The sequence below is a fragment of the Quercus lobata genome, chromosome 8 (assembly GCF_001633185.2).
Source record: "Quercus lobata isolate SW786 chromosome 8, ValleyOak3.0 Primary Assembly, whole genome shotgun sequence".
Lineage (NCBI taxonomy): Eukaryota > Viridiplantae > Streptophyta > Magnoliopsida > Fagales > Fagaceae > Quercus > Quercus lobata.
In genome coordinates, this window is record NC_044911.1 from 31,088,460 (window position 1) to 31,230,334 (window position 141,875).

The 141,875-nt window shown below is 36.4% G+C and overlaps 6 protein-coding genes across 8 annotated transcripts; 4 read left to right on the forward strand and 2 right to left on the reverse strand.

The window, feature by feature from the left end:
• The first annotated feature begins 27,450 nt into the window (after positions 1-27,450).
• LOC115955936 (chromatin remodeling protein EBS-like) lies at positions 27,451-33,776 on the forward strand. Its single transcript, XM_031074349.1, has 5 exons — positions 27,451-27,806; positions 28,124-28,466; positions 28,583-28,651; positions 31,333-31,471; positions 32,671-33,776. Exons 1-5 carry the CDS (start codon positions 27,734-27,736, stop codon positions 32,695-32,697), a joined length of 651 nt encoding a protein of 216 aa, XP_030930209.1. The 5' UTR covers positions 27,451-27,733; the 3' UTR covers positions 32,698-33,776.
• Positions 33,777-59,815: 26,039 nt separating this feature from the next.
• LOC115955831 (serine/threonine protein phosphatase 2A 59 kDa regulatory subunit B' gamma isoform-like) lies at positions 59,816-65,921 on the forward strand. The gene is made up of 2 exons (XM_031074193.1): positions 59,816-61,539; positions 65,207-65,921. The coding sequence occupies exons 1-2, from the start codon at positions 60,286-60,288 to the stop codon at positions 65,594-65,596; spliced, it is 1,644 nt and encodes a 547-aa protein (XP_030930053.1). The 5' UTR covers positions 59,816-60,285; the 3' UTR covers positions 65,597-65,921.
• Positions 65,922-66,379: 458 nt separating this feature from the next.
• On the reverse strand, positions 66,380-69,462 carry LOC115954649. The gene is made up of 2 exons (XM_031072560.1): positions 69,356-69,462; positions 66,380-67,087 (listed from the first exon to the last, which is right to left on the reverse strand). Exon 2 carries the CDS (start codon positions 67,050-67,052, stop codon positions 66,621-66,623), a length of 432 nt encoding a protein of 143 aa, XP_030928420.1. The 5' UTR covers positions 67,053-67,087; positions 69,356-69,462; the 3' UTR covers positions 66,380-66,620.
• A 141-nt stretch (positions 69,463-69,603) lies between these two features.
• On the forward strand, positions 69,604-77,604 carry LOC115954646. Of its 3 annotated transcripts, XM_031072557.1 has the most exons (18): positions 69,607-69,894; positions 70,008-70,125; positions 70,241-70,419; positions 70,522-70,629; positions 71,858-71,922; positions 72,244-72,349; positions 72,774-72,857; positions 73,282-73,428; positions 73,511-73,639; positions 74,367-74,434; positions 75,180-75,213; positions 75,303-75,387; positions 75,725-75,792; positions 75,876-75,989; positions 76,084-76,119; positions 76,251-76,337; positions 76,957-77,048; positions 77,218-77,604. In XM_031072557.1, the coding sequence occupies exons 1-18, from the start codon at positions 69,760-69,762 to the stop codon at positions 77,312-77,314; spliced, it is 1,752 nt and encodes a 583-aa protein (XP_030928417.1). In that variant the 5' UTR covers positions 69,607-69,759; the 3' UTR covers positions 77,315-77,604. The 3 variants fall into 3 exon arrangements, 2 of the variants coding, with proteins under 2 accessions (XP_030928417.1, XP_030928418.1); XM_031072558.1 differs by lacking the exons at positions 71,858-71,922; positions 72,244-72,349; XR_004083936.1 differs by lacking the exons at positions 76,084-76,119; positions 76,251-76,337; positions 76,957-77,048; positions 77,218-77,604 and adding an exon at positions 75,530-75,600 and having other exon boundaries at positions 69,604-69,894; positions 75,876-75,899.
• A 1,719-nt stretch (positions 77,605-79,323) lies between these two features.
• Positions 79,324-83,803, reverse strand: LOC115954648. Its single transcript, XM_031072559.1, has 5 exons — positions 83,342-83,803; positions 82,331-82,452; positions 81,358-81,449; positions 79,961-80,047; positions 79,324-79,880 (listed from the first exon to the last, which is right to left on the reverse strand). Exons 1-5 carry the CDS (start codon positions 83,701-83,703, stop codon positions 79,773-79,775), a joined length of 771 nt encoding a protein of 256 aa, XP_030928419.1. The 5' UTR covers positions 83,704-83,803; the 3' UTR covers positions 79,324-79,772.
• A 10,071-nt stretch (positions 83,804-93,874) lies between these two features.
• Positions 93,875-94,561, forward strand: LOC115956730. The gene has a single exon (XM_031075032.1). It carries the CDS (start codon positions 93,875-93,877, stop codon positions 94,559-94,561), a length of 687 nt encoding a protein of 228 aa, XP_030930892.1.
• Positions 94,562-141,875: the final 47,314 nt, after the last annotated feature.

The following is a 141,875-nucleotide window of genomic DNA, read 5'->3' on the forward strand; positions in this document are numbered from 1 at the left end:
TCAAAAGCCTAGAAAATCAATAAGGAAAGAAAATAAAACATGGCATTAAAAGCAAATAAAGCAAAAAAAGAAGGAAATTTGCATTCTACCCAAGTTGGTATACACCATAAGAAATATGTGTATGCATCCTTCTTTAGGCGTACGCACCTGGACTTCAAACATTTTTCCAGCAAACAAACCAAAACAAGAACCCTAGCCACCTAAAACTTGTGCACGCAGGGATGAGGATGTGTACACCGATCATTTCATGCATACGCATTCTCAGGCATATTCTAGGTTCAAAGCAGAATCAGTGAAAACAAAGGAAATGAAGCAAATAGAAATCACAAAACATGTTATCATACTCAAACATCATATTAAAGAATTAAAAACAACATAAACACATGAAATAAACATAAATCAAGGGAGGGAATATGGATCATGGAAAAGATCCATATCTCCACTTCATAGCTTTTAAGTGGTGATGATGATCGATATCTTGGCTGAAATCGACTACCGCAACTGTGTGTGTGGGTCAATTGCTTAAAACAACTCGACTAGGGTGTTTTGTGTAATACCTAAATGGAAAAACTATGACATTTAGTATGACACAAGCTAGAAATTGGAATTCTAGTGAGTGAGAGATTAAAATCTAACAAAATGAATGTTGAAGATCAATCTAAAATTCACTACTTTTGCCATTCTAACCTACAACTAAAAAACTTGTATTTCTAGTGGTATTTTGACAGATTTTTGGTAGGCAAAAATCTCTAATCCTTTGGATTATGAAAATTGGGGTATTTATAGGGGAACAAGTGTTCTAGATTAGGTGCGATGTTTGGGCAGCTAGTTGATCAAGTTGATTGCCCTATAATCTCACCATAATGGAAATGGATTGATTTGAGTCTTATGTCCAGAGGGTGCATACGCCACAGATTGGGTGTTTACAAATCATGTACTTGACGTATGCCTTTTGTAAGTCTTAGGTGGATTAGGCTAGAAATGGGCTTGGTTCTTGGGTCACACTTGGTTTAGGGCTTAATTCTGCGGGTTATTTTTGGATTTATTTACCCATTGGATTTTACACATGGTTTTGATAATTTTGGTAGCAACATTATTTCACGTCATTGGGCTAGGGATATCATGTATAGGTTGGAATGAAATGGGATGTCTACACTTAACAAATAGTAAGGTGATATATCATTCTTTCCAAATATCAAGGTGATTAGACATTAAAAAACTCACTAATCTCAAAAGAGCTCTTATAATTTTTTGCATTCTTAAATATACTAAATGAATAACCTTATAGATTAAACAAAATTAATAACCAATTGTTGTGAAATTTTGCAAATGATTAGCCTAAGATAGATGTTTAATAAAAGCATGGATTCAAGAAGTAGTGCTTTATTAAAATTAATAGAACAATAGACATTTTATAAAAACTACATCAAATGCAACAAGAACCAAACCCATTTCACAATAATATATATATAAATAAATAAATATATATATATATATATATATAAAATGTTAGTTCAATTACAAATTAACAACTAAATATGCAAAAAATTTTGCTACATTAATACTTATATGACAAATTTTAGGCAAGCAAAATAACCTTCTATTTATAAATAACAATAGAAAAGCACATACATATGGACAAATTTGTAGAACCAACCATCAATACTTACAGTAAAAAGAATCTAATCTTGACTTCAAAGCACACCCAAGAAAGCTTCTATGTTAACCTTGAGTTCATTTAGTTAAATTTAAGTTCATGTGGAACCAATCAATAACTTCTACTATATATAGGAATAAAGGGTGTTTTTTAGGATAAAACATGTCCCTCACTATTCATCAAATTATGGTTATGCCATTGTATAAATAAAGAAAAAATTTCTTCAACACAAAAGAGAACAAACCAAAGAAAGAAAAAAAAAGTATATCAAAAATGAAGAAGGAGAGGAGAGAAGCAAGTAGACAAAGTATTTATGCTTGTTTACTGTGCTGTCTCTTTCTCTCTCTCTCTACTAACTTAAAACATTTTCCGTCGATAAATTTTAGTGGATTTTTAATATTTAAATAATATTTATTCAACTTTTTACTACATTAATATCAATGTGAAATATTTTAGGCAAGCAAAAGCAACATACTATTTATAAATAATAATAGGAAAACACATACACATGATTAATTTTGCAAACTAACCATCTATACTTACAGGAAAAAAAAAAATCCAATCTTGACATCAACACACACCTAAAAAGCTTCTAAATTAGCATTGGCTTCAATTTTGTTAAAGCTAAGTTCAAATGGAACTCGTCAATAACATATGCTATTTAAGGACTAAAGTGTCTTACTTTTCAGGATAAAACATATTCCTTAGTATTTCATGAAATTATGATTATTTCATTGTGTAATAAAGAAAAACATTCACCAACACAAAAGAGAACAAAATAAAGAAGAAAAAGAGAAGAAGTCTATCAAATAAAAGAAAAAGAAAGTAGACAAGGCATTTATTCTCTCTTTCTCTTTCTCTCTCTCTCTCTCTCTCTCTCTCTCTCTCTCTCCTTAATAAATTGTGTGGCCAAACGTCATAAATTATAGTGGATTTTTAATATTTAAATATTATTTATTCAACATTTTTTTAATTTTTTTTTTCAAAGACTGTCCTATGGTTTTTTGAGATGCAAAATTGCTAATTGTGTGGCAAAACGTCATAAATTATAGTGGATTTTTAATATTTAAATATTATTTACTCAACCTTTTTTTAAACATTTTTTTCAAAGATCGTCCTATGGTTTTTTAAGATGCAAAATTGCTAATATAATTTTGTATTAGTTTTTTTATTATGTCAATAAAGAAAAATATTCTCCAACACAAAAGAGAACAAAAAAAAGAAAGAAAGAGAGAAGCATGTAGCCAAGACATTTATGCTTGTTCTCTCTCTCTCTCTCTATGCTAACTTAAAACATTTTAAGGCCTATGGCAACAAATTTTAGTATATTTTTAATATTTAAATAGTAAGTAAATTTTATTTATTCAACTTTTTACTATGTTAATATCAATACAACAAAATTTAGGAAGTAAATTAACATACAATTTATGAAGACCAGTAGAAATACACGTACATATGAAGAAATTTGCAGAACTTACTAGCAACAGATAGTGTAAAGAAGAAGCCAATTTTTGCTTCAAAACACACTATGAAAGCTTCTAAGTTAGCCTTAATTTTTCTTCTTAAAAAAAAGTTAGTCCGAGTTTCTTTTTTTTTTTTTTTAAGGAAATGTTAATTTGGAACTCATCTATAACTTATAATATCTATAAGACTAAAGGGTCTAGCTTTTTTAGAAGAGAATATATTCCTTACTAATTCATCAAATTTTGATTATTTCATTGTGTCAAAATTGAAAAATAGTCTCTAACGTATAAGATAACAAACATAGAATGAAAAAGAGAAGCAAGTCTATAATAAAATAAACAAAAAATGTGAGAAGCAAGTAGACATGGCATTTACTCTAGCTTGCTTCTCTCTTTCCCTCCCACTCTCTTCTTAATAAATTTTATGGCCAAAGGTGATAAATTATAGTGGATTTTTAATATTTAAGTATTATTTATTCAACCTTTTGTATTTAATTTTGTTCAAAGATTGTTCAATGGCTTTTTGAGATGTAAAATTGCAAATATAGTTTCCATATTTAGCTTTTTGATTATGTCAATAAAGAAAAATATTCTTCAACACAAAAGAGAACAAAAAAAGAAAGAAAAAGAGAAGCAAGTAATAAAGGCATTTATGCTTGTTTACTTCTCTCTCTCTCTCTCTCTCTCTCTCTCTCTCTCAATTTAAAACATTTGACTTTTTGAGACCTAGGGTGATAAATTTTACTACATTTTTAATATCTTATTATTAAGTAAATATTATATTTTTAAATTTTTACTACATTTAATATCAATATGACAAATTTTCCTTAAGCAAGGCAATCTACAACTTATGAATTATAATAGAAAAACACATAATTATGAACAAATTCACAAAACCAACCATCAATACTAAAAGTAAGAAGAATCCAATGTTTATTTGAAAACACACCAAAGAAACCTTCTAAGTTAGTTTTGGTTTCAATTTTGTTAAAGCTAAGTTCATATGGAACTTCATCTATAACATCTACTATCTAAAGAACTACATGATCTTACATTTTAGGTTAAAACATATTCCTTACTAGTTCATCAAGTTATGATTATTCTGTTGTGTCAATAAAGAAAAATAAATTCTTTCACAAAAAGAAATAAAGAAAGAAAGAAAAAGAGAAGAATGTCTATAAACAAATAAATAAAAAGAAACAAGTAGACAATGCACTTATTCTTGCTTACTTTTCTCTCTCTCTCTCTCTCTCTCAAATTACAATGGATTTTAATATTTAAATATTATTCATTCAACCTTTTTTTTAAAAAAATTTCAAAGACCGTTCTATGGTTTTTTGAGATACAAATTTGTTAATATAGTTTTTGTATTTTTTTTTTTTGATTATGTCAATAAAGAAAATATTCTCCAACACAAAAGAGAATAAAACAAAGAAAGAAAAAGTGAAGCAAGTAGTCAAGGCATTGATGCTTGCTTACTTCTCTGTGTGTGTGTGCGCGCGCACACGCGCGTGCTGAATTAAAACATTTGAGGCCTATGAAAATATTCTCCAACACAAAAGAGAACAAAACAAAGAAAGAAAAAATGAAGCAAGTAGTCAAGGCATTGATGCTTGCTTACTTCTCTCTGTGTGTGTGCGCGCATGCTGAATTAAAACATTTGAGGCCTATGGCAATAAATTTTTGTAGATTTTTAGTGTGAGCTTGGGAAGAACATTTTGTGCGTTTCCCAACAACTGCATTTTTTTTAGTGGGTCCATGGGCACTGTTCATGGGACCCGCAACTTGGGAAAAATACAAATTTAACTTTAAAACTAGGTCCCATAGCACTATTTACACATTTAAAAATTATTTTGTTACAGTGTTTTCAGTTTTTAGCAATAAATAGTATCCAAACAGATTCTTAATATTTAAATATTAATTAAGTATTATTTATTGAACTCTTTACTATATTAATATCAATATGACATGGTTTGGGCAAGGAAAGCAACATATTATTTATGAATAACAATAGAAAAATACATAAATATGAAAAAATTTGTATAATTTAAACATCAATACTTACAGTAAGAAGAATCTAATTTTGGCGTCAAAACATACCTAGGAAAGCTTCTAAGTTAGCCTTGGTTTAAATTTTGTTATAAGATATGTCCATTTGGAACTTATCTATAATTTCTATCGTCTAGGACTAAAGGGTCTTACTTTTTTCAGATAAAACATATACCATTGTATCTATGAAGAAAATTATTCTTCAACACAAAAGAGAACAAATCTAAGAAAAAAAAGAGAAGCTAGTCTATCCAAAAAAAAAGTGAGAAGCAAGTAGACAAGATATTTATTCTTTCTTACTTTTCTTTCTCTCTCTCTCTTGAGCTACTTAATACATTTTGTGGTCTATTGTGATAAATTATTGTGTATTTTTAGGGTAATTCTACCGTACCTCCCCTTTTTTGGGGGGGGTACAATAACCACTTGTAGGCAACCTACAATACCAGGTTACCAAAATATCACATTTGATGGTACCATCTTTATATTGTGTAGTACTAATATCATATGTGATTGTACTTTTGTCACATTTAGTGGTTCCCTTATTTTTTTCTCACATTTAATGGTACCATTCTCACATTATGCAATACCAACATCATATGTGACTATACTTTTGTCATATTTGGTGGTTCTTTTTTTTTTTTTTTTTCTCACATTCGATGGTACTATTCTCACATTGTGCAATACCAATATTACATGTAACTGTACTTTTGTCATATTCGGTGGTTCCCTTATTTTTTCTCACATTTGATGGTACCATCCACACATTGTGCAGTACCAATATCACATGTGACTATACTTTTGTCACATTCGGTGATTCACTTATTTTGTTTTCTCACATTTGATGGTACCATTCTCACATTGTATAGTACCAACATCCCATGTAACTGTATTTTTGTTACATTCGGTGGTTCTCTTATTTTTTTTCTCACATTTGATAGTACCATCTTCACATTGTGCAATACCAACGTCACATGTGACTATACTTTTGTCACATTCAGTGGTTCCTTTATATTTTCTCACATTTGATGGTATCATCTTCACATTGTACAGTATCAACGTCACATGTGATTGTACTTTTGTCACATTCGGTGGTTCCCTTATTTTTTTTCACATTTGATGGTACCATTCTCATATTGTGTAGTACCAACATCCCATGTGACTGTACTTTTGTCACATTCGGTAGTTCCCTTAATTTTTTTTCTCACATTTGATAGTACCATCCTCACATTGTGCAGCACCAACGTCACATATGACTGTACTTTTGTCACATTCAGTGGTTCACTTATATTTTCTCACATTTGATAGTGTCATCTTCACATTATGTAGTACCAATGTCACATGTAACTGTATTTTTGTCACATTCGGTGGTTCCCTTATTTTTTCTCACATTTGATGGTACTATCCTTATATTGTGCAGTACCAACATCATAATTTTGTCATATTTGATAGTTCCCTTTTTTTTCTCACATTTGATAAATATCATCCTTACATTGTGCAGTACCAACATCACATGTGACTATATCCTTTTTTTTTCCTCACATTCGATGGTACCATTCTCATATTGTGCAATACCAATATTACATGTGACTGTACTTTTGTCACATTCGGTAGTTCCCTTATTTTTTTTCTCACATTTGATGGTATCATCCACCCATTATGCAATACCAACATCACATATGACTATACTTTTATTACATTCGGTGGTTCACTTTTTTTTTTTCACATTTGATGGTACTATCCTCACATTGTGTAGTACCAACATCACATGTGACTGTACTTTTGTCACATTCGGTGATTCCTTTATTTTTTTTTTTCACATTTAATGGTACTATCTTCACATTTTGCAATACATGTGACTGTATTTTTGTCACATTTGATGGTTTCCTTATTTTTTTCTCACATTTGATGGTACCATCCTCACATTGGGTAGTACTAACTTCACATGTGACAGTACTTTTGTCACATTCGGTGGTTCCCTTATTTTTTATCACATTGAATGATACCATCCTTATATTGTACAGTACCAATATCACATGTGACTATAGTTTTGTCACATTTGGTGGTTCCTTTTTTTTTTTCACATTTGATAATATCATCCTTACATTGTGCAGTACCAACATCACATGTGACTGTATCCCTTATTTTTTTCTCACATTTGATGTTACCATCCTCACATTATATAGTACCAACATCATATGTAACTGTACTTTTGTCACATTTGGTGGTTCCCTTATTTTTTGTCACATTCGGTGATTCCCATAGTTTTTCTCACATTTAATGGTATCATTCTCACATTGTGCATTCAGTTTACTGATTCTCGTGCATTATCACCCCCAATACCTAGAGAATATCTAAAAATACCTTTAGAAACATAAAAAATGCCGAAATACCATTAGTACCTAAAAAATGACTAAAATGACCCTAAAAACTTAGAGAGGACCGAAATTCCCTTAAAAACCTAAAAAATGATCAAGATTCCCCCAATTCCCTCTAAAATTACTAAAATACCCATAAAACTTGAAAGTGACCAAAATACCCTTAAAACCCTCTAAAATTACCAGAATACCCTCGCAACCTAAAAAAAATCATCAAAATACTCTTAAAGCCTAAAAAAAGACCAAATGACCCTAAAAATTTTTTTAAAAAATTGACTAATATACCCTTAGAACTTAAAAAATGACTCTATGCCCCTAAACCTAAGAAATTGTTGAAATAACCTAAGAACCTATAAAATGATCGAAATACCCTCGAAACCTAAAAATAACCAAAATACCACTAAAACTTGAAAATGAAAAAAATACCCCTAAAATCCTCTAAAATTATCGGAATACACGTAGAAACTAAAAAATTATCAAACTACCCTTAGAACCTAAAAAATGACCGGATGACCCTAAAACCTAAAAAAATGAATAAAATATCTTTAGTACCTAAAACATGACTGGAATACTTCTAGAACCTAAAAAATTACCGAAGCATAGAGAGAAATCTGATTTGTTGTTTTCTCTCTCCCGTTTTTTTTTTGTTTATATATATATATATATATCCTGCTTTACCGGTAACCAATTTCCACTCGAATTAAATGAATGGTTAAGATCAAAACACCATTAATTTAATGGCTCAAATTTAGTTGGGTATCATACCCCTGAACAAGTGGAGGTACGATAGAATGACCCGCAGTATTAACATTTGAAATTGAGACAGATTTACAGAGGAGAACCTTCATAAATACAAATAAAATGACAATACATTTGAAAATTAAAACTTGCAAGAGGTCAATATTTGGATTGTAGTTTTAGTTGAGGCAATCAATTTAGAAATATACTGTCAAAGCTTCAACAACTTTCTTGGACTTTGTAGACACTTGATTTTGCACCCATGATTTAATCAAGGAAGATGACTCGAGTGACCAATCATATACCCAAAATTCATGATTGCATTACATGCATTAATTTATTCATTGCATATCATAAAAATGATCTTGAAGATCTAACGGTCGTGACGGTATGCCCGGTTTCCAAATCAGACCGTCGAATCGAAAAATATCAAATGATCAAGTCTGCATGGTCAACATGCATTGTATCTAGGTAGAGTTGACCACACATGATTAATTTAAATTAATTCTGATTGATTAAAAATTAAAATTAATTAAATAATTTTGTGATTGGTTAATAGTTAGTGTCAAAAATAGGATTGCTTGCATGGGAATAAAGGGTAATTGGATAATGATAAAATTATGGATAATCTAGACTTTATCAAGATCTATTTTAGAGTATTTATCTACAAGATAATTATTGCTGAAAAGACCTGAATTATCCTGTAAAGAGATTAAATTTTAGAATACGGATTAAAAGCGCGTCTAAGTACAAGTCCCGGCTCAAGAAAACCTAAAAAAAGGAGTTCAAAATGCACTCGAACTCGAAAGCAGGATTGACACCCAAAAGTGCCATTCGGCACTTTTGGAGTGCCGATCGGCACTTTCAACGTGCCAAATGGCACACATTAGGGTTTTGGCCTGAAGGCATTTGGGTGATGTTAAAACACACCTTTTTCGATTTTTTAGCGATAAGGACGCATCCCGGTTTGTATTTTGATCGTCTAAGCTATTTTTTCGAGTCTCTCAACCTCTATAAATAGAGATTGGATCTCAAAATTCAGCACACTTTTTGACGTTCTTAGATTTCCTCTCTTTTTGATTCCCCTTTTTGATATTCTCTCTCTTACGTTAAAGAGGTTCTGGAGGCTTTAGTCTTAAGAATTTCTTTTTTGTAAGCAAGGATTTTTAGGTTTCAAAGATAATTGCATAAATTTCTTTGAACCCTAAAATATTCTCTCAAGAAAAAGAGTACGTCCTTGCAAGAGGTAGTTTTTTCTTCTTCTATCTCTTTCAATTTGGTGATGCTTGAATAAATATTTGTTTAGTTTTGATATTTAAATGCTCATATCATGTGTTGTTGATATTTTCTCTATTGGAATATGTTTTTGATGTTTTTGTTGTCAAGATCTATTTTTTTTGTTTCAAAAATCTGATTGTTATCATATCTTTTCTCAATCAAAAAACTGATTTGCATATTTATTAGATGCAGATTTGAATTTTTCTCAATCAAAAAACTGATTTGCATCTTCATTAGATGAAGATCTGAATTTTTCTGAAATCAAAAACTAATTTGCATCTTCATTAGATGCAGAACTGAATTTTTCTCAAATCAAAAATAGATTTGCATCTTCATTAGATGCAAAACTAATTTTTTCAAAATCAAAAATTGATTTGCATCTTCATTAGATGCATATTTGAATTTTTTTGAAATCAAAAAAACTAATTTGCATCTTCACTAGATGCAGATCTGAATTTTTTAAATAAAAAAAAAAAAATTGATTTGCATCTTCATTAGATGCAAATCTGAATTTTTCAAAATCAAAAACTGATTTGCATCTTCATTAGATGCAAATCTAAATTTTTTCAAAACAAAAACTAATTTGTATCTTCCTTAGATACAAATCTAAAATTTTCAAATCTAAAAAATCGATCTACATCTTCTTTAGATATAGATCTAAATTTTTGTTAACACAACAAATTTTGAAGTAAAAAAAAGTCATGAATAGTTTTGTTTGTTTTGCTTGATGCATGTAGCATGGTTTATTTCAAGAATATGGTTCTCTTCTAAAAAATCTTTTTCTTATTTTATTTTACATAAAAACACAGATCTGATTTTTTCTAGCTCTCTACAAATTTAAATTATTTGTTATAAAACAATTCTAATTCTTTTTAATACAAACCAAAAACCAATTTTTCTAGTTTTTAAAAACAGATCTAATATTTTTAATAAAAAAAAAAAAAAAACAAAAGACTTTGTTTTATTTAATAAACACAAATCTGAATTTTCTATGCCAAAAACTATTTTTTTTTTTACATGTACAAAAACAAATCTTATTTTTCTAAACCAAACCAATTTTTATTTTTTATCACAACACAGATTTGAATTTTTTAACAAAGAAGAGGATGCATTCATAAATAGACTTATGTGATTTAGTTTTTCATGTGTGCAACATATCATTCATGTCATGCATAAAAGGGGTACATTGGTCATGAGAGTCTAGAAGACTAGACTCTGTCTGGGCGGAATGGGTGCCTAACACCTTCCCATTCCATAACCTAGCCTCCGAATATAGTGTCTTTGGATAGGTAGACCTAGGTTTTATCTTTATTTTTATTTTTGGTAGTTTGTAACTAGGATCCAAAGCCATGTAATATGCAATTTACCAAATGTATACTTTTTTATTCAATCAATGAGAATAGAACAATTCAGTCATGTAAATTTGTATTTTTTTTTTTTTTTTGTATAAAAAATAAGTGGCGACCCCACACCACTTACCCAAAAAGAGAGGTGCCCTAAAAAAGTACCCAAATCTCTTTTTTGAGAGGCACCTAATTTTCCCGATCTTTCACAGTGGCGACTCTGTTGGGGATGTCGAGGGCTAAGCTTCGTATTAGATTTAAGTGACCAAATGTGTACCCTTGTTTTGCATGATATTGTTGTTTGATTGTTTATTTATGTTTCTTGAGATATTGTATGATATTTTGTTGTATGTATTGTTGGTTAAAATCTTTTCTTAACTGTCATGGTGTGTGCCATCCAAACAACAAATATGTATGCACCCCTCTCAACAACAATGTGGTGGTAGTAACCATGTATCACTGGTCTTTATTAGATTCGGATACCCAGTGGCGAACTCACCAACTCATTGCCTAAAGTTACTAGATCATTTCTTGTTGACTGTAAAGGACAGACTATGCCGTTCGGACCAACACAATGTTCATTACATTACAAGTTGAGAGATGTAACGTCCTAGCTATGGGAAACAATAAAAAAACAAACCCACCCTACAACGTAATGACTTAGAACCTACCCTTAGGCCGGTCCTTGTTAAAATTGCATTGCATGTTGTGTGTATTTTTTTGGTTGATTGATTGATGTGGATGAGGACCTACCTTTGATTAAAACGACCAAGCCTGTCATTAGGGGAGAATTTGGTCAAGATTCGAAGGAAGGCTGCAGAGAGAACCTAAGGCCGACACTCAAGCTAGTAGCTCTAGTTCCAAGCCCATCACTCCCATCATGGTACTGAAGCTCATAAGCATAGAGGACACTTCACTATTGCAACATCACAATCACATATTCGACCTACAAGACACTTCAAACCCCAATTAAATCACCCAATATTAACAAATGGGGGGAGACACTTCAAACCCCAATCAAATTACCAAGCACCAACATACACGGGGAGACACTTTGAACCCCAATCAAGCAACCCAATACCTACAAATGGGGCGAGACACTTCAAACCCCAATCAAATGGCCCAACATCCACAAATAGGGGGAGACACTTCAAACCCCAAGACATCGATCTAAATGACCCAGCAAAAATTGCCCACATCATAAGGAGGGGAGACACTTCAAACCCCACATTTGGAAACTAACAAGCCTACAGACATGGAGATTGACGAAGAAGCCACAGATTATATGGATGAAGATCTTGTAGTACTGATGTTGAGGGAAGAAGGGACTTACTAGGAGCTACCTGCCATCGTTGAAGCCATTACTGAGTTAAAGAACTGGGCATGGAAGGGAGCCACCCACCCCATGGAGGACTATGTGAAGAAGATCAAGACCGTCAAGTCAGTCACTCTTGCCAAGAAGATCAAGACCGTCGAGCCAGTTACCTCTGCCAAAAACATTGTTTCTGTCTCTATTGAGTCCATTTTTGCTAGTATTTCGATTCCTGTTAAGTCTGTTTGTGATAGTATTCCAGTTGAGTCTGACTTAGTTAAGTCTATTGAGTCTATTAAGTTTGTTGAGTCTATTGAGAACTTTTTTCATTATAATATGACTTCTGATTCTGCTTATTTGTTGGCTTTGAATGTTTTTATTTCTGAAATTGGTAAAGAAACTCTTAATAATAAGGAATTAAAACAAGGACATCTAGAACCCATAAAAGAAGAAACCCAACCCATTAACCTAGGAACTAATGATGAACCTAATATAATACAAGTGGGCAATACCTTAACCATTTTTGAGAAAGATGCATTAGTGGCACTGCTGACAAAGTTCAAAGAGGTTTTTGTGTGGTCAAACGAAGACATGCTTGGGATTGATACAGATATAGTACAACATTGCATTCCAACAGATCCAACCATAAAGCCAGTTAAGTAGAAATTGAGAAGGATAAAGCCAGAGTGGACTCTCAAGATCAAGGAAGAGGTTGAGAAACAGTACAATGCAGGATTCCTAAAGGTGATCAATTACCCAGAATGGTTAGCTAATGTGGTTCCGGAACCAAAGAAGGATGGGAAGGTTAGAATGTGTGTAGACTTTCGAGATTTGAACAAGGCCAGCCCAAAAGATGACTTTCATTTGCCTCACATTGATATCTTGGTTGACAACACAGTAGGTCATGCTTTGCTATCGTTTATGGATGGATTTTCAGGATATAATCGGATTAAGATGGTTCCAGAAGATATGGAGAAAACCTCCTTTATTACACCATGGGGGACATATTGCTACAAGGTCATGCCATTTTGGCCTTAAAAATGCCGGTGCTACTTATGAACGTGCAGCCACCACTTTGTTGCATGATTTGATCCACAAAGAAGTGGAAATGTATGTTGATGATATGATAGTGAAGTCCAAAGACCATGAAGGACATATGCTAGCTTTACAGAAGTTCTTTGAAAGGATCCAGTTCTACAAGTTGCGGTTGAATCCAAAGAAGTGCACTTTCAGGGTCACATTCGGAAAGCTACCGGGGTTTATTGTAAGCCAGAAGGGAATAGAAGTTGATCCTGACAAAATGAAGGCAATTGTAGAGATGAAACCTCCAAGAATTGAAAAGGAGATTCAAGGGTTTCTGGGGAGGATACAGTACATCAGTAGATTCATAGCCTGGCTCACCATGACACGTGAATCAATCTTCCGACTACTCAAGAAGGAAGTTCCTATAGTGTGGAATGAACAATGCCAAGAAGCCTTTGAAAAGATCAATAATTATCTAATGAAGCCACCAATACTCGTCCCACCGGTACTTGAAAAGCCATTGTTGTTGTATCTCACCACTGCAGATACAACAATGGGGGCTTTACTTGCTCAATACCTAGAGGAGACCAGAAAAGAGAATGCGATCTATCACATCAACAAGAAGATGTTGCCTTATGAAGAAAAGTATTCACTACTAGAGAAGACATGTGTAGCACTTGTATGGGCAACCCGTAAACTTAGACATTATATGCTTGCTTACAAGGTCTTGTTTATTGCAAAAATGGATCATTTGAAGTATTTAATGGAAAAGCATGTGCAAGATGGGAAGGCTGTCAAATGGGTCTTGCTTTTGTTAGAATTTGATATTAAGTATGTGACTTAGAAATCTGTAAAGGGGAGAGCAATTGTTGATCACTTAGCCCATTGTTCACCAAAAGAGGCTGAAGAAATCCAATGAGACTTTCTAGATGAAGATATCATGGGAATTGAAGTAGAATCATGGAAGATGTACTTCGATGGAGCAATAAATCAAAACGGAAGTGGAATTGGAGTTCTCTTAATTTCTCCAAAAGGGACACACATCCCATTTTCTGGTAGGCTCAACTTTCCTGCCACCAACAACGCCAATGAATATGAAGCTTGTATCATGAGAGTACGAGCAGCCCTAGGCCTAGGGGTGAAAGAGTTGGAGGTGTATAGAGACTCAGCCTTGATCATCTCCCAGATTCAGAATAAATGAAAGATCAAAGAAGAAAAACTGATGCCTTATCATGAATGTCTTCAGAGGTAGGCCTCAAAATTTAGTAAGATCCAATATCTATATGTGCCAACGATGCAGAATCAGATTGTAGATGCTTTAGCAATTATGGCATCCATGATGGATGGACCTAAGGAAGATGAAACAAGACCGATAGTGGTGGAACAAAAAGAGGAACCAGGTTATTGCATGACAATAGAAGAAGATGAAAGAAAGAGTGGAGAAGGTGAATGGTATTCAGACATCCTACAATACCTCAAGGATGGGACATACCCACCATTTGCAGATAAGAATGACCAATTGACCATCAGGAAGCTGTCTACTAATTACATTATTTGTGGTGAAAGGCTTTACAGAAGATCATATAATGGAATTCATCTCCTTTGTATAACTACCAAGGAAGCACAGCAAATAATTGAAGAGGTTCATGAGTCAAGTTATGGGCCACATATGAATGCACACATGCTATCAAGGAAGATAATGAGGCAAGGTTATTACTGGACTATTATGGAAGCCGACTGTGCAGTTCATGTTCGAAAGTACGATCCGTACCAAGTCCCCGGAGATCTGAAACACATGCCACCCATGCCATTACATACTATGACATCACCCTGGCCATTCTCTACATGGGAGATAGATATTATTGGGAAGATTCACCTAATAGCATCCAATGGCCATGAATTAATGCTTGTAGCCATTGATTACTTCACTAAATGGGTAGAAGCCGCCTCATACAAGGTTTTGAATTCAATGAAAGTTGCTCAGTTCATTCAAACAAATATCATTTGCAGATATGGGGTACCACATGAAATTATCTCTAACAATGGGCTGCATTTCAAGGGAGAAACAAAAAGCTGCTGCAACAGTTTAACATTCAGCACCATAAATCTTCACCTTACCATCCTCAGACTAATGGAGCAGTTGAGGCTACTAATAAAAATATAGGGCAAATCTTGAAAAAGCGCACAAAAAATTACAAGGACTCGCACCTGCAATTACCCTGTGCATTCTGGGGGTATAGAACATCAATTCGATCTTCCACAGGAACCATTCCTTATTCATTGGTGTATGGGACGGATGCAGTCCTTCCCATTGAAATGGGTGTCTGTTTACTAAGGACAGTATTGAAAAGTGAAATCCCTGTAACAGATTGGTTGCAAAGCAGGTATGACCAGTTATGTATGCTGGATGAAAAGAGGCTTAAAGCCTTTTATCATATTTAAGGTTACCAAAGGAGGATTAGGAAAGCTTTTGACAAGAAATTAAAAACCAGAGATTTGAAGTTGGGGGATTTAGTGTTGAAAGAGATCTGAGCCCCGGTTCAAGATGCAAGCGGGAAGTTCAAGCAAAATTAGGCAGGTTCATACATTATCAAGCAGATATACTCCGGGGGAGCAGTAAGGTTGATGGATTTAGATGCAAACCCTTTCATTGAGCCAACCAACATGGATCAATTGAAGAAATACCACGTCTAAGGTGGTAGTCTCAATGCACCACGTCTAAAGTGGTTGTAAATTATGTCATTTCCCTTCCTAGACTTCATAAAAAAAAAATAAATAAATAAAAAGAAGAAGAAGAAGAAGAAAAGAAAAAAAGAAAAAAAAGAGGTAAGTTGAAAACCCGAAAGGGCAACCTAGGCAAAAGTTAGGCAAATAAAAGAAAATCAATGAACTATGTGATGACCTGATCCTTCTACAAAGGGGGTACGTAGGCAACCATGCATTAGTCCGGTCACAATTTTCCCAAGCTTACCATTTGCCCATTATGCAAATTTTTTTTCCTCCAACCATTTCGTTAAACCATGTCACTACACAAAATCCAAAAAACCAAACCCTAAAATCCCAAACCCTAAGCCAAACCATAAAAAACCAAACCCCAAAAACTTGAACCTTAAACAGAATCCTTAACGTGCAAGTCCTAAATTATTTCTAAACATAAGAGTTTCACATCAATTTTTAAAATAAAATGTTCAAAGCCAAAAACAAGAAAGTCATTTTGTCTTCAGTCTTTTCTCTTTTGGTTGATCATTGATTTCTTCTGTGCTAGGTACCTTGTCATCTTTGTCCCTTCTTTTAAATTCATAGTTGTCATCATCATGTCTTTCCCAATTGTCTCTGAGAAACTGCTTTCTCATAGCAACCATGTTAGCTTCCTTGTCAGCAATCTTGTCCACCAACCAGTTAGAGTATTCTGTAGTCATCCTGTGAAAGTGAACCTTGACAAAAGACTGATCCACTTGGTCAGCCATCTCTAAGCCCAACAACATGTTCCTTATAGAAGTAGGATTTGTGTCCACAGGAGTGAAAGGTCTTCTTCTTTTTCCACCGGGCATTCCTTGCTCATATTGGAATTGCTTCAAGAGTCTATCCGCCTTATAGAAGGTGGCGCTCCATAATCCAACAATGAAGATGTGATCCGAACCTGGAGACCGCAGTAGCGGGGGTAGGCACTTCCACCAATAATAGTTCCATCGAATTGAGGCACTGGATTTTTTGTTCAAAAACTTCACCCAGTCACTCTCAATTTGGCACTCAATTTTGATGACAGTCCTATTAAGAAAACTACTAGGACCATAATTACTAGTTGTAGACTTGACAATCATATCCAATTGTTCCATCAGCCAAATCTATAAAGCCAAAGGACTCCTAAGAAAGTTTTGAGACTCTCCACCATGAAATACAACGTCCAATCCTAGAAGAGTTTCTGCCAAGATCAAAGAAACATGATAATCACCATCCTTAATTTGACTCACAACACTTATGGCTCGAGCATCTGCAAAACCATGCCTTCCAGAGCAAAGCAAAAATTCTCCCACAAAGCATAGGGCCAAGCCAAAAATTTTCTACATATTGGCAGTCACTCCATAAGTACATTTGTTAATCAACCTCGAAAAAATTGAACGAAGATTTACCATATGTTCTTCAACCATACTACTAGTGATGGAAGTAGGAAGACCGAGAGCATCAGACAAAGATTCCTTATGCCTGGGATCACAGGAAACTGCTACGAATTTCTTGCTTGGATCATAACCCAGAATAGCAAAAAATTCTTCAATTGTGGGACAGAGTTTAGCAATTTTAAACTAGAACACGTGATCTTCAAGATCTCAAAATTTCACAGCAACACGAAGGAAGTCCCACTTGATTTTAATGTTCCTCAAAGCCTTAATTCCCTCTAGTTTATAGGCTGTAAAATTGGTCTTGGCACTGAAATCAAAGCTACGAACCCATCTGTTGATATCATGAATTGTTGAATGAGAAAAATTATGTTTGTTTGCCATAGATGACTTTTGCTTGTGATTATTGTGTTTTGCTAACCTTGATGTAGAGATTTGTTGTAGGAAAGACCACTAATGTAAGCTACATCAGTTCCTAATTAGGTTTTAAATAGGTTTCGAAGAGTTTATAGCCGAGTAAGAAAGTGTTTCATGGTCACACATAAAGAAAATATTTTTCAAAAAACCCGAAAACACAAAACACGCGTCCAAAAAGTGTGAGGAGACGGCCCACCATGGCGTAAGCGTGGTGGTGTGACCAAGTGCCATTCAGCACTCTAAAAGTGCCGAATGGCACTCCTCAAGCGCCGAATGGCACTCAGCCCCACCAACGTTCATTCATGCAATTTTGCATTTTCAGGCATTTTTTTTAGGACTGTTAAACACTCAAAAAGATTTTTTTTGGGTTAAATTGGGGTATTCAAACATGCCTAACTCATTTGTTTTCAAAATATCATCCTGCATTATTATTTTCAAAAATTGACCAAATCAAGATTTTTCTAAGCTCATGAATACATGTCTCAAACTAGGGGCATTTGACCATGTCTCATTCATTTTCAAAAAAAAAAAAAAGAGATCATCATCATCATCTTTTCAAAAAAATTCAAGATTTCTAAAAATCATGCATCCATTTCTAAACTAGGGGCATTCGGTCATGCCTCATCCATTTAAAAAAAAAAAAAAATCATCTTTTCCTCAAATATCAAGGTTTTCAAAAATCATGCATCAATTTGCAAACTAGGGGCATTCGACCATGCCTCATTCATTTTCAAAAAAAAAAAAAAAAAAAAAAAAAAAAAAAAAAAAAGAAAGAAGAAAACCATCATCATCATCTTTTCATAAAAAATCAAGATTTCAAAAAATCATGCATTCATTTCTAAACTAGGGGCATTCAGCTCTGTCTCATTCAACTAAGTGCAAATTCCATCAAAATTGGTCAAGATAAGTTTAAATTGGTACTACAAGACTTCATCAAGTGAATTCTAAGCTTGTCTCATTTAAAGTTCCAAAAGGATCAAAAGCAATTCAAAGGACAAAGAGCTAAAGGCTAAAATTAATACAGATTTGTCTAAAAAAAAAACATTTTCTCATTTTTACAGGATAAGTTGAAAATACAAATCAAACATCATTAGGACTCTGGGTTTGCCTGCGAGAAGACCACCTCGACCTACCTCTACAGGAACCATCTTCAGTATTACCCTTTTGACTTGCATAGAATCGAGGATCATACTGACGGTTCTCAAGTTCAAGGCGACAGTTGGATCAAAGTTGAAAAGCCCTTTGATCGACATTCCAACAGCTAGATCGAGGTTGAAAAGCCCCTTGGTCGCTACAGCTTTGCTTCCAATGTTGAAAAGTCCTTTGGTTCCCTTTCTTCAAGATCGAGGTTGAAAAGCCCCTTGGACGCTACAGCTCCGGTTCCAAGGTTGAAAAGCCCCTTGGTTACCTTTCTTTAAGATCGAGGTTGAAATTCCCTTGGTTGCCATAGTTCAAGATCGAGGTTGAAAAGTCCCTTGGTCGCTACAAATCCGGTTCCAAAGTTGAAAAGCCCCTTGGTTACCTTTCTTCAAAATTGAGGTTGAAAAGCTCCTTGGTCGCTACAAATTCAGTTCTGAGGTTGAAATGCCCCTTGTTCCCTTTCTTCAGATAGAGGTTGAAAAGCCCCTTAGTCGCTACAACTCCAATTTTGAGGTTAAAAAGCCCCTTGGTTCCCTTTTGTCAAGATTGAGGTTGAAAAGCCCCTTGATCACCACAAATCAGATTGAGGTTGAAAAACCCCTTGGTCGCCACAGCTCCGGTTCCGAGGTTGAAAAGTCCCTTGGTTCCCTTTTTTCAAGATCGAGGTTGAAAAGCCCGTTGGTCGCTACGAATCCGATTCCAAGGTTGAAAAGCCCCTTAGTTACCTTTCTTCAGGATTGAGGTTGAAAAGCCCTTTGGTCGCCATAATTCAAGATCGAGGTTGAAAAGCCCCTTGGTCGTTACAGCTCCGGTTCCAAGGTTGTAAAGCCCCTTGGTTCCCTTTCTTCAAGATCGAGGTTAAAAAGCCCCTTGGTCGTCACAGCTCCGGTTCTAAGGTTGAAAAGCCCTTTGGTTCCCTTTCTTCAAGATTGAGGTTAAAAAGCCCTTTGGTCACTACAAATCCAGTTCCAAGGTTGAAAAGCCCCTTGGTTACCTTTTTTCAAGATCGAGGTTGAAAAGCCCCTTGGTCGCCACAGCTCCAGTTCCGAGGTTGAAAAGTCCTTTGGTTCCCTTTCTTTAAGATCGAGGTTGAAAAGCCCCTTGTTTGCCACAGCTCCGATTCCGAGGTTGAAAAGCCCCTCGGTTCCCTTTCTTCAAGATCAAGGCTGAAAAGCACCTTGGTCACTACAAATCCAGTTCCAAGGTTGAAAAGCCCCTTGGTCGCCACAACTCCGGTTCCAAGGTTGAAAAGCCCCTTGGTTGCCCTTTCTTCAAGATCGAGGTTGAAAAGCCCTTTGGTCGCTACAAATTCGGTTCCAAGGTTAAAAAGCCCCTTGGTCGTCACAGCTCCGGTTCCAAGGTTGAAAAACCCCTTGGTTGCCCTTTCTTCAAGATCGAGGTTGAAAAGCCCCTTGGTCGTCACAGTTCAAGATCGAGGTTGAAAAGCCTCTTGGACGATATAGCTCTAGTTCCAAGGTTGAAAAGCCCTTTGGTTCCCTTTCTTCAAGATCAAGGTTGAAAAGCCCCTTGGTTATCATCCACATTCAAGATCGAGATTGAAAAGCCTCTTGATCACCTCAGTTATCAAGAATCATTTCAAAGATCATCAGCTATCAAATAGGTCAAGTATTTACAATTTTCATTCTTCTCAAAAGGTAAAGCATTAGTTCTATGTTCCAAAGTTTTAGGTTCGAGGGCTAGGTAATCTTTGAAAATTCAAACTCAATTAAATCATGGCCACTAAAATCAATGTCTTTGTTTTACATTGACATTCGCTTTCCAAGCTCTATCAATGAGGGGCATTCTGTAGACACTCGATTTTGCATTCATGATTTAATCAAGGAAGATGATTGGGGTGACCAATCATATACCAAAATTCATGATTGCATTATATGTATTAATTCATTCATTGTATATCATAAAAATGATCTTGAGGTTCTAACGGTCACGATGGTATGCTCGCTTTCCAAATCGGACCGTCAGATCGAAAGATATCGCAGGATCAAGTTTGCACGGTCAGCATGCATTGTATCTAGGTAGAGTCAACCACACATGATTAATTTAAATTAATTCTAATTGGTTAAACAATTAAAATTAATTAAATAACTTTGTGATTGGTTGATAGTTAGTGTCAAAAATAAGATTGCTTGCATGAGAATAAAGGGGTAATTGGATAACGATAAAATTGTGGATAATCTAGACTTTATCAAGATCTATTTTAGAGTATTTATCTACAAAATGATTGTTGCTGAAAATACCTGAATTATCCAGAAAAGAGTTTAAATTTTAGAATATGGATTAAAAGTGCGTCTAATTGCAAGTCTCAACTTAAGAAAAACTAAAAAAGGAGTCCAAAACGCATTCGAACTCAAAAGTAGGATTGGCACCCATTTGGCACTTTTGGAGTGTCGATCGACACTTTCAAAGTGCCTAATGGCACACATTAGGGTTTTGGACCGAAGGCATTTGGGTGACATTAAAACACATCCTTTTCGATTTTTTAGTGATAAGGACACGTCCTGGTTCGTATTCTAATCATCTAAGCTATTTTTTCGAGTCTCCCAGCCTCTATTTAGATTGGATCTCAAAATTCAACACACTTTTTTATGCTCTCAGATTTCCTCTCTTTCTGACTCCCCTTTCTGATACTCTCTCTTATGTTAAAGAAGTTCTAGAGGCTTTAGTCTTAAGAATTTCATTTTTGTAAGCAAGGATTTTTAGGTTTCAAAGATAATTGCATAAATTTCTTTGAACCCTAAAATATTATCTTAAGAAAAAGAGTACGTCCATGCAAGAGGTAGTTTTTTCTTTACTTTTTCTTCTTCTATCGCTTTTAATTTGGTGATGCATGAATAAATGTTTGTTTAGTTTTGATTTTTAAATGCTCATATCATGTGTTGTCAATATTTTCTCTATTAGAATATGTTTTTGTTGTCAAGATCTATTTTTTTTTGTTTCAAAAATCTGCTTGTTATCATATATTTTCTCAATCAAAAAATTGATTTGCATCTTCATTATATGCAGATCTGGATTTTTCTCAATCAAAAATTGATTTGCATCTTCATTAGATGCAGATTTGAATTTTTCTCAAATAAAAATTTGATTTGCATCTTCATTGGATGCAAATTTGAATTTTTTAAATAATAATAATAATAAAAAAAACTAATTTGCATCTTCATTAGATGCAAATCTGAATTTTTGAAAATTAAAAACTGATTTGCATCTTCATTAGATGCAAATTTGAATTTTTTCAAAACAAAAACTAATTTGTATCTTCCTTATATACAAATCTAAATTTTTTAAATTAAAAAAACTGATTTACATCTTCTTTAGATATAGATCTGAATTTTTGTTAACATAGCAGATTTTGAAATAAATAAAAAAAGTCATGAATAGTTTTGTTTGTTTTGTCTAATGCATGTAGCATAGGTTTATTTCATGAATATAGTTCTCTTCTAAAAAATCTTTTTCTTAATTTATTTTACATAAAAACACAAATTTGATTTTTTTCTAACTCTCTACAAATCTAAGTTTTTTGTTATAAAATATATCTGATTCTTTTTAATACAAACCAAAAACCAATTTTTCTAGTTTTCAAAAACAGATTTTAAAAAACCAAAAGACTTTGTTTTATTTAATAAACACAGATCTGACTTTCCTATGCCAAAAACTATTTTTTTTACATGTACAAAAACAAATTTGATTTTTCTAAACCAAATCAATTTATTTTTTATTTTTTATTTTTTTATATCATAACACAGATCTGAATTTTTTAACAAAGAAGAGGATGCATTCATAAATAGACTTATGTGATTAGTTTTTCATGTGTGCAACATACCATTCATGTCATGCATAAAATGGGTACATTGGTCATGAGAGTCTAGAAGACCAGATCTGTCTGGGCGAAATGGGAGCCTAACACCTTCTCATTCCGTAACCTAACCTCCAAATTTAGTGTCTTTGGATAGGTAAACCTAGGCTTTATCTTTATTTTTATTTTTGGTAGTTTGTAACTAGGACCCAAAGCCATGTAATATTCAATTTACCAAATGTATACTTTTTTATTCAATTAATGAGAATGGAACAATTCAATCATGTAAATTTGTATTTAATTTTTTCTTATTTTTTTGTATAAAAATGAGTGGCAACTCCACATCACTTACCCAAAAACAGAGGTGCCCTAAAAAAGTACCCAAATCTCTTTTTTGAGAGGCATCTAATTTTCCCGGTCCCTCACAACTTGTCAAAATAATATAACTTTCCCTAAATCAGCAATATTTTTTTTATTCCATCTACAAGTACGAAATCCATAAATTCACAATTCATTAGCAGAAAGTTGAACACCATATTAGTAACACAAGAAAAACATAGAGTTAGTAAAATACACAACTGTATCTATTGGAACTTTGAAAATATGACCATTGTCGACTTTATAAGACTAGCCATAATTGTTGCTGAATATAAGCCATGAGTGTGACGAGGTGACTACAACAAGAAGCAATAAAGATTCCAAATTAAGTTCTCTAGCTCAACCAAACATTAGGCAAAAGTTGTGTTTCCTGCACAATCTCTTGTACCAAATGACCATAGAATGAGCCCCTATCCTCCCCCTTCATGATAGAGTAAATAACGATATTGGAATCACCTTCCTCTATTAGTCGCCTGAAGCTTGGTTCTCTTGCGAACACCAGCCTTGCTTACATCACCATTTCTTCCACCTAAAATATGCCATCTATTATATTGCAAACCAACTTATTTGGAGCTCTAGCCTCCATGGCTGCAGTGCTCCATTGCCTGCATATAGATGATTAAAAATGAAATACACAGACATTAGTTGATGAAACTATATCACCTATTCACCTTTAATGGCTGCCTTATATCAAAATTTCCATAAAGACCAAATAATAGCTATAAAGATTATAGAAAAATATCCAAAGCACATCTTTTAACAAATTACTAGTTAACCAAGTAGAGACCCAAGCTTTAATGAGTTTAGGAATCAAGTTATCTACTAAGATAATACAGAACAAAACCACAAAATATCCTACAATGTATGTTCCCTCTCCAGTTGTTTATATGTTTGCTTAAGCAGATTATACTTAATTTAGTGTTCATTTTGAATGCAAAGGCAAACTTTCTCACTAGTAAAGCAAATCAGTGCTACATAGAACCTGCATCAACAATTGTTTGTACCTCACCCTCAAATTTTTTTAGGTCTATTGAGTAAACAACCTTTTGTAATATTAGAAGAAAATCATGATATTTGTATCACCTAATGTAAAACTCTAATTTATGTTTGTCTATGTTCTATAAGTGTTATTTGGCTAAAAATGATTTTGATCATGCATGAGTGGTAATAGCAAATGTTTAAATAGTGCATTGGTCAGCTTGTGTAAAGGCATACCAAAATTCAGTAGTGGTTTCATTCTTGTAGTTTGTCCCCTTTTCCTTTTGAGAAGTGACTATCTTGTTTGATTTTTTGAGGGGTGCTTCAACACTATACCCCGAGCCATTGAGAATATGTATTGTGAAATTGATTAAAATAGGAAAAAAATAATTAATAGAGGAAAAGAGTGGGTTCCATTATGCATAATCTGCAATTTCAGGAGGATGATGAAGGCAGTTTGAAGCCAGTTGCAACACCATCTCATGAAAAATGAAGACAATATCAAATAGAGAGAGAGAGAGAGAGAGAGAGCAGTGATGTGATATCCCAATTAAAAGATTTCACAATTTGAAATGAATTAGGGTTTGTCATTTTGATCTTTACCTTCAACCACAGGCGAAGCAGTTTTTGATCTTTCTCAAAAACCTTTCACCAGTGACTAATGTGACAGGATGCCGAAATGAAATTCATCGAACATAGAAAAACCAAGATGGAAAGCAAGAGAGAGATTATCAGACTTTCGAGAATGGAACGCGAGAGAGAAGAGAAGACTGTCTTTTGGTTTTTTTTTTTTTTTTTTTAATATACGTTACTTGCTTGACCGGTAATTAGTCTCCTATTAAAATTAAATACATGGTCAAGATTATAACAAGCGAAATCTACGGTTCAGATTTAGGTAGGTACTAGGTACCATACCCATAAAAAAAAAAAAGTAAGGGTACCATAGAATGACCCATATTTTTAATATTTAAATATCAGTTAAATATTATTTATTGAACTTTTTATTTATTATTTATTTTAAAGATTGTTTTATGGTTTTTTGTGATGGAAAGTTGCTAATATAGTTTTTGTATTTAGATTTATGATTATGTCATTGTGTCAACAAGGAAGAATATTCTACGACACATAAAGAACAAAACAAATAAAGAAAAAGAGAAGCAAGTAAATAAATTATTTATGTTTTCCTATTTTTCTTTCTCTTTCATCTAGTCTCTCTTTCAACTTACTTAAAACATTTTGAGCCCTAGACAAATTATTTATGCTTGCTTAATTTTAGTAGATTTTTAATATTAAATATTAATTAAATATTTTTTTTATTGAACTTTTTACTTCATTAATGTCAATATGACAAGGTTCTTGCAAGCAAAACAACCTACTGTTTATGAATAACAATAGAAAAACACATACATACGAACAAACTTGAAGAAATAACCACCAATATTTACAGTAAGAAGAATCCAATCTTGGCTTCAAAACACACCTAGGAAATTTAGCCTTAGTTTCAATTTTGTTATAAATAAGTTTATGTGGAACTCATCTTTACCTTCTTCTATAAATAAGACTAAGGGCTCTTGCTTTTTTAGGATAAAACATATTCCTCACTATTTTATGATTATTCCAACGTGTCAATAAAGAAAAATATTCTTTAACACAAATGAGAAAAAATCAAATAAAGAAAAGAGAAACAAATTTATATAATAATAAAAAAAAGAAAAGAAAAAGTGAGAAGCAAGTAGACAACACATTTATTTTTGCTTACTTTTCTTTATATTTTCTCTATTCTCTCTCTTGGGTGACTTAACACATTGTGTGACCTATGGTGATAAATTATAGTGGATTTTTCATATTTAAATATCTGTTAAATATTATTTATTCAATTTTTATTTTTATTATTTTTTTAAAGATTGTTCTTTGATTTTTTTTTTTTTTTTTTTTTTTTTGAGATGGAAATTGAATGTGCAGCAAGCCAGAGAAAAGAATGAAGAAAATTTGGAGGTTCTGGTCTAAGTGCTGATCAACACTTGGCCAAGTGACGATCTACTCTTCTTCCAAAGACCTTTCAGATTCTTTCATTTTTGATTTCTCTCTTTCTGGTTTCAATTGTTATATGATTTTCTCCAAATTTCAACTATTTTTTTTTCCGAATTTATTGGTCCTTAGGCATTATAAATCAATTATGAAATTATAAAATTAATTAAATAAATTATTTTAACAATTGATTTTTACCAATTTTGTCGAGAATCAATTAATGCTTTATCTCTGGATTGAATAAGGTGCACGCAATCTTTACAAAAATCATATCCTCAACCAATAACGTTATGAACATAATTTAAATTGATGACTAAAAATAGACCAATTATAATTAAGAGTTCATAATCACATGTGGTCAGGACCCAACTCATGCAAGTGCATATTATCGTTGAAACTTTTTTGTTTTTGTTTTTTGTTATCTTTCAATCTGGCGATTTGATTAAGACTTGTGAATCATCTTTTCGATCGTTATGACTTCAAAATTTATATCATACATGAAAATTAAATGATCAAAATTACAGTTCACTCTTGTAATGTGATGTGATGGTGATACGTAATGGGATGCTAGTGAGATGCAAATGTAATGCTAGTGAAGTTAAATGAGATTTGCAAAATAGAGTGTTTATAGCGTGCTGGACGCAATGATCGAATTGCCCTGTAGAAAAGATCAAGCCACATCAAGATTTAACAAGTAATGTGTATTCTTGCAATATAATATTTAAACCATGTCAAAATTTTATTGGTTTAAATTTTAAGATAAGGAGCATTAGGTAAATTCTAGAGGATAATTATGATTTTTGAATTTTTTTTAATCAACTTGTAAGATAAATGATTAAATTAAATTTAGAATCCACAAATATTCTAGGGTGTACTTTGGTCAATTAATAGTTTAAAAAGTGACTTAAAACATGTAATTTTACTAAAAATAATTAGAAGATAGATTAAAAATCATTCAAAAGTTGAAATTGGAACTCAACTTTTTTTTTTTTTAAGAAGAATTGGAACTCAACTTTAGATTTCATGAAAAGCATATTTTGCAAAATAATTTCACAACATTACTATTTTAAAAAATAATTTTCAGTAATTTATTACAGTATTTAACAAAAATGATCAGGCTAGAAAATATGATTATTACAGTATATCTTATGGTTACTGATATATATATATTTTATATAAGATAGAAATTCTATTCTAAAAAAATCCAAGTGATTATTAATATTATTTGTTGAGCTTGAGTATGACACAAAACGACCACGTTTTCTCATTACCCTGTGGGTCACCATGAGCATGCATGCATGAGTGGATGTTGATGCATGATGATGTGTCCTCCACCTTCATCAGTTCTTCACCCTCACATCCCAACAAATCTCTCTCTCTCTCTCTCTCTTTCACCTTCTAGGGTTTCTCTACCTCCACTCTCCAAAATCCAAAGATTGAATATCTTCACCAAAAACCCCACAAAAACCCTGCAACTTCTACCACAGTCCCATCCATTTCCATCACATTCACATTCTTTGCTAAACTAACTTTCACTTCCACAACACCAAACCAACCCATCCCATCCCCCAACACACAGTTTCCATTTTTAGCTAGCTAAAAGATAAGCCCTCAAACCCCACCCATTCATGGCCAAGACCAAACCTGGCAAAAAGGACCTCGATTCTTACACTATCAAAGGCACCAACAAAATCGTCAGACGTACTCTCTCTCTCTCTCTCTCTCTGTGGAAAAAAAAAAAAAAAAACCCATTATTTATTTTCAAATTTTATCAAGCTAAAAAAATAAAAACCCTCCAAAAACTCAATCCTAAGCTCAACTCGAGCTTCTGTTGTTACGTTTGTTTCTGTTTCTGAAAATCCAGAATTTGTTTTTTTTTTTTTATTTTAGACTCTAAAAACCCAAAATTAACCCTTATAATAATTTTCTTTTTCCTTTTCTGGAAAACTCAAATCTTTTTGTTTTTAAGCTATGGTTTTGGATTGCATTAAATTTGGGTTAATTTGTGGGTATTGCAGCTGGTGATTGTGTGTTGATGCGACCATCGGACTCCGATAAGCCTCCATATGTGGCGCGTGTGGAGAAGATCGAAGCAGATCACCGCAACAACGTGAAGGTTAGAGTCCGATGGTATTATCGGCCGGAGGAGTCGATCGGAGGGCGGAGACAGTTCCATGGGGCCAAGGAGCTGTTTCTATCAGACCACTATGATGTTCAGAGTGCACACACTATTGAGGGCAAGTGTATAGTACACTCCTTCAAGAACTATACTAAGCTTGAGAATGTTGGAGCTGAGGATTACTTTTGTAGGTTTGAGTACAAGGCTGCTACTGGAGGGTTCACCCCAGACCGTGTGGCTGTGTGAGTTTTCTGGGTTTTGTGTGGTTTTTATTAAATTTTGAATTATTAAGTTTTCTGGGTGAGTTTCTTTGGGGATTGGCATTTCAAGTAATGCTTCTTGGGTTTTGTTTTTGTAGGTATTGCAAGTGTGAGATGCCATATAACCCGGACGACCTAATGGTGCAGTGTGAGGGATGCAAGGACTGGTAAATTAGTTGCATGTTATTCCTTTGTTTTGTACTGAATTATGGCTTCTAGTGTACTTTCCTTTTTGTCCCTTGTCTAAATAAATTAGATTCACTTTTGTTCCTGAATTTATCTCTAATTGAAGGTACTTTTGTACAATAATAACTGAAGTGGTTGCATGTGATTGGTTGCATTTCTGTGGCTTTATCATTGCTTAAAAACTGAAGTGTATGAGTATACATTTACCTATGCTTGAAATGCCTCATCTTGTATTATTCTAGGATCCTGTGATGAGTGTATAACCTACACTATTTCCACTAATTTGCTGATTGACTGAGTAATCTTTTTTAATATGCTGGAAATGCTTATTGCTTCTATTTTTTAAGGCATTCTTGTTTAGGTGGATATATGAATATTGCGATTGAAGACTAAATTTCTAGTGCCATGTTTACCGGTTCGTGGAGAGGTGATGTTTGTTAAAATTTTCTTTTGCTCTTCATCTATTGCAGACAACATATTGGAAATTTGCCCAAAATCTGCATTTGTTTGATAGCGAACACTTTGAGCTCCACATTTATCTGGTAGGGTCAATGAAGCATGTGGAATGTTTCATAATGCAGTTTGAGGTTTATATGATCGATTGCAAAGTGCTGCTTTTTCTTCTTGCTTTTGCTCTTAATGATGTACTTATGTTATCAGAGCAATTTGTTCAGTCTTCAGTGAAAGTCTAGGTGGATCTCAATTGCACATGCTTTTTACATAGAACTTTACTTCTATAGGAATTAAAAGGTATATAATTTAAAGCTGACCTGCAGATTCTATTAGCCATGTTTAGTCTTCAGAACATACATGCTGACTCAACTTCAGAGTGCCAAAATTCTTCTTCTTTCCCACCCCTCTCCCTGCTTTTTTTTTTAAATTACCTTCTGATTGGTCTGTCTATATGTGGTGAGCTGTTATATGACTGGGATCTATCTGATTTTTCTTATTTAGTTTTTCCCATTTACGTAGGTTTATACCGATTTCAATGTCTTAGGACTTCATGTAATCAATTCCTCTGGCATCTCCCCCTTCCCAGTTTACCTGTAACTAATGCTTGAATGGGTTCTTGTGGTTAATATAATATACATCCTTCACATAACTTAGATGTTGCCCTTAGAAGTTGGAAATATATTGCACATTTTACCTTTCACTTCACTTGGTGAGGAATCTTTTTTGGCTAAGAAATTTGTGTCATAACTACCTGCGTTTTATGCTTTCTTCATGGTCTGAGACTCAGATAATGAGCAACATTTGGGAAATATACTAGATTTGTTTTTGGGGGTACATTTAGTTTGTTGTTGATTACTTTAGACCTTTGTAATTTGATATGAGTGGTGAATCATAGGCAAGATTCAATGGTTTGGTTATACTTTTGAAATGAACATAAGCAACTATAAAATCCACCAGATAGAATTGAAGAAATCATATTGTATTGCATACTTAAAGTTAAAAGAGTTTGTTGCTGAAACAAAACAATTAGAATTAAGCTTCAGGGTAACTGGAATGTGTGTTATCCTTATAGGGAACTGTTCAATTGAGAAGATACGTTGATTTGAAAGATGAAGAGAAAGGCCAATCTGTACTAACACTTGAGTATGTGAGGTATAAGTATTGTGGATTATTTTTCCTTTAATGAAAATAAGCGACATTAGGTTTGAGTGGAAATTAGAAATAAAGTCATATAATATTGCAATAAGGATGAAAGCCTTGCAGTATTAATTATACATTGTAACTTGTTACTCATAACATCTTTTGACAAAATGACTTGTTTTCTTGTGTTCATTTGCGATTTTGAAAATGATCCCAAGTGCATTTTTCCCTGTTTGGCATGCACAGAATCAGTCGGATTATAAAAAGAAAATGAAAACCATAAAAAAAAAAATCTATAATCATAATAATAATAATAAAAGCAATCCAATCAAGAACTGCATATCCAGAAAATATTCATCATCCTATCACTGTCTCTCACTTTCAAACCCTAATATATTTAAAAAGATTAAAAAAAAGGGAAAAGAGAGAGAGAGGAACTCCAGGAAAAAAAAAAAAAAAACTATTAGTAAAACCAAACCCTAACTAATCTGGGAGTGTGGAGGTGAAGGAGAGAGAAAGAGAGGCTTGATGGGATCTACAACACCAAAGTTGTTGCCTAGATAAATGAGGCTATAGATCTGATGGTGGTGACTCTGTTCAGGGTTATGCCCTTGCCAGAACATTGGCTGGAGACCTGAAGGGCAGCATGCAGATTGAGGTCGGAGAGAATGGGAACATTTGCACAAGGGAACAATGTGATAGGAGCTGGAGACGAGCTGGTCAGAGCCATGGCGGGTAGAGAGAGAGGGAGAGAAGCTTATTGTTATTATTTGTTTTTGTTTTTGTTTTTTTTTTTTTTTGGTGGGGAAGGGAAGCCTCAAAAAATGATTCAAACTTCTTACAAGCATAAAACATTTTAAGCCTCTTTTGGATTATTTTACATTACTGCAAAAAAGGCTGCCGTTGACCAAAATTTTCAGCTGCACCAAGCAATGGAAAATGTTTTATGCTGAAATAAACAGAATGGGTGTTATCTTTCAAACAACACTTTGGGTGTTAACTTGAAATGCAATTTTTTTGCTCATTCTCATCTAATAATAATGATATCTCATGTACTGTTATTTTGCAGGTTTCATCCTTCTTGTATGGGTATGACCATCGAAGAAGCCAAAAAATTGGATCATTTTCTGTGTTCTGACTGTTCATCTGATGATGATGCCAAAAGATCCTTAAATGTTTTCCCTGTATCACCATCTGTTGAGGCTAAGGTGAGAACACTTGCACTTCATTTGTATTTGTGTGTTAATACGTGTGTATGCGTGATCATTTATTGTCATCCTGGTTATTAATCTTGACAATTAGATTCCAAGTTTTACCCCGCTTAATGGTAATCCTGTTATATATTTAAGGAGGTTGGTGTTGTAAATGCATATGCCTTAAGTAAATGCTTGGTTGTTGTATATTAATATTGTCGAGCTTGCTGGTTAGTAAATGCATATACCTAAGTAAATTCTGGACAGAGTTGAAAGATTTGGTTGGTCCACTTTATTGGGAAGTAATCACAAGAAACTTCCATGATAGTTGTTCATTGTTCCTAATTCTCAATGGAGCTCAATGTGAAGTTGAATTACGTTTCAGAAATTGCTACCTTTGAGGATGTTGATGACATCATATGCCTCAGCAATAATGAAGTTTTGAAATCAGGCAATGCCACAAAGTATTGTTGAGGTTGTGAGGCTTTGGAGGCGTGCATTTTAATGATGTAAATTTGGAAAAAGTTTCAAGCCGAAAATTGAATATAATTTATCTGTAGATCTAAAGGTTGACAGTGGATTGAAAGTATAGATATATGTAATATCTGTTCCTTCTGTGTCATTGTCCATTTTAGTAGATATAGGGTGGCATGGAAAAGGATTTAATCCGAAATTCTCAATGTCCATTAGGTTTTAAGTTTTCTTAAGTTATGTTTTGACTGTCTTAAGTATCTGTTTAAGTATCTGTGATAATCAATGCAACTTTGAGTTGAAAATTAAGAAAGTATATTTTTAGATGCTCTTTGTAACACAACGAAATTGTTCTTTTCCTTGAGGCATTGTTGAGAACATTGGTAGAGGAGCCAAGAGCCTTGTAGCTCAACTCATTGGCACCTCCTAATGTTTCCAAAACATTTAGGATTCAAATTCCCCCTTTCTCATTGTAATTATCAAAAAAAGAAAATTGGTGGAGAGATGGGTGCCCCCCCCTTCCTTTGGCATTTAAAAATTTCCCTCCCTCTTATAATTTTGTTATTTATATACAATTTTACTAATGGTCCCTATGAGAAATTTTTTTGGCATTGCCATTGTTTGAGAACATTCATAGCAAGATATTAATATAGTAGAGCTCTTACCCTTGGTAGCTCTATTAATTCAATGAAGGACCATTTCTTTTTAAATTATAATGAACCTCTTGCCAATGTTTATGCTAGGTGGAGCCAAAGCGCAGGAAGAGATGACTGACTGTGACACATAATGGGGAGGTACTCATTTCTTGCTCGTCTCCAGTATTGTTGTTGTTGTTGTTGTTGTTGTTGTGTGATGTGGAATTGTACAGTGCAGAGAAGATACTGTGCTTGCACAAACCAAAGGCTTTTCTTGTTTTACCATGTTCAAATGTTTGTATGTGTGCTAGACTTAGGAGATGACTTTGTGATCTGTATTTTCCTTGAAGAGCACAATGTGCAAAAAGTGCACGAATCTAAATTAAGCGCAGAATACACAAGAACAAAAAACCTTAAATTTAGGCAAAACTGTGGGCTCTGTTGTGATGTCCTTGTTGCTCGTGTTATTACTGTACGTGCCACCCCAATTTTACTAGCCTTTTTTATTGTCCCTTTATAACCTTTGTTGAGGGGAAAGGTAGATAGAAGATGAATGGGGTACAGTGTTTTTACCCCAAGATCAATCAAATGTTGAATCTATTGATGGCAACTATATCAGTGGCTCAAGATAAGTGGACTTAGGTTATTGTTGAGTTAGTAGGTTATTGTTGATTCTCATTTGAGCCCACTACTGACATCACTTCATCATCTACCATTAGCAACTTGCCACCTCAATGATTGTGAAATATTTTGTGAGGTTTTGGCGTCTCTAGAGTTTTTGATAATGAAGTGGGTTTGCTCTAGCTATCATCCACATCATGATGCCACTGGGTTGACCCGATTTACTGGTGGAACTCTTTCTTTACTCTGGTTGATTTTTCAAAACTCCAAAGCCCTACTTCCAATGCTTTGAGTTATGAAGAATTGAAGATTCACATAATTGCACCTACTTCCTTTTTCAGCTGGAAGATCATTCCAAGAAAACTAGACTATGATGAATTTTGTTCACTTCCATACAAGCAAACTTGTATCATGCAATTGGCATTTTATATGATGTTATTTGTGTTGTATATTATGGACTTATCAAGGAGGCAGGGGATATCCTGGCATATCAGAACTGCTACTTTTTTGTTTTAATAATTAGATAGATGGGGGTAGGGGTATTTGAACATTGGAGAATGTTTCCATTAAAAACACCAGGATGTGCCAACAAATTAAGCTACAAGGTTCTTGGCATCAGAACTGCTTAAAGTTACCGATATAAAGTATGCGAATTTATGTAGTCAATCATCCTACAACGTGCCATGCCCGCCACGAGTCAACATGTCTTATCTCCATTTTGTGGCTATTGTAAGGGCCTTAATTACATTATTAAATAGCGCTTAGGAAACGGCAAATGCCTTGCTATTAACTCATTTTGGCTCACAAAACACAGACATCAGAGTTTGATAAATCCCTTCTCATAGTATTATAGATGTCAAATGTACACCTGAATTTAAAGTCAAAGAGGGAAGGTCAAAAAAAAGAGGGAAGGTCAAATTTTACGAGGTTGTGATTGATATTAATTTTTATTTGCCCTTTTAAGTATACTTGAATTTTAAGATCAGTGTATAAAAAGGGGGGCAATGTTAAAAAAGGAAGGCTAAAGAAAAAAAAAATCATTGAAAAGATTGAGAGCCAGCAAAAAAGAAGTCTATACCTGTATATAGCATTTGTCAGCAAAATCATTGAAATGATTAAGAGCCAGCAAAAGAAAAATGGGAAAAACAGTTGTAATATTAATGTGCCACTATGAACGGGATCATATTTAGCACGTGATTCACTGTCCGCACCATCATAAATCTTTCATTCTAGATTTCAAAATTTCAAGCTGTCATGAGAGTCTGCGGGATCCTTAGGCTTTATTTGGGCGCATGAACGTGCGCAGCTTATGGCCCTGTGTCACTTCTAAAAATTATATAAATTAAGGGATTTGGATCCTCTCCATTTCTCTTTGAAATGAAGAGTGTCCAGTTAAGGGCTGGGATTTAACTAAAATCAATCTATGTCTTGAAATATGCCACATCATTTAAAAGACATTGACCAAACATTTCAAGGAGACTAAGCAGAGCCAAGGAAAACAAACGTGAGTTTCAAAGTGTTCTTTCATTTGACTCTTTGGAGCTCTCTCCTCTCATCTCATCTTAGTTTCTTTCTCACTCTCAACAAAGCCCAGCCATGGCCGACTTCTCCTTGCACGCACATCATTGCAACTGACAGTTCTTATGACCGGAATCACCCCGAAGATTTGATATAAGCTTTCTAAACCCCACCCAAAAAAAATCTTAGTTCAAATTTTGATATCTGATATATGGTTTTGTTCTTTCTTATCTTGTTTTCTTTGTTAAAGAGCATCCTTTTCTTTCATTTATAGCACTAAAGATTATACCTTTCTTTGATTGAAAAATTTTCCTTTCCTTGCTTTAGATCTGTGGTAACTGTAGTAGGTGTATGAGTCTCTCCCATCTCAGTGTCTCTCTTTTTACCCTTGGGTCTCTTTTTCTTTCAATTTTGATCAGTTTGATAACTGTGTTTTCTTGTTGAATGTAAAGCTTGATGATTTTACTTTGATTTGAAATTTGGAGTTTATGGGTATGACCCGAATGCCTGTGATTGAATAAGTGACCTGCTTATAGTTGGAGTGTGATGGGTCTCTTCAAATCTATGCTAGTAGTTTGGTTTTGTGTTTACAAGAATTGATTATTAAAAAATATGTTCTTTTTTGAGAAACCAGACTACAAGCCTGGGCTTCTATTGAAAAAGAAACCAAAAGTTCAGTGAACATCAAACAACAATAAGGAAACTATGTCCTCGGGAGGGGAATTAAGCCAAACCCGAGCACTCCTAAAGCCTTTTGCTTTTTTTGCTATAGCATCAGCCACACAATTACAACAACAACTAGAATGAGTAAATGCAAAGGATTGAAAAACCAAAACTTGAGTGCAGATGTCTTCAATGACGACACTGTGAGATGAAAGGCCAGCATTATTTTGATTTAAAGCAGTGATGACCATTGCTGAATCCCCTTCGTAGATCAACAAGCTTTATACTTTATAATAAAACTCAATCATCAAGCCAATCAAAAGTGAAACAAACAGAGATCCAAGGGGTTCGGTAAACCAAAAAAAAAAATTAAAGAAAAAAAAAAAAAAACAGAGACTCCTACACCAACTACAGCTACCCAAATCTATAGCAAAGAATGGGAAAAAAAAATTCAATTAAAAAAAAGCATAATATTTCGTGCTATAAATGAAAGAAAGGGATGATCTTGGCAAAGACAACAGGAAAAGAAAAGAAAAAAAAATACATAAATTTGATATCAAAATTTCCTTTGGAAACAGAGGTGGATGGTTGAAACACAATTGTTGCACAACTGTGTGTGGGTGCAAGGAGAACTGGAGAAGCTTGACCATCGCTGGGTTTGATGGAAGGGAGAAAGAAACAGAAAGGAGAGGGATAGAGTTACAGAAAAAAACGTTAGTTTAGCTTTTTACTCAGTTAGGTCTACTGTTAGTGTTTTAAATGACGTGGCATATTTTAGGCCATGGATTTATTTTAAATCAATCTCAGCCCTTAACTGGACACTCTCCATTTCTAATGAAATGGAGAGGATCCGGATCCATAAATTAAGGCATGTGGATGGAAAAGTGAAGGATAGAAAATGGGAAGGAAATGAAGATTTAGAGAATTAGATTCTGATTAGTTTAAGGGTGGAGTAGATGGAAAAGTGGTTAATATAAGATATTTTAGTTCTATTAAATTGTGTGAAATCCTATTAAAAAAAAATTATGTTTTAATTAGCACCTCATTTTTTTTTTAAAAAAAAGAGCGTTAAAGAACCCAAATTTTTTCTTAAAAAAAATCCCTAATGATAACATCAAAAAAAGACAAAAAAAAAAAAAAAAGAATAAAAAAAAAAGCAAAGAATAGACATAAACGTTCAAAAAAAATATGAACATTGCGTTGGGGCCGTTGGAAAATTTTATCCAAAACATGGCTCCTTATTTTCACTCAGGTCTTCTTCTTGATTTGGGGAGGTTGAGTTTTGGTGAGTTTAGGGAGAAAACTATTAGGATCTATCATTTTCTCCTCCTTTTCACACCCAATCAAGACATCTTTTTCACATTTTTTCTTCTTTGGTTTTTTAATCTTCCAGTTTTCAGCTTAACCAAATAGACTCTTAGTTTTTTCTCATGTGTGTGTGGTTGGGAGAATGTAAAAGTGGAGGGATGATAATCTCTTTTATTTGGTTGAGAAGGACAATGAGATGATACAAATATAAGAAATAATTTCTTTGTAATCATTAAAAAGAAAAAATTACTATTATCAATTAAAATTAATATAATAATAATATATATGTATATATATAGTTTTGTCAAATGATTTTTTTAATCAAACGGTAGGTTTTTTTTTTTTTTTTTTAATATTTTTTCCTTGAATCAACAGTGGCTTAATGGTGGGTTCTAGTTAGCTTAATTGGTAAAATCTATGAATGATTGAATAAGAGATGTGGGGTTCAATCATCTCCTATACAAAAAAACCGATTGGTGTCTTGATTTGATGATGGACGTCATATGTTAAAATTCTATATTAAAAAAAATAGAGGCTTAATGGTTAACCCAAACCCATTTGAGTGTATAATCCATCAATAATTTGTTATTATGTACTAATTTATTGTTCTTACCTTTATTGCATAAGTTAAATAATTTCTTTCTATACTCGCTCACACATTGATATTCTGATTATTCTCACTCTTTTTAGAGCTCCATCCATGAATTTGGATAAGATATAGGTTCTAATTTGGGAATCTTTCATTGTTTAGTCATCAAAATCAATTGTTTTATTGATTTCTTTGACTATTTTAAACAATTTATTATTTTCTCAACTCTACAAATATGGTAAGTTTCATTCACAACAAGTATCTTTAAAAAATTAACATTGAGTTAGGTTCAAGTTATACTCTTTGTAACTCTATAAAATGTTACACCATTTGATAATTTTAATATTTTGACAAATCAACCAATGAATTACATTATCTCCTTATAACTTTCATAGTTGCAAAATATCAAGATTAATAACTATCTCATAAATCAATATTTATATTTCAAGATTTTTTTATTTTATATATTTTTTTTAACTTTAAAGTTATACACAATATGAATTTGTGGATCATAATAAATAACATCAAATTAACACAAGAATTGACATGCATATTAAGAACAACAAAAATATGTAATCCAATAATGAGATTTTAATACGTAATAGAGTGGTGTATCATTGCAAAAAGTTACACCAAACATAACTTGTTCCTAACCTTTTATAGATTATACATTGATTAGCCTTATTTCTATACATTCGATGCCAATTTGCCAACAAAGATAGATTGAACTCATTGACTCTTCTAAAACCTAAACACCCTTCAACTTTTGGATTACAAAGTGTCTTCCATGAGGTGAGGATCAGCAAGGCATGACCAAATAAATTTTTTTATAAAAAAAAATAGAAATAAAAACACCAAAACGAATTGTCTAGGTGGCGTCAAACATATGGAGAACATCCAAACTTTTGTACTTTATGTGAGAAATGGTATACAAGCAAAGCTAAACAACTTAATAACACATTGAGGTGAGTGATGTTAGATATATTACAAATTTTATAACATAAATCTTACCACTTTATGTGACTCCAATCATAAGAAAATAATTCATGCTATAATTTATTATGTTGTTGAAATCCATTAATCATATTTATTTCCATATCAGTTTGTAAATCATAGTTAAATCTGTAGAAACTTTAGCATTTTATTTGTTAAATGGAGCTTAGGGGAATTTTATATTTAAATCAAATTTCACAAATAGGGATGGAATACCATTAACGTTTTATTTGTTTTGATGAATTTTTTTTTTATTTTTATTTGGTAGGATAGAAATTGCAACTCAACAAGAATGTTTATGCAGCCATTAGAAAATTATCCCAATAGAGTAAAAAACGCTTTCCATTTTTCTAATAATGAAAAACATTTTTTGGAATGTCACATACTTCATAAATCATTGTATATAAGTTCCACATTACAATAAGTTGTTTCACTAATTATATTCATTTCCATATCAGTTTGAAAACCGTAGTTAAATCTGTAGAAACTTTAGCATTTTATTTGTTAAATGGAGCTTAAGGGAATTTTATTTTTAAATCAAATTTCACAAATAGGGATGGAATACCATTAACGTTTGTTGAGGACCAAAATTTCACAAGAAAGCTTATTCCATGAAAAATAAAGAAGGCTCAATTCATGAAGCTAAGAATCAACATCAAGACCCTATGTATGTTCAGATTTCCAACAAAAAGACCATTAAAAATCTAGCAAAATCCAGTGAAAGAACTGGGTTGGGATACCCAGAGGCTGCTAGAGGCTCAAGATCCTCGGGACGTGTAGCACAGCTAAAGTGGAATTGAGACAGCTCAAAAGGGGTACCACGAAATACAAGAAACGAAGAACAGATATGTCCTTCTCAAGCACCCAGTGGTGCAGCAAAGAACTAGAAAGCTTGGAGGGTGACAATTCATGAACAAAAGGTTGGTACCTCGTGAAACCCAAAATGAAGAACTGTAAGGGGAAGTGGCTGGGAAAACCTTCAACCCAGCATGAATGAATTCTGCTCACTTGGGAAAAATGATAGCAAGAAGGACAGCCAAAAAGTTGAGTCTAAAAGGTAAAAAGTCTTGAAAGAAGAGAGGGTGAAGGTTAGCTCTCCAAGGACGCCCTGGAATGGAAAGTCAGCAAGTGACTTTTAGGAAAACAAGACTAAAAGAAGAAAACTATGAGAAATAGAGAAAGAATCAGCTGTCAAAATGGCTAGCATAACAGGGGCTCTGGTACCTAGGGAGTCAAAGGGGGGGAATCAGTGGTATCCTGAACCCTAAAATGACACTATAAAAGTGGAAGACAGCTAACATTGAAAGGGGGATTTTCGGCAATAAAAAATCACAACAAAATCATTGAGAAAACTCTATCAAAAACTCAAAGAAAGTAGGGAAATATAGCCCGATATTCCAAAAACAGCCACTATAGAATATACTTGGATTCAAAGAGATTTAAACTTTGCAAGTTTTAGAAACTTAGATAGCCATCTAAATTTGTAATTTTTTAGCTTATTTGGACCTTGTAGCACGTCTTAATGAGCACATTATAATCCATAATTAAGAAAAATAATGAAATATTTCATACTGATTGGAGGATCCTTAACAGTTATTTTATGTGTTTCTTTATTACATTATTTTTCTTTGTTGCTTTCTTGTTGTTTAATACATATATTCTTGCTTGCTAGTTTTCCTTTTACTCAGCCAAAAGCTGAGTCTTTTTACCGGGGTCTTCACTTCAATTTGGGTCTTGGACACATTGTTGAGGTCTAAAAAGGATCATAGTGAAGGAAGCCCAAAAGAATAAGTCAAGCCCAAAAGGAAAAATCAAGCTAAGCCTAAAGTAGCAGATGCAGGAAACCCATGAAGGAATAAAAAAGCTCAAGGGATCCTGAAGCCCAGACAAAGAAGCATAAAAAAAAAAGAGGATCACAGCAAGAGATAAGAAGCAAGGATCCTCAGGAACCTTCAAGAGGCGCAGATCCCTTCAGGCACAAAGACAAAGGAAGACTAGGACAGCTCGATAGAAAAAGACAGAAGAAGAAAATAAGAAACAAAAGCAAAAAGAACGCGAGCGACCTCTCATAGCACAGACAGAAAAAGCCTTGGGGAACCACAACAGGGAAGAAGAATGATAACAAACGACTTTCAAAAATGGCAGAACAGGATTCCGCCCAGATGGGAAAGAAAAGGGAAAAGTGAAAGACACCAGAAATGGGGATGCCGAGAAGGGCATACCTCAGCACATCCCAAAGAAGATGGCCAACCAGGAACTTTCAAAAGAATCAGAGCTGAAAGAAGGAAAGAATGAGAAAAAAAGGGAAACGGGACTTACCGAGACGATGGGAACATGACGTGCTTTGTTTGCAAAAGAGCAAAACATGGGAACCAACGGTTCTCCGAGAAGACCAAAAAACTCCATTATAAAAGGAGGGGATGGGTTGTGAAGAGGAGGCAGCGAAAAAAAGAGAGAAACATAAGAAAGAAGAAATTCTCTAGAAAAATTATCAGAAAAATCTGTGGAGAAGAGAAAATACTAAGGGAAAAACAAATATTGCTTCCCGGTATCCTGTAAAAGCCGCTATTGCACATACTCGGATTCAACGAGAATCAAACTTTGCAAGTTTTGAAGGCTGAAATAGCCATTCAAGACTGTAATTTTTGAGCTTGACTGAACCTTGTATCACGTCCTAGTGAGTTTTCTGTAATCCAACAGATAATGTATTAATGAAACATGCTTCATATTTCCCAGGATCCCCTCAGCATTAATTTCTTATCGCTTTGCTAATCCTGTTTCTTTCCTTTTGAATTTACCTTGTTAATCTTTGGCACTCTTCGATATCCTTGCTTGTCTTTTTTTTATATTGTCAGGAGCATCCTCTGCATCCCATTTGATTCTTAAACAGCTCGTTAGCTGCGGTGAGTCAAGGCCCGGTTCACCAAATCCTCCTTTTCATTTAGGCCCGGGATCCTTGGGCCTGAGTGTCACGAAAAAGTCACTTTCACATTTTGGCGACTCCGCTGGGGACTGGGCAAAGAAGAAGGAAGAAGCAATCCCTTCACAGAGAATGCCTCCAAGACAAAGAAACAGCAAAGGAACTAATGTGCCACCTACGGCCTCCGAGTCCGTAGGAGAAAACGAGGTAGCTTCCAGGCAAGGAGGCGAGATACCCCTGATAGAATAGGAGGTTGTGTCAGAACAAAGACACGCAAGGCAGGAACCAGACCTCATGGCCAGGATGACAGCAATATTGAAGGATCTGGAGAAAGAAGTTCGTCTTCTCAAAGAGGGCAAGACACAGGAAATCAGAGACAATGTTCCCCCTACTGGCCACCAAGATGGGACGCAGCCAGAAGGAGGGTCAGCAGTGGGAGGAAGAGCCAACCCTCAGTACTTAACACTGACAGAAGTCAATGCCCTCCTGGAACAAGAAAGGGAAAAACTCTCAGGGATCCCCAAGCAATTCTCTCGGGATCCCTCGTTCCCTCCAGAATTTCTTGGCAAACCATACCCTAAGGGGTACGAACCCCCAAAGTTCCATCCTTTCGATGGAAGAAATGGAAGTGCCGTGGAACATGTGAGTAGGTTTGTCCACACTATGGGCCCCTATGCAGGAGACAGAGAATTATGTCTAAGGGAATTCGCCAAGTCCTTAGTGGATAGGGCATACACTTGGTACACCACGCTGAGACCCGGGTCCATCAAAACCTGGGATGAGATGATGGAAAAATTCTGCGCCAAATATTACCCTGGTGAAGACAAGATCACTTTTCAAAATTTGCAAATGGTGAGGCAGAGACCTGGAGAAGATCATGTTCAATTCATTAAAAGATTTGAAGATGTGTCCCTAGACTACTATGGGGACCATGAAGAAAAGGAGCTCGTGGAAACCTGTATAGCCAACATGCTTTTTGATTACAGGCTTGTGAGAGTGCTGATTTTCTTTAGCACACAGGCCCAAGGATCTTGGGCCAAATAGTTGTAGTTTGGTGGACTGGACTTGGTTCACCGTAGCTAAATGGGGGCTGATTACGAACCAAGTTATGCGCAAGTCACATAAACCTCCTCAAGGCAAAAATGCGATTCCTTCTAAGTAATAAAATACTATTATAAGTGTTTTAGTATCATAAAATGACCCTTTAATCTTACAAAATAAGTAAAATAGATGTTCATAATATTCACAATGAGAAAGAGGTTGAAATAGAATATTTAAGGCTTATCTTTTATCGTATAAACATTTTAAAGAATTCCTTCACTTGGTACTCCGGGCGTACTGTCGTGGGATCCCAAGGCGTACTGTCGTGGGATCCCGGGGCGTATTAGGCCTGTAAGAACCTAGAATCTCTGGTTCTCTGCACTATACAATCTTTCTCCATGCTTGTTATGCAATGGAGTTTTGTCCTTTCCTTTTACCTCTATAGGTCCTACACAAGAACAACTATACAATGCACATATCTTCAAATAATTGTTAGTTTCTTAGATTAGGATATATATATATATATATATATTAATACATATACATATATGTAAGTGAATTTCATGAGAATGATTCAGCCACGAGGATCCTGGCCCCAATTCTCACAGACTTAGTGCTTTTGCACAAGACTTGTGGGATTTGGAACTCAAGTCTGAGTAGCTTTGCTTGGGTAAGGACTTAGCTTTACAAGCAATAATATATGTATTGAGCAGCAAGAAGCAGTAAAGGAAGATAATATAATAAATAAATATGCAAAATAATTGTTAGAAATTCTCAAATCAATATGAGATATTTCATTATTTTTCTTGATTGTGGATTACAAATGTGCTCACTAAGACGTGATACAAGGTTCAAATAAGCTCAAAAATTACAGACTTTGATGGCTATTCAAGCCTCTAAGACTTGCAAAGTTTGAATCCTTTTGAATCCAACTATGTGCTATAGTGGCTGTTTCTGGGATACCGGGAGACATTAGTGGCTGTTTCTGGGATACTGGGAGACATTCCTCTGTTTTTCTTAAATTTTACAGAGTTCTAATGACTCTGTTATGATATTCTTCCTACTGAAAATCCCCCCCTTCAACATGGGTTTTCTCTTCCTTTTATAGCGTGTTTTTTAGGGCTCTGAGGTACTAGTGATTTCTCTCTTTTGCCCCTCAGAGCTTGTGCTGTGACATTTTCTTAGGGGCTGGTCTCTTCCCTTTTTTCTCATGGTTTTCATCTTTTAATACTGTTTCTCTAAAAGTCACTTGCTGACTTTCCATTCCGGGGCGTCCTTGGGCAATTAGCCTTCAATCTCTCTTCTTTCAAGATTTCTCACTTTTCAGACTCAGCTGCGGTTGTATTTTCTTGCTGTCATTATTCCCAAATAGTTGGAATCTTTTACTGCTGGGTTGAAAGTTCTCTTCCAGTTGCTTTTACGTATGATTTTCTCATTCTTGGTTCCTTGTGATATAGCTCCTTTGTTCATGAATGTTTGCTTTATACTTTCTGATTTTTTACTACACCACTGGGTACTTGAGAAGGACATCTCTGTTCTTCATTTCTTGTATTTCGTGGTACCTCTCTTGAGCTGTCTCAATCCCACAGTAACTGTGCTGCATTACCTGAGGATCCCGGGCCTCTGGCAGCCTCTGGGTATCCCGGCCCAGTTCTTTTATTGGATTTTGCTGGACTTTTTGATGACCTTTTTGCTGGAAATCTGCACATAAATAGGGTCTTAATGTTGATTCTTCTTGCTGCTTGAATTGGGTCTTCTTTACTTTTCATGGAATGGGCTTTCTTGTGAAATTTTAGCCTTCAACATTAGCCCCCCGAGCTCGTGGGTTACCTGTAGCCCACGCGTGAGAAAATAAATTGTTTTTGGACACTTTTCTGGTTTGTAGAACCAATGTGTAGATCAAATAATTCTTGAGGGAAACTCCAAAGGAATTGCTACACTTCCTTCATGGGATGAACTAACATGTTGCAAAAGATTAAAATTCACCTTCATATTAGTATTGGGCTGTAGATTGGTATTTAATAAATCAACTTTGTCAAACTAACAATAATATATGCAGATATATATGTATAACCAAATTATATTGGTATCGCATTTGATGCTAAGAGTATATTTTTAGCACTAACGTTTTTTTTTTTTTTGCTAGCAATTCTAGGATATGCCTTTTTGAAAGTAGCATACAAAAATCGTGATGAATGCATATTAAATCTTAATATAAGATAGCATAGCTTTGTCAACAAGATTTTGTTTGTTTTACAAAATAGGTTGAATGAGGGGAGCCCCCATGAACTTTGCCAAAGATATTCTATGCATTGTAGTACATGCTTGCTATGGCTAAGGTGAATAACACCAAGATGTTTGCCCCATAAGATTTTTAGTCCATGAATAGTGACTTACCAATGGAACCATGATATCATAAATCATTGAATCAAAACATACTGATTTAGAGTCTAATCAAGGTTAGCTATTCTTCTCAAAATGTATTAAGAGATAGAAACTTCCCTGAGGACATGACTTAGAAGGCTTAGGAACATCTCCACGCCTTGCTTTAGCTAGACCTTGCTCTTCTGGTGGATGCTCTTGATCTTTGCCTCATTCTTTTTCCAAATTGTGAGAGATTATATAATATTTCAGATTGCAGCAGATTATTCACATACCATGCCACCAATTATATTGTTGTTTGAATTGCTATATTCCATATAGTTCATAAGCCAAAGAAAATAACAGTGGCTGAACTTATGTACAGTAAAGTTCGCACTAGACTTCTTAATTTTCATCAAGTAAAAGATATATCTAAGGAAATTTTATAATCTTGTTTTAGCCCCCAGTGTATGCACTGGAAAAGCCAATTGCCAAATAAGATATGGCAATAAAAATTACTTCATGTATATGAAACCATGTGAGGATCTCAACCACACAAGAATTCCAAATTTGATTTTTGATAATTGGTCAAGTAAGAAGACCAAAATTTTTAGAATTTTCATTTTAATCTATATGAATAAAATATTAGTGCATGGGTGATACCTCTTGCACAACATTTTGCAGTGTTTTGATATATTCAAACATGGTATTAATGAGTGGGCTTACCGAAAGGGTACTTTTCTTTTGTTGAGTCAAAATACCTCCAAGCCTTTGGTGAGTTTGCACCTTATTGGAGGAGGGAAATGTCGCTAGCTGGTTTGTAATGTCATTGACTAATCTCTTTGTTTAGAGACTTGCAAAAGTATCCATGCTTATGCGGCTTCGAGTGATGTACTCTTAGAATTTTTTTTTTGAGTTACACCTTCCTTGCTTCTTTAGGCTCCCTTGAACCAATTCCTTTCAAGGAGGTCAATCTTGTGCACTTTACACACCCACTTTTGGGTTTTCATACCCACTCAAGGCTCTTTCTCTTTGTACCCCTCGTCGGGCTTTGCTTACAATTTGCATCCTTTGCTAGGACGTGCTATGGCTTGTACCTATTGCTGGTACGTGCTACAGTTTGTACCCAGTGCTAGTATGTGCTACAAGTTGTAGCCAAGACTGGGATATACTTACAATCTACACTTTTACCTATTGCTGGTATGTGCTACAGCTTGTACCCATAAACTTTTGCTTTTGACCATTTTCTTGGTCGTACTTGGAAACTTTTGCTCTCGGCCAATTTCTGGGCCATGTATTTAGAAAAATTGTTCTAGGCCAAGTCTTGGGCCAGGTACATGGAAAGTTTCCTCTTACCAAGTCCTAGGCCATGTCACTTGGAAAAATCTGTTTTGGTCAAGTCCTGGGCTAGGTATATGGAAAATTTTCCCTTTCCCAAGTCCTAGGCCATGCCACTTGGAAAAATTCTGTTTTGCTCATGTCCTGGGCTAGGTACATGGAAAATTTTCTTTTTCCCAAGTCCTAGGCCATGCCACTTGGAAAATTTCTGTTTTGCTCAAGTCCTGGGCTAGGTACATGGAAAATTTGCCTTTTCCCAAGTCCTAGGCCATGCCACTTGGAAAATTTCTATTTTGCTCAAGTCCTGGGCTAGGTACATGGAAAATTTGCCTTTCCCAAGTCTTAGGCCATGCCACTTGGAAAATTTGTGCTTTGCTCAAGTTCTGGGTTAGGTACATGAAAAATTTGCCTTTTCCCAAGTCCTAGGCTATGCCACTTGGAAAATTTGTTCATGACCATTGAATTTTTCAATCTTCAGAAAAAGTTCCTTTGTAGCCCCTCATTTTCAAGTGGGCTTACTGAACTGATTTCTTTTCTTTTCTTTAAAGGGATGAGGATTTTTCTTCTTCTCCGAGGATCTTCTAAAATATCCTTTCTTGGCTGTGAACAAATTCTTTATGGAAAGAATCTTCTTTTAAAAGTCATTTAAGGTTGCTCTCACTAGTGAACTGGTGGCCAGAAGCCCCACCAAGATGATTCTGTCATAGTGTTTTCTTTAAGTGAAGGATCTTCTTACGGGGATCCTGGAAGAGGATGGCTTCCTCTAGGCATGCTCGTTGAAGGCTGTCTTCACAAACCTTATAGTCTGTTTCTTTACAAGGATCTCTACCGCTACTACTTTTTTAGAGATCTTCTCACTTAATAGGAATTTCTCTTCTTCGGGGAACTGGGTCAGTGAGTTTGTTACAGCTTAGCTCTTGATAGCTCTGGGGATTCTTTAGACCTATGTTGTATTGGGAAATTGATATTAACCACCGAGCTACTCTTCAAGATTGCAAGGGCTGATTGAGGAGGGCTTTTATTGGATGAGAGCTTGTCACCAATAGGATTTGGTGGGATGAAAAGTAATGATTCAGTTGTTGAGATGCATGACTGCCATACACGCCCTTTCTATGTTGGGATACCTCATTTCAGTGTCCTTCAATGCTTTGTATGCTTGGGATCAAGATCCCAGGTACAACAATAGTGATTTTGCCATGGACTAGTACCCATATGGTAGGTAAATGACTCATGATCTGTTGAAGTTTTATGAAAGACATTTGGTTGCTCATCTCCCCATATGAAAACATTTCCCTTTTTCAACAGTTTGGATAGTCCACTAATGACCAAGGTTGGTCTTGGTGTGAACTTCCTAATGTAAGAAACTTTTTCTAAGAAGCTCTTGAGTTCCCTGATCGTGGTATGCCTCTTCATGGTTGATATTGTTGTTGCCTTCGTTGGATCTATGAGGAGATCGATGTTAGGCGAAGGAAATTTATCCTTTGGACGCGCCTTATTTAGTTTGAAGGAGTTCACACCAATAAATCTTCATATATATATATATATATTTTGTTCTGATAACTGACTGCTGATTAGGATAGGCCCTGGGTTCTTTGGGTCAGCCCCTAAGTTCACCTCTTCTAGTTTTTCTTTGGTAGGATTTATTCCTTCCTTTCTATATCTGTAAGTTTCTCCAGGACCTTCATAAGCAGTATATTAACCTTCCTCCTTCTGTCTTTTTCTGTCCAAGGCATCTCTCAAACCATGGGTATTGCTTCTTTCTTCTGGGATAGGAGCCCCCCGGGATCCTAGAGATGGGAGCCCCCCGGGATCCTAACAATGGGATATTCTTCAGTTGGAGCTTATTCACCATAAAGTATATTTTCCACAAAATTTACTTTGTGTTGGATGAAATGACTAAGATTGGCAGTGACTTTTATGGGCTTCCCATTCAATCCCTCTTTCACGTACTAGTGATACAATGAAAGGATTAGACAATAGTTGTGATGTCATGGTTGGCCTTTAGAGCTAGTTGTAGGTGTCTTCCAGTGGTCTCTGTATCTCCTCCAAATCTTGTTATTTCCATAGGTGAGCCCAATTATTGAGCTGTAAGAAATGATAGATGCATTGTATAGTTGTTGAGCTTTCAATAATATTGATTTTGCTGCTGACTTGCAATATATTGTTTCTATTGATTTTCTTCAAAATATATTTAAGGTCCACTGCATAATAGGCTTTAGCCCCCCAGACATGGGGCGGTTGTTGAATCATGCTTGATTCACCTTCTCTTGATGCTATTATGGAACTTCTATCCATTTTCCGGATGCCTCCATTTTTTTTTTTCACAACCATCTTACTTTGCTGGATTCGTGGAAATACTTCGCCTTTACTGGAACTAACGATCTTTTAGGCTTTGCTGAAATTGAGGGTGTACTTAGCCTTGCTGGAATTAAGGATCTCCTTAACTTTGTTGGGATCAAGGATCTCCCAGGCTTTACTTTCCTGGAGTTAAGGATCTCTTAGACTTTGCTGGAATTAAGGATGTACTCAGCCTTACTGGAATAAAGGATCTCCTCAGCTTTATTGGGATCAAGGATCTCCCCAGCTTTGTTGGGATCAAGGATCTTCCAGGCTTTGCTTTCCTGGAGTCAAGGATCTCTTAGACTTTGCTAGAATTAAGGATGTACTCAGTCTTGCTGGAATAAAGGATTTCCTCAGATTTGTTGGGACCAAGGATTTCTTAGGCTTTGTTAGGATCAAGGATCTCCCAGGTTTTGCTTTCCTGGAGTCAAGGATCTCTTAGATTTTGCTGGAATTAAGAATGTACTTAGCCTTGCTGGAATAAAAGATCTCCTCAGTTTTGTTGGGATCAAGGATCTCCCAGGCTTTGCTTTCCTGGAGTTAAGGATCTCCTAGACTTTACTGGAATTAAGGATGTACTCAGCCTTGCTGGAATAAAGGATCTCCTCAGATTTGTTGGGACCAAGGGTTTCTTAGGTTTTGCTGGGATCAAGGATCTCCTCAACTTTGTTGGGATCAAGGATCTCTCAGGCTTTACTTTCCTAGAGTCAACGATTTCCTAGACTTTGCTAGAATTAAGGATGTACTCAGCCTTGCTGAAATTAAGGATCTCCTCAACTTTGTTGGGATCAAGGATTTCCCAGGCTTTACTTTCCTGGAGTTAAGGATCTCTTAGACTTTGCTGGAATTAAGGATGTACTCAGCCTTGCTGGAATAAAGGATCTCCTCAGCTTTATTGGGATCAATGATCTCCCCAGCTTTGTTGGGATCAAGGATCTTCCAGGCTTTGCTTTCCTGGAGTCAAGGATCTCTTAGACTTTGCTAGAATTAAGGATGTACTCAGTCTTGCTGGAATAAAGGATTTCCTCAGATTTGTTGGGACCAAGGATTTCTTAGGCTTTGCTGGGATCAAGGATCTCCCAGGTTTTGCTTTCCTAGAGTCAAGGATCTCTTAGACTTTGCTGGAATTAAGAATGTACTCAGCCTTGTTGGAATAAAGGATCTCCTCAGCTTTGTTGGGATCAAAGATCTCCCAGGCTTTGCTTTCTTGGAGTCAAGGATCTCCTAGACTTTGCTGGAATTAAGGATGTACTCAGTCTTGCTGGAATAAAGGATCTCCTCAGATTTGTTGGGACCAAGGGTTTCTTAGGCTTTGCTGGGATCAAGGATCTCCCAGGCTTTCCTTTCCTGGAGTCAACGATCTTCTAGACTTTGCTAGAATTAAGGATGTCCTCAGCCTTGCTGGAATTAAGGATCTCTTCAACTTTGTTGGGATCAAGGATCTCCCAGGCTTTACTTTCCTGGAGTTAAGGATCTCTTAGACTTTGCTGGAATTAAGGATGTACTCAGCCTTACTGGAATAAAGGATCTCCTCAGCTTTGTTGGGATCAAGGATCTCCCCAGCTTTGTTGGGATCAAGGATCTCCCAGACTTTGCTTTCCTGGAGTCAAGGATCTCTGAGACTTTGCTGGAATTAAGGATGTACTCAGCCTTGTTGGAATAAAGGATCTCCTCAGATTTGTTGGGACCAAGGATTTCTTAGGCTTTGCTGGGATCAAGGATCTCCCAGGTTTTGCTTTCCTAGAGTCAAAGATCTCTTAGACTTTGCTGGAATTAAGAATGTACTCAGCCTTGGTGGAATAAAGGATCTCCTCAGCTTTGTTGGGATCAAGGATCTCCCAGACTTTACTTTCCTGGAGTCAAGGATCTCCTAGACTTTGCTGGAATTAAGGATGTACTCAGCCTTGCTGGAATAAAGGATCTCCTCAGATTTTTTAGGACCAAGGATTTCTTAGGCTTTGCTGGGATCAAGGATCTCCCAGGCTTTGCTTTCCTAGAGTCAAGGATCTCTTAGACTTTTCTGGAATTAAGAATGTACTCAACCTTGCTGGAATAAAGGATCTCCTTAGATTTGTTGGGACCAAGGATTTCTTAGGCTTTGCTGGGATCAAGGATTTCTAAGGCTTTGCTAGGATCATGGAACTACTCCATTTTGCTAAACCCATAGTTGGAGCCAAGGAACTTGTCCATTTTGTTAACTTGCACCATATGATATTATTATCAAGTTGCTGCAAAATTATTTAGCCCAATAACGTGAGGAAATTGCTTTGCTATGTAATTTACATTTCATCAAATCTCTTTGATTCACTTACTTCTCTTTCTTCTTTTTCTTTTTAAACAAATGAAACAATATCATGAATTTGTTTTTAAAGAAAGAATACATTAGCCCCCAAATGTGGGGCCATTTCTCTACTATGTAGCTCATACAATCTTCATTTCATCAATTTCTATTTTTTTTTTTTTGGCACACTTCTCCATTTTTTTTTAATAATGAGACAATGTTTTGATTGTTAAAATATTATTACATGACCCCTCTTACCCCCTTTTTGTAAAGAGTAGAATCCTCATGAGAAAAAAGGTTTTGCTTCTTCTAGCTGAGTTCAATATTTATTTTTCAACCTTTTGGTTGTACTCTATAGGTTGGCTGTACTCTTAAACCACCTTTAGTATTAGTTAAGTTTTAATGAAACCAGTGAGTTGCCTTTGGAGACCAATGATACAAAGTAGTTTCACACCACCAATACCTCATTTAACAGGCATCTTCAAGTTTTGGACTTCAAAGTTTAGGACTAAACTGACTGCATAAATGCTAATCAAACTGACCAGCTTTCTTCTCATCACTCCTTCCTACCCTTTCTATTGCTCAGGGTGTGGAGTCATTAGCAGCCAATCCCATGCCATGTTCAAAACATTGTGAACTTTTGATCAATGTCAAAACCATTTTGCAACATGGTCTCAACCACCAATAAGTTAAAATAAAACAATATTGCAGTATCGTTTATGAATATTTTTAAAATGAGATCCATTTAGTTGGAGGATGAGCATGACAACCAAAGTTATCTATGATTCTATATTGTGTAGAACAAGTGTCTACTTCTATTGCTTTCATGCAACATAGTGAAAACTATCCATTTGAAAACCATAGATTTCAGTCCATTATGTTCAAAATATAAAATGGAGAAAATAATGATGCATAAAACTTATCTTGTGTTGGGAAGTTCCCCAAAATTCCATATAGAGTCCCTCGGTAGAACATTTGTTAGAGGAACCCGCACTTTTGGGATCTTGATGTTGAGTGCACTAAGAGGAATTTTCCTTCCTCTAGGTATTTCCTAGCTTTGGAGCCATGCTTGCGAAGGGACTGCTTTTTTCCTCTCCTTTTTCCCAGTCCCCAGTGGAGTTGCCAAAATGTGAGAGTGCTGATTTTCTTTAGCACACAGGCCCAAGGATCCTGGGCCAAATAGTTGTAGTTTGGTGGACTGGGCTTGGTTCACCGCAGCTAAATGGGGGCTGATTACAAACCAAGTTGTGCGCAAGTCACATAAACCTCCTCAAGGCAAAAATGCGATTCTTCCTTAGCAATAAAATACCATTATAAGTGTTTTAATATCATAAAATGACCCTTTACTCTTACAAAATAAGTAAAATAGATGTTCATAATATTCACAATGAGAAAGAGGTTGAAATAGAATATTTAAGGCTTATCTTTTATCGTATAAACATTTTAAAGAATTCCTTCACTTGGTACCCTGGGCGTACTGTCATGGGATCCTAGGGCGTATTGTCGTGGGATCCTGGGGCGTATTAGGCCTGTAAGAACCCAGAATCTCTGGTTCTCTGCACTAGACAATCTTTTTCCATGCTTGTTATGCAATGGAGTTTTGTCCTTTCCTTTTACCTCTATAGGTCCTACACAAGAATAACTATATAATGCACATATCTTCAAATAATTGTTAATTTCTTAGATTAGGATATATATATATATATATATATATATATTAATACATATACATATATGTAAGTGAATTTCATGAGAATGATTCAGCCACGAGGATCCTGGCCCCAATTCTCACAGATTTAGTGCTTTTGCACAAGACTTGTGGGATTTGGAACTCAAGTCTGAGTGGCTTTGCTTGGACAAGGACTCAGCTTTACAAGCAAGAATATATGTATTGAGCAGCAAGAAGCAGTAAAAGAAGATAATACAATAAATAAATATGCAAAGTAATTGTTAGAAATTCTCAAATCAATATGAGATATTTCATTATTTTTCTTGATTGTGGATTACAAATGTGCTCACTAAGACGTGATACAAGGTTCAAATAAGCTCAAAAATTACAGACTTTGATGGCTATTCAAGCCTCTAAGACTTGCAAAGTTTGAATCCTTTTGAATCTAAGTATGTGTTATAGTGGCTGTTTCTGGGATACCGGGAGACATTAGTGGCTGTTTCTGGGATACCGGGAGACATTCCTCTGTTTTTCTTAAATTTTACAGAGTTCTAATGACTCTGTTATAATATTCTTCCTACTGAAAATCCCCCCCTTCAACATGGGTTTTCTCTTCCTTTTATAGCGTGTTTTCTAGGGTTCTGAGGTACTAGTGATTTCTCTCTTTTGCCCCTCAGAGCTCGTGCTGTGACATTTTCTTAGGGGCTGGTCTCTTCTCTTTTTTCTCATGGTTTTCATCTTTTAATACTGTTTCTCTAAAAGTCACTTGCTGACTTTCCATTCCGGGGCGTCCTTGAGTAACTAGCCTTCAATCTCTCTTCCTTCAAGATTTCTCACTTTTCAGACTTAGCTGCGGTTGTATTTCCTTGCTGTCATTATTCTCAAATAGTTGGAATTATTTACTGCTGGGTTGAAAGTTCTCTTCCAGTTGCTTCTACGTATGATTTTCTCATTCTTGGTTCCTTGTGGTACAGCTCCTTTGTTCATGAATGTTTGCTTTATACTTTCTGATTCTTTGCTGCACCACTGGGTACTTGAGAAGGACATCTCTGTTCTTCATTTCTTGTATTTCGTGGTACCTCTTTTGAGCTGTCTCAATCCCATAGTAACTGTGCTGCATTACCTAAGGATCCCGGGCCTCTAGCAGCCTCTGGGTATCCCGGCCCTGTTCTTTCACTGGATTTTGCTGGACTTTTTAATGACCTTTTTGCTGGAAATCTGAACATAAATAGGGTCTTAATGTTGATTCTTCTTGCTGCTTGAATTGAGCCTTCTTTACTTTTCATGGAATGGGCTTTCTTGTGAAATTTTAGCCTTCAATAAGGCTCAACCTTGAAAATCTATGTATCACGCAGTTTGCTGACCTGCTACAGAGAACCATAAGGACGGCACAAACCATGAGGACAAAAAGGCTGCCCGCGTCCCAAGCTATGACAGCATCAGTAGGAGAGTGTTGAGGTCTAAAAAGGATCATAGTGAAGGAAGCCTAAAAGAATAAGTCAAGCCCAAAAGGATAAGTCAAGCCCAAAAGGAAAAATCAAGCTAAGCCCAAAGTAGCAGATGCAGGAAACCCATGAAGGAATAAAAAAGTGCAGGGGATCCTGAAGCCCAGACAAAGAAGCATCCAAAAAAAAGAGGATCACGGCAAGGGATAAGAAGCAAGGCTCCTTAGGAACCTTCAAGAGGCGCAGATCCCTTCAAGCACAAAGACAAAGGAAGACTAGGATAGCTCGATAGAAAAAGACAGAAGAAGAAAACAAGAAACAAAAGCAAAAAGAACGCGAGCAACCTCTCATGGCACAGATAGAAAAAGCCTCGGGGAACCACAACAGGGAAGAAGAATGATAACAAACGACTTTCAAAAATGGCAGAACAGGATTCCGCCCAAATGGGAAAGAAAAGGGAAAAGTGGAAGACGCTAGAAATGGGGATGCCGAGAAGGGCATACCTTAGCACATCCCAAAGAAGATGGCCAACCAGGAACTTTCAAAAGAATCAGAGCTGAAAGAAGGAAAGAATGAGAAAAAAACGGAAACGGGACTTACCGAGACGATGGGAACAGGATGTGCTCTGTTTGCAAAAGAGCAAAACAGGGGAACCAACGGTTCCCCGGGAAGACCAAAAAACTCCATTATAAAAGGAGGGGATGGGTTGTGAAGAGGAGGCAGCGAAAAAAAGAGAGAAACATAAGAAAGAAGAAATTCTCTAGAAAAATTATCAGAAAAATCTGTGGAGAAGAGAAAATACTAAGGGAAAAACAAATATTGCTTCCCGGTATCCTGTAAAAGCCGCTATTGCACATACTCGGATTCAACGAGAATCAAACTTTGCAAGTTTTGAAGGCTGAAATAGCCATTCAAGACTGTAATTTTTGAGCTTGACTGAACCTTGTATCACGTCCTAGTAAGCTTTTTGTAATCCAACAGATAATGTATTAATGAAACATGCTTCATATTTCCCAGGATCCCCTCAGCATTAATTTCTTATCGCTTTGCTAATCCTGTTTCTTTCCTTTTGAATTTACCTTGTTAATCTTTGGCACTCTTCGATATCCTTGCTTGTCTTTTTTTTATATTGTCAGGAGCATCCTCTGCATCCCACTTGATTCTTAAACAGCTTGTTAGCTGCGGTGAGTCAAGGCCCGGTTCACCAAATCCTCCTTTTCATTTAGGCTCGGGATCCTTGGGCCTGAGCGTCACGAAAAAGTCACTCTCACACACATTTAGCCTCCAAAGAAACACATGCCAAAACACGCACACATAAGATATCATTCTCTCACACAAAAATTATTCTCACCTGACTATCCTGGAAGGCAATGCCTAAGTAAAATCACTTGGACTTGAGTTCCAAATCCCACAAGCCTTATGCAAATGCACTAAGTCTGTGAGAATTGGGGTCAGGTTCCTTGTGGCTGAATCATTCTCATAAAATTCATTTACATATATGTGTGAGAGTGCCTTTTTCTTTAGCACACAGGCCTAAGGATCCTTTCTTTAGCACACAGGCCTAAGGATCCTGGACCAAATAGTTGTAGTTTGGTGGACTGGACTTGGTTCATCGTAGTTAAAGGGGCTGTTTAAGAATTAAGTGGTGCATAAGGCAAGCTTCCTACAATATAAATAAACTAGCAAAACAAGAATATTTGTATTGAATATTAATGAAACTAGTAAAAAGTATGCAAAGTAATTAGGAAATACACAAAACAATTGTTAGGGATCCTCAAATTAATAAGAAATACTTCATTAGTTTTTCTTAGTTGTGGATTACAAATGTGCTCACTGAGACGTGATACAAGGTTCAAATAAGCTCAAAAATTACAAACTTTGATGGCTATCCAAGCCTCTAAGACTTGTAAAGTTTGAATCATTTTGAATCCAAGTTTGTGCTATAGTGGCTGTTTCTGGGATGTCGGGAGATATTTCACTACTTTCTTTGAGTTTTTTTGACAGAGTTTTCTCAATGATTTTATTGTGATTTTCTATTGCTTTCTTACAAAAAATCCCCCTGCCCTTTTGCCGGCTACTTTCCCCCCTTTTTATAGAGTTATTCTAGAGTCTCGGGGAACTATTGATTCCCCTGTTATGCTCCCTAGGTACTAGAGGCCGTTTTGTGCCCATCACCCAGAAGGTTTAGCCTTTCCCTGTTTTTCATATTTTCCTCCTTTTGATGCTGTTTCTTTAAAAGCCCATGGCTGACTTTCCATTCCAGGGTACGCCCGTTCCTCAAAACTTCTTATGATTTAGTTTTTTTGGTCGTCCTTCTTTTTTGTTATTTTTCCCAAGTGAGCGGAATCCATTTCTGTTGGTTCGAAGGTCTTTGCTACTACTTCCCTTTTTATATCTTCTCATTCTGGTTCCCTAAGTTACCGTTCACTTGCATTGTGAATGGTTACTGTAAGCTCTCTGTTTTTCTTGCTGCCCCTAGTGCCCGAGAAGGACATTTCTCCCCTTCGTTTCTTGTGTTTCTTTTGGCGTTTTCCTTTGAACTGTCTTAATCCTATTTTAACTGGGTTATACGTCTCGTGGATCCCAAACCTTTGGCATCCTCTGGGGATCCCGACTCAGCACTGGTCTTTTTTCAATTTTCTGATCTGGGCCTTTTTTCCTTCTTTTTCTTTAAGGCTTGTCCCTTTATGGCTTTTGGGCTTCAAGCCTTTTGGGCTTACCACCTTTTCTTAGGTTTACTTTTTATGACCCTTTGTAATTTTTTTGGGCCTAGGTGTTGTGATTTTTTTAGACCTCAACAATATGTATATGTATTAAAATGTATATCCTAATCTAAGAAACTAACAATTATTTGAAGATATGTGTATTGTATAGTGTGTTCTTATGTAGGACCCATAGAGGTAAGGGAAAGGACAAAACTCCATTGCATAAGCATGGAGAAAGATTGTGTAGTTCAGAAAATCAGCACTTTGGGTTCTTACAGGCCTTGTACCTCTAGGAACCACGACAGTACGCCCGGGGTACCAAGTGAAGGAACTTTTTAAATGTTTATACAATAAAAGATAAGTCTCAAATACTCTATTTCAATCTCTTTCTCATTGTGAATATTATGAATATTTATTTTACTTATTTCGTAAGAGTAAATGGTCAATTTATGACACTAAAAGACTTATAATGGTATTTTATTGTTTAGGAGGAATCGCATTTTGCCTTGAGGAGCTTTATGTGACTTGCGCACAACTTGGTTCGTAATCAGCTCCGATTTAGCTGCGGTGAACCAAGCCCAGTCCATCAAACAACAAGTAAAGGGCCCTGGATCCTTGTTAAAGGGCCCAAGATCCTTGTTTCTACTTGGGCCTGGGTACTGTCCTAAAAGGACCCTCACTCTATTTGTTTTAATGAAAATATTTTATAGAAAACATTTTTCATATTTATTTTTTGGTAGGATAGAAAATGCAACCCAACAAAAATGTTTAAGTGGCTATTAGAAAATTAGCCCAATAGAGTAAAAAACGCTTTCCATTTTTCTAATAATGAAAAACATTTTTTGGAATCTCATATACTTCACAAATTATTGTAAATAAGTTCCACATTACAATAAGTGGTTCCACTATTAACCAATGTTTTAAAAACCTAGATAGGACGTTCTAATCGGGTCAACTGAGAACCAACTTAGTCAACATTGGTTTATGTTCATTCGAGAATAGAAGCTTTGTGTTGGTCAGATATGGAAAATTATTATATATAAAAACAATTTCTAAATTATATTTATTAAAAAAATAAATGACACATCACGGTTTAATTGTAGTTGAATCCTAGTTTGAACTTAAAAATCTTGAGCTTCTTTTTTATTTTATTTTTTTGGTTCTTTAAACCATCGGAGACTCAGAGTTTCAAAATCATGCTAACAACCTCGGCGTGTTCCAAGTCAAGTAGTCAACCAAAACTAAATCCCAGTCCTTACTCCAAAGTCACTAGGAAATGGGACCCAAACCCACCTTCATAGTTGGGTCCAATTTTGCATCATAGAATATTATCATCACTAGTCTCACACATAGACATTTCAAAAATGGGGGCATAGAAGGAATTTTTGAGCTCAGGTCATTGGCCGGTGGACCTTTACTAAACATTTGAACCTCCACTCCAATTTCTGTGTTTATTTTTTATTTTTGAAATAAAGTGCAAAAGAAGTGAGTGCAAAGGTAAGTTATACTGTCGATTCTAATTAGTTTAATTGGAACTTTTTTTTTTTTGTTTAAAAAAAAAAAGAGATTTGAAATTCGAATTTTATCTATATAAAAACTAATTGGCATTTTAAATTTGATTATCTCTATATATTAAGAGGATTCAAAAAATTAGTTATGGCTTTGAAAAATGTCAAAAATATCCCTAATTTAATTAAATAATTCTTATTCTTAAAAAATAAAAAGAGGGTTAAAATTATAAATCAACAAATTTAAAAAAAAACTACCAAATAAACTTTTTTCCTAAAAATTAGCATTCTCTATTTAAATATATCTCACACATGTTTGATGCATTTTTTTTCCCCTAAAAACTAGCACACATTAAACTTAGTTGTATGAGGTCAAAAAAAATTACCTGACCCTTAATACAGGAGTGGGCTTGGATGGAGGCCAGTTACAATTAATTTGTAGAGGTGGATAGCTACGATCAACCTTTAATGCCTTTGCTAGTTTCGGGTTAGTAATTTGAAGTAAAGAAAGTTGACAAGAACAACAACATAGTTTAAATGTTATGATAAAGAGAAAGGTAGGTTTCTTTTCTTTAAGTTTCTTCCTCGGTCAGGCCAAGGAGTATAATTCTATTGATTTATGCTTCTCGGTTCTATAGTGATTGCTTTTTTCTCTCTTTCTCTCTACTTTTTCCAATCCGCAAGCTTGGAGGAGCTTCCTTCCTTTATATCGTTGCTGGGGTTGCATCCTAGCCTTCCACTTGGATTGCTAAATATCCTTGTTGGGATACTTGTCCCATCATTGTTTTGCTGGTGGTGGTAGAGTAGGTTGCAAGTTGTGAGTACACTGTTTAGGGGTCATTCTGCCATTAAATGCGGCAGGTGGAGCTAGTTCCTTGCATTTAATGCGGAGGTGATGGGTGCTTTATCAAGAAGCTTCCTCCTTCCCCTACCTACACGTCTCTACTCTCTTTCTCAGCCCTTCATCTTGTTGGTTCTGGGATGGGACCCAAGTCTCTCGAGGGAAGCTTGCTCCTCGGACTCCTAGGACTGGATACTCCCCTTGATTTCTGGTATTTAGTTGTCTGGTTTGGGCTAGACCTAATTCGATGGACAGTGTGACCCAATTGCCTCCTCGAGTGTTCTAATGCCACGTGCCCTTGCTTCTTGGGCTCCTCCCTCCCACACCAGCAGTTTACTCAATTTCAAATTTTAAATTTTAATTTCTTAAAAATTCATTCCTGTATAACCTCATTAATAATAGATAAATTCAAATTAAAAAATTACATTAAACTCAAAATAAAAAAAAGACTCTCATCGCATGTGCAGAGCGTGTGTGATGAGGCTAGTAAAAAATAATTATCATAGAACAAACATTATAAATTGAAATTCTATCGTAACTACAAAAATTTGCTAAGTTACATGTGCCACCCCCCTAGTTGGATGAGATTGTATCCCCAAAATACTAGAGTGAGGATGGGTGTGTAAAACTCCATTATTTAAGTTTCCAAAAATTTAAAATTATATTCCTAACTAAAATTTTATTACAATTTTTTTAAATTTAAAATAAATATTAATATTTATTTTTAATTGTTTTAGTCATTTACAATAATATTACCATAATTATAGTTTTCACTTTTCACTTCAAATAACTCAATAATTATTATGATAATTTAGTAATAACATTTAAAAAATATTATTTATTTATTTATATAAACATGCATCCCCAAGGTAGCGTGTTTAGTGCCAAAAAAAAAAAACTAGACATAAGCCTTACTATCCATTAATTTGTACAACAAAACATACTACTGATAAAAAATTAGATTTTATTTTTTTTCCTGAATAAAATTATATTTTATTTTTATTATTATTTATTTATAGAAAAAAAAAATAGATTTTAGTCAAAAAAGTTTGCCGCTTCGCTATAATTGTTAATAAAACTTAAAAAGTATTATCTATTTTTTTAAAATTTTTTTTCTATTATTGATATTTACCTTTCTCTCTCTCATTCTCTCTCTCAATCCAACTGGCCAAAGCTACACAAAAGAGCTTGAATTAGGGTTTATGAACTGGAAAGATCGTACTTTTCAGTTCAAAATTTCTTGGGTTCTCTCTCGTTTTCTCAGATCCCTTCAACCATGTCATCAATGTAAGTAATTCCCCTTTTTCTTCTCTCGCTCGTCAATTCCTTCACAACCCTCTTTCTATTCCTCAATCCTTAATACCCTAACTTTGAATCTACTTTGCAAATTTAAATTCTGAGCCTTAAAATGCAAAGACCCATTTAGGTATTAGGGTTTTGCTTCTTATTTACTTTTTTGGGGGCCCATCTTCTATCCCCTATGTTATATATTCATGACTTTTGAGAATGCCTCTGTTTTGAGCTAATTCTAGGTGGACAGTTTGGTTAGGCAAATTAGAGTTAGGTTTAGGTTTTTGTAGATATGATCAAACAGATATTCGGAAAACTACCTCGAAAACCCTCAAAATCATCGCATTCGCATAATGAGTTGTACAATGATGGAGGGGTCAATGCCAATTCATCATTGAATTCGTTTAGTGGACCCAATTCCTTTAATGGCTCAAAACCCACTTCAGCTTCTTCGAAATCCATGAATCATTCGGGGCGCACGAGCAATGGGACTCTTGCCTCTCAATCCTCGGGTATGAATAAGTTGAATCAAGGGAAAAAATCTGTTAGCGTTGTGGCCCAAGTCAGTCCTGCCTTGTCATCAGCGGTATATGAGGCTTTGCCGAGTTTTCGGGATGTTTCAAGTTCAGAAAAGCAGTCTCTCTTCATTAGGAAACTGAATATGTGTTGTGTTGTGTTCGATTTCAATGATTCTGCAAAGAATCTTAAAGAGAAGGATGTTAAGCGGCAAACTTTGCTTGATCTTGTTGATTATATTTCATCGGTAACTTCGAAGTTCAATGAGGTGGCAATGCAGGCGATCACCAAGATGGTGGCGACTAATTTGTTTCGATCACTCCCATCTACAAATCATGATTGTAAGGTTCCGGAAATGTATGACCCAGAAGAGGAGGAACTGGCCATGGAACCCGCTTGGCCTCATCTTCAAATTGTGTATGAATTTCTATTGAGATTTGTGGCTTCGCCAGAGACAGATGCCAAGCTTGCTAAAAGATACATTGACCATTCTTTTGTGTTGAAATTGCTTGACTTGTTTGATTCTGAGGACCAGAGAGAGAGAGAATACTTAAAAACGATTCTCCACCGCATTTATGGGAAATTCATGGTGCATCGACCATTCATTAGGAAAGCTATCAACAATATCTTCTATCGTTTCATTTTTGAGACGGAGAAGCACAACGGGATTGCAGAATTACTTGAGATATTGGGCAGTATTATTAATGGGTTTGCTTTGCCTTTGAAGGAAGAGCACAAGCTGTTCCTTGTCCGCGCTTTGATTCCCCTTCATAAGCCAAAGTGCGTATCTATGTACCACCAGCAACTCTCATATTGCATTACACAGTTTGTGGAGAAAGATGCCAAGCTGGCTGATACTGTAATTCGAGGTCTTTTAAAGTATTGGCCCGTAACTAATAGTTCAAAAGAGGTTATGTTCCTTGGTGAATTGGAGGAAGTTCTAGAAGCCACCCAAGGAGCAGAGTTTCAGCGCTGCATGGTCCCTCTATTCCGTCAAATTGGGCGCTGCCTCAACAGTTCACATTTTCAGGTACTTGTTTTAGAATGTTCTTTTTATATTTCTTTGGCATTCTTTTCCTAATATGTACTATCACACGGACTTCCTTGGCATTTTCCTTCCATCTCATTCAGGCTTTCTGTCCTTTATTTTCTTTTACAATTTAAACTTCTCATATAACATTATTGGATCCTTATTTTCATGGAACTTTAATTGCTTTCATAATAACACTGAGATTCTAAATTGGGGTTTTGGCTTTTCACTCTTTCAATTGACACCCAATTTGTTGTCCCTTGAATGTGTTAAAGAGTGAGGTTATGATGTTTCCTAATTTTTTTTAGTCTGAATCTTTGGATATTCAACGTCTTAGATGTGTGATAAATTTTTTGTGTACATTATTTTGAGATGATCATTGGCATTGTAATGATCTGATTGACATGCTAAAGCACTGAAATTGAGTTTAGAAGATGGATAATGAGATTCTTCTGGTGTGTAGAGTATGTTTGAAACCAGTGTGGATAAGAATGCTTCTATGGAATCATTATTGGAGAGACATGAGGAGTGGTGTAGGAGGAGTTGGTGTGTGGAATTTATGAGAAATTGATTGGGAGGTTGCTGCGGTGGCTTCATTTTTCCATTATTAGATTCTCATATTCCCATCAGGGAGGGGATTGATAGGATGAGGTGGAAGTTAAAGAGTAATGGGGAGTTTACTGTACTGTCATTTTATGAGTTTTTACGGGGCTCACCACCTATGTCTTTCCCTTGGAAAGCCATTTGGAGAGACAAGGCTCCTATGAGGGTTTCGTTCTTTGTGTGGACAGTGGCTTGTGGGAAAATTCTTCCCTGCAAGAACCTCACGAAGAGGGGTTACTCAATGGAGAGTTGGTGTTGTATGCGCCGATGTAGTGGAGAGGCCATGGATCACTTCTTGATTCATTTTAATGTGGCCTTTGAGTTGTGGAGTTTGATATTTAGGATGTTTGGGGTTTAGAGGTTGTGATGCCCCAATTTGATTGATTGTGTGATGTGTGTGGGTGTGTGATGAGTTTCACATCGGGTATTTACTATATAGATCTGGGTTTTATTAACAACTACAAGAAGTCTCAATTGTGACTAGTTCTTTTGAGGTATAGTAGATGTGGTTAGTACTTTTTCTTGGGTCGTTACATATGGTATTAGAGCCGACCTGTAACTTTGTGTGGGCTCAGAGACACTACTCACAAAGTGGGCCCTAACGAGGACGTTATGGATTTAAGTGGGGGAGATTGTGATGACCCAATTTGATTGATTGTGTGATATGTATGGGTGTGTGATGAGTCCCACATCAGGTATTTACTGGGTAGATCTGGGCTTTATTAACAACTACAAAAAGCCTCGATTGTGACTAGTCCTTTTGAGGTATAGCGCAGATGTGGCTAGTGCTTTTTCTTGGGTCGTTACAGAGGTACTATCGGAGACGGTTCTTAATTTATTATGCGAGTGGCAGAGTAAGGGACCTAACTCCGATATTTGAACCTTACTCCCTTATGTTTGATGTGGACTATATGGAGGGAAAGAAATCAGCGTACCTTTGAATACGTGGAGTGCACATCAACCCAATTACAAGCATCGTTTATTAGTTCTCTTTATGAGTGGTCTTTTGTATCGGGTCTCATGGATAGTAATTCTATTAATTCTTTCATAGATTCGATCCATATGTTGATAGTTTTCCTCTTGTATTTCTTTAGGCTACTTTGTGAAAATAGTTTTCCTTTTGTATTTTTTTAGGCTACTTCATGATTATTTTCACGAGGTAGTCTCGTATTAATAAAATTATTTTAGACAAAATTTGGTTACAAAATTGGTTGTGGTATAAGGTTAACAACTACCACAAAAAAATTAACATGACTACATATTTTGAAAATCTAATCATTGGATTGTATGTTCTTTATGTTCTTAACATATATGTCAAATTTTTTCCTAATCGGATGTTATTTACTATTTGATCCAGAAACTTAATTTTTATGCATAATTTTGGATTATAAAAACTTGAAATTTAAAACTTTGATTGGTGACGTAGCTATTGATCTTTGATATTTTGGAAATTTTGCAAGCATGAAGGATATAAGAAGAAAATGTAATCTAATAGTAGATCAACCAAGTATGTTGCTAAACTTTGTCCAATTATTTTTACTTATAAAGAAGTAAAAGAAAAAAATAAAAAAAGAAGAAGTTAAAGTCTAAATATAATTTTATTCCATGCAAAGAATTATAATGCAAATTCAATAAAATACGCTAAGAAATTAATGTCTTTATTTTATCGGTATAACCTGATATCTATGTATATAGATAGGAATTTCATCCCAGATTCCCAGTACATAACTTCAAATGCACACCTAAGTATTCTGCAATGGAGTCCGGCTTTCCCTCCAAGCCTTCAATGTTGTAGGGATTCTGCCCCAAATTCTTGAAGATATCCTTCTCTCTTTAACATATTTTATTTGAGAAATATTTTCTATAGCTTCTTCACATTTCCCATAGGGTGCTTCACAGTCCTAATTTTACTTTTCTAAATCCATGGTATGAGTTCTGTTAGGGGAAATGACATATCTGGTGTTCCCCTAATGAGGTACATCCAGATGAAATTTTTTGTTTAGAGAAGGCTTCTCTCTGCTATAGATGCATTGTTGGTGCTTTTCTCTATTTTGAGGTGTTTTCTTATTATGATATAATTCAAAGTTATCTGATTGTAATTCTCCATTCTAGACCATCTTTCCAGGTAGTCTGAAAATAATAATTCAATGGAATTATAGCTATCCTGAGTTCTGATTTTCTTCCAAGATTGAGTGCTGTAGAACTGAGGAAATATTGCCAATGAGCTCTAGCTCAAATGGAATTTCCTCCTACCATAATAATGGGATGGAGGGCGGGGTTGTAGATTCAAGATCTATTGGGTGTGTGTATAACTTACCAATAATTATTATAAAAGAATTGAGAAAATATCACTTCAAAATTTAGATGAGGACATCAGCAGGAGTGCAACGAAAATTTTTGTTTGGGGGCCAAACAATGGTATTGATGATAAACCTATTGAGAAAAATTTAAAGCACATACATTCAAAAATACAATGGTAATTATACACTGTACAAAGCTATCAATTTTGATATATATAAATATATATATATATATATATTTACAAAAAATAATCTTTCAAGAGGAGTTATCATATCTTGCTAAACTCTAATAAAAATAATTTTTGTTTTTGTTTTTTTTTGCTATAAACATGTTAAAAAAAAAAAAAAAAAAATCCTAAAAAGACTTAGTATCTCCTTCAAAGTTATGCACAACGGTAATTTCCCATAGAATAAAATCTATCTTTTATCATCTAGTGCAAGTCTTAGCAATTTCCTTTTTAACTGATATGTTATTCACCCAGTGGTTCTTTGATCTCACAACCTCACCTCTATCTCATTATTATGGGAAGAGGAAGCGTTACTTGAGCTGTAGCTCATTGGTAAGTCTTAGTGATTTCTTTTTCAATATAAATTATCAACTTGTCAGCCAGAAACTTATTTGCTATTTGGCTCTGCAAGCATTCAGTGATTTAATTAAAAAAGACAATTGAGATTATTGCATTTCTTGTTCTCTGAAAACATTGCCTCATTCAAAATTTGAGAGCAAATCCCTAAATGCACGTTTTCACTGGTTTTTCTGGCAGGTAGCTGAACGTGCATTGTTCCTGTGGAATAACGATCACATAAGGAATTTAATTACACAGAACTGTAAAGTTATTCTGCCGATAATTTTCCCAGCTTTGGAGAGAAATACACGGGGTCACTGGAACCAGGCTGTTCAGAGTTTGACGTTGAATGTGAGGAAAATATTCTCAGATGCTGATCAAACACTTTTTGATGAGTGCTTGGTCAAATTCAAAGAAGATGAAGTCAAGGAGAGGGAGACACAGGAGAAAAGGGAATCAACCTGGAAGCGCCTGGAAGATGTGGCAGCCTCTAAGGCTGTAAGCAATGAGGCTGTTCTTGTCTCTAGATTTGTCTCTTCTGTTGCCATTGCTACCAGCACAAAGCCTCTGGCTACTGGCAGTAATTAAGCCACAGGACACGCATGTTGCAAGAGTTCACCTTTCTTATATATGATTGAACATAAGTTGTGGAACCCAATCAACACAATTTAGGGATTGTTTGTCCAAAGTTCTCTTGGGTTTCTTATTGTAGTAATATCTGCTGAAAAGGAAAAATTGGTGAGGTGTTGAGGATATTGGTTTGTCCTTGCTTTTTCTTGGCTCATTCCTTTCCTCTTCAGCCATGGATTATGTATCATAAGGAATTTGGTTTATAGAGGTAGTTGTTCGGATTTCTACTTGATTAATATTTTATTGTGTAATGATGCAAAAAGATAGTTCCTTTTGTGCTATAGCCTTTGTTTATTTTGTAGCCTTTCTGAGTTGTGTTTATGTCAAACGTGTATATCATTTATTTTCAAAAAATTAAAAACAGTGTCCTACGGTTGGCAGACCAAATAGTTGGCTGATTGATTCAAAATTTCAAGGGCATGGCCTAGTTGTTTTTGTTTTTGGGTAACTTGGATTTAATTTTTTGGTCCTGCACTTTTCGGTTTGAAGAAATTGCTCCTGAATGGGCTCTCTGTAATATACGTGCCACATTCCAGAATTCATGTAATGTCCTTATTGAATGATTAGTGGTACTACCTAGAAAGCTTGCGCTTGGTATGCTGCAATGCTAGAATAATCATAATTAGGCTGTACTATAGAGTTATACGACCTCCTGTGCCGCCTTTACTTCTTTTGCAGAATTTTATGCCTCTTTTGCCATGGAAAACCAAATAGAAGTTCACCAAAAGCTTGTATTATGGGTAATTTGAACTTGAGGCAGTGTCATTAGCATTTGACTGATTTCTATTCACGTGGACAATTGGTTGCCATTAGTCATTATGTTTTCTGATGGATACTTGACACATTCAGAACCATATAGTAGATTGATCTAAAACCAATCTTTTGATTCTGGTATACGTTAGTTCAACTACGTGCTGGGAATAGACAATAAAAAACATATGGAAGGGAAAACTAACTCCATATGACTTGACATAATGAGTTCTCAATCATCACCGTATGCTCTAAAACTGTAACGTTCTTGGTATGGACCATTGAACCAGAGGTCTGCCTCAAACCACTTGGGGTAACGAACAAGATCTCCAGCAACAAATTGCATGAACCGCTGGCTGCCTTCAGGCACTACTCTCACCTCCCCTTCCTCGATGTAAACCAATTGGTCCACCTGCCAGTCCCAGGGCAGCTTGCACTTGCCAGTCTTCCATACTGACCATCTTGAAACCCCAAGCTCTGCCAGTCGCTCTGGTGATACTTTCCGTTCCACGCTCACATTGTATAATTCCTCCAGAGATTTCTCTATCCGCATTGCCTTTATACCATGACTTCGCCCGATATTAATGTTTAACTTTCTGAAGTCTCTGCTTCTACTGTTGATGGAGAAGGAACTGAAGGTTGGGGCCATGATCAAGCTTGCCATGCCTATATACAAAATTTGCCTCTATTTTGCTCAACCTGCATATGAAGGCCAAATTGCATTCAAAATATTAGAGAAATTTCAGAGTGGTTAATAACATTGTGCTTTAATAAACTTCCCAAGGATAGACACCATTGGCATGTGTATTTCCTTTTTGTGCCAACCGCCAAGGAAGTAAGAATGAAACATATGCTGTTCCTTCAGCACGATGCAACATTGCATCATTGCATGTATATACTTGGAATAGCTTTACTTGGCTGATGCAGGAAAGTATAGGAAAATAGGATAAACAAGGAACAAACGTGATAAACAGGACAAACCTTAGGCTTCACCATTTAAAATATTCCTGGAAACCTTAGGCATTACCACCTAAAGGGTGTTTGGCATCACCACCAAACAAGAGAGGAACATATTCTCAACTCATAAAATAGAAGATAAACAGAACAAACCCTAGGCTTCTTCACTTATAATCTACCTAAATCCTTGGCATCACCACCTAAGGGTGTTTGACATCACCACCAAACAAAAGAGGTGTACATATTCTCAATTCATTATGTTCTTATTTCAAATCATATGTCTTTCACGATTACAAGAGCACTAGTTTAATAGAGTTTAGGGATTACACCAATATGAAAAATACCTAATTAAATCTCTTAAAATCTAGGAAGCACGAACACTTCATTTGGAGTGCCGTACTCATGTCATTAACGGGATAGGTCTAGGACACTTCTACATGCATGTCCTAGCCGTGCCTTTTTTTTTCTTTGGTGGAAAAATTGCGGGACATGAGAGAGACACTAATCTTTTATGGGTCATGCTAACGAGTGCCCTTAGGGCATTGGTTAACAATCCATTTTAGGAAAGTTTTGACACCACTTTTATGAGAAATGAAAAAAACTGTTAAAACATTAATTTTTTTTTTTTAATAAAAACTTTTTTTAAATGGATTGTTAACCAATACTTTAAGGGTAATCATTAGCATTTCCCATCTTTTATTTCTTTTTAGTTTCAACCTTGAACACTCATCTAGTTATCTTTATTTACTCTTTTAGATCTTATTTGTAGTTTGTATTCAAATTCTAAACATCATTTATTACTCATGAGTTCACTTTATTATTCATCATTGTTGTTAAATAGATATATGTTTAACATTATATGAAAAAAATAAATATTTAACAATATTTAAAAATATAAATAAAATTAGATTTAATAATTAATTATCATGGGTATGCTTGTTGTGTTGTGTCCTAATTTAAAAAAAATTGTCGTGTCATACCCGTACTCGTGTCCATGCCCGTGTTTGTGCTTCCTAGCTTAAAATCCTTAACATTAAAAACTAATTCAAAAACAAAATCTTAAATGACTTTGGTGCTCCTTACATCATTGGCCAATAATAAAAGTTATGGCATTGATAGCAAAGCACTCCTTTCTACTTCAGCATTTTCCCTATGCATCCCAACTCCCAACTGGTGGTATTTTGTGTAATGGTTGTATATAACTAAGATGTGAGAGAGGGATGATGTATGCTACATCTGTTAAAAAATAATAATAAATGGCTAACTACAGATCTATGCTATTCATTGTAAGTTGAAATTTGTATAGCATAGACGGTGATTGAATAATTGATGGTGGAAAAGTCTCAATATCCTCAACCTCATTTCATTCATATCTTCAAAGAATATAATATGGAACGGCCATAAAAAATGCATATAAGATTATTATAGGTACACCTCAAACAACCAAGTTTTCCACAAAAATACAGTGCATATACATATACACATATATAATATATTCTCTGGCTTATGCCTATAATTGAATCCAAAAATCAGTGTTGCCATTTATGAAAATTCAGAAAAATAACAGTATATCCAGGCACAGTTGTCGACACAAGTGTTCTTAAAAGTATAACGATTTATCATTACTCAAGCATCATTTTACACGATCTAGTAGAGGATTCAAAGTTCAAGAAGATTCTCACAGTACATTACTACCTACTTTTAATATCAGATTAGAAGAGGAAAATCATCAAGGGACAAGAAAAAAAGGAAGACTTGAGTTCAAAAATCTCAACCACCCTTTGGTTGCTAAAACTCTGACCCAAGTGAGCTTAAAAGAACCATTTTTTGGGTTCAGATTCTCCAATTCTTAAAACCCAATTCAGAGATTTAATATACAAATTTTGATTTCATTTCCATTTTCCCAGCAACCAACCAGAAGGTCAAAGAAAACAGAAATACTATAATTGTAGCAAGGATTATCAATAAAACTAAACAAAACAAAGAAGAAGAAATTTGTGGATATTTTACCTGTTGAATATAATCTGCAGAGTCCAAGACGAAAGAGCAAGCCTTGAGTAGCAGTGGCTCTAAAATCTGAAAGTAAAACCCTATTGTTAAGACAAGGTTTATCCTTATCCAATGCTCCACGTGAGCTATTATTGTTAAGTCACCTAGCAGTGACCTATTACTTCTCACCCGCATGTAACTTTGGACTGGGAACCGGTCCTTTCAGTTTCAGTGGCCTTTGCACTTTATTGAATTAGAAAAATCTTCCTAGGAATGGAAAAGACAAAACAGTTTTGGTCGTTAACGTATCGAGTTGTTGTACGCATACAACTTCAGCTTCAAATGATAAACTGAGTCTAGAGGAAAGTGTGGGAAACTCATTAAAAGAAAGAGTGGAATTGCTTTGGACAATAATTTTAGAACTCATGGTGTTGCTTCACCTTGGATTCATTAATGGGGTCTCTCAGTGTCCATTAGTGTCTCCATTGGTTCAAAGACGAAGCCACAAAGCTTCAAGACACCTGAGATTCATAGCACAATCTATTCCCTCCAGAACCCAGGTACCCATTACCAGATTTCTTTGTTGCCTCTTAAGTTTGTCTTTTGTGTCTGTGTGTTTTTCCTTTTGCCACAAAGAATGGTCCAATTAGTGTTTGAATTTTAATTTATGTAGAGGATAATGGAGGGTATTTCAGTGAGTGGTGAAGTTGGTGGTGCTGGTGGGGCATACTCATATAATGCCTTAAAAAGGTTGGACCAGCTTTGGTCTGGTATTTGCTCTGCTCAAACAGGTGGACTTCGTTTCTTATCATAGACTTTCTCCCCTCTTGTTTACTGCGGATTCCTCTGAATGTTGTGCAGTCAATCCTTTGAATATTAGGAAATTTTTTCACATGTGTTTTGCAGTTGTGCAAGAACCCCAGCAAATTGTTTCGAGTATTCGTGGTATATTTGATTCAGATGACAAAGCAGTAGATACATTTGATGTATTAGTTTGTGGAGGCACTTTGGGAATCTTCATTGCCACAGCCTTGAGTTCCAAAGGTCTTCGAGTAGGCATTGTGGAAAGAAATATTCTAAAAGGGGTATATACTGTACTGTGGAGTTCATCATAAAAATAATTCGTGATTTTGAGAATTGCTTTTTTATGATCAGTTGTGGTAAATAATATTTTGATGTTCAATCAGAGGGAACAAGAATGGAATATCTCGAGGAAGGAGCTCTTTGAGCTTGTAGAAGCTGGAGTTCTTGTAGAGGAAGACATTGAAGAAGCTACTGCCATGAAATTTAATCCTGTATGTTTTTAAGCTTCAGAAATTGATGAATTTGAAGACTTTTTCTAGTTTCTCCATATGAATTCTTCAATTGGCACCAACATTTAGTGTTTTCTTTGAATTCTTCACCTAATTATGAATTTTGTTAACAAGATGATCCTAGGGCCATGCTCATCTTAATGATACCCTAAAAGCAAAGAGGTTTTATGGAAGTAAAGGGATTTTGTAAATGAAAGACAGGTTAAAGAGAAATTTACTAGTATAGCTCACTGCACCAGCTGTGTATTCAACAGATATTCTATACTGATGTTACAACAAATGGATTTCCCTTATCTCATAATGAAGAAATCCAAAGTTCAAATTTTAAAAATAATACATTCTATATGGATGTACATTCTACATGCAGTTTAACTGACTTTCCCACTTGGTTTTTGAATTAACTTTGTCATCCTCTGAATCAACCTTATCATCCTTGGGCCTATCTGGGATTCTCTGTGGCTTATCCTTAATAGGAAGCAGCACTATGTGTTAGGTGAATTTTACCTATCTAGTGGCTTTATGCATAATATTTGATTTTTAGGGGACTCTTGCCTTCCTGCAGTTGGTATGTCAGACACTCCTCAACACGACAAATATTCATATGCTTATAAAAGATCCTTCATTTACTTTAGAAGGTCTTAAACAATGAACATAATTTGACATTTTTGCTATGCAGCCTATTAGAATAATGAATCTTATCATTATGATTCTATGCTTTGTCATCATACAGAACAAACTCAATCAAAGACAGTTAGTCCTGAAAAAACAGATGCAAATGCTTTTGGATGCTTAATTTAGGTGTTTGTAGCTTTCAACTATGTACACTAGCACTAACTCATGAGTAATACACTTACAAACATCTATGTCCATGTTTACTGGTCATGGTGCCTAACTGGAAGTTTGAGTGAGATGATTTATCATTTAAGTGGCATTAAAATCTTGAATAATAAATATAAGTATTTTAAAAATTTAACTTCTAATGCCAGGACATGTTAATGTTCCTTAAATCATGATACAAGAAGGACCCTTACTTTTTCAACAGCCTGCTTGACTTGTGTTACTCATTTTCCTAAAGGATTTTCGTATGTTTATAGCAATATGAATAGGCCAAATGCTATTCAACTGCCAACACTGTCTGGTGTCATCTCTTTGGTCATGATGCTATCTTAATTACTTATAACATTTCTTTTGGCATTAAATGAATGCACAGAACAGATGTGGATTTGAGGGAAAAGGTGAGATCTGGGTTGAAGACATTCTTAATCTTGGTGTCTCGTGAGTTATCTTATTTTCTTTTCTACTTTGTCTTTAACTATTTATTGTTTTTTAAAAGCTAAGTGCAATATTTTGTCTATCTTTTGAATTTATTTCCTAATGTTCCAATGCTCCAATCTGACACTCAGTTTGATTTATGTTATACACTTATCTCCAATTTAAGGAAATTGGCATTTTTGTGTGTGTGTGTGTGGGGGGGGGGGGGGGGGGGTGGTTGTTTGGGTGGGAGAGCTGGGGGGGCTCAATGGAAATTGGTAGTGCTATAACAAGAGGAATGAGCCTTCTCTCAGCAACTGATTTTCAGCTTTTACGTCATTACAGACCTGCAAAGCTTATAGAGATTGTGAAGAAACGTTTTATTTCCCTTGGTGGAGTCATATTTGAAGGTTACAGTGTCTCTAGTATTTGCATATACGAGGATGCAGCAGTAAGTTTTCTGACAGTTCAAAGTGATTTATTTAAGTGACATTTTTTTTTTATTTGATGATGCCTCATTAACATTTCGTTGTGATAAGAAGCTGCTACATGACATGTGGGTAAGCAGCAGCATGATTTTATACCATGACATGTCACAACTTTAGTGTTGTGAGATGAGGATGTTTACATAGAAGACTGGGAAGACTATAGTCTAGAACTAATATATTAGTCCAGGTTTGAGGATGATCAAAGAAGGCCAATTATGGTGATGTTTGAGTTTTGCTAGTTTAAAGTGTTTGAATTCCATGAATGTAAAGTTGTATGGGTTTTTATCTCATCCATCAACTGAGAAACGTCACAAGGAAATGGAATTTAATATTCTTTTTCAATGAAGTATTACATAACATAATTTCTTCCACCACTTTTCTCCATAGGTTTTGCAACTTGCCGAAGGAGACATTTTGTCATCTCGTCTCATCATTGATGCAATGGGGAACTTTTCCCCTGTGGTAAAACAGGTCTGGTTTCCCTTCTATTTCGTGAATGATGTGCTTTTATAGGAGTATAATATTCTTCCACTTCCAAGCATATATTGGCCTAAATAAAGAATATTTTCACCTATATGTGTCTATGAAACCATGCATACATTTGTTTGTTTGTGTTTGTGCATTTGTTGAATAAGTGGCTATTCCTTACAACTAAAGATCGTAAGAGGTCAACTATCCAACTGGCTCTGATTTATCCTGTTCAAACTAATCATAATTTTACCCTTTAGACCATAATTTCCCTTGATTTTTCAAATCATTGGTTATTAGTGAGGAATTCCAATACATTTTATATATGATGTTGTTTAGATTATTACCAACTTAGGTTGTTCACGTATTATGCATGCCCACAATTTGACTGAAACTACCACTTGGGGTTGTGTATTATGATTTACAGATAAGATGCGGAAGGAAGCCAGATGGTGTGTGCCTTGTTGTTGGATCTTGTGCTCGTGGTTTTAAGGATAACTCTACTAGTGATGTCATATATAGTAGTTCATCAGTGAAGAAGGTTGGAACCTCAGAAGCTCAATACTTCTGGGAGGTAAGTTGACTTTCTGGTATATCAGTAATGTCAGCTTTTTTTTTTTCCCCTGAGGTTCAAGCTTTCTCTGAATGTTCCTCAGGCATTTCCTGCTGGCTCTGGTCCCATGGATCGTACTACCTATATGTTCACATATGTTAATCCTCAACCAGGATCCCCAAAATTGGAAGAACTATTAGAAGAATATTGGGATCTAATGCCACATTATCAGGTTAGATTTCTGATCTGTAGACAACAATCTTGCATATCATGATTCCCCATGTTTATTTTGTATCCCAATAGGAGTTGGATTTTTTAGAACAAAAAATTATATTTTAAAGAGAGTTATGTCTTATAAAAATCAGACTTGTTCAACTTTCATTTCTTATTTAGTTTGCCCCAACTCTCCCACTGACCGTTACACTTTCAAGGCTGTTTCTCTGTTGGTTATTCTGATCAAGTTCCACTAGATTTACATTACAGCCCAAGGTCTTGCTATTTGCATGATGCAAGCTGATTGATGCATTATTAGCATAATCAGTTCTAAATTTTCATTCCATATGTGCAGCTTTATTCATAATCAGTCCTGAATATGTCTACGTGCATTTGCATGCATATGTGATGAGTGGTCTGCTATTCAGTTGGCACACACTTGAGGATTTAGGAGTATTTTTTTAATATGTTTTCTAAATGCTGTGCAAACATAACATGGAAGAGATGGCCAATGGATTATATTTTATCTTTGTTAGCCAATTCTAGGGAATTCTTTCTGACTAAAAGTTCATACTTTTCCACTCCTTTTCCCTAAAATTGCATCTTGATTATTTTAACAAGTTTGTAATTTCCACATAATCAATGCTTATATAAGTCAGCAGCTTGTATAATTTAATATCCCCTCCTTTTCTTTCTTTGATGCCCTCTCATCTGTTAACAATACAATTGGAATGTGTACTTAATAGGGAGTCTCTCTTGAGAATCTGGAGATATTGAGAGTTATATATGGCATTTTCCCTACGTATCGTGACAGGTAATGAAGCAAGTATTGCATGAGTTGCAATAAGGTTTACTTTACTTCTTGGATATCAATTAAGGACATACTCTTGTCAAAACTCAAAATTCTTTGAAAAAAGAAAAAATTCAGATCTTATATATTAATAAGTTCAGAACGAATTTCTGTTTGTATTCTTTTGGATGGGAGGCTAAAGCGATTATAGATTATATTATATATCAATTGAAATGAGTGTATTCTTTGTTTTAGTAAAATCCAATGTTTGGACTCATAATGCATGTAATTTGCAACTTGGAACTTTTTCCTCTGATAGTATGGTATCATAGTAATTTTGGAGCACACTTAATCGTATACATTATGCAGCAATGTTGAACTTTGATTTGTTGAATTTTTCATATGGTGGATAATAGATTTGTCTTGCAATGCTTTTGTACTAACCTGTTAACTTTTCAAGTTTTGAATCAAAATCATTGGATGGAAATAGATGTAAGGCTTCTCTCTTTCTGAACTAGAATCATGACATGTATTGCTGCTCATACGGTCATAACATGTAACTTGAGGATATTGTTTTTCACTTCTGTTGTTGAATGAGTGGAAAACTATGTCTTAGATTAAATACACCACTTCATAATTTTTGTTTATGCCTGCGTCTTTTGCCTGTATTAATGAATGCAAAATTCTTCTCATGTTTCTCTTAACTTTCCCATGGTTTCTTAAAATCTGATGCCTTTTAATTCTTGATGGTGGTGGATCGACTTGACAGCCCATTGCCAGCAGCTTTTAATCGTGTTTTACAGGTGGTGTATGCTATAAACTTCTAAAGCCCCCAATATATTATGATCTTGTACCAAATGGAATGCAAGTGTCACAAAATCATTCTCTGCAGTTTGGTGATGCTAGTGGCATACAATCACCAGTTTCATTTGGTGGCTTTGGGAGCTTGACTAGGCACCTTCAGAGGCTGGTTACAGGTATATAGTTTATGTGCAATTCTTCAGTATATTATTTTGCCTAATTACAAGGTTCTAGGATCAATGGGGAGTTCACACACTAAAGTTGAATCTCTTCAGTGGGTTTAAATAGTATCTAAATAAGTTTTATTACATTGCACAGAAGTTCAATACATATGATTACAACGGGTAATTGTAATGATTGGAACTGGATCTCCTTTTTCTGACACTCAGGTAGAAAAATGAAATGGAATTATTTTTCAAGGTGTCCAGACATTGATCAAACATTAATGACATGTAGAAATGTTTTTATAAGGATGAGGTTTACTAATATTCTTTTTCCTTCCTGTGAACAAAGGAATATACGAAGCAATCAATGAAGATTTTCTTGACTCTTACAACTTATCCCTGCTGAATCCATACATGGTTGGTGACTTGCTGTTTTCTTGCTTTGTGGTTACCAGCTGTCATGGTTATCTGAAATCTAAATATATATTTATGCACTGCAGCCCAACTTAAGTGCTTCATGGTTGTTTCAAAGAGCAATGTCAGCTAGACAACAGTCTAATGTCTCACCAGATTTTATTACCGAGCTCCTTTATGTTAATTTTCAGAGTATGCAGGTAGCATTGTGTTTCCATATAACAAAGCCAGAGTTTTGTTTCTCTCTCAGGATCCTTCCGTATTCTATAATATATTTGTTTCTCTCTTCTTCAGAGGCTAGGTGATCCAGTTCTAAGACCATTTCTTCAGGTTCTTTTCTTGTTTATCTTTTTGGCATATTTCCGATTTGCATATGAGTAATAATTTTAAATTTTTTATCAAATTAAAATTATTAAGTCTTTTTTTCTTTTCTATTTTTTCCTGAAACACTACTTTGACAGGATGTTGTACAGTTCGTGCCTCTTGCCAAGACATTAGGCCTAGTCATGTTAACTAAACCTCAACTTCTTCCATCAATATTCAAGCAGGTAATTAATAAGTAGATATCCCTTTTTTTTTTTTGAATTTTTCTCTTCCACATTTTCTGTCCAACTTGAGTGAGTCTATGACTTACTGCAAGGTAGCGTTCCAATATGTTTTGAGATCTGTGTACTATTTTTATAGCCAGGTCTCCCATTTACTTTCATCTTCTAACAGCTGATATTTTTATTTCATAATTTGAATAGATGAAATTAATAAGAGCTTTAGTTGATTGAAATATATTCTCAGATAACATATCCTCAGATAACATATCCTCTAAGCAAACACATGCCCTCTTTTAATTGGGATTGACAATGAAGAAATGGAGAGATATAAAAGTAGAATTTAGCAAAGTTCTTTTCCGTAGTTGGCCTGATATATGACCCACCATCATCTAATCCAGGCTTAGGATCGGCAGTGTAGCAGTAGTGAAACAGTTCCCAAAATGAATAATGTTTGCTACAGTAGTGTGCAGGTATTGGATTCTTTGAAAAATAGTGCCTAAACAGACAGAATTTTAGTCAGTAAATCTTGGTATTGCGTACATGTGTTATATTTCCTTGATGAATATGTGTATAATAGCTATCCATATTCAGTTCTCGTCAAATTAATTTGGTCGCGTTTCAGGTTGGTATTCCTGTGCTTCTTGACTGGTCTGGACATTTTTTTATGCTGGGTTACTATACGTTTCTGTCAACCTTTGCTGACCCTGTCATAAGGTAATTGTTCTTCCATCCTCTTGTTTCTCTCTCAGTTTAATCAAAGCACAACAATTAAGGATTACAGCAGTATTCCCAACCATATTGTTAGTTAAAGACACTTTCTTAAGTTTGCATTCTTCCTTTATGTTCTAGAGAATAGACTCTTATTAGTTTCATGTCTTGCAAGGCCATTGCTAAGCTCTTTTCCATCCAAGATGAAGTATGAGTGGAAGCGGCGCCTCGAGGCTTGGAAATATGGAGCTGGTTTAGATTACAAGCGGTAAGGAGTCACCTAACGATGATCGGAACAGTGGTAGGGTAATGAAGACAGAGGACTGGTCTACTTGGTTTACAAGTTCTTGGATGGCAAATTCATTGATTTTTACCAATCTTGTCCTAATTTGATCTTGAGGGGTGGTTAGGCCTTGAAGATCAGTTAAAGATTTCGTAGTACTTCACGTAGACATGGTTACAAATTTTGGCATTATTGTCTGATGATAATTCATATGCCTTTTAATTGTGCAACAAATTTCACTGATAATTTGTTAGTGGTATAAATTTAAGGCAATTTGTATCCACAAACTCAATTAGGGGATGAATGGGTAAGATTACATATCCCTGAATTAAACATCTAGATATCATTAGAAGAGGTTTTAGGAATGCAGATTGTGAATGGTCAATCTAAATCACCTTTCAGAGTCCAAAGAGTAAAGGATCGCCTAACAACCAATTTCCCTTAATGTGGTGAATGTGCTAAAATTTATAGACGTTTGCTATGGTGAATTGGCAATTATGTTTCGGAGAAAGGACGGATCCACCATAGGAGCAAGCTCCACAAAAGGAGAATGAACGCCCTAGACCCCTCAATTGGAGATATAAGAATGATAGTAGGGGGCATAGCCGAAACTGGGTCGTCCAAAAAAGCCCATAAGACCTACCTTAGAATGGTCTAGAACGTCCAGTTTACAGGCTCCGTACCTAAAATGACATGGATTGACAACCCTGTAATCGGATTCTCGGAAGAAGTCGCTCGAAGACTCCACCACCCGCATGACGATGCACTTGTGGTCAGCCTACGAGTAGGAGATTATAACATGCACCAGGTTTTGATCAACAATGGCAGCTCAGTAGACATCCTGTATTACCCGGCCTTCTAGTAGATGAGGATTGACCGAGAACAACTGGTCCCGATAAATGCCCTTCTCATTGGTTTCGGAGGGACAAAAGTATCCCCCCTTGGCGCCGTCACATTGTTAGTAATGGTAGGCGACTACCTGCAGTAGATCACCAAGGACGTAACATTCCTCGTGGTCGACTGCTCATCTGCTTACAACGCCATTCTCAGACGACCAACTCTCAACTCATGGAAGGCTGCAACTTCAACCTACCACCTAATGATCAAGTTCCCTATAGATTATGGAGTGAGAGAGCTGCAGGGAAATCAAGTGGCTGCACGCGAATGTTACATTGCCATACTAGAAATGGATGATCACCAACAAACATTGTGCATAGATGAACAAAGGGCACTAGCAAAGCCGGTTGAGGAGCTAGAAGAAATAAGACTTGATGAATCAAAGCCCAAACGGACGACTAGGATGGGGACATTATCAAGTCGGACGGTTCGACAAGCGCTCACGACCTTCCTAAAGGACAACTAAGATGTGTTCGCCTAAAGTCATGAGGACATGCCAGGAATCAACCCTTCAATTATAGTACACAAGTTGAATGTGTCGCCCTCATCGCCTCCCATTCGACAAAGAAAACGAGTGTTCGCTCAAGAAAGAGACAAAGCTATAGCTGAAGAAGTTCAAAAGTTGCTTGATGCAAATTTCATTCGGGAGGTATATTACCCCGACTGGTTAGCAAATGTGGTTATGGTTAAAAAGGCCAATGAAAAATGGAGAATGTGCGTTGATTTCACAAATCTCAACAGAGCTTGCCTAAAGGACAGTTACCCATTCCCACGGATAAGATACTTTGGTAAACTCGACCGCAGGACATGAACTTCTGAGTTTTATGGATGCTTTTTCTGTTTACAACCAAATCAGAATGGAGGAAACGGATTAGGAAAAAACTTTCTTTATTACGAGCCGGGGACTTTTCTGCTACAAAATCATGCCATTCGGACTAAAAAACGCAGGAGCGATGTACTAGAGATTGATGGATAAAATGTTCGTCCACCAGATTGGGAGGAATGTGCAAGTTTATGTAGACGACATCAATAGAAGTGTGTTATTGTCATTAAGCTCTATTTTGCATAGAAGTATAGGCAATCATTTCAAGTAGGCTAATCTTTTGGCACACAAACACTTTACTTACTCATATCCCTTGTGCATGACTCAGCAGGTCATCTATTCATACAACATAAATTTTTTATTGCATAACTCTACAAGCAATTTTTATTATGTCAACGGATATATCACATGAGGGATGTGGTACATCCGGGTAATGCCAAATTACTTTTCCTCTACAAGGCACTTAGACAACTTTGTACGTACAATACCCCTTCTCTCTCTCTTTCCCAAAGAAAATAAATATATAAATAAACAAGAGCAAGACTTAGGTACAGTACTTAGGTACTGTTTCTCAGGTTCCTCTCTTAAGATTCTACTATGTGGATTTTTCCTCATGAGGTTGAAGTGTATTTTTTAGTTAAGTAGCCACATGACTCAATTTTAAGTGAGGAACTTTAGAAACAACACTTAAGGTATTGTATCTAAATTTTGTCTAATAAATAAAATATCAGTTGGATGTCTTTGCACTCCACATTTTGGAAAGCTCCTTCACCATAGGCCTCTCTTTAACTTCCACCTGCCTCTCCAAATGCCATTTCTTTGACGTATTATCAGCCTACAAAACAAAAGTTCTAGAGTTAGTTTGTGACAAAGGTAAACTAAGTGAAAAAATACAGAACTTCTAACTAGACATACCCAGGTTTTTAAGGGAACTAGTTGCTCTTTAATCATCTCAAATTTTGGCTCTACCAGGTCTCTTCCTTTAGTCCGAAATTCATGAGTCTGTAAAAATTAAATAATAACTTCATGTAATCTTGTCACCTAGTTTCAAAGACAATCTTAATTTTAATGCAATATAATGGCTGGCAACTGAAAGGTAACATCTTCTAGAAGGGATGAAGCACGGACAAACAAAATACCGCATATTGCAAGCAACTGAGAATTAAATCTCTGATTGCTACAGCAGGATGACATTGAAAAACTTAACAGTACAAACCCAAAAACAAAAGATAAAAGTAATAAGTCATTAAAAAAAAAAAAAAACGTAATAAGTTTCAATGATAAAAAAATGCAAAGATAAATAAACGAACATGTTACGTGGAAATGATCTAAAAAAAAATTATAGAATCTCAATAACAGGTCAGAACATATATCATTGTGTTTGTCTGTGTATACTTGATAAACATTTCAATTATAGTCACAACCAAAAAGAGGCAAACACAGCAGGGTTCCCCAGCTGAATGAATAAAAAAAAATGGTTAAAATTTACCGAGTTCATTTCAGAAGCATTTAATCGCTAAAGCCAAATTTGGAACTTATATAGACAGATCTAGAGTCTGTTATGGAAAATGCCATTCATAGATACCTCTAAAAGACTAAAAATTTCAACTTTCTCTATGACCTAATTAAATACAGAGATTGTCTTTCATACTAAACCAATGCACAAGACAGAGAACACTAGAACTAATACATGGCAATAAATATATAAATTTAGGTTCAGCTCCTCTCTCATTTAAAACCCCCTCCAATTCTCTTCCATTTTTAGCCAGCTGTAAGACACTTGGCGAGGTTGGAGTGTGGTTTGGAGGTTCTTGATGTTAGGTGGCAGGAACGGTGAGGTTGGCCATGGGTGGTGACTGGGCTGTTTGTGATGAAGGGGCTGTCGAGGGAGTGGCCAACAAAATTTTTCCTTTTTATCTTTTAGGAGTTTTAGGGTGATCAGAGATGGGATTGAGGGTGATCTTGGGCTTGGGCTGCTGAGTGTGGTGGTTTTTTTAGTGGTTGTGATTCGGGGTTGGATGGAGGCAGGTAAATCGTCACTTTTATCCCTATATTTTTAACATCAGGCTGATAAGGCGGTTTACTTAACAGAATAAACCATGAAAGGGAAAAGTGCTACTTTTAAAACCATGTGGTAGGCAAAGTGAAACCACCCAAAACCACAAGTGGATAAACTATAATCAACCCTACTCTTAAAATATAATAAAAAAGGATATATATATATATATATATATCCCAGTTTTCAGTAATTCATTATGAGGACACCCACTCAATTAATTTTAGGATTTAAGGCATGGCAAATATATACTTACATTCTGCATCTCTAGTTTTGAGACTGCCAGTCCAAATATCAAGGTGGCACCTCCAAATATAATTGCTGTAGCAACAGCAAATGCCTTCCCAACTGTGGAGGAAAAAAAAAAAAAAAACCAGGCTTGTTGATGTTGAGTTGGATAGATACAAAAAACAAACAAAGCTCTTGAGTCTTTTTTTCCCCCATAAATTATAAAAAGTTTAATATTGTGATCGAGAAAAAACATTTAAAGCTCATAAGAGTTTTACTGCAGGACAAATATATGGCAAGTGCATGCAAACAATACCAACACTGATCTATACTGATAGATTTCTGAGCAACAACTGATCAGACAAGAAAGTGACTGCCCCAAAACAATGGTAAAGTCCTTGTGAAAAATTGGGGTTCCACCAACCCAAATATCTGAATGCTGCTGAGTTTCAATATGATTTCTGATGATACATAATATTGACACCTCTTTTTTCCCCTCTCCACCTTCGTGTTTAACTTTTATTCTTTATGCTATGATTCAGAAGTAGATCCCTACTTTGTTAATGGCCCGGTACCATGGGATCTCCAGTTCAAACATGAAATATAGAATAGGATTAAGACCACGGATAAATCCAGTGAGAACTATTTTTGCACTAAACAACCATATGCTGTTGAATCGTATATCACATATCTGACAGATTGGTTTTAAATAGTTTAAGTGACATTCATAACATCTCTAAGCCAGTTGTTGCGTGAAAGTAGTATTCTTTCTTAGTTGTATTAAGATCTCAATGATCAAAAAACCTCATCTGCAGCATATTAAACTCCATTTTGCTGATTTTCTTTTTTCTCCATTGAAAGTACCAAACTTTTGTTAATTCTGTTTTCTGTTTTGAGAAGAGTTACTTTGACCAATGCTAAATAAAGGGATAATAGCAACTGTATCTGCTAAATGAAAAGAATTTTCCAACAGCAAGAGAGACAGAGAGAGTAGAACCTACTTTGAGCAAACCCTTCAGCTGCAGCCTTCAACTTCTCAGGATTAATGTGGACATGCCTATCTTGACGCAATTCATTTGCTGTGGAGGCTGAAACCGAGTGTTCTACTTGGGGAAGTTCCCACCTGCAGTTAATAAGATAGGAGATAGAATAACTAGCAGTATAAAGAAAAAGCATCTTCTCAATTTTAAACGCATAGCTTAGTTTCTTCTGTAAATTACATTTTCCAAACCTCTCTATTTGTCATATAAGAATTGAACAAAGAAAAACTCAAAGCATATTTGATATAACAGGTGGAGAAGTAAAAATTCAACAACTGCTTCCTGTTTCCCCAAAATCGAGATAAACATACCAAAGAGTTGAATTCTCATGTACCGATTCAGTGGATTGTCATACAATTCAAAGCAATTTCTTCACATACCAAAGAAATAAAAGAAGTTTTTGCCTTCTGGACGATAGTTAAGATTCAAAATTCAAATTCTACAATCTCTATGAGGTACCGACAGTTAGATGTTTCATTTCTAAACATTTCTCACATTTTCTCTGCAACCAAAGAAAAGCAAAAGATTTCCTTTTATAAGGTACCAACATCAATAAACTTTGAATTGCACAGCCTAACAATTAGAAACTCAGATGAATGGACCTCTTTATATATCTGTGTAAGCCTCAAAAGTTAAATTTCCCTTTGTTTCCTATTTTCTCAGCAACAAAAGAATCCAAAAGCCAACAATTAATAAGCAGACAAACAACACCATTTGAGGCCAAAGGTGACCTCCATGCAGGGTTTTGCTTTCGAGGTACCAGCAATTAAGCTTCAAAATCCGAATAATCCGAATTCCAAAACATTTAACCAAAAAAAAAAAAGAAAAGAAAAAACCCAGTTGTAGAAAGTCCTCAATCATAGTTCTTAAGCCTCAAAATTTCAACTATTTTCTCTTGCACACATATTCTCAACTACCAAACGAAACCAAAACGGGGAGAGAGAGAGAGAGAGAGAGAGAGAGAGAGAGGACCTTTTGGGGCCAAAGGTGACCTGGGGCATAGAGAGATAATCCCTGAGAGGATTGAGAGCCTTGGCAGACGAAGAAGAGGCATTGTTGGGATCAGATTGGAGAACCCATTTGGAGGTGGATATGGACGAAGAAGAAGAAGAAGAAGAATTCAAGGGTTGGTAATAAATCTTGGCGGGCAGAGAGTGCCTCAAAACCTCAGGAAGGACGTCTGCTTTTGCTTCTTCCTGAGAAGAAGAAGGACCAGACAGAGAAGAAGGCTTCTGGGTTGATTTTTTCTGGGCAAGTCTGCCTACGGCTTGTTTGGTTTCCTGGAAAAAATAGGCACCTTCTTTTCCTGCTAATCTTCCCGCAAGAAAACTCATCCCTCTTTCCAGAATTCAATTTAGCTTTGTATGAATGAAAGGTGTGACCCAGCAGATTTCAAACGAGACATTTATATAGTTGTGATGGGTGGACGTTTGGATTTGGCTGATTAGTTATTAAACATCTCATAATGATTAAAATCTTTTCATTTCCATTTTGTATTGGGTTAAAAAACTAGTTTTTTTTATTTTTTTTATTTTTATTTTTATTTTTTTATTATTATTTTTTTTAAAACTTTTTTTTTTGCTACTATTTTTAGGTTTTATTGTACTTTTTGATACTATTTATGAGTCTTACTGTATTATTCCAGTCACCTTTTAGCTTTATTTATCGTATATTTAGTAAAAAGTTTTCAGTTTCAACTAAATAAGTTATTCTTAAGCATACACTTAATTTGACTTTTATTATTTTTTTTATAAAAAAATTTATTTTATTTTAGAATCTATCTTAAGTTGACTTGGAGGAAGCTTTTCGAACAAGAAATAAGGGGCAAAGGTTTTTTTTTGGGTTGATAATTGGGGAGGAGGGTTTAATTCTTGAGTTCGAAACCGCTTCATTGGAAGCATCATAAATTTTTAATTGAGTTAGAAGATTCTTATTTAGTTGAGACATGGTGTGATAAATATTGAATTGGGTAAAAACACTTTTTTGATTTCTATATTTGACTATATTTTCAATTTGATTATCAACTTTTCATAGTTTTTATTTTGGTCTATGTTTTTAAATTTACGGGTAGTTTGGTCTATGCGGTCATCCTACTTACGAAAAACCTCCCCTAAATAATGGATTGCAATACTAGTTTAAAAGTAGCATGTTATATAAGTGAGATAATGACAAGACCAAAATGATAGTAAGTTAAAAATATAAAGACCAAAGTAAAAGTAAAAGTAAAAGTAAAAGTAAAATTAGTGAAAATTTGAGAACCAGATTAAATGGGGCCAAAATATGGGTTTAGAATGATTAAAAGGAGGGTTTTTTTTTTTTCTTCATAATTTTGAGTAATTAGATGTTTGGACTTTGGACTAAGAATGTGGCTTCTTACTCACATCCTAATGATAAAAATTCTTTGTTTTTTCAATAGACTTCACGCTTGCTTGCAACTATTGAATTATATATATATATATATATATATATATATATATATAAGAAATTTATTTGGCTCGGAGACTTTTTATTTTGTATTTAATTTTTTGCTTTGCACACAAAACAGATCAAGGGAAAAAAGAGAGTCAGTTTTGGTCTATTTGGATGCCATGGATTTTGATATGGATTTGGATTTGAGGGGGCCCAAATCCAAATTCTTTGTTTGGGTAAGTTAAAAGAAATGAATTTGGATTTGACCTCAAATCCAACAAGAATTTAGTAGGTCCAAATCCATGGATTTCAAATACCCTCTCAAATACCCTCTCACACTGTAGAATTTGGAAATCTCAAATGATGAATTTAGGTATCCAAACAATGGAATTTTAAATGATGAATTTCAAATCTTTCTTTGTTTAAAAAGACCCAAACAAGGAATTTTAAAATCAAGGGATTTCAAATCAAGACATTTTAAATCAATGGATTTCAAATCCAAATCCAAATCCAAATCCAAATGTTGCCATTCAAACACAATTTAAGGGAATTGTGGTTATTATTTAATTTAATTTAAAGAGAATATATTAAGGGTGCATTTAGTGTAATTAATTCAACTTTCAACCATACTATGAGACCCACATGCTTGTGAGAGGCTTGTTATGAAGCAAGTGCACAAGCAGAGGTGGAGCCACGTTGCCCCTTGGGGGGGCCGTGGCCCCTACAAAAAAAAAAAAAAGAAGTCCACCAGCCTATATAGAAATTTTAATTGGGCCCCCCAATGATGTACATTTCCGCCGCCCCCCCCCCCCCCCCTTCCCATTTCTGTTCAATTCACTCCCAGCCCCAGCATGCTCCAGTTTCAATTGTAGGCCTCTTTTATCTTCTAATAAAACAAAACATGGCCTCCTTATATTTAAATAGCCAAAGGCACTACCCAACAAAATAACATTTTATCACCCATTCTCAATCTCAAAATCAAAACCCTTTCTATTGCTATTCTTTTTAGAGAGGTGCTACGTCTACAAAATTTTTATTTTATTTTTACAAATCATAAGTGGTTAGTTATTATTGGTTCAAATTTGAACCTAACACTAAGATTACTTTTTTGCTCCAATAATAACAATCAGTAACAACTTGCCACTTAGGATTTGTTATAAAAATGTTGTGAAAATATTATAGACATATCATTTCTCTTCTTTTTATTCTCTTCTTGTCTTCTGTGTACACGCCACCGCCCACTCTACTAGTACCAGCAACCCCCAAACAAAACAAAACTTCAGCTTAGCCCTCCTTTCAAACTCAGTCCTCACGATCCCAAAAAAAAAAAACTTGACCATTATTTTCTTTCTTTTTGCTTTCTTAAAATAAATCATTCATAGGGTGAGTTTTCAGTTTTGTTTTCTTTCTTCAGCACTACACCTTCATCTCTATTTTTAGTGTTTTTTTTTTCTTCTTCTCAACTATATACGCTTACTTAAATATTTACATGCACTTTAATTTTTCATAGATTTTTAGAGAAATATATGATTGAAGGCATGGAGAGGTATGAATAACATTCATATAATTAATAATAGGAATGATGATAGGTTGACTGTTTAAATTACAGTGGAAATTTTGTTTTTTTTCTTAAGTACGAATAATATCCATATAATTAAGTAGAAATTTCTAATTAAGAGTTTATTTTTTAAGTTCTTTTCAGGTTAATTTTTGAGTCATATTCTTAAAACTTAAAGAATTATGAGCAAACGAAAAACAATTGATGCATTCTTTAAGAAAAAAGATGTTAGCAATTCAGAATTTAGGACACCTATGGTTGTAGAAACAAATGTGGCTGTAGAAATAAATGTTGATACTTTAATGCCTAATAAACACCCTTCCAAATGTTCAAGAATTCAATCTGAAGAGATAGATCGTGATTCAGGATCACGTAAACAAATATGTGAATTTCTTATCAACAAACAAGATGAATCCGACGAGCTTATCTCAAAAAAGGTTCATATCAACCTAAAAATATAGACTGTCCATACAACAATGATAATCATCATCGTCAAAAATCGGCCCCCCCATGTAAAAAATCCTAGCTACGCCCTTGCGCACAAGATACTTTCTTGATTGGAAATATGAGATTTTTCTGGCTACCTTTTGGTTGTTAGGCTTAAAAAACAATAATAAATTTAGAGATACATCATTTTCACAATTGTTGTATTGGTAAATTCTAATTCAAGAACAACTAAAATGATGTTAGTGGTAGTTATATTGAAAAAGATGTTATAGTAATCATAATTAGTTACCTCAACAATTTATTAAAAATATTGTGAAATTTTTTGTATTTGTAGTATTGTTAAACAACTAATTGTAACTATATTTGGATTAAATATTTTTGTTACTTTTTAATATACATACCAAATTTTGTATTAATAAGTGTTAATTATTATATGACTCTCAAACACATGTTCTATGTATAATTTTAAAATGAAATAAACTTGACATTTAAACATTTAGGATAAAAAAACTTATTGATATCATATCATTTTGATATTTTGTAAGTACGAAAGATATAAGAATATAATAAAATTATGTAATCCAACAATTAATTTGTCAGAATATAGTTTCAATAAAAAGTTTTGAAGTGGTGTACCTTAACCTAATACACACAAGGGGAAACAATTTATTCAGCAAAAACAAAATATTAAGAACAAAAAACAATTCATTCAATAAAATTAAGAGTCAAGCATCGCGGTTATTTTTAATTAATGTCTGCTGTCCAGCAATCTTTTTCTTGGGGACCAAGCAGTGAGGCACAATGTCTATTTTATTTTGTATGCCCAGACTAGAGCAACCTTTTTCTTGGGAACCAAAGCAGTGAGGCACACAACAATGTCTATTCTATTTTGAAAAAAAAAAAAAAAAAAAAAAAAAAAAAAAAAAAAAAAACTCTGAAGCATGTTCAAAGATAATCATCCAAAAAAAAAAAAAAAAAAAAAGAAAAGAAAATTAGCGATGATAATGAAACAAATTGTAGCTTTAAGTTATTTTATTTTTTTTTTTTGACAAATACTATTGGATTACATCCATACTTACAAATTTTTAAAAAATTAAAAATCAATAGCTATGTCATCAATAAATTCTTTAAATTGCAAGTTTTTGTAGTTTATAATTATGCATAAGTTATAAGATAATAGATCATATAGTAAATAATATCCGATTGACACAAAATTTGACATGTGTATTAAGAGCATAAAGAACATGCAATTTAACGGTTAGATTTTCAAAATATGTAGTATTGTTTATTTTATTGAATAAGGTTGTAGCTTTTGGCTACAATCAATTTTGTAGTTAAATTTTGTCCAATGACAATATTCTTTTTGGCTTTGAAATGCAACTTTCATAAATGTAAGTCCACAACATTTTCACAACAAATCTTAGGTGGTAGGTTGTTACTAGCTATTACTAGTGGGTAAAAAAATAATTTTAATGGTAGGTTCAAATTAGAACTAGTAACGAATTGACCACTTAACCTTTATTGTAAAAGTGTTGTGACGTATCATTTCTCATTTTTTATATTTATGCAAGTGGTGTGCTGTCGCAAGCAACCAAAAATAAAACTTATACTCCTAAAAATATATGTAGTAATGCGAGTAAGGATCGTTCCCATGGAGAGTATTTAGCCTAGTTTTATGCTACGTGAACAAGGAGGGGGGGGGGGGTGGAGTATAATGAAAACAATTTTAAGGAAAAAAAAAAAAAACAACAACAACAACTAAGGAATAGTTCAAATTAAAGTATCGAAATTAATCAAAAGAACAAACCTTGGTCTAAGTCAACATCCACCATCGGAATTTTACAATTAATCATCGATGCAAGTATATATCAATTCACACTTTAAATATTCACCATCGGAACAATTTTCTTATCTCTCCTTAGTCGTAGTTAATTAGAAAATAAGCGATCTAATAAACCTTAACTACTAAACAACCCAAGACAAGTGCTAAATGTTTAATCTAGTAGTAGCCTTAAGAATTAGAGAGATCGATGAAACTAAACAACACAAGCACAAGCGGTTGCATTTAATTTAGTCGAGCATTCTTCCTAAGATCTAATAATTTCTGATGCAGCAAATCATTAAATCTTGGTTGCTTCACAAGTTAGAGAGATCAAACAATTATGGATTTGATATCTAACCTAGCAGTAGATTGCAACGAACAATAAACTAGTAGGCCTCCTAGTAATTAAACGAGACAATCATGAAAATAGGCAAAGAAGAACATCTGATATTCAAAACATAAATTGAACAATAAAAACAAATTAGATCTCAGTTTTATTGATTCCCAGGCTTCAGTTTCCTTCGACTAAGTATAAAAGTTTAGCCACACAAGGCCATGAAGAAAACTCAAAGGAGAAAATCAGAGAAGAGGGGAGAGAGAGGCGTGTTTGTCTAATTCTGATTTCCCCTCCCCTTTTACACGTTAATTCCCCCTTTCCCAAGCCTACAAAATCTCCTAAAAATATTCTAAATAATAATATCCAAATTTGACTAATTAGGGAAAAATATTAAAAATAAAACAAAGTTCTAATATAAATAGGAAAGTGGTGTTTTTCAGCTGGAATTTTCGTGCATCAGATCTGGAAGCTTCCAAAAATAAACCGCATCAGATCTGTGTATTGCAGGCAAATGAACATTCCAGAACGTCAACAGTACAGATGCAGCAACTTCAAGCCCGATTTCGATCTTGATGCAGCCCGTATCTCTCAAAACTCAAAATATGAAAGTTGTAGAGTTTTTTCTTGGAGTTCCATAGCATCTTGAATCATCTCAATCGGAGCTCGGATGAGAGAGTTATGCCCAGATTATGAAGTGATGTAAAAGCTGTCCAAAATTGCCCAATTAGCTACGTTTTGCACTTAATGCCTCTATTTGCATCCTAAATCAAAATATAAGAATAATGAGTACATTTAGGCACCAAATAAATATAAAAGACTAAACATTAAAGGAGAAAAATATGATATTTTGCATTCTCATCAGCAAGTAAAAATTCATTTATAAGAGATAAGTACAACAATCTTGAGATTATTAGCCAAAGAAGCAGCTATATAAGTCTCCTATCAAAAGGTGGAAGAGTGCTTATTGGAGAGGTTAATCCAGACCTCCCTCTCTCTCTCCTAAATGGTGAGCTTGTGGACCCTAGTTAGCCCAAGCTTCCTCAAATGTGACCTAATTGGAGGCTTGCCTATGACCGATTTTTAGAAGATGAAAATTTTTAGATTTGATAGTTCAATTCTACTTGATAGTTCAAAAAAAAAAAAAAAAAAAAAAAAAATCTACTTGAATATTTTCCTTATACAAAAAAAGAAAAAGAAAAAGAATTGAATATTTTAAATGTCATGATACTTAATATACTTAAATTTATAACATTAACTACGAAATAAATCAATTTGGACTGGTGAAGATTCTTTTCTAGTTGGATTATCTGTTAGCATTTTGAAATTGTAGTATATTGAGGACTTTTCTTGCCTTTGCCCACGTGAGACTACATGATTTGCTCACTATTGCTAACTTGGTGTCACATTAGCATAGCACAAAGAGTCACATTAGCACAATATTAAAAATGGGGTTAAATAATTGCAAGATCTTAACTAATTTACACAACTTGGGTTTATGTCCACATCTTCATTGTACAATTTGGGCCCATTTGAATGTTTATTCAACAAATGGACAAGGGTCATATAGGATAAGGTGAGGTGATAATCCTATATTTTGACAAAAGTAAGTGTTTTTGTTATTCTTATTATTATTATTACTACTGTGTAGCCTTTGCATATGCACGAGTACAATTAAAAATAATTATAATTATACGGTTTAAATTATACATTTTTTTTAGAAGAAGTTCAAATTATACATGGTATTTGCTTACATTTTTTTTTTTTAAAATCATACATTTCTAATATATCTAATGGTTTCTCATTATATATATGATTTAGAATTTAATTAGTTTTAGACTTTTTGGGTTTTACACCCAATAATTTACTTGCCACAAAAATAAAAATTTTAGATGGACACGTGGTGGAAAATTGGACTCCAATTGAAATCCTAATTAGAATCTAATTGGATTTGGAATCTTTGATTTTTACACTCAATAATTCACTTGGCACAAAATAAAAAATTAAATGGGACACGTGACGCAAAATTGAAAACACAATTAAAATCTAATTGGATTTTCTCTGGGTCTTGACTATTAATATGTGTATGTGTGTGTTTATATATATATATATATATATATATATGTCTACAACCATGAAAAGGGGCTTTCCAGGTTTCGTAACTAATTGAATTGTGAGAATATGATAATCTCTTTCATGAATTATTAGAACCCAACAGGTCGGACTCATACTTTACTAGATCTTCTGTTTACAAGAGAGGAATTTTCTATTGAATGGCACATAGTTCTGCATTGACAAGTAACAAGAAAGGAAGAAAGAAATATTATATCACTTCTTTTCTATATTGATTGAAATTGCGTTGTTGTGTCAAAAGAAGGATAGCTATACGAATTCGGTATACTCTAAAGAGGCCCTCGGTACCATTATTGAAGATCTCACAAAGATGAAATCTCAGTGAATTTCCATTTACTGATCCTATCTTTCATAGAATCAATCTCCCCTTTTACTGCACATGAATATGTGGAGCTCGGCATGTCTAGAAGCATGGGACAACGTTCTTTTGCTGATATTATTACCAGTATTCGATACTGGGTCATTCATAGCAAACCTATACCTTCCCTATTTACTTGACGAATTAAGGGGGTTGGTTTACAGGTACAACCTTTGTAACTTCATGGTATACACATGGATTGGCGAGTTCCTATTTGGAAGGCTGCAACTTCTTTCTTCATCGCGGCAGTTTCGACTCCTGCTAATAGTTTAGCACACTCTTTGTTGTTACTATGGAGTCCAAAAGCATAAGGAGATTTTACTCATTGGTGTCAATTAGGTGGTCTGTGGGCTTTTGTTGCTTTCCACGGCACTTTCGGACTAATAGGTTTCATGTTACGTCAATTTGAACTTGCTCGATCTGTTTAATTGTAACCTTATAATACAATCGCATTCTTTGCTCCAATTGCTATTTTTATTTTTGTATTCCTGATTTATCCACTAGGTTAGTCTGGTTGGTTCTTTGTGCCCAGTTTTGGTGTCGCAGCTATATTTCAATTCATCCTCTTTTTCCAAGGGTTTCATAATTGGACATTGAACCCATTTCATATGATGGGGGTTGTCGGTGTATTGGTCGTTACTCTTCTATGCGCTGTTCATGGTGCTATCGTAGAAAATACTTTATTTGAAGATGGTGATAGCGCAAATATATTTCGTGCTTTTAACCTAACTCAAGCGAAAGAAACTTATTCAATGGTCACCGCTAACCGCTTTTGGTCCCAAATATTTGGGGTTGCTTTTTCGAATAAATGTTGGTTACTGTATGGCACCAAGATCCCAAGACCCATATGGGCCCTGGGCCCAGGCCCAATGTAACGGCCCCATTGCCCTAAGCCCTTCTTGAAACTACCTTCATGTAAAAACAAGTTTTGGGTCTCGAACCCTGAGAAGTGTTCGGCATAACCTTTCTCGAACAAACGTATGAACCCTGTCCGGGAAAATCATGAAATGCTCGGGGAACAGCATTACCGAGCACAATCGATTGATCTGGAACCAAGTTCCAAGGCCATAATTGCTGCATCCCACTCTCACCTAAACACCCACTTAAAACAAATAATATTGGACCTTCAATAGCACTAACGGTGGCTGTAATCATAATCTCCCCACTAACCTTAGCTATAAATAGTAGAAGTTTGGGAAGAGGAGGGGGTTCAGAAAATAGGAGAAAAAACACTCGTTGAGGAAGAGAGGAGGAATATTACTTTGAGTCTCTGTGCCGAGAACGACCTAAAGTAGGAAATCTTGAAGCCCACTCTACAAAATAAATTGTGAGCCCAAGTGAGTTCAAACCCAACAGTCTCAATTCTGGTTCCCACAATTGGCGCCCACCGTGGGGCTCTCCTACGAAGCTATGGTTCGACTGAGACTCAAATAAGGGAAATGTCCGAGGAATGTTCGGGAGGGCGTGCACCGAGTGGTTCCATAGGATGTTTTCGGGGATCGACGTGGAGGGAGGGAGAGAAGGCAGAAATGGCGTGAGGATAGGGAGCACCCCAGAGGAGAGGAAAGGTCTGGATTGGGAGAGGGGTTGGACCAGACCCACTGAACGGTTTCGGGTGTCTCGGCGCATAGTCAGTATGATGATAGAGACCGAGAACTGGAGCGGTTGCGCAGACTGGTAATGGATCTAGAACTGGAAGCAAGGGGTTGACGCCAAGAAAGGGATTACAACCTCCGACAAAGGAGAAATTGGGGCGGGGAGGGCTCCAGCCAATCTGGTACGCAACGATTCCAAAACCGATCACGCTCTCAAGAATCACGCCGGCACCTCCGAGAGACACGTCATCACCGGGATCGTTCACGGTCACATGGATACAATGACCGAGGGTCGGAATTGCCGGAAGAACAGCAGCCCCACAATGTTGCCATGGACACCATGAGCCGAGCCCTACAAATGGCTGCCCGGTCACCGTTCTCTGACGAGATCGAACGGGCCCCTATGTCGAGTAGATTTACACGACCGCCATTCAATTCCTACAATGGGAAGATAGACCCTGTGGAGCATGTCAGTCATTACATCCACATGATGTCCTTGCATGCACACAATGATGCGTTGATGTGTAAGGTATTCCCCTCCAGTCTCGGCTCAACGGCCCTGAGATGGTTCAATGGGTTACGAAAAGGCTCCATTCGTAGTTTCGCCGAGCTGATTCAAGAGTTCGGTAGTAGATTCGTGACATGCAGCCGAGTGCCACAGCCGGTGGACGCGTTACTTTCCATAAAGATGAAGGTCGGAGAAACCCTTCGGAGTTATGCCAGCCGGTACGGGGAACTCTACAACGAGATTGTGGTAGAAATGAGAAGATTGCGGCAAGCACCTTCAGGATGGGGCTCCCCGAAGACTCTGAATTACGGGAGTCATTGACGAAAAGACCTCCCGAGGATATGAGGCAACTTATAAGACACATAGAGGAGTACAAACGCCTGGAGGATGATCGGCTGCATAACAGAGGGAAAGCTCCATTACTCGGGAGATCTCGGCAAGGCGTTGTGTCGGCAAGACCAAAAAAAGACTTCAGGATGCAGGAATCAGAGGTGCAAATTGAAGGAGTTAATGTGGCGTTCAAAGAGCCGGTGCACAAAATCTTAGATCGGATCAAGAAGGAATCATTCTTCCAGTGGCCAAACAAGATGGGGGGTGACCCATCTCGGAGGAACCAAAACCTGTACTGCACATACCATAGAGACAAAGGGCACACCACCGAGCAGTGTCGGGTACTAAAAGATCATCTCGGGCAGCTAGTAAAGGCAGGGTACCTGAAAGAGTTTGTAGTAGACTCCACTGACCAAGAAGCTGGCCAGGGTGTTCAACAGAAAAGGAACCCCATCTCGCCACCACTGGGGGTGATCGAAGTCATCCACACAGCACCAAGAGGTACGGTAGCAACTAAAAGGGTATTGATAGTGGCTTGCATGGAAAGAGATTTAGCCGAGAAGAAAAAGAAAGTTGAACGGCTGACCATCTTGTTTGGAGAAGAGGATTTGGAAGGGACGGTCCAGCCTTATGATGATGCGTTGGTAGTAACAGCTCAGATAAGTGGGTTCCTGGTGAAGAGGGTAATGATAAACTAAGGAAGTGGGGCTGACGTCATGTACCCAGACCTGTTTGAAGGGCTCGGATTGAAGAGTCAGGATTTGGCAAAATATGACACGTCGCTAGTCTCATTTAATGGGAGAGTCGTGATTCCCGAGGGACAAATCTCTCTCTCGGTAGACATGGAAGGCAAGGGAGTTATAGTGACCTTCATAGTAGTCCGATCATTCTCATCATATACTGCAATCTTGGGGAGGCCGTGGATCCACGCAATGAAGGCTGTTCCGTCCACCCTCTATGTGAAAGTAAAATTTCCCACTGAGTATGGAGTCGCCGAGGTGAGAGGGAACTAACAAGTGGCGAGGCAGTGTCTTGTCGCCGCGGTTAGATGGAAAAGTGAACAGCACGGACAAGCGGAGCAGACCGAGAGAGAAACTTTATAGCAATTACAGAAGCCCTAAGGGGAAATGGGGGCAGACGTTGCCGAGGAGGTATTGAAGGTTAGAATTTTTCCAGATACTGACAAATATTTCCAGATAGGTACAAGCATGAATGATCGAGAAAGGGTAGAGATGTTGTTGTTCCTTTTGCAGAACGTAGATGTTTTTGCCTAGAGCCCATATGAAGTGCCCAGCGTAAATCCCGAGTTCATTGTCCACAAACTTAACGTGGACCCATCATTTCCCCCGAAAAAGCAAAAACCGAGAAGAGTATCAAAGGAACATGTTGATGCAGTAAACTTGGAGGTCTAGCGGCTGAAGGAAGCCGGAGTGATAAGAGAAATATTCTTCTCGAGATGGCTAGCGAATACAGTGGTAGTGAAGAAAAAGAACGGTAAATGGAGAGTTTGTGTGGACTTCACAGACTTGAATAAGACGTGTCCCAAGGATCTGTTCCCAATGCCCAAGATTGACCAACTAGTAGACGCCACGTACGGGCACCCGAGGATAAGCTTCTTGGATGCTTTCCAGGGTTACCACCAGATTGCCTTGGCGCCCGAGGATCGAGAGAAGACAGCGTTTATCTCCCCGAGTGCAAACTATCACTATGAGGTCATGCCGTTTGGATTGAAGAACGCCGGAGCCATGTACCAGCGGATGATGACGAGAATGTTCCGAGAAAAAGTTGGATGCACGGTTGAGGTATACATTGACAACATGGTGGTAAAAAGCAGAAAAGAGTCACAACATACGGAAGACCTCCGGGGAGTATTTGAGATACTTCGGCGGCATAAATTGCGCCTGGACGCCGAGAAGTGCACTTTCAGTGTGGGGGCTGGCAAGTTCCTGGGTTATCTGATCTCTACTTGGGGGATAGAGGCTAACCCCGACCAAATAGAGGCCGTGAACTGTCTCAGACCACCAAGCAATCCCAAAGAAGTGCAAGTGCTTACCGGGATGTTAGCCGCCCTGAACCGATTCATCTCCAAGTTCGCCGATCGCTGCCGGCCGTTTTATCAACTTCTGAAGAAGTGGAAGGGGTTTCATTGGGACGAGGGATATGATGAGGCTTTTTGAGAGTTGAAGGAATACTTGGCAAAGACGCCTAGGTTGACAGCCTCAGAGCCCGGGGAGGATTTGTTCATGTACCTCTCAGTCATCGACCATGTCGTAAGTGCTGTGTTACTAAGGGACCAAGGAGTACAGATGCCAGTGTATTACATAAGCAAAACCTTGGTAGATGCTGAGACGAGGTACCTGCCCCTGGAGAAGTTGGTTTTAGCCTTGGTACATGCCACTAGGAAGTTGCCACATTACTTCCAGGCTCATACGGTGTTTGTCTTCATCGAGTATCCATTGCAGTCGCTGTTAAAGAGATCAGACTTCACGGGCCGAATTGCCAAATGGGGGACTTGGTTGGGATCGTTTGACATAATGTACCGACCGAGAAGCTTGGTGAAGGGACAGGTTCTTGCAGATTTCATCGCAGAATTCACACCTAAGAACGATGGAAAGGTAATCTATAATGCAGAAATTCATCCGTGGAAGGTATTTGTAGACGGTGCTTCTAATGCTATGGGGGCGGGGGCTGGTATTGTCATAATCACCCCGGAGGGCATACGATTGGAACACTCCTTCAGATTGGGATTTAAAGCCTCAAACAACGAAGCCGAGTATGAGGCCCGACTAGATTTATTCAGACTCTCGGCTGGTTGTTTATCAAATCATAGGAAGTTTTGAAGCTCAGGACTCTCGAATGAAAGCCTATCTAAGTGCAGCCAAGTAGATTATTGGTCAATTCGAAACGGTAAAGGTGTCCCAGGTAGGTCGGTCACAAAACAAACACGCCGACTCACTAGCCACATTAGCTTCATCGGCTACCGAGGATACACCACGGCTAGTCAAAATAGAGCTTATAAGGGAGCCAAGCATTAGTGTGAAAAGTATTCACGACCAAGCCAGAGTGGAGGTTGCCAAGGTAGCGGTGGCCAATCCGTGCTGGATGAACCTGATCATAGATTTCCTTGCCAAGGATAAAGTTCCGGATGATGAAGACGAGGCCAAAAAGATTCATCGGGTAGCTCCTCGGTACTGGCTGTCTTCGGATCACAAACTGTACCAAAGGTCTTTCGTAGGCCTTTACCTTTTATGCTTACATCCCGAGAAAGTAAGCGAGCTTTTGACCGAGCTACATGAAGGAGTGTGTGGCGGCCATGTTGGGGGACGATCTTTAGCGCACAGAGCGATGACCCAGGGGTTTTGGTGGCCACAGATGCAGAAGGATGCTGTCGAATATGTCCGGAGGTGCGAACAATGTCAAAAGCACGCCCCTTTCATCCATCAGCCAGCAGGTCGTCTGAACCCCGTCAACAACCCGTGGCCGTTCGCGCAATGGGGGCTTGACATCCTCGGCCCATTCCCCTGAGCAACAGGTAACCATCGTTTTGTATTGGTGGCTGTAGATTACTTCACAAAATGGGCGGAAGCCGAGGCCTTGGAAAATATTCGGGATACTGACGTGAAAAAGTTTGTATGGAAAAACATAGTCACAAGGTTTGGGATACCAAATTCACTAGTAACAGACAATGGGCTACAGTTCGATAGCAAAGCTTTCCGGGCCTTTTGCAGCGATCTCGGCATCAGGAACAAGTATTCAACCCCGGCTTATCCACAAAGCAACGGCCAAGCCGAGGCAGTGAACAAGACGATTTTGAACGGGCTTAAGAGGAGGCTAGACGGGGCAAAAGGGAGATAGGCTGAAGAGCTACCTAATGTATTATGGGTTTACCGTACGACCCCCAGAAGATCCACGGGCGAGACCCCTTTCTCTTTGACATACGGGGCGGAGGCTATGATACCAATCGAGGTGAACTTATGCAGTGCACGGGTCGCGGGGTTTGACCCCGCCCAGAACGCCGACCTAATGACGGAGCGTTTAGACTGGCTAGAAGAATGCAGGGAGGCCGTAACCATATGGCTCGCTGAGTATCAGCAGAAACTAAACCAAAGATACAACCGAGATGTAAAGGGGAGGGAATTCAGTGCCGGAGAATTGGTGCTAAGAAAGGTCGTGGGAAACATGCGAGACGTAGCTGCAGGGAAGCTTGCTCAAACCTAGGAAGGGCCGTACAGAGTTACCGCCATTGCCAGTGTAGGGGCCTACTACTTGGAAGACCTTGACGAAAGGCCGCTTCCCCGGCCATGGAATGCCAACAACTTAAAGAAGTTTTACGCGTGACCATCCATGTAAGCCAAAACTTGTATTTCGCTAAAATCAAGATTATGATGGAGTTGCTTGTATATGCTGTTTTTGATTCCATAATTGTGCACCAAGAGAATTGCAAATAAAAAATTCTAAGGACAGAAACCTGGCCCTCGGCTCGATTAAAATCGCTGAGCAGGTGGAAAGCTTATCAATAAAAACTCTAAGGACAGAAACCTGGCCCTCTGCTCGATTAAAATCGCCAAGCAGGTGGAAACCTTATCACTAAAAAAATATAAGGATAGAAACCTGGCCCTCGGCTCGGTTAAAATCGCCGAGCAGGTGGAAATTTTATCACTAAAAAAAATCGAAGGACAGAAACCTGGCCCTCGGCTTGATTAAAATCTCCGAGCAGGTGAAAACCTTATCGCCACAAAGGAATAAAAGGATAATGGACAAAAACATCATCCTCGGCAGGATTAAAATCGCCGAACATGTGGAAACCCTAACCCTTTACAAACATTAAATTCATTGTCACTCTCGGATTATCCAAAGCACCGCGCAATAGGTTTTGGGGTATCATTCCATTTACGGCCAAAACACTGGCATAGTCCAAATGAAACACACAAATAGATAGAAATTCACTCAACGAATTAAAACCAAAGTTAAAAAAGGAAGCTGTTTACCGATCAATCCCGCGAAATAGAGGAAATTGTTCGTTCACCACATCCCAGTGACATAGGCAAATAAACCATTAAGAAAATAAACTAAAAATGCGATAAAAATAAGTGAAAGCATAAAAAAAAAAGAGGCTGCAGATAATCAGCTGGAGGGCTGGTTCGGATCTGTCACTTCTTGCTGGTCGGTCAAGGGGCAACCCGAGGATTCACCGAGAAGGTCCTGTACAGTTGGGATGCTGGTGGCTTCCATGTCATCTGGCTCGGCATGAGCGTCAATCTGTTCAACCAGCTCCCTCATGCTTGCCGTTTCTTCCTTCTCAGCAGCAACCGAGGGATTCTGCACGACAATAACGGGGCTCAGGAAGGGAATTTGGCCAGGGTCTCTCAGGTGGGAATCCTCGGGAACTCCTAGTGCTTGAAGAGCGGCGAACCACCTGGCCTCAAAACCCAGCTTTCGAGCCTGGGCTACTACCGGTTCTACAGATTGCTCGGCATCAGTAAACCCTTCGTTGTACCACTTCTGCTCACAGGCCCCCAGGGTTGCCCTAAGGTCGGCTAGCTCCTCGGCTTGAGAGGTGTTTAGGCTGATGGCTTCACCTAGCTTCACTTCTGTTTCGTTCTGCTTAGCTAAAAGCTCTGCACACCTTTTTTTCGCCAGCACCCTATTTTTCTCCGCGGCGGCGGTCTTCTTCTCGGCAGACTCAGCTGCCTTTAGTTTTTCCTTTGCTGTTTTGGCCACTGACTCCCGCGCCCCCTTTTCACACTCAACTTCCTCGGCAAGATCCCGTGCTAGGTCAGCCATTATGTGAGCCAGTTGAGTAGCCTGGCAATCACAAAAGTTAGTAAGGAAGCAGAAGTGAATGTATGGAAAGAAACAGATAACTAAAGAATTACCGCGATGGCGTGCCACTCTAACCGGCGCCCTACAGACTCCTCAGATCCATCCTCAAAGGCATGCACGTCATCGGGAAGGAGAAGACCCTCGGCCAGGGACTGGGCAATACGTCCATCCTTGCCTTTCTCCCACATCTGCATGCAGGCAGTTGAAGGCAAAGGCTGGTCGTCCAGCAAAAACTTTGGTTTCCACGCAGGAGCAGTTTGGGAGGAGGACGTGACCCCCGGACTGACCTAGGTCTGCTGATCACGGATTACAATCCCCCCTGTTGGCCGGGGAGGAGTCTGAACGGCAGTATCTCCCAGACCCGAAGGTGGTTGATCGACGACCCTCTGCTTCTTACGAGCTCGCCTAGCTTGAGAAGAGGGTGGAGGGTGAGGCACCTGGCTTCGGCCCTGAGAAGGTGGGGGCTACGTGGGTTGCCGTGCGCCGGGCACAAAGCGGTCAATGGTCATAAACCTCCGTGACACCATGTTTTCGCCGGGTTGGTTATCCTCTGCTTCGGTTGCCGGTTGCTCGAGCTCAGCAGGCGGATTCTCGGGCTGTGCCTGCTCTTGAACGGGGTCCTCTTGTTAGATAGCCTCGTGGGCTAACTCTCTAATGCGCCGAGACACGCGTTCCGCAGACTCGTCTCGCAAAGGGGCTAGCTCGTTCGAGCAGGTGAAGCGCCGTCCGAACTCCCTCACCTCCCCGGTTGTAAGTTTCGGTGGCAAGAAACTTGTGTACCGAACGTCGATGTATGACAGCAGGGGGCTATCAACTAGAAGCGCTTGCTTAAAGTTCTGCCAGGTGGAGTAAATTGGCTCTACTCCGAGGATCAGGTATGAGGCCCAGAGCTGTCCGTCCCAATGCATGAATATCTCGGAACGAAGGATGAAGTTCAAATCTCTGACATAGATGGTTCTGATATTCGGAACAAATACTTTGCCGTCTGCAAAAGAACAAGTGACATATCAGTATATAATAAAGATTTACTTCAATAAAAATTAAAAGGGGAGGAAAACAATTAGATCAAGGGATTGGTATAAACCCGCTTCAAGCCATGAAAGAGGGCAAGGGACGTCCTCGGCAAACCAATTGCCGCGCACCCGAACGAACTCCCCGGCGGAGTTCCTGTTCGAATCAGGTAGGCATGATATCAGCCGTACCCAATTATCTCTTGTCTCTAGGTAATAGTTGGTAGCTTTGTTCCCACAGAGGCTATACATATGGTTAATGTCATGATAATTTAACTGTAAATCAAAGGTATGGTTCAACCTACTGACACAGCTAACTACCCGGTAAAAGTTGGGGGGAAGCTTGTTGGGACACAGTTCGTAGTACCTAAGTGTATCTGTCAAAATGGGATCCACGGGGAACCTAACCCCACCCTCTAAGATTGACATCAGAGGAAAGAAGGCTGTGCCTTGTCCTCGGTGGAGAGCAATATCACTCTCATGGCAGTATGCCACTTCCACATCATCGGGAATACTAAACTTGCTCCTAAAGGTGGCCAAGGCAACCGGGGACTCTAGAAGATAAGAGTAAACCATTTACGACGCTTAATGCTATGAAAGGGAACTTCAAGAAATAAGCTGAAGGAATAAGAAGGGGAAGAAAATTTACTTTGGGTTCGAAGGAGGAAAGGAACTCTGGGCAGGTGAATAAGCGCACAGGGAGTTTGTTGGCAGAGAGTAAGCTCGTAAAATCAGAGGTGGAGAAAAAATGAAAGAATGTTCTGAGGGAAACTATTTATAGGGTCAAAAAGCGGGCAAAGAGACGTTAAATCAAGCAATAAATGGGCACGATTTACAAACGGCCCTGCGAATACCAAAGGTAACCGATACGCGCGCCGCTTCGGTTCACGAACCGTTAGGCAATAATGACAACTATACCTGATGCCGTGAAACGGATCGTCTTTTGAGATGAGCATTAATGAGAAACCATAACCACGAGTCCCAGGCCATAAGACCTCTGAGATCAAAAGGCTCGGCCAGCTTCTTGATTCTTCCCGGTAACTGGGTATGAATCAAGGGGGGGCTAATGTACGGCACCGAGATCCCAAGACCCATATGGGCCCTGGGCCTAGGCCCAATGTAACGGCCTCATTGCCCTAAGCCCTTCTTGCAACTACCTTCATGTAAAAACAAGTTTTGGGTCTCGAACCCTGAGAAGTGTCCGGCACAACCTTTCCCGAACAAACGTATGAACCCTGTCCGGGAAAATCATGAAATGCTCGGGGAACAGCATTACCGAGCACAATCGATTGATCTGGAACCAAGTTCCAAGGCCATAATTTCTGCATCCCACTCTCACCTAAACACCCACTTAAAACAGATAATATTGGACCTTCAATAGCACTAACGGTGGCTGTAATCATAATCTCCCCACTAACCTTAGCTATAAATAGCAGAAGTTTGGGAAGAGGAGGGGGTTCAAAAAATAGGAGAAAAAACACTCGTTGAGGAAGAGAGGAGGAATATTATTTTGAGTCTCTGTGCCGAGAACGACCCAAAGTAGGAAATCTTGAAGCCCACTCTACAAAATAAATTGTGAGCCCAAGTGAGTTCAAGCCTAGCAGTCTCAATTCTGGTTCCCACAGTTACATTTCTTTATGCTATTTGTACAAGTAACCGGTTTATGGATGAGTGCTCTTGGAGTAGTTGGCTTGGCTTTGAACCTATGTGCCTATGAATTCGTTTCTCAGAAAATTTGTGCAGCGAAAGATCTTGAATTTGAGATGTTCTACACCAAAAATATTCTTTTAAATGAAGGCATTTGTGCTTCAATGGCAGCTCAAGATCAGCCTTATGAAAACCTTATATTCCCTGAGGAGGTTCTACCTCATGGAAACACTCTTTAATGGAACTTTAGCCTTAGCTGGTCGTGACCAAGAAACCACAGGTTTTTCTTGGTGGGTCGGGAGTGCCCGACTTATCAATTTATCTAGTAAATTACTAGGAGCTCATGTAGCCCTTAATCATATTCTGGGCCAAAGCAATGAACCTATTTGAAGTGGCTCATTTCGTACCAGAAAAGCCCATGTATGAACAAGGATTCATTTTACTTCCCCACCTAGCTACTCTAGGTTAGGGGGTAGGTCTTGGTGGGGAAGTTATAGATACCTTTCCATACTTTGTGTCTGGAGTACTTCACTTAATTTCCTCTGCAATATTTGGCTTTGGCGGTATTTATCACGCACTTTTGGGACCCAAGACTCTTGAAAAGTCTTTTTCATTCTTCGGTTATGTATGGAAAGATAGAAATAAAATGACTACAATTTTGGGTATTTACTTCATTTTGTTAGGTATAGGTGCTTTTCTTCTATTATTCAAAACTATTTATTTTGGAGGCATATATAATACCTGGGCCCTAGAAGGGGGAGATGTAAGAAAAATTACCAACTTGACCCTTAGCCTAAGCGTCATATTTGGTTATTTACTAAAATCTCCTTTTGGAGAAGGGGGATGGATTGTTAGTGTGGACGATTTGGAAGATATAATTGGAGGGCATGTATGGTTGAGTTCCATTTGTATACTTGGTGGAATCTAGCATATCTTAACCAAACCTTTTGCATGGGCGTGCTATGCGCTTGTATGGGCTGGGGAGGTTTACTTGTCTTATAGTTTAGGTGCTTTAGTTGTTTTTGGTTTTATTGCTTATTGCTTTGTTTGGTTCAATAATACTGCTTATCCTAGTGAGTTTACTGGCCCATTAGACCAAAAGCTTCTTAAGCTCAAGCATTTACTTTTCTCGTTTCTATTTTGGATTGGGTTCCTTCTTGTAGTAATCGGATGAACTGGGTTGTACCTGTTTCGATTCAAAAAGACAAAAGAACCTGGCAGCAGTAGAAGCCCTAAAGAGGAAAGGGGTAGGAGCACTCGACCCTTGAGAAATGAACAAATTATTTTGTCTTATTTTTATTAAAACCTTAGGAAGAAGTTTCAAATAGGTGCCAAAAGGCGTAAGTGCAATAGACGTTTGAAAGACTATATGGAATTTCAATCTTTCATCCCTTCATCCCAGTTTTGAAATTGGTTGTGTTGAGATTGCAATTATTGCTTTCGAGTTCTTTCCCCAGCCAGTCACCCCTATGAAGGAGGGGACAAGCTTGGAGACTTCTTATTCGTGGGGAATAAAATTATCACGCACCTTGCATTCCAGTTTTACATATCAAATTAGGGAGTTTTAGTTTTCTAAGGATTCCTTATTGCTAGCATAGCAGGGACTAAAGAAACCATAGTTGCACGAAAATTGTCTGTCAGACAGAAGGCTGTTGGCCTAATTAATTACACAATTTTTTATTAACATTAATGATATGGCTATAAAAAATTCTCCTATCTTTTTTCAGCCCTATCTATGCCTTCAACAATGAGATTTCAAAAGATGATTCTTTCTTCCACTACTTCCTAATGAACTCCTCTATCTACCCTAGAAATGGGTTGGATCTATTGAATGAGATCTTGGAGACAGGGCTAGGTTGGGTATAAGTCAATCGGATGCATGGAAGCCCAACCCTCTCTCTAGGATCTTATTCAATAGATCCAACCAATTTCTAAGGTAGATAGAGGAGTTCGTCCCCCACTTCCTTTGCTCCACTGGCACCAAAGATCAAGAATTTGAGATAGAAAAAAAAGATTTGTTGGTGGGCTATTAGCTCCTCTATCACTTAAAGGCAAATAGCAGGAAAGGTGAGCAACTATAGCTTCATTGTTCATCTTCCCTTGCTATCGGATGAGTGAACTCTATCTGTTTGTGCTTGGTGGGATTGGATTCAATCAACGGACTCCCCTTGCCTCCTGGATCCACTAGACGAGTGGAAAACATTGAGAAGGGCTTCACATCCCTTGCAGGGCTTTGAGCTTTGAAACTTGGTTGCGCTCCTATGATTGATAGATTCCTGGAAAAAAAGAACGCCTTAAGGCAAAGGATTGTATTTGGAAATGGAAGCTTTATCCCCCTCACACTATATTTTGAATTAGGGGCTTGCCTCTCTTTCTCTTTCTACTACCTGTGTCTATCTCTTGTCAAGTGTGCTTGTTCTCCCTGCCATGCTACTCCCACAGCAATAGTAACTATGGGACTAATAACAACAGTACCAGTTTGTGCATCAGTGGTTCAAGTGTAGTGCCCAAAAACTGTTCTAAGATCTATGGCGACATAAATTTCCCAACAAATCTATGGGAAATATATTAAAAATAATAATCAAGTAAGTGGCATTAGTTTCATAACCCAAAGCACCGGTCTTCTTATCAATAGCAGAAGCAACCCTATGGGAGTCTTTTGGGTTCTCCTCTATGATTCACTTGGGTACGTATACTTTTTTTTTTTTCCTTTCTAGAGACATGGCTATCATATGTCCACAACATTACAACTCGAGTTTTGCTATGCATTGAACAACTCATCACGTGGGTATTATGTATTCATCTTCCAAGCTAGATTAGAAATTGTTTTTTACATTTACACTGGGGCTACCCATCATATGACTAGCAATCTGGCTGCATTTGTCTCATCCTCGTCATACCACAGCAAAAGTGTCATCTTCATTGGTGACCACACCCCACTCTCTATTTCAGACATTGGTACGATCTCTTCATCATCTTGTTCTGGCAATGTTCCTCATCTTAATGATGCTATGTTGCTTCCTAAAGTTAGTCTCTCAAAAGATTTGATCTGTTGGACAACTTTTTAATGAGCACCAAAGCTATGCCATCTTTACTCCGACTTCCTCTGTGTTGTCAAGAATCTACACACACATAATGCATAGCTATAGGGTGCCACCTGTAGCCAACCCATATATGCTTTATACCTTGATTTTCCTCTGATTTATTTGTGTGGCTTCTTCATAACAAAGAGCTTCCTGAACTTAGGCAACTAAGGGCTTTTAGAGGTCTTCTTGTTGGCTATTAGGTCTTCGACTACATGGAACACAAACAAGAATGCTTTCAATTACTTATTGCATCGGCTAGTTCCTTATTCTCTTCTTGGTTTAGCTGCTAGCTGGCCAAACACGGGCAACACCTACGAATTCCACTCTTTTGATTATTTCAATTCCATTAGCCCTTTTGCATTTTGATGTATGGGCCCATCGCCCTTTTCTTCTTTCTTTGGTTATCTCCTTCCTTTCTTAGAGCTAATTCATAAGAGGTTTGTTCAAAGCTCGTTTATGGATGATATATTTTGTTATAAAAAAAATTCAGTAAGCACAAACCTTACTAGATAGGGGGTACTTTAGTGCTTTCAGCTTTTTAAAGCTAAGGTTGAGAATTTCTTCTTTTGTCATTGGTGTCGATGTCTCGCAGGGTTGTTACCTTTGGTGTGTGACTAGAATCTGAGTCAATTTTTAAGGAATTACCAAGGGTAAGTGAAGTCACCACCAATCATTGGGTTTTTCTAAGGTGTGATTGGTCACCTGACTTTATTTGATTTTATTACCAATCCTGGACTAAGAAAAATGTCATTTTTCTTAATCTAATATGGATGGATAAAAAATCTTGATTCTTGAGTTCGAAAGTTTGGTTACGTGTGGGGAAGGTGTTAGGCACCCCACAACGCCTATCCAAGGACAATCCTTTGTTTTGGTAAAATCGTAATTTTTAGACATTGGCAATTGAAAATAAGCTATTGGCATTAGCTTATGGGGCTTTAAACATGTTGGGCTCTGAGGTTTGATTTTAGAATGGGTATGGTCCCAGTCGATGCTTTCTCAGTGTGTTTGGAATCGAAGCTAAATTTTCACGGCGAAAATTTGGCAGCATTTCGACTTATTTTCGTGATGGAAATTTGGCAGCGCTTCACCTCAGGTGCAACACAGCACACAAAACACTATTCTCACCAAGCTTTCGCTGTAAGAATAAAGCAATAGGGTGCCTCATTTTCATGGTGAAAATCTTGTAGAGTTTCGCATTTGGTGCGCTATGGCGCATTGGTAGGGTTTCGCGTTTATGTATACTACGCATATCGACATGCTCATACTAAGACAAGCCGAAGCCTTTCAAAGTATCAAGTGTGTTGATTCGTGTTGCATACACAGGGAAACCAGTGTCACTAGGTGACATGGATCAGGACAATCACACCGCAATGATTGTGCACACAATATAGTATGAATAAGCACCTATAGCAATCGCCTTAAGCACATACCCACATTACAAGGTCAAGAGCTCTCATGACTAGAGAGGGTCACTCATGTAGTCACGAGAATTCATCATACATAGTGCACAATCACCCATATACAAGCAGATATAGATATACATACATAATGCACAATGCAACCACACAGAGCGGAAAAGTAAATCAGACATTGCCAACGTTCCAAGGGTATGCCCAACAAGGAGAGAGATAAAAGAACATAACCACTCAAGGAGGCTAGGCCTCCAATCTATTGAACATTGCCCTTGTTAGGATATATGTGTTTCACATGTTAAGAACATATGTCATGATTTTATGTAATTGGCTTATCCTTTGACAAAACGCACTTTACTTGTATTTGGGTAGATTTAGGATGTGTTTAAATACTTCAAGAAACCATGTTTCAAGATCAAGTGTTGAAGTCTTCAGGTCTGTTTAAAAAAACAAGCTGAAAGTGCAAAATTACTAAAGCTCGACAGCTAGCATGTGTCGAGGTTTAAGGAAGCTGTTCAGCCCATGTGCTCAACACCTGCTTGACACCTCCTATCTATCGAGGTTTAAGAATTTTAGAATTCTGATATGATTTTCTTGGGATCCATGATTATGTCTTTGGGCCTTCTTTTCTCCTAATCCTAGACATATAAAAGGATTGTTTTAAAGGTCGTCAAACAGTTCACAAGTTGCACAAGCATTGAGCAAACTGTTCAAGCAAATTGTGACCGAAGATGAAGTTCTTGCCCTAGTTCATCTCTTTTTCTTGAAGAAGTTGCTGTGTATGTGCATCGTAGGGTTTTGTGACAAAGCATCTTCTTGATCTTCATCGTGTGGATGAATTGAAGAACTTTGTAGCCAACAACCTTCTTAGTTGATGATTGAAGTTGCGTACTGGGATTCGCGCAATTAGTTAGTCTCATATTTGGGAGCCGTGCATCGAAAGGGGAACTGTCACTACAGAACAAATCCAATTGGGTATTGGGGTAAGGGTTCAACTGTAGGTTGGTAAGGTACTTGGGATTCCTTTATTTGTAACCGCTTATTGTGATAATAGTGGAGTTTTGGGAGTGGTAACCTGAAAATCACCCGGTGGGGTTTTCGTTGTGTAGGTTTTCCCCATTCGTAAACAAATCACCGTGTCATTTAATTTCCGTTGCATATTTAGTTGTTTGGTGATTAGTTTGTGTTATCACACACTTTGCATGTTAATTTGATTAATTAATAAACTTGGTTAATTAATTAATTAATTAATTTATCACAAGGGGTCAATTCATTTTTGGCCTATCAGCCCTTTGTGGGCTTGCGTCTTCTTATTTGCATTTTATCCCTTTTTGCTCGTGCCTAGGAGGTCGTGCCCTCGTTCCAAGCGTCCTTGCTCCATGCGTGTACATGTAACAAACAAGGAAATAAGCCAGCAGACAAGCAAAGAAAGAGACAAAGGAGATAGGGATAGCATGCAAAGAACATACTAACAAAGAGAGCCAAATGGAGGTGAAGAAAGCATGCTAAGCATATGAAAGGGCAAACAAGCATGTTATCAAACAAAAGAGGGTGTCCTAGGAGGACAAATGTAGGTTTGGATTGACTGTCCATAGTTCCATTAGATTGGAGTATGGATGACATATGTGCCGTCAAGCAAAATTCCTAAAAGGGACTTGGGGTCTCGGTGTGAACCCACACGAGATAGTAGGAGTTAGGCTTGATGACACAAGCAAGCAAAGACTCATGCATGAACACGTAAGCAAGCGTGAAAAAATAATGCATAAAAGCAAAGAAAGCCAAATGGGTGGCACAAAGCAAGCATGGCAAGCAACATTGCACAGGGTAGAGAAAGGGTATGCATCAAGCAAACTGACATCAAGGGGATGCATCTCACAAGTGGTTACACCCCAATAGGCCACGAGGGGGATGGATGTAACCACATAAGAACAAGCCCATGGGGGGCACAAAGCATGGCAAAGCTTAGATCTGGAGAGGAAACCATATAAATAAAGCATAGAAGCAAACAAAGATACACTTGCATATAGGGAAATGATCCAAATCCTTTGATATAGGCCTAAGTGTGTGGATGTTAGCCTAGACCATGGGATCTAGATCTACATCCCACCAATAAGGGCCAAAACATAAAAAAGAGAGATATCAAGGAACAAAAGGGCTATAAAAACATATGGCATTAGTAACCAACATATAACTTCACCCTAAAAATCATCAGAGAGAGTCTCCCATCCATCCCCAGATACAAAAAAGAACCTTGACTTCCAATATCGGAAGGACGATGGAAGATCAGTGACGATCCTAGCCTTCCTGACCCAGGGCATGAGTTTGTAATACCTGTACTCCTTAGACTGCTTCAGATGATATAGGTGAACAAACTCATCTAGCCTGATCATGTCCCCCTTGGTGACGATCATCCAAATCTCCATACAGCTAACCACTATCCTCCGTGAGTTCAGCATAAATTGCCTAGGAGCCATGTTGAAATGAGATAGAAGCTCCATGATAAAAGGATGGACGGGAAACCTAAGGTCGCATAGGAAAGCAACCTCGTAAAAGCACACCTCCCCAGGCGAGAAATGGTAGGCCTTTTCCCTTTCACAGGGAAGACGAACCCTAACCCCCTTGGGGAATTGGAATCTATCTCTGAACCTAAAAAGGGTATCGGTATCCAAAGCACACTCCTCCCTGAAGGCATGGAAAGCTCTGATCTCTCTTCGACTAGAAGCAGCAATATCCACCTTCGCCTCATCGTGGTCATCACTAGACGACAACCTCGTTTCTAGTTCGCTAGACCTCACCTCAGACATAAGTCCTTGCTCACCCACCAATTCCTCGAACCAATTTATAGACTGATGCAGCAAAGGGAACAAATCGGCCAACACAAACCTAAACCGTTGTCCCTAGATACAAACCCTTCAATTGGGGGGCAATGGGTACAGAAAGAATCTAAAGATGCCCCTAAGTGTGCAAAGAGAAATGAGATAGAAGGACAATGTTGCCTAACCTAAGAGTTTTCAAACATGAATCGAAGGAGAAAAAAGGGTATGGATTTCTATCCTTAAACAAAATAAGAAAGGCAAACGAATGTTGCTACAAAAAGAAAAAGGAAAGGGAAAGAAGATTGTACCTCAAAGTTTCAAGCTCAGAAAGGAAAGAAATATCAAAGGTTGAAAAGCTCAAAAAAAAGGCAAATGTGAGAAAATGGTGAAAGGTGAAAAGGTGAAGAAGAAGAACGAAGAAGTGAGAAGTTTTTAAGAAAACCGAGCTTGGAAAACTAAAAACCAGTGGGAAAACTGAAAGGTCCTCGAACCAAATAAAGACATCCACCACTAGGAGCATGCCACGTGGCCACGACACGTATGGCGCAGCCACTACGCATTAAATGCGAAGGAAACGAAATCCCAAGGGTCATGTCTGAACAAAAGACGTTCCATATTCTTACGATCGTCATCACACGTAAGGACGACCTCAGAATAGGGGGGCAACTGATGGACCCAATAAATGTCATTGTCCAGATGAACCTAATAAAGATCATCGTCCACGCGATCCCAGCTTGGACAAAGGAAGAAAGTCATAAAGAAGACATTCAATATCCCGACGGTTACTTATTAGCAAGGAGACCGTTGGGATCCCCATCAAAATCCACATCGAATGGGCCAAAAAGCATTACAAAGAAGACACTTAATCCACTATTAAAGGAGAGCAACAACTAGAAGAAAAATGGCTAGCACTGCACTGGTGACCAACCTAAGAGGATCCCTTTCTTCTTTCTAAACTTTGCAGGAACTTGGACGAGCCCGTGCTGATTCATCTGGACGATTCTACTCACTGCATCATTAGCAACGTTTTTGTTTTCTTAAAACTTCCGTGACATCAGTTTAACAACTTCCTAATTAATCTTGCCCAGGGTCAAGCCAATTTTGCGAAATCTACACCCGAAAGTAGTTAAGGAGCGGATATTTCCATGACCGTTTTAATCAATTCACTTCGTCCAAGAGTTGAAATCTCAATCTCGATTTGAAGGTGAAGAAATATTCTATTGCTAGTGACATATGGGTATCAACTATCAAGCAAGAGTTCTAAGGTAAACGTGAAGTGATATGATTCGTTGTCAAGACGACACCTACAGAGCGACCCTTTGGACCCACTACTAAATATATTTCTCATCAAATGACTAACACATTTTTTATTTTATTTTTTTCCCTTTTCTTTCTTTTCGTTCTTTTTGGCTTTAAAAGGGCTAGCAATAACATCTTATTTTTCTTTCAACTTAGTAATAATTTGTTCAACTAAGTTCAAATATGACACGCGCACACATAAAGGAAGGTGGGGTACTGTAGCCAGTGTGTGCACTAATACTCTATGGACCACCCACCTTGACAACCAATTACCAGCTAGTTTTCCTCTACACTTAATGCAACATATGCTGGGAGTCGCCTGCTTTCATACTTGTACCTTTGGTTTATAAATTACCCTCTTATTCCGGAGAAAGCTGGTGGGATTTTATCATTTGAGTAGTGATAATTACATACTATGCGAACGAGACAGATAGCTAAAATTGTGTTTCTAAAATACTATTTCAAAATTATAAATGAAATTGTGTTTTATGCGGACTGTAGATAACTAGGTGTGTACAATAATAATTAGGATTATCATTTATCATCTAGTAGTAGTACAACAATGGGAGGCTGTAATTGCAGCATTCCATGATGCGCTAGCTTTTGTTGCGGAGAGAGTGCATGTTGAACCCTACAACCAACATATATTCCCTTTTGTACCAGGGGTTTCCTAAATCCTAATGAATGGCATATGCGGTTGTTGTATGAAATAATGGGTATTTACACTATGCATTCAAACAAGGGGGGCCTATATCCTAGATGTGCGTGAACTGTGTTACTCAGTGTAACTGATTCAGTATCAGAAACTCTCAGACCTAAAATAAAAAAAATAAAAAATAAAAAATAAAACAGTGCCAGAAACATAAATTCCCAATTGGGTCATCTGTCACCCGAGCGATGATGTAATAAACCTAAAATCTGTAACTTTTGATCGATACTAGACAGTCTAGACTCTAGACTAGCTACTAATGCACGTAGCTGTTTTATGATCTTATCCAGTTGTGATAAAATTAATATTCAATACCAATCATTAATACATATGGCAGAATTTTCTTAGGGTGTAGTTACCAAGAAAACATTTGTACAGGAAAAATTTAGGATTCATATAATTAATTATAGTAACAAACAATCATAGTTGGTATTGCATTCTTGGAAACTAATTAAACCGAGGCCATCAGACCACTTTTTGGTCTCAGTTGATGCATCTTAATTCGAAAATGGACCTTACCGAAGAATACAACCAATCCAATGAAAGCTCTCTCCATTAGGTTTTGCATATATATGAACCTTTTCACAATAAGAATACAAAGCCTACAAATAATAACAATAGCAATAAAACAAAGCTATATAATTCAAAAATATATATGGGTTTTACAAACATTCCTGTTTACCTTCTGTACAACATCTCTACCAACCAAATAACTAGGTATTCTAGAAGCTTAATATGGGATAGAAACGTTACTTCAAATTCGCTAGAATTAACAAAATAAGATGTTGTGAATCCTATATAGAAGAAGATGTATTATCTGAACATAGGTTAATTTATTTTCCCAAAACTTCACAACAATCGCTTGTTGTGTAATGGGTTCGAACCTGTAGGCACCTTTCGCTTCTCTGACTCGAATTCTCCGGCCTGGCTGGCAAAGGGTGCGTTAGTCTTGGGACGAAAAGTTTGTTGTCTTGCGGTGGAGGGGCTTGGAAAGCTTGACCGAGCTGCGTAAAACCTTGGAGTAAATAGAAGGAGAAGAGCAACAAGGAGGCTGAGTTGAAAGCGGTTCATTTTTTGAAGAATATGTGTGAGAGAGATAGAGATCGAAATAGAAAGCAAGGGTAATTAACCAAAGTAGTGTTGTTATTTATGGACGTTACGGCTTGTTCATTTAATTTTTAGTACTATATATATATATATGTGTGTGTGTTTATGCAAGCACCTTAATAATATTCATTTTTGAATTTTGATACATGTTGGTAGCGGTTATAGCTTTGCTATCGTTTGATGATGATCAAATGGTGATGGATGAGTGTGATGTGAATTTTGTATGGTCAGATTCAAGCATGGGATCATTAGCCTAGAATGGCGGTTGGGGGTGGTGGTGGTGGGCGTGGCAATTCAATTGGGATGGTGACATGAGAATTATTCACTAACTCATATGTGAACTTGGAAGGGAAGAGTTTGAGCTGTGACTTTTGAGTGCTTCAAGGACCAAAGTGCCCACTGATTTCTGTCTGAATCTTACTTAATTGCCAATCCAAAGACAGTGGAAACAGCTTTGGTGACTAGCATGGGAATGGGTATTTTGGCAATAAAAAAAAAGTCAAAGGTTCCATGCCGACGCACTCAATTACACACGCGTATGGTTGCATTACATACATACATACATTAATATTAGTCAAATACAACATCAAATATGATAATAGATTACAAAGAAATCGTCAAATTAATGGTAGGCTGCGTAGGTATATGGTCATTCTTGAGGGTACAATTACAAACACGTGGAGTGGGAACATTGGATAATTTATGACAACAGTCTACAAAAACACATTGCATCTTGAAGAAATCTGCTGCCAAGCCAATGGGACTGTGGTCTGTGGGAGACTTTTCCCACACAACAAGCCAATTCTATAGTATAGTGGTACTAGTATATATATAATCGGTGATAAGTGGATCTTTCTTTCTTTCATTGTGATAGGAAAAATTCATGTCCAACATGATTGTGTCATATACAAGATAACTCGCTTTATTTTTTTATTTTTTAAATAATTAATAAAAGTAATGATTTTTTAATCTTGTGTCGCCAGAAAGTTAATACTACTTTTCTCAAATTCTCCTTTTGGTCGCTACTCTGAATTCTATTATTGTCCGATATATATTATAGTTTCCTAGACCAACATTTTGCAATTCCATTTTCAGAAAAAGGCGAAGTTCAAACCTATTAGATTAGAGGGGCTACACGATAAAAAAAAAAAAAAACTAAGCAATGTGGTGTAATATAAATCAAGGTTTAACGAAGTAGTCAATAATTTCCAAAACAATGACCTAACTAAACAAAAATCATCAGACTTCCCACCTTTGAGCAAACCAGGAAATAATATTTAGAGCGTGGAGGAGAAGAAATGTTTGACGGAAAGTTAAATGAGCAGTACTTTCAACACCTAACAATGATCAAATATGCAAATCTTCAAAACCATCATAGCTAATAACTTTAACGTAACCCATTTTGTTAAAGTGGAGAAAATCTATTACAATATTCATAATAACAAAGATTGAAATAATATAGTATAGGTCAATGGGTCACTTTTCCAATTTGTACGGCAAGTTTTGAGGCTATCAGTTTCTCATCTAACTAAAAGAAAATTATGGGTATTATCATAATTTTCTGTGGTCCGGGGAACATCTATTATATAACTTTCACAGTCGTGTTCATTGCCAAATTATATTAACATTCACCGACTCTTATTAGCAAAAGAGGGGAAATTATTGTATACTTTTGGAGTACCATAAATACGTACTTCCTCTTCTTACATGAATGGTAGGTCCCATCATAAATTTAATTAGTAGGATCTACTATTCATGTGAGAAGAGGGAGTACGCAATTATGATACTCCGGGAGTATCTAATAATTTTCCACAAAAGAGAGATGATGTGGTGATCATCAATACTACTTAGCATATTAAAATCATAAAACATCCGGAACTTGAATTTGGCTGCTCAATTCTACATGGACCATTTCTTATTATTAATTTCTACAAGAATTTTTTTTTTTAATCTTACTATTCTCTGAGTCATTGGTCGTTGAAGTTGAACAACTAGCTTTGGTAGCTGTCATATTGAAAAGATGACCTAAAATTAAAAATCTTAATTATATTCAAATGGAATATTGAATATCAGCGCACGTACTGATACCCGTGTCGATTTTAGGATTTGCCGTCAACATATATAATTATAATTTCAAATGTTTTGAACGTAGTTTTATCTTCCTACAATCCTATTTTATCCCTCTAAGGACCCATTTAATTATTTGATTATTGATTTAATTTCTACCAAATAAACTTCATCATTACAATCAAGAAAGAATGAAATGGGTCTCCAATGGTCTAGACATGTCTGAAATGATGGGGCGTAGGTGAAGGGTCTCTCAGTTCATGAAATTAAGTGGCTTAATTCATTCAGTTAGCTGTATCATGGAATGATGTTGTTGTATGTCTACACAACAATGTCACAGAACTAATTGGAACCAAACCCATGAAATTATTATTACAACCGAGACTTAAAAGAGAATCATTTACAGCACTGTCTTGCTCATTTACACCTTAACGCCATTAATTTTAGCAACCCAAAAAAAAAAAAAAAAAATGTTAATGGCATCAAATTAAGTCCATACTATTGTTTTCCTCAAAACAACCAAGTCCATACTATTGCAGCCAAATAAATAAGATTTTTTTTTTTGATAATTACAATAACGAAAGAAGGGAGTTTCAAATTATGGTTCTCTTAATAAAGGATAACATGAATTATAAGACTCTTGGTTAAATAAGAATATTTAATTAGATGCTAAGAGCTTTATAACTCAATTGGTTGACGCTTCCCAATCCTTCTCTCAATCCTTTTAAGAAATTCAAAAATTCAAATCTCTCTCACTATTGTAACTATTAAATTATAAATTAAAATATATATATATATATATAGAGAGAGAGAGAGAGAGAGAGAGAGAGAGAGAGAGAGAGATGAGTTTAAGTTAATTACACCTAGCTAGTCTTTCTTTTTTGTTTTTGATACAAGATAAAAATTTTACTCGTGTAAAACTCTCTTCTTGAGACTTAAACCTGGGTCCTTCCCCCTCACACATCACAAGCACTTATATTTGTATAATGACCATTGTGTCAAGGATACACGGTGGTAATTACACCTAATCTAAGTTCATAAGAGTTACATCATTTTTACACCGTAAATTTTAAAAAGATTTAATGGTTAAAAATAAACTATGGTCATGTCATTAGTCTTAATTTAATGTTTTATTCTTATCTCGTATTCCTAGCCTCAATAAACGCATCTATCCTTTTCCCACTAATCAATCCTCTTTCTTTCGTAACTAAACATGCTTCCCTCTATTATCCAAAAAAAAAAAAAAATGCTTCCCTCTATTACTTTCTCAACCTCTTTATCTTTCTTATTTCTTAACAGTCCTTTTTTTTTTTTTTTACAAATTAATATAAATATCAGAGTTATTCAAATGAAAAATATAAATATCGTTGGGTTTCTAATCTCTATTTCAATTAGACTTCAATTTAAATCGGTTCTTAAAGAAAAGAAAGTACAGAATCCTTAAGGCAAAATTTTGAACTGCCTTCTTGATGACTTCAAGGCTGACTTGATGAAACTGTTACCTCTTGAAGGATCTCCATCAAAATCATCATCACCGAATTTGATAATTTTAAATTAATGACATGGCAGCAATTGTCTGTGCTAATTACAGTTCCTGTTTTTAGTATTTTGTTTGAACACTTTGTAAAAATAGATGAGGAAAGTGACAAAGAAAAAATGGATTACAGTGAAAGACTTAATAAAGAGAGAGAAAAATAGACACAAGAAATATTTAATAATTATGGAGAGAGATAATAATGATACTATTAATTAGGTAAGTGTTTAATGATGGTATGAAAAAATTGTGTTTTCTTTTTAATCGCTAGATCTTTTGGAAATCTAAGGCTTAAAAAAGATGTAACTCTTGTGAAGTTACACCATGCGTAACTTGAGTCCATCTTATATATATATATATATATATATATATATATATATGGGTTGGGTTCAAATTACACATGATGTAACTCTAAGCAATATTACACTATCCAATATCTTGTTATAGAATTCTTATTTTAAAAATCTCACCATTGAATTACATGTTTTATATGTTTTTAACATTCTTGCCAATTTTTCTGTCAATTAGATGTTATTTATTATTTGATCCATAAACTTATCTTTTATGCATTATTTTAAATTACAAAAATTTGAATTTAAACAATTGATTGATGACATAACTATTAATCTTTGATCACCATGAAAATTTGCAAGCATAAAGAATATACGAAAATAATGTAATCTAACTATAAATTTGTCAAAATTTGCATCCGATTAAAAAATATTGAGTGGTGTAACTTGAACCCAACCCTATAAATATATATATATATATATATATATATATATATATATATATATATAAAATGTACGCAAGTATCTTCTTAAGTTTCGATTCAATTTTCCCTCATAATACAAATTAGGGCTCATGCAGCTAGCCTATATCATATATATACTGAAACTTGATCTTGGCCAAATTAAAGGTGGAAAAACGCAATTATGTCGATGAATCTGATAGTTAGTGAGTAGTGGAAGTCTTGTTTGTATAAGCACCAAAGAGGTGATGATATGGTTGTGGAGGATGAAAAGGAATGGCCACCTGCCGAAATGTAATCCCTATCTAATATCAAAAGTCAGATCCTTAAGTTCCTAGTGTGACATCAAAATTTGACGTTCTTTCCATTTTTGTTTCCCACCATACCAACAGTTTTTCTTGGGCATTTATTCATAATCAAGAACTATTTTCCTTTAGAATGATGACGTTGTTCAGTATTCTATAGATAATTAGTGCCTATGTTAGCTCACGTATATATCAGTACCTTCGGTCTAAAGTGGTGGCATGGCCACTGAAGCCCATATGGATGCATCCATGTTTTGAGTAGGTAAGGAGCCGTTTGGTATAGGAGTTTAAATACATATTTTTAGTTTTTAAACAATATTACACGTATTTTTACATATTTTTTTACTCATATATATTTCAAAAAAATACAAACAATGTTACTAAAATAACGTTACCAAACTGCCCCTAAATGTTTGGACTTGACCTGGCCATAGCTACTTACAGTACGGGACCTTTTGGAACCATTATGGTTCAATGGATTAGGATATTTTTTATACTCTAGAATATTTAAAATTTTATTTATTTACTGATGAATGATGATGTGACAAAATCAAGTCCGCTAATTTAAAATAAGTGAAAAAGATTTTAGGAATTTCATGAATAAGTTATCTTAAAAACTCTAGCTAGAGATTCATAATCTGTCTAATGAACTTGACTGACTGTTGAAGTGCCATTCATTTGTATAAACCTAGTGACAAATGTACTTATCAATGTAAATATGTAATACTTTGCAATTTTTTAAAGCGTTACGCATGCTCAAATACACGAAAAGTATCTTATAATAGAGTTTATTGAAATTTTTCTTTGGCATAATGTATGAGTTTCACGTAAAAAGGTGATCTCATGAGATACCCCTCCAAACATGTCTAGACACACAAATTAATTAATAGAAGATCGTAACACAGAAATCTATGCATATCCCATATATAGAGGGGAAGTGATAAAGAGAAAAATAGCACTTCTAAAGATCTGGGAGGAAAAAGCACTCAATTTTCTAAAGATTATGAGGAAAAAAGTAGTCAAATTTTCCTCAATACGGTTCGGTGTGGCATCAAGTCTAGCACTTGAAAAGATATATGAGAAAGGCACTCGATGTTTCAAAATTTTGTTAGAAAAAAAAATTAATAATAATAAAGTAATCAATTTTCCGTAGCAAGTTTAGGTGTGGCATCGATTCCTTTAGACCTGAAAGGCATCTTTTACTTTTTGTGGTTCTTGTCTACAAAGACACTTGAGTGAGATGTTGAAATATATAATAGTATTTGCTTCTCGTGGATGAAGCCCCAGTAAGACGAGAAAGTATATTATATTTCGATAATACCAACTTAGTATCTATTTTGGTATTTTCTATCTAATAAATGAGCGATATTTGTTTCAAAAAATCACATCAGCCTACTCCAATAAATTGATCACAATCTTCTATACTATCGGAAAGATAAATTAATCATTTATTGGAGTAGTCTGATATGATTTTTTGAAACATGTGTCACTCATTTATTAGGTAGGAAATACCAAAACAAATGTTAAGTTGGTATTACCGAAACTTGGTATACTTTCTCTCGTAAGATTGCAGTAAGTCAACCTACTTTTTACAATACCTTCCACGTTGAGGGACTGATATGGGTCAACCCTTGTAAAATAAAAAAAAAAAATTAAAAATTAAAAAAAAAAACTTTGTGTGGAAATTTTAAATTAAGTTGGCTTTCGGTTTAACCATTGACATAACCACATGTAGCTTCAACCTAGTTGAACTCTTCTACTCATGAATCTCTTTAATACATGAATACCCAATCCGTGTCTAACACTACAACCAAAAAATTGATTAATGTAGGTTCTTGGTACAACAACTACACTAATTGCAACAAAATCTCCTCTTCACAATGTGTTCTCCTTATGGGCAACTTTTATGCAATCGCTTAAGGCCTTCAAGTGGAAGAATGCCCTCATGTTTAACCAATAGAGCTCCAAATATTAGTCAATAAAAAAAAAAAAATTCTTCATTTTAAAAGAAAATTAAAATAAAAAAAGAAAAATGCTAAAACTATTACAAATTTTACTGCATAACTACTGTGGCAATAAATGAGATTGGTGGATTTCAATTACCTAATAAATGCATATATAAATTGTTTTGTTGTGATTAACGACACAACAGTTTATAAGCAATTAAATTTGTAATATCCCTAACATCACTCAAAAACATTTTTCTTCATGGGCTATGCTTATGGTTCATTTTCTCCCAAAAACATAAAAGAAAAATCTCTCTCTCTCTCTCTCTCTCTCTCATCAAAGCAAAACTTATAATTTGATAAAACTTATAGCAGGCATACTTGGAAACAGATAATACTGGTATTGTAGTATAGGTTTGTTGGAGCTCAATTTTTGTCATAGCCACATGTTATCTACTAGAGTGGTGACCCAGGTTTGTTTGGAGAGTTGAGCTCAGAACTCGACATTGGACCGAAGAGACCAATGGATTCCAATGCACTTTTAGACTTACAAAATAGATAAAGCCCATAGTCTAAGAATCCGAGAAAATGGTTGAAATAAATAAATAATATGTTTTGTATAATAAATTTGATTAATGGTTGAAATAAAGTAATCTGTATTTAACATAATAGCTTTGATTGAATGATGATTTAAAGATCACAATGATGTATATTGAGTGATGTCCAATATTAGATAATTAATAATTATGTGTCCAACAATGAGATGGGTTCAAAATAGTCCATGCTCAGTTTTGGTATAGTTCATGTTCATCACAATAAGGTATATCCAAACAATGTATGCCCAGGGACGGACCCAAGTGGGGGCTCGGGCCCCCCTTGGATCCAATTTTATTTATTTATTTTTATAGTTATAATATTTTTCATTTTTGTAGTTAGCCCCCCATCCAAAACCTTAGGCCCCATTTCTCCACAATAAGCCTAACTAGCCTTACCAAAATAGCAACTATTCAACCAAAAAACTTAACAAAAACAAAAAAAATATTCACAATGGTGATTGTATTTTAGCAAAAAAAAAAAAAAAAAAAAACTATTTTACCACCAAAGAACCAAAAAATCATGTGTTATTGGAGAAGGTAAAACTAAATTTTTTGTAACTATAGTAAACTGGTATAAATACCAGTTGACTGTAGCAAGTTGTTAAAAATAAAATAAAATATTTTATTAAGATTATATCTCTTCCTTCAATTAAAAAGCTCAAATTCTTTCACTTCCTTTATTATTTTAATGAATTTTTTATATTATTTTAAATGAAATTATTAAAAAAAAATAGAACATTTGATATTGGATGTATTGTAAAGTGAGGTGGTAAAATAGATAAAGTAACTTTTTGAGGTGCTAAAAGCTAAACATTGTTGCACCACCAATATTAATGCTCTAACTTCAACATAATAATAATAATAATAAAATCCTAGCCAGCCTAGTATTAATTTTTTTTTTTTTTTGGTAAATGATTGTATTTTAATGTATTTAGAAACAATGATTTTGAGTATTTATAATTTTTAATACTATATGGATGCCTATTTGGATTTTTTTTCTTTATATTTCGGCCCTTGCTAGCTTAAAATCATGGGCTTATCCCTGTCTATGTCTAGCAATTGGGGATCAATTGATTAATTCATATGCTTGTGGATGCAAAGGAAATGGAGTCGCTGCTTAGTTTTTGCTTAGTTTTTGCAATAGCCTAGGAATCATATATATAACATCCTTTTGAGGAAGGACCTTTTGATCTTACTACCAAAGATATGGTTTGGAGTTAAGGTACGGTCTTAGGAAGGTGTTAGGCACCCAAAACCACCCAACCCTAAGGTTGTCTTCCCATCATTGTTTCTTATGTCTTGACCCTATTAAAGACACACTCAATACTTGTATCTAACTCACACACACACTAACATGCATTTAACAAATAACATGGCATCAAACATCCCTAACTATACATCTATCATGCTCGCAAACAAAACCTACCATACATTTAATCATGCATATCACTTCATCATAGACCCTAGTGTCATATATCTAAACATGCTTCATCACATTGCATTATAGCATACCCTAACATACATCTCATCACATAATCCTAGCATGGCATCACATATCATATCAAATAAGGTAGCAACATATGAATCATTGAATCACAGTAAGGATATAGGCAGTAAGCACATTATATCATCATTAAAAGCATTGTATGTACACTTTGGAAATACTCAATCAAACAAGTATGTTCATCTCTATCATCAAAGCAAGATCACTCAGCACCTATGGCATCATGCATGAGCATGTGAATGAATGATCATGGCATTGAAACAAAGAAAACACAAAATAAACCCTAATTCTAACATGTGAGACAAACCAAGCAATTAAACATGTGAAACATAGACATTGAAAGCATAAAAACATGGGAAAAGAAGCTAAACAAACAAACATGTGAAAGCAGAAACAAAATAAACAAGATAAAATAAAATTAGGATTTTTAGGCAGCGGCCTGCGCACACAAGAACAAGCCTGCATGCACATAATCAAGCCTGCATGCACACGCAAGATTATATGTACGCAAGTTCTTGCCCAGAAACCCTGAAAACACAACCAAGCCTAAAACACTAAATCTAACATCCTAACATGCATTTTAAACATAAAAAAACGTAAACCTAAGCTAGATAAACATATTAAAGCAAACTATAACAAGAAAACAAGACAAACAGAAGAATTAAATAGTAGAAAAAGAAAGAAAAGAAAAAGAAGGGTTTAAAACTAATACCTCAAAGAAAAGCGCTTCAAGCTTGATTTTTAACCATTCCCCTCAGTCAAATCTATTCACAAACCAATACAAAAGTGATTAGCAATATTAAACTCAAATATCAAGGCTAGAAAATGCCCTAATCAAACGAAAATTGACTTAAAGGTGTTTTATGAAAAATTCCCTTTTTGATTTACTATTTCTAGTGAATTTTAGTGTTTTCTCGTGAGATTTTTGTGTGTTTTGAAAATATATTATGTAAGGCTACTTATAGTGTGAAAAAAAGGGGTTTGGAACGATCCTTAGACAATGTGCGATTTGTTCCAGATCTCAATATAAATGCAGAAAACTTGCCTTGTATAGTGTGGTGACCAAAGACTCTTATATGTGTTAGTATTTGGGCCCCAATTTATTTATGTGGGATATGTCACGATCCTATAGACTAGGCCCTAAACTTTGCCTGGTTTGTCTTCCCCCAACCCTTAATACAATGAAATTCCTCTGGTTTCCCTCTAATTCCCTATATTTCCCTATGTTTCCCTTGCTCTCTCTCTCTCTCTCTCTCCCCAATTTTTTCCAACCCCCTACAATGTTCACCTTCTCCTCCTCTTATAGTCTCTCCTTAGTAGGGGCGTTATCATTACTTCCCCACTTGACACATTCCCACATCTATTTGAATCCCCGAGAATCCTCATGACTTTAAAGGATTCTCTTGGAACTTTTCCAGACGTCAATTAATGTTCGGTAGTGAGTTCCCCAAAGTCGTTTGACAATGTTCAGTTCCGACCTCAATTTGGCTATCCTCTCACAGCCTTTCCTTTGGCTGGCTTGTCAATATTAGGCCCAAATTGGCTTGAGCGTAACTCTATTTCACCAAGGACTCTTGCCTATTTTATTAGCGAGCTAATCCTATCTCCTCTGTGTCTAACTTTAGCTATATGGTCCAACCCCACTATAACGGGCCTTGGCCACATGGGCCCCTCTCTATGTTAGGCTTTGGTGACGTGGGTCATTCCTGGTTTAGGAGCCCAAGCCCCTACATATAGTTTCTAGAAATTGCTATATGTGCACAACATTAGGCCTGCATACACATGCAAAAAGCTGTGTGCGCAAGCTGATTCTTGTGTAGACATAGCGTGGGTTTCCTTTAGCCTTATTTTTTAAAAATTGATTTATTTGCTCATTAAAAGTTATATTTTTCATTTTAATATTTCTCAAGTCAATTTAACTTCTAATTGGGCCCTAAACCAACCTTGGGTCTTAGAATTCAGCATCATTAGGGAATAGGGGCTCGAGTCGTAAGAGGTACAAAATGCGGTATCTACAATGCTTATTAGTGAAATCATGTTTATTAAATAGTAATATTAAAGTAATTTGCATCCAGTAATAATGAGTTGACACATGCTCAATAATGTAATTTCAGAGATAGAGAAATATTGACTTATCTTGCATGTTACTAACTCCTGCCGTATAGTATCAATGAACTGATGACAATCCAATAGAATGATAACCTGAGTCTAGCAATGGAGAGGCAATATACTATAATGAGTCCTTCCATGGTGACTTTAGATTGAAGGGGGAAAATGGATACAATTAGAGGGAGAGAGTGTATGTCCAGCCAAGTGCAAAGGCTAGTTAAGCTTATTCTCTTTATCTTGCATTTAAAATGAATTTTCCCATGATAATGCTCTTTAATTCTTAGATAATTATGAGTGATATTGGCTTCCAAAAGAATGACTTTTGTAAGATAAATTTGTGCCTTCCATTACAAGGACTTTAATATGAGATCTATATGCTTTCTAGGAGAAGGGTTTTAGTATTAAAAGCTTATTTCTTCCATGAGAAGGGCTTTTGTAAGAATGTTTGATATCTCTTGAGGGGTATAGAGATGGTAAGAAATATAGATACTTTGTGGGAAGTGTTTGTAATATGTATAGGAAATATGTATTGGAAGTTTGTATGGATACTTTGTGAGAAATGAGTTTCTAAGATATATGAGAAATATAAGAGATATGGACATCAAAGATAGTAAATATTTCCTTGACAAGTTGTAGGTGATTTTGTGTTATGGTAATGTGTTGTGTTGCCTTCTAAGAGAGGAGATTTTGTAAGAGAAATGGAGAATGATCTGTACTTAGGTTTATGGAGATATGGGCAACAAGATAGTAAAATTTTAGAATAAGAGAATGAGAAGGTTGTGTCTAAGATGGGTTCTAATGTGTAGGAAAAATGTGTTTAAGGCTTAACTTAGTCCTCTTTATATAGAGCAAAGTCTCAAACTAAATCAGGATTAGTTGAAGAAAAATTGCAAATAATGAAAGGTTTTTAGTAAGAATGAGTGGTTTCTTGAGTGGGTTTTGATTTTTTAGCCAAAAGAGGAAAATCTGTAAAGTTAATCGTTGTCACAACTATCTTTGTTTAGAGTTGAAGTAGATGATATCAGCTCGTTGATGTCATATTATTGGATAAAATATTTAGCATATCTTTTATGGATTTAACTAAAAATGGTAAGATCTCGTTTGTGATATATTAGCTAGCGGCTGGGATTGAGCTAATCTTTGCATTAAATGCTCAGATTTTAGGATTAATTTCAACCAATAAGATTAGAACATGCATTAAGGCTGGCTGCTAGGATTAGAATATTAGTTGGCTAGTAATGTCACTTTAGGACAAGTGTCACTTTTTGAACCCACTATTGGTTTCTACTAGCTAAGTGTCCTCTTTTGGAAATTATATGTTTGGTCCATGATTCTATAATGATAATATTTTAGTAAGTAATAAACTAATTGTTGATATTTAATGAAACTTTAGAGATCTAGTTATGATCTCTTTATATTGTGACCAAATCTTGGGGAGCAAGAAGAACATTTAGGTTGCATTTGGATTGGGCGTTTTCTGCCCAATCCTGCGTTTGCGTTTTTCCAAAACTTTTTTTTTCCACGCGTTTTGGGTGTTGCGGCTACTGTTCATGCACTGTTCAATGAACAGTAGCCGCAAACTTTGACTTTTCAAATTTTTTTAGACCAATCACAGCACATCGTGTACTGTTTATGGACCCACAAATTTCACTTTTCAGCAACTTTTTCATTAAAAATGGGTCCCACGATACTATTCACACATTTAAAAATTATTTCGCTATAGTGTTTTTCAATTTTCAGTTTCAGTTTTCAGTTTTCAGCTGTATCCAAACGGACCCTTAATGCTGAAATCAGGCAGCTGACAAGAAATATTTTGGTTAATCTTGCATTTAATGCTAGATTATGGTAACTAGTTGAGATATTTAGGTATTGTGGGAAATTAGAGATAGCCAATCAAATTTAATCATGTTTTTGGGCTAGATTTAGTTGAAAATGGTAATATAGCTTATATGAAATAATAAGATGGTTAGATTTCCAATTTTGTATTATATGATGAGCATTAAGTTTTAGGTAAAGAGTAATAGAGAGTTTTATCATTTTAAGTGCTATATGATATGAGATGCTTACCAAAGATTGCCTATTGCATACTAACCCGTCAAAGTTTAAGGAATTGAAGAAGACATTGCCAAGCAACATGTTTCTTTTATCAACTTTAAACTATGGAGCTTTTCTGAACATACTTATTGGCATTCCAAACCACAATTCCCAAAGTATCCTCAATGAGACTCATGAGCTTGGATCATGAGTTGAAAATGAGATGATTTGTCATAAACTTGAATCACGGGCTTTGAACCATGAGCTTTGATGTTGTTTTTTGTAAATATGAGCTTTCATTGGAGAAACTGATTTCCATGAGTATAAGAGAGATAATATGAGCCGTGAGCCTTGAATCATTGTTTGAGCCCAATCCATATAATGATGTCAATAATGTTGTTGGTCATGAACCCAATTGATGAAGTAGAAGATCTTGTGAGCCATGACCCCAATCCATGTAGTTGAATAAAATAAAGGCTCTCTTAGGCTTTTAAGAAGATTTACCCAAAAATTCATGATAATGTTGATGTGGCGTGGTTTGCCAATAAAATAGTGCCATGTAGTGTGTGAAAAGAGTCCTCAATTAGGTTTTATCTAAACAAAAAAGAATAGCTATAGGTGGTTTGCCATCCACTCATTTTTTATTTTTTTAAAAATAAAATTTTATAGTCTGAAATTTTTGTTATTGTTATATATATAAATAGAGAGAGAGAGAGAGAGAGAAGTTTGTACAAAAAATTAAGTTTTGTGAAACGTAAAATATCAAATAAATATATTAAGTAATTACTAATAAATAAATTTATAATTAAAATTGATATAATTTCATTACAATTTTTTAATTATTATTTTCTAATATTTGGTTGCTTAACCCAATAGATAGCGCTTCTTTTAGTTGTATTATGTTAATTTTATCCAATTCATTGAGTAATTTAATAAAATGATTTTTATTTAAGATTATCAAATAATGTTATGGTTAGGTGAAGCTGTAATAGTACATTTTATAAATCAGTTGCTATTGTTCTACGTATAAATAAAATATTATTTAATTGATATTTAAATATATAAAATACTTTCAAATGCATTGAACTGGCCTCGCATAAAGATAAGAGGAAAGCCCGTGTCTGTACGCTACAATGGCTTGAAAGTCTCGGGAACATCCTCCATGTTGAAAACCCTCCTAGTTAAAATCTGCGTTGCTATCATACCCTCACCTACGATCAAGAAGCAAGCATCACTGTAAGAGAGGAAGAAAAATCTGCGTAGGGCAGAGGCATATAGGGTTCTATTGATGAGTAGGGTTTGGAGTGACCTCTCTCAATGTCAAAGAAAGGAACTTAATCCAATGATCATGTCAATTTGTTGATAAAAAATTCTACTTGGACCAATTCCACACAAGTGGTACATGCCCCCAAAATGCAATTTTTATTTCATCAGCATTATTATTTCTCTGAAGTGACACACCTGATTTAAGATTTCAAATCTCAGTAGCCTCTGGATTCAGCTATCTCAGGGGTCACTTTTGAGAATTTTCCTAAGGTGGATGTGGAAATATAAAATAAATTAATATATATGTAAAGAGGTTGAAAATATTAATTATACTAATTGACATGACAAATAAGCTTTCACAGTATGTGCATTGTAGATCGTCATTGTTAGTGTCTTCTAGATGTAGGAATGAAGAACCTATACCATGTTGTGGGTATATGTAACATCTTTCTTATAGCAGGTGGGTCGCACACTTATAATTTTTGGTGGAGAACAACTCTAGTGAATCCTACATGTTATATTATCTTATTCTTTTAATTATACTTAACATCACCATGCTGTACTGACATGAAATATAAACCTCTTTGAATTCGTTTAGCACAAAACAATTGCTATGTAGAAGAATATATGTTGTTTTTGTCTTTCAACTTTTGTTTGTTCTTTTCAATATATGCTCTTTTAAGATGTTCCCATACGAGAACTACAAGTTTAATTTCAAGAGTAGTGTTTATCACTCGTACATTCAAACTATTTCATATTCAAAAAGTAACAAAAATTGTGACTTCGTGATTTCCAAGTAACTTATAGTTTATTTGGTAGTGACTTTTAAACAACAGTTTTTAGTATTTAAATAACAATAATATTTCTGACACGAATTTCTATTACACTCAAACACGTATTTTTCACAACACTGAAAACTTAACAACAATATTTAAACACTGCTATCAAATGGACCCTTAAATTCACAATTTTAGTTAATTTTTAGGATATGTGTAAAATAACTTATGTACAACAAGTTTAACACTAATTTCAATATATCCAGGTAAGATTTCTCTTACTATCCTTTTTGGTAAGCAATACTACCATAAATGTCTTTTTTTTTTGGTAAACATGGATATAACATTAACTAAGAAACATTGCCAACAGCAACATTAGTACAGGGTCTTGGCGAGATACGCCCATCATATTATCATACAGAAGCTAAGATATAGCAGAGGGGGGGGGGGGGGGGGGAATCAAAAACTAAAGACAAAACAGCAGAAGCTGATCCCAATTTAGCTAAGGCATCGGCACAAAAATTTGCTTCCCTAAAGCAATGTGATAATTTAACTTGAGGCAAATGCAACAACAATTCCCTGCATCATCAACAAGACCAGTCAAGTCTCCATTAGTATTGACATTGCTAGAAACTAGGGAAATTGCTGTGAATGCATCAAGTTCTATTTCCATAGTAGGAATTCCTCTTTCTAAACACAGCCCTGGCCCATCCCTCAAAGCCCACAGCTCTGCGGCGATACTTGAGCTAACACTGATGGATTTTGCAAATCCCACAACCCACTATCCCGCGCTATCTTTGAGCAATCCGCCACACCCGACAGCCCATTAATGCTGACAATTGAGCCATCAGTATTTAGTTTATGCCACCCCTCAGTTGGTTTCAACCATTGAACCTGCTTCACTTGCCTATCCTTCCCCATGTTAGGCTTCAGAACACAGTACATAAGCTCTCGCATTTGCATTTCCACCACCTGATCTAGATTTAGGTTAAAGGGTTGCTGTTTGAAGGCCCTTCTATTCCATTGGAGCCATAAATTCCATATACCAAGCATGGAAAAATTGCACAAGTCATAATCCTTGCCTAGTGCCATTGTGGATCCTAAAGCATTCTTTTTGATCCATGACTCAAGGTCATCCGAGAAGGACTGCTTGAGACTATCAGGGGCAGCTTGAGTGCTTCCAAAAGTTTTTTGCTATCAAGCAGTCCTTCAGTACATGAGTAATGCTCTCCTCCAGTTCTGTGCAACTGTCACAGCCACCCAATCCGCCAATACCTCGATGTGTCAAAATGGCTTTCACTGGTAAGCTCATGTGAGAGCACTTCCAAAGAAACATTTTAATCTTAGGCAAAGTTTGGAGCTTCCAAATCCATTTGCCATGAAAATCTGGTGCCTTTAGGTTCTCATCAATTGCCAACAAGTACGCATTTCTTGGGTCAAACTCCCTATTTAAGCTGGAAATCCAGCTCTTGTGATCCTCCCTCACAACATATCTTCTAAGAGGGGTGGCTCTCACTGCCTCCATATGTAATTAGGGAAGACAAATGAAAGGTTGGATAAATCCCAGCCATTGTTCGTAATCATGTCCTTAATGCACACCTCACTCTCTCCTTGGTTCAAAGGACCTTCAATGAGGGACCTAATTGTGCCAATGTTCAACCACTTATCATTCCAGAAACTTAGTAGGCTATTGTAGCCCACTGTCCACTTAGAGCCCTTCACACAAATGTTTCTTCCTATCTTCACTGCCTTCCAAGCTCTAATATAAGCCTTGGGCTTACTAGCAGACCCAGCCATGTATTTTTTCCTTAACACATCAGCCCAACCACCATTTTTAGAGTTCTCCATCTGCCAACATAATTTAGCAGCTTGCATCAAATTTCTTCCTCTAGCTTCCTGAATGCCCAAGCCCCGACGACACTTTGGTTTAGTAACTTTTTTCCAGCAAACCATATGCAGTTTTTTTATGATCTTTTGTCGATCCCCACACAAAATTCCTGTTAACCTTATCAAGATTATTTAGAATTCGGGTAGGAGCATGCACCCCTGCATCACATAGGTAGGGGACTAATTGGGCAATCACTACCCTTCCTGCCATCAATAGTAAATTTGCTTTCCAGCCTTGCAACTTATTTTGCACCCTTTCCACCAAGAAGTTAAAATTTTAAGATGTTAAGCTCGGATGCTTGATCGAGAAGCCCAAGTACTTACTAAGATTCGAGGTCGAGTGAATGCCAAGCACCTCACAAAACTCCTCTCTAGTTTTAGGACTAGTATTTAGGGAGAAATAAACCTTAGACTTATTCAAGCTGACTTTTTGACCTGACAATTCACAAAAAGAATCCAAAGCCTCTCTCACACTACTACAATTCATCAAATTAGCTTTTGCAAAAAGGACCAGGTCATCGGCAAAGAATAGATGGGAAAAAGCTTGCACCCCTCTTGAAGCCCATATTGAATCCCACATATTTTTCTCATATCTTCGCGAAATAAGAAAACCAAGCACTTCCATACACATGATGAATAAATAAGGGGAGAGGGGGTCCCCTTGTCTAATACCCCTTGATGGTTGAAAAGGCTCAAGTTTACCACCATTAAGAAGAATTGAGATCGAAGAGCTAGACACACAACTCATAATAAGTTTGATTAGATAAGGGGGTAGCCTGTAAAGCTCAAGAAAATCCCTAATAAAATCCCACTCAAGTTTATCATAAGCTTTCTCCAAATCAATTTTGATGGCCATAAAACCTATCTTTCCCTTTTTGAGCATCATTGTATGAATAAGCTCTTGTGCGATGATCATATTATCTAACCCCATTCTTCTTGAAACAAAAGCGGTTTGGAGAGGAGATATGAGTTTAGGCAAAAAAGGTCGAAGTCTCCTTACTATGATCTTGGTGACCACTTTGCACACTGTGTTACATAGGCTTATTGGTCTAAAGGAAGCCAGGCAATTAGCCCCTAGATGCTTTGGGATAAGAGTGATAAGGGTCTCATTTAGCTGAGGGGGCATGGTGGAACTTTGAAACACCTTGAACACTTCATTCACCACCGAAGTACCAACTTACTGCTAGTAAGCTTGGAAGAACCTCGCATGCATCCCATCAGGCCCTGGAGCTTTAAGTGGCTTAAGACTCCACAACCTCCTTCACTTCTAATCTGGTCAGATTTGCACATAAGTTGCTAACATCTTCATTCCCGAGGAAACTAGGCCAAGTGCTCAAACTCCAACTCATTATAGGAACACTAGAGGCACTAGTAGAGAAGAGATTTATAAATCCACTTCTAATCAAATCAGCAATTTCACTCTTGCGTTGAACCCAATTCCCCAGGTTGTCCTTAAGGCAAAGGATTATGTTCCTTATTCTTCGAATCAAGGCTGAGGTATGGAAGAAGCTCGTGTTTCGATCCCCTGTATAAGCCAGTTATACCTGGACTTTACAGACCATGATTCCTTCTCATATTGGAGAACTTCAAAATACTCCTTTCTAAGTTGACATTCCAGGTTAAGGAGGTAATTATTTGGCTCATTAGTAATTCTAGTTTGAATTCCTCTATGTCTAGCCTCAATTCTTTTTTTCCTTTGAAAGATATCTTCAAACACTTCTCTATTCCAAATCTTGACATCAGTTGTGAACTTTTCAACATTTAATTTCAGGGGTCCATCCTCGGTCCAAGAGTCAGCTATAACTTCCGGGAAGAGGGGATGTGACATCCACATGGACTAGAATCGAAAAGGCTTACATAAATTAGATGGGCCATGATCATCCAATTTAAGCAGCACTGGGCAGCGGTTAGAATGTGTGTGAGCCAAGTGGTGAATTGCTGCCTCTAGGTGCAGCCCTCTCCAATCAGAATTTGCAAACCCTCTATCCAACCTCTCTTGAATGAAGTGACCCACCTCCCTTTTATTGACCCAAGTGAATCAAGGCCCACGGAAGCCCAAATCCACCATACCACAAGATTCTAGACAATCCTTAAACATTTGAACTCTTCTAGGATTAAGAGGGTTCCCTCCCAGCTTGTCACCACTAGATAATAACTCATTAAAATAATCCAATATCAACTAGGGTAATTTGTGCATGGGGTCAATAAAAGCTAAATTTTTCCACAACAATTTCCTTTCCTCTAATCTAGGACTAGCATAAATAGATGAAAGAAGCCAAGAAGAATTTAGAGCACGTACCTTGACCACCACGTGTATTTCCTGTTCATTTTTTGCTAATTGCGTAATTTCAACCGCATTAGTCTTCCAAAGCACCCAAATACCACCCGAGTATCCAGTAGTGTCAGCGTGTAAGGCTCCATCAAAAGGAAGCCTATCTGTAATATCCTTTGCCTTCTCTCCCCCAACTCAAGTTTCCATAATAATCACAATTGTGGGAGTATGGGTATTAATAAAATTCTTCAAAGTGACATGAAAGCGAGGGTTCAGAGCCCCCTTACAATTCCATAGTATAATATTCATTGGGACAGATAAGGGAAGAACCAGTGCTCCTTCGTGCAGATTCTAAGCTTCCATCTTGCCCATTAATCTCCATCCCAACTCTCTCAGCGACCTCTTGGAGAATTCCACTCCCTGTACAAGGAGCACCATGTGTTCTAGTACTTCCATCTATGTCTCCCTTGATGATATCAGTAGGTTTGACCCCCCCCCCATGGTTGCTTCGGCCTGAACTAGACTCTTGGAAATTACGTTTCCTCAACACCTCACTACCCCCATCTTGGACATCCAAATTTTCCTTACCACATCCTCTTCCTCCAGTTCCAAGCCTTTCAAGCTTTGATCCAGAGATTGCGGTGATAGCGCTCTCCACCCGAAAACTTGTGCTTCCCCCTTTGTCGAACTGTCTGACAAAAATATCCACTAAGGGCAAGCCCATTCCATCCATGTCGGGTCTGACAGCGGAAGCCATCCCTTCCTTTTACTTTCTGGAGTTAGAGGGAAGATATGTTGCCATGCTTGCATCTCTTCCAGATTGTACCAACCCTAAATCATAGTAGGGCTTGCTTTTATTTATGCCAGCATGCTCGGAGATACCACCATGATTTTTCCCTTTCGAAAAATTGCCCACTCTTGATTGCTCCAGCCATCCAGCCCTGCCATCTCCCTTCCCACTGCTTACCGAGCCAAGAGGTATGGTTGATCCAACGAGACTTCTATTGCTAGAGACATAAGTAGCAAAAGGGGTAGGTGATGTCACATGCTTGGGGTTGGTCTCAGCATCGAAAGAAAAGATAGGAGCACTATTAGAATTGTGAAAAGAAGCTTCTTGAAAGGACTGTAGCTTCTTTTTCATTAAAAAGGGAGGCTGCTTTTTCCTTTCTTTACCCGAGGAAGGGCTTTGTGAAACCCTGTGGCCAGCCTCCTTATTTTCTTTGTCAAGCCCATGCCTTACAATATAAGGTGGCTTCTCACGTGCCATGTGTACTTGCCTAGTTGAAGTCTTAATATTCTGAAAATACCCTTTGTTCGGGCCCACGCCCACTCCTTGAATGGGGTTTCGAAATCCCTCAGGCTTAGCTCCTGCTTTTTTCCTCTTAACAAGCAACCATGGGCCATAAGCTTCTTCCCATCACCTTTCAAATCAACCTCCACATTTCCCGCCTCTTGCAAACAGTCACCAACCTTCCCACTGGTGTCAACTTTATCGACATAAGAGACAGTCCCCTCCACCACCGAAGTTTGCATCCTTTCTGTGATTGTAAATGGGCAACCTTCCCGCCGGTGCCCCACCCGACCACTAGAAAAGCATAGTGTGTTAATACCCTAATAGAGCACTTCTTGGACAACCCCTTCGAGGAGAATGCTCGTGGCCAGCGGCTTATGTAGGTTAACTTGAATGCAAATTCTCGCAAACTAACCCCTCTCCTCTGATACAGTATTAGAATCCACCCTTAAGACTGGTCCAATGGCATTGCCAATTTCTCTTAGCACCCTAGGATCATAATATTCAAACAATAGCTCCGGCAACCTAATCCACATAGCCACCAAATTGCACACTGCATTAGCTGGTTTGAAATTTGGTTCCTACACTCTAATTGTTAAACAATGACCCCCGATGAACCATGGTCCTCCCTTAATGACGTTCCCATAATCCTTAACGAGCCCGAACCTCATAAGGAAAAAATCCTGCCTAAAGTTGACACAGTCAAATCGCCCTGCTAGCTTCCATAAGCTCATTACCATCGTGCGGAGGTAATGGAAACCCATAATCCATCCAAAAACCTTTACAATCAAGGCATGGTTCCATCTTTCCCTAATGGACCTTCTTGTATCTGGAGTCAAGTTGACAGCCACCATACCATTTACTAGCTCACCCATACTCACCAAAGGGGTAGACATGTCTAGCTCGTAACTATCTAGGTTGAAGGCCTGTGCAAAGGTGCTTGGCATCCCATCGACGAGCTTATCTCGGTAGGATGGAGGAGAGCCAAACTCCAAGGCTCCATTTGCATTTTTTACCTTTTTTGTGCTCCATTGGAGCTCTACCTCTTCTTCTATGGTCTTTTCGCCTTGAGAGAACTCGCACTCCATTTCCTTAAACCAAAATTTTTAATTTACCATAAATGTCTTAATGTTAAGACTTAAGACCAATAAATGTTAAACAAATAGTGGCTTAGCAAATTGCAAGAAACCTCCTATCAGAAAATGCAATTAGCCTGTGGGGTCATAATGAAGGACTGTTTCAAGGTCTTCCTCTACCTCCCTGACTTGAATAGTGGCCTAGGTTGCATTAATAAATAAATAAAAAGAAAAAAGAAAGGACTATCAATTAGCCGACAGTGTTAGTTGCTGCTATTATTCAAGAAATGTCCAGAATATTTGCTGCTATCCTAAAACGCAGTTACATAACCCAATTGCATGGTGGTCAGACGTTTGAAATTTGCAAATCTTTCTAGAGACAAATTCCATTAACATCTACAAATTGATAAACAAATAAATAGCCTAGGAGACTATTATGGTTCATCAATTTATTTATTGTGTATACAAAAGCGCGGAAAGTTGGTAATTAGAGCATTCACATCTAAGGTGCTAAAAAATTTAGAACCTCAAAAATATATTTGGACAAATTACAACTTATCCACTTGTGGTTTGGTCAAAATTTATGTTATCTACCTATGGTTTGAAATCTAACACTTTACCCACCTGAGGTTAGCTCAGTTAGAATTCTGTAACCCACATCTGTTAAAAACAAGCTAAATATGTAATTTTGCTTTACTTTTATGTTTCTCTCCTCTAAAAAAATAAAAATAAAAATATAAGATCAAAACGAATCAAGCGAAACACTTACATCATGGGATTTCAAAACTTAGGTAGATGACTTAAATTTTGATCAAACCGCAGTGGGTAAGTTGTAATTTTCTCAAAATATTTTATCAATTTTAACTCACTATTTCAGATGTGAGAGACCGCGCCCCTGACCCGTTTTTATGATGTTGGGCCAAACCCACGTGAATGGGTGGAGTCGTGTTATTGCCTCTCAAAATGGAGGTTCGACTAGTTATATTTCCCCTTTAAATTAAGGGTTTTATAATGGAGTCGCCACTTATTTAATTATTGGAATAAATAAGAAAATCAAAATTGAAAAATTCCTCATTTTATTAATTTGTAATTGAATTTACATTGATCATAGGAAAATTACATGGCTTTGATCCTAGATACAATCTAAGATAAAGTACATGACTTTGTTTTCTAGTTACAATCTAAAAAATGAAAATTACATGGATAAGCATTTGATCTACTAATCTTTGATCTAAGTTCGGAGGCTATGTTACAAGGTGGGAAGATGTTAGGCACCCACCTTGCCCGGTGAAACCGGTCTTCTAGACTATGGTGGCCAACATTCATATCACATCATCCAATATGTTATCAATTAATTTGTATGTTGAATTTAATGTGTGTGCATGTGATAAACCTTAATTCAATTTATTAAGCATTGCATTTGGATTGAAAAATAAATTCTAGTGAATGTATGTGGATGGTGATAACCTAGATTCAAGGATTTGAAATAATTATTAAACAAATATGTTTTTCATATTTTTTATGTGGATTTAAGATTAAATCTAGTGATATGCATGAACATGTGATGAACAACCAAGAATATGTAATGAACAACCAAGAACATGTGAAGAACAATTAAGAATATTCAAACATATTCAAGGGAATTGTCATGCTTTAATCTTAAATTCTCATCATGGCAACATAAACAAACAGTTAGGGAAGGGGATTATACCTTCATGCAAGATCCATATGGTGGAGGAGGGGACTCTTGATGGAGGTCCTAAGGGTGGAGGAAAAGAAGAGTTAGGAGAGGGAGAGTGAGTCTCACTCAATACCTCGAATCTCAAGAAGACCAAGATATGACCAAGATATGAGAAGATTGATTTGATTCGTAAAAGATTGCAAACAGCACAAAGTCGACACAAGAGTTATTATGACAACTCAAGAAGGAAAGTAGAATTTGAAGTTGGAGATGGTATTTTTGAAAGTCTCCCCAATGAAGGGTGTGATGAGATTTGGGAAGAAGGGGAAGTTGAATTCTAGATTTGTTGGTCCATTTGAGATCCTGAAACATATTGGTAAAGTTGCCTACGAGTTGGCCTTACCGCCTACACTTGTAGGAGTGCATAATGTGTTTCATGTTTCCATGCTGAGAAAGTACATCCCGAATCCTTCACATGTCTTGAACTATGAGCCACTCAAGATCAAAGACAACTTGACTTATGAGGAAATTCCAATCCAAATTCTTGACCGCAAGGATCATGTGCTACGCACGAAGACCATAACATTGGTTAAGGTTCTTTGGAAGAATCACACAGTGGAGGAGGCATCTTGGGAGCGAGAAGATAAGATGAAATCAAAGTATCCAGAGTTGTTTGTTAATGAAGGTATGTATGATTTCGAGGACAAAATTTTTTAAGGGGGGAGGGATGTAATACCCCATAATTTTGATACCAATTAAATTATTATATGTAAATTTTTAAAGAAGGCCTATAATTAAAATGGATTAAATTAATTTGGGCCTAAGGTATTAAAAAGAAGATAAATACTATGGAATATGAAGCCCAAGTGAGGTGACATAAGTACATATATGGGCCTTGAAAACTCTAGTCTTTTACCCCTTAAGCTACATGTGTATATTCTTATAAGGCTTCCTTTTTGCTTCAACCGCATCAGACTACTGAACTTTGCTTCTCTTCACTGTGGCTGTGAGTAGAGATTACAGGTACGGTTTTTATGATTATACTAATAGAGAAAAGGCTCCTAGAATTGTTATTATATTTGATTAAGAATTGTATGATGGCCGTATGTCAGGAAGTCTTTGAATTGAACCAATAGAGTTTATGGTTAATTTGCTTTCACACTAAGCCTCAATTGTGGTTTATTTGCTTTCACACTAAGCCTCAATTGTTGACCGGTTTATATGCATTCACACTAGTTCAACCGTGTAATAGATTTTGGGTCTTTGGAGTGATGATTACAATATTATAATAGCAATTGTTTATATAGCCGCAGTGGAATAGAAGTTCTAAGTCCAACATTGAGGCTGAAAAACTATGAATACTGAATACATTCTAACTAATTGTCATGCTATTGCCATGCTACATCACGTATTGCCATGCTATTCCCTACAAAGTATGGTCCAAGCTTTGATTGATTATGTAGCTTTTACTTTTGTTTAATATATATATATATATATATATATAATATTAAGGTCAGTAGATGTCCAGCGGCATCAAGAGAGCATTCTAGCACTAGATTGATGGATTAAAGCAATCTCACGTGGCCTTCAATGTTAAGTTGAATATATATAGTTATATATATAATGTTAGAGTCAATGGACATCCAATGCATCAAGAGGGAATGCTAAGCAACAACTTAAGGCAATACGTGGCTTCCAATAGTAAATTGGATGGTTACGTGAATAAATGGAGAATTTTAGATATATCATTATTGTCTAGGATAAAACTGTTTAAGTGTGAAAATAAGTTTTGAAGTGGGAAATTGTGTATTGATGAACCTATTTTTGGTGTTGCTAGGTTCTAATTCTACTGAATTGTTGTGATTCAAAGGAGGTTGATTTCCTTTATTTTTGCAACTAAGAGGTAAGTGGTGTTTACTAATTTTTGAGGGGGGGTGGTTTTCCCAAAACAGTGTTTGTTATTAAACTATTTTATATGAAAGAAATATGTTGATATTCTATATATAAATGAATATTTTACAAATGTTTGATGTGCACATTAACAATTCGTTTTATGAAAAACTTGTGGGACAACCTAAATATATTTAAACTTGTATGTGTGAATATGTCTTTATATTTTGAGAAGTATGAATGGATTATTTTGTGAGCACATTGAATATATTTTGAAAACCTATGGCAAGTCGTGATTAGAAGCTCAGTATGGTATTTAGTCCTTAGCAAGGGACAATCATACTGCAGCTAGTCCTTAGCAAGGGACAGTCCCAGAAAAGGGGACACTGCACATTTGATAGCTCCTTAGCAAGGGAGTATACTATTGAGGATCCAAAAAAGAAGTTCCTTAGCAAGGGAGTGCACCTTTAGGTTCCAAATGAGCCTTCCTTAAGAAAAAGGGATGGAAATGAGGTTCTAGTCCTAAAAAGGGATAGCATAACCTTGTCAACGGGGCATAAACATTGACCACGAGAAAAGCCTAGGAAAGTGTTTATATGACGGTATATATTATGATGGCTTACAATATAAAGATATTATTTTCTTTTACATGAAATATTTGATGACAAAATATTGATGAGTTACAAGTTGTGAATTTGTTGAAAGAATTATTTATTTAAAAGGTTTGTTCCCACACCCCAATGTTAGTGAATTCCACTTATTGAGTTATCTCACCCCCCTTTATTTCCCATTACAGATACATTAGATGGATTACTGGAGTAGAGATTCTTGGGAGACAGAAGTTACGAACTATTTTTGTGGAATTGAGGATTTTATTTTTATTTTATGGCATAAAACATTGTATTAGAGAATTATCTTTGAAGATGTTTTGTATTTGGTGAATTAGAGCTCTGACTCTTGTGATCAGATTCAAGGTTGCTAGTTTCTTTTATTTAATATTTTTATGGATTATTTAGATTAAATAGGCTTTTATTACTTATGATTTTGGGGCATTACAACTTCACTAGAATTTAAGAGAAGAGAAGAGAAGAGAGGGGATTTTTTTTTTGTGTGTCCTGGAATGAATGAGAGGAAGGGTTTATATAGTAGTGGTGGTGGAAATATAAATGAAATGCCATTTAATGAGGGTTGAAAAAAAAAATCATGAATCTAGACCTTATTTTAGCGTTGGGGAAAATCCAGTGCATTAAATGGAGAGATTGGTGGGAGTGAGCAGCAAGCCTAAATTCGGTTTTCCCGTAGCTTCTGTAATAGCCTGTAGATCCAACTTCGAAAAATCATATATGACTCAATTCTTATCAGAATTGTCTCGTTCTTGTGCTCAAATTGAAGCCCCAGATGTATAGTTTCTGGGAAAATTAACCTCATTCATAGATTCAAAATATTCTGAGAGATATCAATGAAATGGTGAGCAGAGGTCATTTGTTAGAAAATGGTTTCAGCACAATTAACATTAATAGGTCCCAAATTAGCTCCTAATTAACATTAAATAGCTCCAATCACTCCCATTTCAGACTTAATTGGTTCTAAATTTACTCTAATTAAAAGAAAATGCATAAATTACTTATTGAATAATTAATGTTTAACTATCTAGTTAATTAGATGTGTGCAACCCTACCATAAAATGTAGTTCTAACCAATCAAATTATGACACATCATCGATTTTAAATTGATTATACTTATAACCAATTGAAATCAATTGTTCATAATCACATATAGTCGGACTTAATTTGTGATGGTGCATCTCAGCCATTAAAACTTGATTTGATGATAACTTTCAATCTAGTGGTCCGATTAGGGCTTATGACCAGTCGATTTGATCGTTACAACATCAAGATCATTTTGGTGAAATGAGATTAAGGATCTATAATCAAGATGCATATTTCCAAGGCAAAATTACCCTTTTACCCTCTAGGTGAGGTTAAATGCAGGTTGCAAAATGGAGTGTCAACATCAGAACTCACCTTACATTCCATCTGTTTTTTCGCATCGCGGTCAAACACTATTTACTTATTTATTCTTCTCTCTTTCTCTCTCTATAAATAAACCCAACAACCACTAAAACCACCCTCGCTAGCAACTGCCACCCAAAATCAACCCACCATCATCACCAACCATCCTAGCTCAAAGCCATGACCTAAAATCAATTGACAACCACTTTCCACACCATGAAAGACAAAGGTGGAGAGAATCTGGATGGGATGATTCGAAGGATGGACTCGCCATTCACCAATGAAGTGCTAAATCATCCCCTTCCACCAAAATTTCGTCTCCCACAATTGGAGTCATATAACAATTCCAAGGATCCCTTGAATCACATCGAATCGTTCAAGACGCTGATGTTGCTATAGATGACCCCAGACAAAATGATGTGTAGGGCATTCCCAACAACACTAAAAGGAGCGGCCAGAGTATGGTTTAGCAAAATACCCCTAGGAACTATTGCAGACTTCGAACAACTCAGCAAAGGTTTTGTTCGTCATTTCATTGGGGGGCAAAGACACAAAAAACCAACTGGCCATCTTCTCAACATTCAGCAAGCAGAAGGAGAATCACTAAGACAATACATCACTCAATTCAATAAGGAACTGCTGCAAGTAGATGAAGCTGAAGGTCAAGTCATCTTAACCACCTTCCAAGTAGGGTTGTTGCCGGGGGATTTCTTCTTCTCAATCACTAAAAGTCCACCAAAAACAATCATGAAGTTGCATCATAAGGCTTAAAAGTACATGAATGTAGAAAATGCGGTGCTCGCAAAGGAAATGAAGGGAAAGAGGAAAAGAGACGAAGGAACAAGCAGCAATCGTGGTAAGAAAAAGGAGAGACGAAGTGTTGGGCAGGCCACAGGGAAAAAGAAGGAGTTTCTAGAAAGGAAACCCAAGTTCACCAACTTCACTCCTTTAAGAATGCCAATTGAGTAGGTCCTTATGCAAATAAGAGACAATCCTTCCCTACAATGGCCAAAGCCAACTAGCATTCCATTAGAAAGAAGAGACAAAAGCAAGTACTGTAGATTCCACCAGGACCACGGGCATTGTACTGATGAGTGCAGACATTTGAAAGACTAGGTGGAGACTTTAATCTAGCAAGGGAAGTTGCAAAAGTACATCAGAAAGACGGAACCACACAAGTACCAATGAAAGGATGACCGAGACAGAACTCTGGAGATAAGGGATACCAAACCCCCTGCAAGAGAAATAAAGACGATCTCGGGAGGACTAACAGTAGGTGGAACGTTGAAGTCCCTAAAAAAGGCACAAGGAAGGGAAATAAACAGTTTCCTATGAAGATGCCAAAAGAATAACGAGCCTGATATTATCTTCTTAGAGAGAGACAGTCGCGGCATCAGGCAACCCCATGACAATCCACTAGTAATCATGCTCAGAATGGAAGAATTCAACATCCACTAAGTGCTCATTGACAACGGAAGCTCAGCAGATATCATCTACTTGCCCGCGTTTCAGTAGATGAAGTTGTATAAGAAAAGGATCAAGCCTTTCACCTTGCCTCTAGTAAGCTTCATAAGGGATAGAATCATCCCTAGGGGAATCATCACTCTAACTGTGATCGCAGGAACTTACCCAGCATAAGTTAACAAGGAAATTGATTTCCTCATAATTGATTGCCCTTCAACATATAACATCATCTTGGGAAGACCTGCACTCAACAGACTAAGAGCAGTGACATCAACATATCACTTGAAGATGAAGTTTCCCACAGCCCATGGAGTAGGAGAAATCACAGGAGACCAAGTTCTAATAAGAGAGTGCTATCAAGCTGCCCTAACATCGAGAGAGAACCACACATGGGTAATAAATGAACCAGAATCCATTCCCGAACCTCCAGAAACACTACAAGAAGTTGAGATCGCCCTAGGAGATTCAACAAAGGTATTAAAGATCAGAACAGAACTCCCAACTTCTGAGAAAGAGAAAATGATCTCCTTCTTAAGGGCAAACCAAGATGCTTTCACCTAGAAACACGAGGATATGCTCGGGATTGATAGAAAGATCATATAGCATCGTCTCAACGTCAACCCCAGAATGCAAACCTGTATA

Bases quoted from the DNA above. Each gene is read 5' to 3' on its own strand.
- LOC115954649 (XM_031072560.1), bottom strand. From the start codon at position 67,052: ATGGCAAGCTTGATCATGGCCCCAACCTTCAGTTCCTTCTCCATCAAC.
- LOC115955936 (XM_031074349.1), top strand. From the start codon at position 27,734: ATGGCCAAGACCAAACCTGGCAAAAAGGACCTCGATTCTTACACTATC. The intron at 27,807-28,123 runs GTACTCTCTCTC...TGGGTATTGCAG, and splicing joins CACCAACAAAATCGTCAGAC to CTGGTGATTGTGTGTTGATG. The intron at 28,467-28,582 runs GTGAGTTTTCTG...TTGTTTTTGTAG, and splicing joins ACCCCAGACCGTGTGGCTGT to GTATTGCAAGTGTGAGATGC.
- LOC115956730 (XM_031075032.1), top strand. From the start codon at position 93,875: ATGAGGCAACTTATAAGACACATAGAGGAGTACAAACGCCTGGAGGAT.
- LOC115954646 (XM_031072557.1), top strand. From the start codon at position 69,760: ATGGTGTTGCTTCACCTTGGATTCATTAATGGGGTCTCTCAGTGTCCA. The intron at 73,429-73,510 runs GTAAGTTGACTT...AATGTTCCTCAG, and splicing joins AAGCTCAATACTTCTGGGAG to GCATTTCCTGCTGGCTCTGG. The intron at 75,388-75,724 runs GTATATAGTTTA...CTGTGAACAAAG, and splicing joins CCTTCAGAGGCTGGTTACAG to GAATATACGAAGCAATCAAT.
- LOC115955831 (XM_031074193.1), top strand. From the start codon at position 60,286: ATGATCAAACAGATATTCGGAAAACTACCTCGAAAACCCTCAAAATCA. The intron at 61,540-65,206 runs GTACTTGTTTTA...TTTTTCTGGCAG, and splicing joins TCAACAGTTCACATTTTCAG to GTAGCTGAACGTGCATTGTT.
- LOC115954648 (XM_031072559.1), bottom strand. From the start codon at position 83,703: ATGAGTTTTCTTGCGGGAAGATTAGCAGGAAAAGAAGGTGCCTATTTT. The intron at 82,453-83,341 runs GTCCTCTCTCTC...TATTAACTGCAG, and splicing joins GTCACCTTTGGCCCCAAAAG to GTGGGAACTTCCCCAAGTAG. The intron at 79,881-79,960 runs GTATGTCTAGTT...TTTGTTTTGTAG, and splicing joins TAGTTCCCTTAAAAACCTGG to GCTGATAATACGTCAAAGAA.